This window comes from Cornus florida, unplaced genomic scaffold, assembly GCF_030987335.1.
Source record: "Cornus florida cultivar Cherokee Brave unplaced genomic scaffold, ASM3098733v1 CherokeeBrave_3.0.0_Hap2_Chr03, whole genome shotgun sequence".
Taxonomy (NCBI): Eukaryota; Viridiplantae; Streptophyta; class Magnoliopsida; order Cornales; family Cornaceae; genus Cornus; species Cornus florida.
Genome location: NW_026775573.1, coordinates 36,464,137 through 36,608,315, shown reverse-complemented (window position 1 = coordinate 36,608,315; position 144,179 = coordinate 36,464,137). Strand labels below are relative to the sequence as shown.

Below are 144,179 nucleotides of genomic sequence, written 5' to 3'. Positions count from 1 at the left end.
GATGTTATGATTTTGTTGAGAAACGCCTCAGAATTTCTCATCATGTCATTTTCTGGGAGCATAAACTGTTTCATACATTATCTAAGTTTAGTGGCGTCCATGATCAGGCTTTTCCTTTTCCCCCATTTGACACCTCTGCAGATCTCTTTCCTGATTCCACAAATCATCTGATATAGTCAACCCTTTGCCGGCTGCATCCCACTCATCTGCTCAGTCCGAGGTTCTTGATAGTGCGCCTACTACACATCTTCGCCCTCATTCCACCCGGGTAAGAAATCCACCTGCACATCTCAGTGATTTTCATTGTTATCATGCTCTTGCTACCTTATATGAACCTCAAAATTTTTGTGAGGCATCCTCTGACTCCATATGGCAACATGCAATACAAGAAGAGTTAGATGCACTATCCAAAACTCATACATGGGATCTGGTTGATCTACCTCCTGGAAAGTCTGCTGTTGGATGCACATGGGTTTACAAGATCAAGACTCGTTTAGATGGGTCTGTAGAGTGCTACAAAGCTCAACTTGTTGCTAGAGGGTTCACATAGGAATATGGCATTGATTTTGAGGAGATATTTGCTCCTGTTGCACGTCTTTCCTCTATTCGAACTCTTATTGCCGTGGCAGCTTCTCATCATTGGGGACTTTTTCAAATGGATGTTAAGAATGTTTTTCTCAATGGTGATTTACTCGAGGAAGTATACATACAGCCTCCTCCAGGTTATCCTCATCCTTCTAAAAAGGTGTGCTGCCTTAGACGTATTTTTTATGGTCTCAATCAGGCACCGCGAGCTTGGTTTGCCAAATTCAGTCAGACTATCTCTCGACTTGGCTACTCTGCTAGTCCATATGACTCTGTTTTATTTGTTTGATGCACCAATTGAGGTATCATTCTCCTTTTACTTTATGTTGATGATATGATCATTATTGGAGATGATTTGATAGGAATTCAGGAGCTTAAACAATTTCTCAATCGTCAGTTCGAGATGAAGGATCTTGGACCCCTCAATTATTTTCTTGGTCTTGAGATAAGTACCTTTACAGATGGATACTATCTTACTCAAGTGAAATACATATCCAATCTTCCCTCAAAATCCGGTCTCATTGACAGTAAGATTGTTGATACCCCCCTTGAGTGTAATACCAGACTTAATCTACATGATGGAGAATCTCTTCGAGATAGTACTTTGTATCGCCAATTGGTAGGTAGTCTGGTTTATCTCTCTGTCACTCGTCCCGACATCTCTCATGCCGTTCACATCGTTAGTAAGTTCATGATTGCCCCTCGGTCTACTCATTTTGCTGCTGTTCATGGTATCCTTCTTTATCTCAAAGGCACTATGTTTCATGGATTACATTATTCTTTCCAATCATCACTTATTCTTCGTGCCTATTCCGATACAGACTAGGTAGGAGACCCTACTGATCGTTGTTCCACCATCGAATATTGTTTCTTTCTTGGTGATTCACTTATCTCTTAGCGCAACAAGAAACAGACTGTGGTTGTACGATCCAGCACAGAAGTTGAGTACCGGACGCTTACTGATACTACTTTCGAGCTTTTATGGTTATATTGGCTCCTTCAAGACATGGGAGTTTCTTCATTACATCTGCCTACTACAACTGTATTATATAATATCTTCTATATATTCTTACTATATTATATAATATCTTCTACCTTGTATAGGATTACAATATATAGTTACCTTATACATATAGGATTACAGTTACCTTATATGTATAAGATTACTTGTTCATTACTCATAACCCTCCCTATATAAACCCCTCTTGCATCTCTTATAATTTACATCAATATACAGAGTTCAATTCTGTCTCTTGTTTTTAACAATTTCTTTACCTTTCTCAATCAGAAATTTCTTTTTTATTATCATCTAAAGTTGCTAGAACACTTTCTTTCATAGATTCATTCAAATTATACCATTCACTCTATGATTCTTGCATCTACAATCTTCATCCATCTTTTTATAAACAAGTCTCAATCTTAGAGAAGTCGAAAACAAGAAGAAAAAGAGAAAAAAAGAGCTAGAAAAAGATTTGGGCAGGGGGAGAGAGAACGCTAGAGAGAGAAAGTTGAGTTTTTGGATCATTTCTTTAGCTTTTTCTATCAACAATTTCTTTCATAGATTCATTCAAATTCTATTATTCACTCTTTGATTCTTTCATCTACAACCTTTATCCATCCCGAAGACAGAGAGAGAGAGAGAGCTAGAAATAGATTTTTCGATGGTGGGGAGAGAGATGGAGCGCACGCTAGAGAGAGAGTTGTGAGTTTTCAGATCATTCTTTAACTTTTTTGATCAGCAATTTCTTTCTATTATTCACTCTATGATTCCTTGGAGGGAAAGAGAGAGAGAGAGAGAGAGCTAGAAAGAGATTGGGATTGGGGGGAGAGAGAGAGCTCTAGAAAGAGAAAGTTATGAGTTTTTGGGTCATTTCTTTAGCTTTTTTGATCAGCAATTTCTTTCAAAGATTCATTCAGATTCTATTATTTACTCTATGATTCTTGCATCTACAATCTTCATCCATCTTTCTGTAAACATGTCCGGATCTTAGAGAAGCCGAAAACAAGGAGAGAGAGAAAGAGAGCTAAAAAGAGATTTTGAGTGGTTCTTGTTCATTTCTTGATCATTTCTTTAGCTTTTTATGAGCAATTTCTTTCCTAGATCCATCTAAATTCAATTATTCAGTCCATAGTTCTTGCATCCACACCCTTCTTCCATATATCTTTTTATAAACAAGTCCCAATCTTAGAGAAGCTGAAAACAAAGAGAGAAAAGCTAGCTCTAGATAGAAAGTTGTGATTAAACTATTCTTGCTATTCATTTTTTGATAATTTCTTTAGCTTTTTCAACCTTTCAGCAATTTAAATTCGATTATTCAAAACAATTCCCACCCTTAGAGAAGCTAGAAACAAGGAGCGAGAGAGCTAGAGAGAGAGAGTTTGAGAGAGTTATTTATGTATTTGTTTGAATGTTTGAGTGTTTTCTTGCGCGCAGTTCAATTTTTTTTTTTTTTTTTCTTTTTTTTTTTTTTTTTTGCGTTTTCGATCAATCAGTAATTTATTTCCTAAATTCGATTGTTTAATCCACAATTCTGCACCTACAACCTTCTTCTATCTCTCTATGAAAAAGTTTCAATCTTAGAGAAGCCGGAAACAAGGAGGGGGAGGGAAAGAGAGTGCTAGAGAGAGAAAGTTGTGAGAGTGTTCTTTCTGCTCATTTTCCGAACATTTCTTTAGCTTCTTCAATCATAAATTTCTATCCTAGATTCAATAAATTTGGTTATTCAGTTTGCAATTCTTGCATCTTCTCTCCTTGGAGAAACAAGCAAGGAGAGGGACAAGTTTTTTTTTTTTTTGGTTAAAAGGTAAGCTAGTGTATAAATTGAAAAGAATGTACAAGGGGCCCCATAGAGGGGAGAAACATCATACAAACATAAGCCATCCCATAATGGCAATAAACCCAAAATAAAACCCCAAAGCTCACATAGCTCAAAAGCATAACTATCCACTATGTCTTCACAGTCATCAAATAAAGGAACACAACCATGTCTTCACAGTGATATTTGGATAACAGGTAAATCAGAACAGAAACTTCGAGCAACACTTCCAATCTTGCATTCTAAATTCACAGTGAGCATAACTCAAGTATTTCTAAGTTGAGAGTATCATACCAGTAGCCAACTTTGAGCAGAAGAAGTAGAGCAGGCCTATACAAAGAGGTTGTAAAGGTCTGGTTTATTGGTAATATGTCTCAAATGTGAAGATTTTTGCAATGTAACAGCAGCAAGCCTTACTCTGGTGCATGATTTTATCTAAGAAATAATAAGTTGTGGATGAGAAACAACATTTCTGAAACCCTTGCATTTCTCTCCTGCCATAGAAAGTATATTGCAGCAGATAGCAACAGTTTGTGAGTTAAAAACTTTGAGGAGTTCCAATACTGAGAACACTATTGAATTAAGTCACTCCAACAATTAGGAAGGATATAGACACCAGCCGTGTGCATTAAAAACTCCACACTTGAGAGTTATAGGTGCAATTAAATAAAAGGTGGTTCATATATTCACACTTTGTCCAGCAAAGATAGCACCTATTGACATAATGTTGTTTAATCGTTAGTTTGGCATCAAAGGTGTAGAACCTTCCTCTCACAGTAAGCCAGAAAATACAACTATACTTAGGTACGTGGTGCTTGAACCATATGAGATGTTTCCAAGCAAATGAGGGAGATGGTGGAGTGAAATAGGAGATAGTGTGAGAGAGTGAATACTCACCAGTGGGACTAGGTAGCCACACAATACTGTCTTGGTCACTTGAAGGTGTAGAAAGAGAATGTAGCTGGTTTAAGAACCCTTGGGATTGGAGGAACTATGAGTATTGCAGTGATGTGGGGATTAGCCAATGAGGTGTGGAAATTAGGCTATCAACTGTGGCTAAGAAGTCCAGTTGAAAAATTTCCATATCATTTAAACCAAGTTGTCTAACAATAGGACCATCAGGCAACTAGAAATCCAACCATAACATTGTGTTAACCCCATTCCCCACCTTATTTCTTAAAATGCCTCTTGTTATATCCCTTAACCTCAGTAGCTTCCTCTAAAATCCTAAGCTGAGAGCATTTAGCCTAATAGACCACACACTCTTAGTTTTAATTAAATAATTATGAGTCCAAGCCACCCATAAGCTGTCTTTTCTCAAGCACAATTTCCACAAATGCTTTAGATTGACAATGATATTTGAGAGTTTAAGGTCTGGAAACCCCAAACCCCCATGGATTTTTGGCCTGCAAATAGCCTGCCAAGCAACCTTTGCTCCCCTATTTTTGAGCTCCACACCAGACCAGAAAAACCTCATTAGTATTTGGTTAATTTGTTTAAAACCCTTCTTTGGAAGGACAAAAGCCTGTGACCAATAGGATTGAATAAAGCAAAGAATAGCCTGAATGAGAATAGCCCTACCAGCATAGGACAAGAATCTAGATGTCCAACATCCCACCCTTCTAGTAATCTTTTCAACCAAGGTTTGACAGTCTCTTGCTGTGATTGATGATGGTGAAAGTGGTAACCCAAGATAAGTGATAGGCAAGGTACTAGCATTAAATTGCAAAAGATTTAAAATTGCAGCTTTTATTTGGCCATCCACTCTTGAGAAGAAAATTTTGCACTTTGAAAAGTTTATATGAAGACCATAGCAAGAAAAGAAGGCATTAAGTGCATCAAGAATGGTTTGCACTGAAGGTAGTGTTCTTGCTGTTTATTTTTTGATAGTCTTCTTGCTGTTTATTTTTTGATAATTTCTTTAGCTTTTCCCATCATCAATTTCTTTCTTAGATTCATCCAAATTCAATTATTTAGTCCATAATTCTTGCATTTTTTTATAAACAAGTCACGATATTCTTAGAGAAAACGGAAACAAAGAACATGAAAAAACTAGATATGCAAAAGTCTGTGTTGACATCAGTGCCACATCCGACTTTCCCTCGCAGCTTAAGATCCATCTTAGCACTGGTAAAGTGCCCAAAGTCCTAGTGGAGTACCAAAACTGTCCAGCCATTTGCTCCCATTGCAAAGTTTTTGGTCACACCAAGAAAACATGTTATCTTCCTTACCCCAAAACAGGACACCATAGCCCAACCATGAATGACAAATTGTCCATACCAAAAAACCAACACTTAACCTTAACAATTGCACCCAATCTCCCTCCATACCAGCTTTTTTCCTTCATATCCTCACCAAAACCAATCTCACCTCATTCAGGACAGAACATTATCACCCATTACTTCAACAATAATGAAGGCTTCACTATTGATCTTAGCCCTTACAAACCCACCCAAATGGTTCCTGAAACACCTATTGAACCATCCACTTCCACGTTATAGTGCACTATGGTCACCTAACCACTTGAGCTTCCACCAAATCCACCTCATAAACCATCATCATCACTCTAAGTTGTTGAACCTGAATCTTCAAATCTACTTGAGTCCAATTCATTAACAAGCTTGCCTGCTGTAATACCTGTAGTTTTCAAAAGGATATAATTGAAATTTAATTTTTATTTTCTTGTGTATTTTTAATGGTTTATGTGGCTATGTGGCTTGATGGTATGTGTTTAAATAAATTAATTGTTTAATGGATTATTTGGCTAGTTGTAATTGTTTAATTGTTTAATTGTTATTTTGTATAAGTGTTTAAATTGCTTTACTTATTTAACTAAAAGTAAATGTTTATATTATTTTTATTTTTAAACGGAGTTGGACTTAGATAGGATCAATGGACTATTTGGATAGTGTAAATGGGTACAGTTTTTACCCACGGATGGATATACATGTATATATGGGTATATATGTATTTTGGGTTAGTTTAATTATTAGTAATTGTTAATAATTAAATTAGCTTCATTATTATTGCTGGTTTATATACATATATGTATTTTATATTTATTTCTGTGTTTTCTTTGCCGACTCCTCACATGACTAGAATTAGGTTAAAACTATTTTGCCTATATATATATCGTATTATGTTTTGCTTAGGGTTTAAAACACAAGCCCTATTCACGAACAATGAGGTTTGAGAGAAAACAAAGAGAACAAGTTAGGGTTTGGCCAAGAACAAGGGCTGAACCGAGGAGAGGTATTGAACGTTTGCTTGTGGGTTAAACCAGGAGCAATAAAGGAGTTGAGAATAGTCTCAGATTGCTGGAAAAATTAGGAAGACGACGTTAAGGTTTCAAAATAGAAATCAGAGGCAAGTTCTACTTCTTGTTCTTTTCCTTTGAGCTGTATTCTGTGCATGCCTAGGTAGTCTCTAGGAACTAAACAGATATTAAAATTGATTAAGTATGCATGTGAATTCAGATTTTAAACTCTAATATATGTGTTGAATGATTGAAATTTTTTTTTCTGTATGACTTGTTTCAATTCTGTTTTAAATTTCTTGTTACGATGCGTACTGGGTTTTATAATTTTTCTAGATGATTTGGAACATAGTTGGACCTTTAGGAATTTAAACTAAGACATTACAGAGGGTTTTTAACATCGTCAGAGATGAAGATGATGACAGGAAGCAGAGACAGAGTCGGCTCCCAAAGATTTTTGGCCACGGCTCTCTGTGAGAGAGAGAGTTGGCTCCATAGGTTGAGGGAGCCGGCTCCCAAAGTCACAAAGACGGCACCCAAGGTAGGGGAGCTGTCTCCCATTGCTTGAGAGCTGGCTCTCAACTTTTGAGAGCTTGCTCTCATGCCTAAATGTCTACTGGACGTGGTTTTTAGTACTGTTTTGATATTTTTTGGGATTCCTGGACTGTTCTGGGTTAATATTAAGGATTGTAAATATTATTTCATGTAATATTAAACCCCATATTTTATAATTATTATTTATATGTTAATGGATTTAACAGTATGAAAGTTTAAACAATTGTGCATGCTGTTAACAGATATAAAGGATATAATTGCTTAATTTTATTTTAGCAATTTAACGGACTGCAACATGATTTTTAAACCTTGTTTTGGATGCATAATAGGGTCATATATGTATTAGATTTTATTATGATTATTCTAAATTTTAATTAATGAACCATTAAATTCTATCAATTACATGGATGTTATTTTGGATTTTAATTGATGAACCATTAAATTATGTTCTGTCAATTACATGGATGTTATTCTGGATTTTAAATTGATGAACTGTTTTATCTATTTTATCAATTACTTAGATTCTATGTAGTATATGCACCAGTATGGGTCGGTGGCATATTAGATACGAATTAGATCAAACACTAATTCCTACCTATTCTGGATTTCAATTGTTGAACTGCTTTATCTGTTCTATCAATTATTGGTTTGTTTTATGGATTATATGCACCAGTATGGGACAGTGGCATATTAGGTATGGATCAGATCAAAACGCTAACTCCTACCTATTCTGGATTAAGGAAATGGATTTAATTATAACATTTAAATCCTACTTATATTTCATGTTATGGCAACGAATAGTTGAGCGGTACTGCACACTTCAGGTGCATTTTACATGTTGCCTTCTATTCAGGTTGAGACCCCCTTTGTAGTCCAGTGAGAGTCCTTTAGTGTGGATATATATATATATATTTATGGACTAGATAGTTATTGTTGAGTTATCTAGAATGTATCTACATATCGCGTCTCTGTTTAGATTGTAGTTAGAATAGAAATTGTTTGTGGGCCTGACCCACCATCATTTTTCAGGTATTCATCAGGAGTAGGGTTTGTTCGTGTTGAGTAGGGATCATCTACTTCACTCTTCCGGATTGTGTTACTTAAGAGTTTCTTTATGTTTCAGTTTTCTAATGTAGACAGTTATTGCTGTCATCTGGTTAGTTTGGTTTTCCAGGGGTCCACATAGTATGGATTCCTGAGTTGTATAAGTTGGAGGATTAATTGTAACAAAATAATTTATTTATGAATATTTATTCTAGGGTTTTGTTAATAAATTATCGTTTTAGTTTTCTTTCAGAAATTTTATTTATTCCTATTTATCATATTTGTATTCTTTGTTCGATTATTGCTATTTTGTTTTGATATCCTCGGGTATTCGGGCATGGGCCTGGCCAACCCGTATCCTGAAATCTGAGGGTATCACACCTGCTGACCTATCCAAACCTAAAACCAAAGGATCAAGTAAAATCAAGAGGAACCTTTCAAGGAAATGCACAGTAGCATAGAAGGGAAATCTTCTCCAAAGGGGTAATTTTTTCAACACAATCAAATGCTATCAATAGCTATTTGGAAAATAAGGCGCCTCAATTGTCCCTTAAAACAGGCTGAAGTAAAGCAACTTCTTTCACAAAATGGGGTAAACATTGCTTCCATCATTGAGACCAAAGTCAATCCAATCATCATTGATAGAATTCACAAATTCATTGCTGGTTCTTGGGACATCACCCATAATTACCAATTTTCTGACCTTGATAGAATTTGGATACTTTGGAATCCATCCTCTATCAACATTCAGGTGTTGCAGAAATCAAGACAAACAATCCACTGTCATGTAACCATTCTGAACTGCAGAACAACCTTTTACATCTCATTAATACAATCAAAGCTGTTTCAGAAAACTATGGTGGCTCAAAGAAAACATCCAAAGCAATGCTTGATTTCAAGACCTGCCTTCACAACTCCAATCTTGAGGATTTGAACTACTCAGGAATCTTCCATTCATAGTCAAACAAGAGCCCTAAAGTCTACAACATATCCAAGAAGTTGGACAGAGTTCTCATTAATGAATCTTGGAGCCAATCATTTCCCCTATCCCATTGTGTCTTCCTCCAACCTGGAATTTCAAATCATTCACCAATGATCATCAAGCTTAGTAATCCGAGGCCTTCAAGGAAGGTCCCTTTCAGGTTCTTTAATTTTTGGAGCGCCAATGATGATTTCTTACCTCTGATCACTGAGCACTGGAAGATTGATGTTCAAGGATTCACCATGTTTCAAGTTGTAGCCAAACTCAAAAACCTCAAGCAGCCTCTCAAGTTAAAATTCTCTAAAAACTTCAATGCCATCAAGAAGGAGATTCAAGATGTTAAAAACCTTGTCTCAGACTGCCAAATCAAACTCAATGCTACCCATCATGATATTCCATTGAGGAATCTTGAGAAACAGCTCCTGTCATCCTACGACAAGCTCAAATCTGATGAAGAGCAATCATACTGATAGAAATTAAGGATTAAATGGCTAAGGAATGGAGACTCCAACATGTAATACCCCGTAATTTTAAAGAATGTATTTAAATTAATCTTGTGTTAGGTTAATTAATTTTATTTATTTGTGCATACTACATTATTATATTAAGTTCATTTAATTGTGCATGTAAATTAATTATGTATGTTAAAATAGTAAATTTATTCATTGAATTATGCATGTATTATTATTAATACTTTTATTTGTTGGTTATGCTTATATTAATCAATATTAGTTAATTAAAATATTATTTGTGTTATATAGTATTATGATGATATAATGTATTATTTTGTAATAATAATAATTATATTAGTTTAATAATAATAATAATAATATAATAATAATAATTATTATAAAAGTTTATTAATAATAATATTAGTAATAATAATAATAATAGTTATAATAATAATAATAGTATTAAACCAAAGTCATGATGAAATAAGAGATTAGGATAGGATTGCATCAATGGTTATGGTTGGAATTGAAGCCTTATGGTTGGGAGGATGGTTAGTTGATGAAAAAAATAAGATATTTGTAATATTTATATTATATATTTTGTATATAAATTAACTAGCTTGCCTTAGAAGAAAATAAAGGGAGTTAGAAGCAAAGTATCAATTCTAGAGAGCTATTTTATAAGAGTGAAAGGAAAAGAGAAAGAGAAAGAAGCTTGGACCGGTGTAGGCAATTTTACCCGACTACGCGCAGACCGGCGGATTTATTTTAAATCCAAAAAGGCAAGTTATTATCTACTTTTCCCCTTTGAATTAATAAATTAATTGTTTAGCTTATTTTTATGCATAGAGCCAAGGTTAGGAGGTTAATAAATAATTAATTTTATTTTATTAAATTAATGGAATTTTAATTATATAGGATGGTATATATTTATTTAATGTCCTATGAAATTAATAATGGCTAAAAATAATTAAATAAGACTTTAGGGATTTTTCTAGAATTTTCTAGATTTTTCCGAGCATTTTCTACAATTTCCGGCGACCTTTCGGCGAGTTTTCCGGTCGCCGGCAGTGGGGGAGACGACCGGAGTGATCCGGTGCGACGCGGCGCACCATAGGAGGGTGTACGCGCGCATCCTGGCCATTAATGGAGTCTGATTGATCCGGTGCATCGCGGTCCATGATACCGCGGTACACCCGGATCTGTGGGCGTTGGATGGAGGGAAGATAGGGTGAGATGATCCGGTGTGACGCGCATGTAGGAAAGGTGATGCAGTCAACCAACCGGAGGACGCCACGTCAGCAGGAAGCCATCAACGCGCGCGTGGCAGCGCGTGCGCGCGCGTGGGACTCTCCAGACGCGCGTGGGAGCACGTGGCTGATGCCAGACGCGCGTGGAGGCGCGTGGGAGAGTGGGGAAGGTTGGGCTGCGCGTGGGGAGGCTCTGGGAGGCGCGTGAGGGCGCGTGTGGGGTCCCTACAGCTGCTGGAAATTACCAGAATACCCCTAGGGCCTGTTTTGTAAATTCCAGAACCTTAAACTTGGATTTTTAGGTACTGTGTTGGTAATTACGGGTTTAACGGGCCACGAAATTATTATTTTAACACCCGTTACTTATTCTTATGACCGATTAATCTTTTCTAAGCATTTATTGGCTCGTTCTCAGTACGGATACTAATGTGGTTTATTTAACGACATTGTTAAATATAAATAGTGTTATTATCGTATTAAATGGTATCAAACATTACTGTTAAATTAAATAAGGCCATGGTTTTAGTCAGATAAATTATCCATGATATCTTACGGGATGTTTATACTGTTAATCGTATATAAATCATGATTATTATGCTGTGTGCATTTCAGGGAATAAATGGACTGTTTATTATGTCGCATTTATATTATATGGATGTGTTGCCATATAGAACCATGTGAGCTGATTAATAAGTTTAGACTCATTTATACCTTATGCATTCGTTGCGATAGACAGATGTGTGGCTGTCGGGGTATGTGGTTTAATATTATTGGCATGTGTTGCCTAATTGACATACTCGGTATATTTATTAATATTATTGGCATGTGTTGCCTAATTGACATACTCGGTATATTTATTAATATTGTTGGCATGTGTTGCCTAATTTATATGCTCAGTATATTCATCAGTACTTTGCGAGGTGTTATCACTGTGTAGTTCGTTATAGTCTGTGTTGTCAGTACCGTGCACCATGTATAATAGCTGATTTCCCGGGTAGGGAAAGGCGACACTTGACCACCTAGTGTGAGTCTAAGTGATCACCGTCTATTCTGGTTGAGGTCATGTTATACATCGGATAGTTCCCGTAGGATGTATACTGATATAGTACTCATCCGATTCATAATGATTAATTTATTTGATTCTCTGATTTGGGTCATAGTAGAGAGGACTTGCTCGTGGGGTTGACCCACCATTGTTGTTATTTCAGGATACGGTCAGTATCCGTTTCAAGGCTGAGGTTAGCAGTGTGGGACCATCATCCGAACTCATCTACTCTTACGATCCAGTGCAGGGTAGAAGTTTTATGTAATACTTCAGTTTCAGTTTTTATTTACTTTTGACGTTGAACTCTCAGGGTTATATTTAGGGATCCCTGACGTAGGATTTCCAAGTTGTAATGAAGTACTGTATTAAATAAAGGATGGATGGATGTTGTATTATTTAATGTTTCTTTCCTGTCTAAATTCTTTTATTTCCATCATTTTGTATTCCATGCTTGTATATTGCCAATTGTTTTTTATATCCCTCGTTTTTCGTGTATAAGCCTGATCAACTTATGCGTGGAAACTGTGGGGGTGTTACACAACATATCTTTCTTCTTTAATTCTATATTCTCAAGAGTCAATAGAAACAAAATTTCATCCATCACTGCAGCTAATGGTGAAGTCTTTGACACTGCAGAAGCCATCAAAAGAGAGGTTGTATCTCATTTTCAATCCACACTTGGGATGAACCCACACCCGTACCCAGGTATATCTCACTTACCCCCCTTCATTCAACCAACTGTGCCACTGTTTTTTCATGAATCACTTTGCTCTATTCCCTCTGATGAGGACATTCAAATAAGCATGTTTTCCATCAACATTGACAAGGCTCCTGGGCTTGATGGGTATAATTCTTGAAGAAAGAAAACATAGCCTATCATTGGCAAAGATGTTACTTTGGTAGTCAAACAGTTCTTCACCTCAGGAAAATTACTTAAGGAAGTGAATTCAACTTACCTTTCCCTTGTGCCAAAAAACCCAACCCAACTTCCATCAATGATTATAGACCCATCTTCTGCTGCTCCACAATTTACAAATGTATTTCAAAACTGTTGACAAACAAGCTTAAACCCATCTTACCTCATATCATTGGCCATTCTTAGTCTGCATTTATCCAAGATAGGCAAATTAATGATAGCATCTTGTTTGCCCTAGAGCTACTCAATGGCTACCATAGGCACTCACCATTACTAAGGCGTGCTCTGAAAATTAATCTCAAAAAGGCTTTTGATTCAGTGTCTTGGGAGTTTCTTTTTGACTCACTATCTCTGCTACTACCTACTTGAATTGACTAAGACAAAGGGACCCTCTTTCACCCTTCTTATTTGTTATTGTTATGCAAGGTTTTTCATCTATCACAAACAAGCTCACCAAAGACCAACCCTTTAAATACCATTGAAGATGAAAAGAACTCTCATTGACACACCTCATATTCGCCAATGACCTTATAGTATTCTCACATGCTGACTTAACCTCACTGCAAACCCTCAAAACTGCAATCACAACCTTCTCTACACACTCTGGTCTGCAAATTAATCAAAACAAAAGCCTCATTTTTCTATCAAGTGTTAATAGTCAGCTTAAAGAGTCTATCATCAACCTCATGGGCTTTGAGAAAGGATCCTTACTTGTGAGGTACCTTGGGGTGCCTCTTGTCTCCACCATGCTCAAAGCTAATGATTGTAGACTGCTTGTTGACAAGGTTACTTCAAGGATCTCACATTGGACTAGTAGATGCCTCTCATTTGTCGACAGGTTACAGCTCATAAGGGCAGTCCTTTATTCTATTCAAATGTTTTGGAGCTCCAAATTCATTCTTCCAATGGGTATAATCCATGAGCTTGAAGGGATTTTTAGATCCTTTTTTTGGTTTGGACTTGATCTAAAGAAACTTGGAGGAAAGGTTGGTTGGGAGAAATGTTGTCTTCCCAAAAGATGTGGTGGCCTTGGGTTGCCTAACCTGCATAAGTGGAACTGCTCAGCAATCATGAAACAGCTTTGGAGGATTATCAACTTTAAAGATATATTGTGGGTTCAGTGGATTAATGCTTACCTTTTTAAAGGAAGAAACATTTGGGAGGTCAAAACACCAGGGCAATGCTTATGGAGCTGGAGGAAGCTGCTCAGCCTCAGGGATGATTTTTTCCCCCTTGTCAAGCTTGAAATTGGAGATGGGAAAATCTCCAATTTCTGGTTTGACAAGTGGTGTCACCTAGGTCCACTCCACCTTCTTGTCACTCCACTTCAAATTACAAAATAAAACTTTGATAGCAAGACCAGTTTAGGTACCTTTATCATCAACTCCACATGGTGCTTTCCACACTCCATCACCTCAATCATTCCTCAGCTTCTCCAAACTGAAAACCTTCCCACACCCAACTCCATGAATCAAAACAAATACATCTGGATCCCATCTCCATCAGGCTTCTTCTCAGTGGCTCACACAATGAAGCACCTCAAAAAAGACATCCCATCCCTTCTTTGGCCACACCTGGTTTGGTCCAATCCCGTATTACCAAAACATGCCTTTACCCTTTGGATTGCCATCTAACGAAGACTCCCCACACTCGACAGAAGATGCACAACGCACATTAATTAATTCAACAATTTGCCCCCTCTGCAACTGTAAAGCAGAGTCCCACAACCACTTATTTTTCGAATGTGATTTTGTCAAACCCTTATGGACAATCCTTCAAGCACGTTGTGGATTCCATATCCTCCCATCTTCTTGGTCCAACTTTGTTCACTAGGCTGTGCACCACGAGAGGCTCATCTGGAATCACAAGCAACTCAATCTCCAAGCTATGCCTGGCGTCACTGGTCTACAACATTTGGATGGAGAGGAATAGGCGAATTTTCAAAAAGAAATTTCTTTCAGCCAATTCAATCCTTCATCTCACATTAGAATCTGTTCGAGAGAAGATTTTGGTTTCATCTATCAAGGGTGCATGCAATTGCAGAAGAATAGCAATTGAATGGGAGGTTCTTGAATCATGTCTGCGTCCACTAGCTAAGCCTCCTGATCAATCAAGGCGAACCTCAATGAGAAGAGGTTGGGGCTCAAAGCCATGATTACCGGATTGTTGGCTGTCATCGGCCATTTCATAACTGTTTTCCATTTTGGGAATTTTGTGCCTTTGTTCGATGAAGGCATGGAAAATGTAATTGTTGGGTTGGGCTTTGGGTCTTATTCTTGAAGTTAGCCTAGGCTAACTCCGCTATTTGGTCCGGTTTTGTAATCCATTTCTCTATTTATAATATTTATTTCACTTTTCAAAAAAAAAAAAAACAAAGAGAGAGAGCTGTGTGAACGTTTTTTGCTGTTCATTTTTCGATAATTTCTTTTTACTTTTTCATTCATCAATTTCTTCACTAGATTCATCTAAATTCGATTATTCAGTCCACAATTCTTTCCCTGCAAGATTGAATTCTTTCTGATCTTCCTGATTTTTCTTCTGGGTGAATCAGTCATATATGTGTACGCCTGAAATCCTACTGATTTTCTATTGATTTCTTTGAAGTATCTATGGAGGCTGTATCAAATTCGTCTCATGGCAATTTGTGAAAAGTGGTGGCCAAAAAATTTGATGGTTGCAATTCAGCCTAATGCAATCAATCAGACTTATGGACTCATTAATTTTGATGGATTTGTGTCCGACCTATAGATTATGGGTTTGTTGAGAATGAATCAAAGCGTACCATTAGCAGCAAACTTGATTGAATTCGTAGCTAGGAAGGCAGTGTTTCTTAGTTCAGTGATTTTTCTAGGAAAGGTGGAATTAATCTTTAGCAATTTTATTTTGCTTTGCTTCTGGTTACGTGATTTTCTACTAGTAATGAGAGATATTACAGCAATGTCTTTAGAACAAAGTTATGGGTTTAGGTTTGTATGATTTGTCATCAAAGTTGCTATATATCTTTGGTTTTTGGCTTCTATTTTCACAACAAACAATTAGATTTACTTTTGACAAGATTTGTGGAATTTCCTCTTTTAATTCCTGTAGTTTGGTGTGAGTTCTAGTTTCTCTAGTGTCAATTTCCAAGGTGGATTTCTTTTGCCAATTCCTTGTTTTCGAAGAGATTGGCCGCCATGCCGGGCATCAAGTGGAAGAAGGTCCAAGTCAGAGCCCTATGCGCGCCATCGCCGCTAACAAAGAACGAGCTTGCCGGAATTGGAAATTTCTGACCAGACACGGAGCAAGAGGTCCAGGGTGGCTTCGGCTACAAAAGATGGACTTCCTCTCTGGAATCTGAAACCCCAATCATCGGGAAACCAAAGACGAATACTATTAACAGTAACGGTGCGAAGAAGAGAGAGAGTTCATCGAGTTCGTCGGCGCTTACTGGGGACAAAGACAGATCTTCGTCGTCGTCGACGACGTCGCAGTCGGTGGCGCGTAGGTGCACGCACTGCCAATCGGAGAAGACTCCGCAATGGCGAACCGGACCTTTGGGGCCAAAGACGCTCTGCAATACGTGCGGCGTTCTGTACAAGTCCGGCCGGTTGGAAAAAAAATCCTTTTAAGTTTCTTTTCTCTCTCCTCAGCTGACGAGGCCGCCGTCATAACCAAGCTCGCCACCAGCCTCTCCCCAGTCCCATCCGACTGGACAAGCGCCGACTACTGCAAGTGGTCCGGCCTCGACTGCGACAACTAGAACTGGGTCACCGGCATCAACCTCAATTCCAAATCTCTCTCCGGTTCTCTCCCCTCCGATCTCAACCAGCTCACCCAGCTCAAAACCCTCTCTCCAGAAGAACGCCCTCTCTGGGTCTCTCCCATCTCTCGCCAATCTCACTTCCCTCGAACAAATCTTCTTGGACAACAACAAATTCACTTCGATTCCCTCAGATTTCTTTGTGGGTTTCACCAATTTGCAGACTTTTAGTCTCAGCGACAACCCCAGTTTGATACCGGACTTTTTCAATAACTTCCCCAATTTGCAGAATCTCCGGCTGTCTTACAACAATCTGACCGGTCCGTTGCCGGCGTATTTCGGGTCATCGGAGATTCAGAACCTCTGGCTGAACAATCAGTTGATGGGATTGTCGGGTACGATCGACGTGTTGTCCGCTCTCTCAGGTGTGGATACATCAAAATAGGTTAACGGGTCCGATCCCGGACATGTCTCAGTGTGTGAATCTCTTCGATTTGCAGCTCCGGGGCATTCTTTTCACCGGTATCGTGCCTCCGACACTGAGTTCTCTTCCAGCGACGTTGACGCCGGAGTGGGCGGCGATTCGATTCATTTACATCTCTATTTGTAACTAATGCGAGGAAATGAGCTTATGAAATGGAGGTCTATTAGGGCTGGACTATAGTATTTGGATGAATTAAATGGGGCTTTTTTAATTGTATATTGAGCTCCTCGGTTTGGTTCCTACGGGCCTGTCTTTTGTAGGCCAAATGGGCTTTGATTTAGAGTTATGGGGTCACAGTCCCCCACCCACCCCTTTTTGTACATCTTTCTTATTTATACCACCGTCACTTTATTCACACTCGTTCGAAAAAAAAAAAAACAAAAACCATCCAAAGTTGGTGATAAGGCATTGACGAGAGGTTCAGTGGTTCTACTGTAATTATTGAGACTTGGGACGCGTTTTCATTTCCGCGTTGGGGAGAAGTTTAATTGGAGGTTCCTCACACCTTCTCTTGAAAGCAAACCCTTTCTAAATACCCATTTCACCCCCCCCAGCCTCTCTCTCTAAAGCAAACCCTCCCAAATTTATTACACAGATTCTCTCTCTAGCTCACGCACACACTCGTATCGATTTCTCTCTCACACACACTCATATCAACTTCTCTCTCCTTCAGCAAAAAACCCTAAGAAGACCATGGAGGCCATTACAGGAGACTGCTTCAAGTACAACTCACAAAAGGCATCTTCGATTAAGAACAGAAACATCAACAACATGTACTCCTTTGTTACTCCTGTTAGATCTGGTACCATAAAAAACCAGATTTTTTTGGCTTTACTCCGAAAGTTGAAGCTTGTCTTTTTCCTTCCTGATCACTAACAACATTTCAGATTGTGTTGGTACGTATTCCTAATATTGCCCTACGTTTTATATATATATATATACACACACTATATATATATGTCTATTATAACGAAGGATCAACCCATCCGCTAGCTAATGTTGTTTATATTATGTATTGCAGGTAAAGTTTAAGGCTTTGTTGTACGCTGTTTGTTGCCGCTTTTTCTTGTTGCAGCTAGTCTGTTGTTGGGATAGCCACAATAATGATCCTGTAATAAATATGTGTGTATGTATACATTTTCTGAGTGTTGCTTTTGTTGAGGTTTGGGTGTCTGAGCACCAAGTTCGTTGTGTTACATGTTGTTGTTATCAGTAGTCATATATGGTGATCCTTGCTAGTGTGATTGTTATTGATTGACAATATTGTTTTTTGTTCAAGTAGTACTATATCACTGCTGTTCTTATAGTGATTATATATTGATGGATATGTATGGACCAATATGGGTTTTGTTGAGAATGAATCAAAACCATTAGTCGGAAACAAGAAGAGAGAGAAAGTAGTGAGTGTTTTATTGCCGTTCATTTTCCGATCTAAAAAACTTTCAGCAACCCTTTTTTTAATTCTTGATTATACTTGATCTGAATATCAAGATTTAAGCCTTCGTATAAAGTTAAAAATTAAACATTACTGTTGAACAATCAAAAGGAAATAATAATAAATTACATGTATTGCAAATATTTTAAGAGTTTTATTTCTTCTTATAACATTTTCATTTATTCAATATGAAAAATCTTAGAAAGCGAAATTAATGAAATCTTTCAATATACTTCAATTTCTGCTACCCAGTGAGATTTTTATTTTATTCTTCACTGTATTTTATTCTTGTCTCTCAATTATTAGTTGACATATTGTAAGTTAGTTTTTATTTTTTATTTTTTATTTTTTATTTAATTACAGTTTATATTACTGAAATCCTAACCCTTTTTGTTGCAAACAAAGCAAATTAAAGAATTTAGATTCTTCAAGGCAATTGAAATAGATAACTTCTTGTCAATCTAACAACTAAAAGAAATTTCAAAAGAATAACAAAAGGAAAATGACAAGGCGTTATAATAGAAATAGAACGTTTATGTATACTTTATATTTGACCACATAATTCAATATGTCTAATTTTTTATTTTATTTGCTCATAAAGGACCGTATCAAAAATATTGAAGCAAAAAAAAAGAAAAAATCTACTCGCATCTTCAGAGGAAGGAAAAACTCCCAATCGCTGGTTGTCCGGAAGATTAATCTTATCATTGGAATGAGAATTTGATGTGGGCCTGCTCCAACGAAATCTTTTTGTTTATTTGTTTATTTAATTATTTAAGGGTCAATCAAGTAAGTGATAACGAAAGTTGTTTAGATTCATTAACTTACGATTAAATTAATAATATTCCACATTCAAAAGATAAAAAAGAAATTTGTGTGAATGAAGAAGTCAAGTCAAAATGTAAGTGGAAAGTGAGAATCTACCTATTCACCTTCCTTTAGGTGAGTCTTATCTCAAGTTCCTCACCTTTTGCATTCGCTACAGTCTCAGTTGAGACCTCTTCAGTTAGACTCTCTTCTAAGCTACATTGATAGAACTCGTATCATCAAATGATATGAGAGGGGATTTATTCATTAGGCATACCTCATCTAATATTGTCAAGTAATATAAGAAAAGGTAATCCTAAATAAAGAGCTTAAATTGTTATACTAACCGATCAACTCTATTCTGATACTCCATAACTAGTAGTGTCGGAAATGGTTTATTTATTTATTTTGCATATTTGATAAAAATACATCAAATAGTGCTAAGCTGATTTATTTAACAAATTCATTTATTATACTTCAATGAGTATTAATTAGAATTTGAATTACTTAAATATTCAGGATAATTTTCCTCCTACAACTGAAACGGGCATAGGTCAACATATTTCTGACTATACGGTAAAAGAAAAGTCAGAAAAGAACGCTAATAATAAAACCTTACATATCATTGCTTATGCCCTAATACCTTATGAGTATAATAGGATTATGAATTGTTCAACCGCGAAAGAGGCATGGAATATATTAGAGAAAACACACGTAGGCACTACAGCTATTAAACAGGCTAAGATATAGAGACTCACGCACACATTTGAAAATCCTAGTATGGATGATAGTGAAACCTTTAGTGGGTGATATTCCAAAATAATGGAGATAGTTAATAATTGTTGCATGCTTGATAAACCAATTCTTGAATCTAAGGTGGTTAGAAAAATTCTTAAATCCGTACCAGAAATGTTTCAAGCAAAAGTCATTGCGATTGAAGAAAACAAGATATAGACGCAATTAAGATAATTGATCTAATAGGATAACTGGAAACTTATGAACTATACAAGAATGAAGTATTAAAATGGAGAATTCCTCTCAAACTCTCAACTCAATTGTTCTCTCTTATGTAGGCACAAAATCACTTAACAATTAAGGCACTCACAACTATCCCTCAATTGTCTCTCACAAAAGCTTCACTCAATTTTGCACACCATGTGTCTCTCACGCCCCCTAAAGTTTTATTTATTTATTTATTTTTTATTTTTGCAATTCCATCTGATTAGGATTGGTATAAATTAATAGTCTCACACGAAGAAACCCAACTTGCCCCACAAGTCTAAGCCTTTTGGAGAGTAAAAAATTTACTTGGAAACTAATTTTTGGTAATTCCAAGCACAGATGAACTGGTTTAGAAAATTCTTGAACCAGTTTGATTGGGGTTATCTTGTCCAACTTGTTTGATAAAAAGTTGAACTGCTTCAATTGGAGTTACCATGTCCAACTGGTTCAATAAAAAGTTGAACTGCTTCAACTGACTTGTAATTGTTCTAAGTAAAATAGCCTTCACATCCTCAACATGTATATATAACACAAAGGAACTTATATATTAGCGACTAGTTTTATGAATCAGAGAGAGAAAAATGAAAGAAAAAGTAAAAATTGATGGAAGTTAATTATTGGAATAGTACATACAGTTTCTTGGCTTGCTTGAGGGAACGGGCATACCCAAATGGATTAAGTTGTAAATACCATCTGCATAAATAAGAACCCTACCACTACCCCCCATTCCTCTGCTTTTTCTTTCGTTCTTCTTCAATCACCATACACAAACTCTATCTCTCACACTAATCCTCCAAATCAACTACCACTGTAGTAGTTTGGTGGCTTACTCGAGTCAAGGGAACGGAATGGGCATATATATGTCCCATACACAGTCCCATTCAGTGATGCATTCAGAGAATTATATGAGAAGGGAGCGGCTTTGAACAATAATAATGCATGGTGGGGTATTATTAGAAATTGAGTTGGGCATATTTCAAATTTTTACATAAAAATAAGGACATTTGTAAGATTTTCACCAAACCTATAGGTAATTTTATAAATAAAAAAAGTTACAGTGGGGGCGGCTGCCCCCCACTTCATGGGTTTGTGCCCGGTCCCATTCATGAAAATGAACCAAATTGAAACTATATCTTTTTATGAATTGTTTGGATTCAATTTCCAACACAGAATGTCATTGTTAGAAAAAGAAGTCAGGTTTTTATTGTTAGTGATAAACTTAAACATCAACGAATGTCACTCTAAATTATCCTATATATTGCTTCTACTATAGAAGATGACACAGTGTCAACAAGTTACAAATAGGGTCGTTTATATTCAATTGCTCCATTTTGTTTCATTTTTTCATATCGCATCTTAGCTCAAAAAACGTCCAAAGTTGGTGGTAAAGCATTGACCAGGCAGGGGCTCAGTCACTTCAGCCATGAGTCTAGAGGCTTCTTCTATTACGCCAATATATGACGCGTTAAAAAAACGCGTTCTCTCCCTCAAAATGAATAAACCAAATCATTTGTACCCACTTTCCACGATCGCATAGCTTCTTTGTTTCTCATATCAACTTCTCTCTCTTTCTCTCTCTAAGCAAACCAAAAATATAAGAATGGATGCAACAAAAGTGTGTTTGAAGTGGAACTCACAGAAGACATCTTCAACCAAAAGCAGAAACATCAGCAACATGTACTCCCCATCCTTTGTTACTCCTGTTAGAGGTAACAATATCAAAAACCAGATATTCTTGGCCCTACTCCGAAAATTCAAGCTCATCTTTTGTCTTCCTGAGGATGATCGGTAACAAATATCATTTCAGTTTTTTTCTATGTTGTTGTTTATTATATATATATATATATATATATATATATATATTAATTACATTGTTGTTCTTTCCGTTTCCACACTGGTCCTATATATATACATATATATACATTACAGGACCAGTGACAACATTTCAACTTGTAGGTAGGGGTGATAATTTGTGTTCGTGGGTCGTATTCGTGTCGTGTCGATGTAAGGGTATTATACTAAATAAGTAAATTCAAATTCAACCCATTTAATAATCGTATCAAGAATCCTCAATACTAACCCAACTCGTTTATTAAATAGGTAAACATATTAACCATTTAATGACCTGATTATCAAAATGAGACATTTAATATTTAATCAAATACTAAGCAGTACAAAAAAATTGTCATAATTAATCCAAAATATTCAAAATAAAAAGATAAATCATAAAACATAAATAAAATTTATGTTGAACTGACTTAAGTATCCATATATAATAATTGAGTTTAAACATGTAACATACGTATTACATATATCATATTCATGATTATAATATGTTGAGTTAAATGGGTCATAAACGGATTATACGGGTTAAACCTCTTAACCCTAACCCGATACGGTTAAATAAACGAGTTAGTCGTGATGACCCCGTCGTGTCGTAATTTGTCATCCCTACCTATTTATGTATAATCTTTCTTAATAATTAAGGAAGAATCATCCCACTCGCTAACTAACGTTGTTTATATTACGTATTGCAGGTAGTGTTTCGGCTATTGTAGGTTCCTCCGGCTGTTTTTGGTACGTTGCAGTCCCTTGCCGTTATTACAGTAGTCCTGTAATATATATATATATATATATACTTTAATTGGGTGTCTGACAACCAAGTTGTGTGGCATTTGTTGTTGGGCTTTTTATTTTTATTTTTTTGGGACTCGAAACTCCCTTGGACAGGGAGTTGCTGTTGTTGTTATCAGTATGATCATCATTTGGTTTGAATAATATTACATAAAAGCTTACTAAAATGATTGACCAAAGGTTGTGAACATGGAATAATTGAAGTACTCTTTTGGTCAAGTACTACTTTATTTTTGCTGTTCTTATAGCCACACACACACATATGTATATATGTGTGTGTCTTGAGTGATAAGTCGCGGTAAGTTGATCAGATCTAAAAATTGCAAATATTTCACCATTGATTATATTGCCAGTTTACATCTAACAGGTTGGTTGTGATGAATCAAATTGTACCATTCATTAAACCTATCTTTGTTCTAAGGAATTGAAATTGCAAAACCAGAAAGAAAAATTTGCTAAAGATTCCACTATTTCTCCTTGAAAAGTCAATCACTGAACCAGAGGAATATTCCACAAGTTTCCTATCATCAAAGTTGATATTTTTGGTTTTTGGCCTCTCTTTTCACAACAAACAATTAGATTAATTGTTCTTAATTAGTTTCATATATATATATATATATATATATATATATATATATATATATATGATTGGTTTGTCAAATTAATTAATGTCATCTTTTAATTCCTCAAAGTTTGTTGTGAGTGCTGCTACTTTCTCTTAAATTCTGTAAGATACAAAGTAAGAGTACTATTTAATATTTTTAAATTTCTGATGTCATATTTTAGTGGTGTGTTTAGGTGTTGGTTTGAGCTGCATCCTATTTAGTATATATGTTCTTCCCAACAAGACTACCATATATAGGCTGGTCCTCTCTCACATACACACCTCAAATATATATATATATATATATAGAGAGAGAGAGAGAGAGAGAGAGGGGGGGAGAGAGAGTGTGTACTCTAACTAGTACTTATTTTGTCTTTTTTTTTATGTTTGTTTCGTAAATTATGACTCATTGTGAGTGTAAACTGTGACTCACTGTGAGACTCAGTGAGTCACAATTGAGGAGCCAACAATGAAAAAAAAACGGAGGGAGTATTGAGACTATACATATATATGTATTACTAATTGACACTATATATATGTATGTGTAATTTGATCGACACTATATATGGCATGCGTAATCTGATTTTTACAAAGAATAGTGAGTCCAAGTGATACCGCATGGTGGATTGTTGACTAGGCGGGCTTTCTTTGAAGAAAGAATTAACGCCATAGAAAGAGAGAAAATATATATATATATATATATATATATATAGAAAGAGAATACGTGATTTGAAAGGTTTTCATGTTTGATATATAGAAATTTATGAATTAAAAAAATTATTGACAGAGATACAAACAAAAAAACCACATCAGTCAACCAAAACCTGAAATTAAAGAGACATACCAAAAAAAAGAGCCTTTGGTTATTTAATTATTCAAAAGATTATTTAATTAATGCAGATAAAATAAACAGGTGGTTTGCACGAGTTTTGATTCGATACAACAAATTTACAATGCGATTTTAAATAATTAAAAAAGATTTAATTAAAAATTAAAAATAATAATTCAATCTTCTGTTGAAAAGTTATCACTTATTATAATTAAGGAAGTGAAGTAGTCCCATACCATATAATAATTTTTTCATTAGTGATGGTATTATGAAATTGTAGTATTGTAAAAGAAGCAACAATTATATTACGTGTTGCGTTGGATGAATTCTATTATTCGAAGTGTGATTGTCGATGTACATGTACGGGTGATGAAATAATGTGTAATGCATACGTTACAGATAAAAATGATAAGGAAGTATCCATCACCTTTCCTGGAACCCCTTTTTCTGTTGAATAATATCATTTTAAAGTTTTGACAATGACACAAAAATATATATTATAATTTTATTTTTTCTTTTTCATTTTAAATTGCACTTTCAAAGAAATACTAATAACCACACATTTAGAGTTGAATAACGAATTGAAACAAAAAGTATTCACAAGTACTGAAAAGAACACTAAAAAATATTACAATTTTCTTTTTTCCTTTTTTATTTTGAATTGCAGAAATATTGAAAACGACACATTAATTTGTTGTTGAAGTACGATAAATTGAAACCAAAATCATTCCCAAGTTTCAAAACCGACACTAAAAAATGTTGGAATTTCATTTTTTCTTTTGCATCTGGAATTGCTCTTTCAAATACATATTGAAATTAACACATTTAGTGTTGAATTACGATAAATTGAAGACAAAATCTTTCACACGTTTTGAAAATGACACTAAAAAATGTTGGAATTTCATTTTTTTTCTTTTTTCATTATTGAAAATGACACATTTGGTGTTGAATTATGACACATTGAAACCAAAATCATTCACAAATCTTGAAAACTGACGTTAAAAAATGTTGGAATTTCATTTTTTCTTTTTTCATCTGGAATTACACTTTCAAATATATATTGAAATTAACACATTTAGTGTTCAATTAAGGTAAATCGAAAACAAAATCATTCACATGTTTTGAAAACGACACTAAAAAATGTTAGAATTTCATTTTTTCTTTTTCCATTATTGAAAATTAATGACACATTTGGTGTTGAATTACGATAAATTGAAATCAAAATCATTCACAAGTCTTAAAACAACAATAAAAAATTTTGGAATTTTATTTTTTCTTTTTCCATTCTGAATTACACTTTCAAATAAATATTGAAATTAACACATTTAGTATTGAATTATGATAAATCGAAAACAAAATCATTCACAGGTCTTGAGAATGACAATGAAAAATGTTGAAATTTCATTATTTTTTTCTTTTTCCATGATTGAAAATGACACATTTAGTATTGAATTAAGATAAATAAAAAACAAAAGCATTCGCGAGAGTTGAAAACAACACTAAAAAAAAATGTTGGAATTTCAATTTTTTCTCTTTCCATCTGGATTGCACTTTCAAAGAAATATTGAAAATGACACTATTAGTGTTGAATTACTATAAATTGAAACCCAAATCATTATTGCAATTTCATTTTTTCTTTTTCCATTTTGATTGCACGTTCAATGAAATATTGAAACAATGCGCTTAGTGTTGAGTTATGTGAAACCAAAATCATTCACAAATAATGAAAATGAAACACTTTCAAATAATGTTTTTTGAAAAGTAGTATCGGAATTTCGATAAAGTGAAATCAATATCAATCACAAGTCTTGAAAATGACTTTTATTTATTTATTTATTTATTCCCATTATGGATTACACTTTCAAAGAACTATGCTGCGCAAAAGTATCCCAATTCTTTAATTGCATAATGAATACTATTTATCAAAGGAGAACAATTTGGTGAACTCTCTTCGGCCTAAGTTCGCAGCACAGCACGGAAATGGACAAAAGAGTTGGGCATCAGTGGCACATTCTCAACCCTCTAACTGGGAGCTTCAATCCTTCGAACCCTCAACCAAGAATGACTCGATTCTTGCGGATCCACCGGAAGAGATTAGGAGCAGTGGCCTGAAGTATTGGGAATCCTGCTTGGTGGGATCATTCAAGTGAAGAATGCCTTATAAGATTATCTTAGATCAAGCTCACATGCTTTGGGACTCCAGAGTCCTAAGGAATGTTGTTGCCAATTCTGAAGGTACTTTCTATTTCAAATTTGACTCTATTGATAGCTGCATTTCAATCCTTGCTGGGGAACAACGGTTTCTTGCTAGTAAGGCTGTCTCTCTTAGACTTTGGAATGACGATCCCTCTGCACAACCTCACTCTGATGCTGTGAAATCATTTACAATTTGGGTAAAACTGTTTAATGTCCCCTTTGAGCTCTGGTCTTCTATGGGGCTCAGTTATTTAGCTAGTGCAGTAGGGAAACCTATCCTGCTAGCAAACTCCACCACCCAAGAAAGGAGTAGATCGAATTGATTATGCTAGAGTCTGTGTTGAAATCTATCCACACTATACACTCCCTAAATCCTTCCCTGTAACCCTTAAATATGGTGATACTACTACTGTGAAGGTCCAATATCCATGGATTCCTGCTATCTATTCTTATTGTTCCTTTTTTGGGCACTCTAATGATCAATGTAGTGAAATTACTATCTCTCAGCCCATTAATGTTCAGAGTATCCCTGTACCTCCCAACTCATAAGAATGGCAAATTGTCACAAAAAATAGAGGTAAAAGCTATTGTCAACCAGTCCCTAACCCCTTCCCAAACTCTGACTGCAACACACAACTGGATGCATCAACTTCAAACCCTCAAATTGTGGCATTGCCTTCAAACCCTACTCTCCCTATCCCTGTCCTTCTTCAATCTGCTCTTAATATGCAGACTGAAAACGCTACTCCAATCATTGTTGATTGCTCCATAGTAGTACCTCCACAAGCAGTGCCTCATAGCCTCAATGCTCAGAGGACAAAGGCCACAAATACCATACCTCAGTTAGCTTTGAAACCAAACCTTAACCCATCATTGTCAGCTGAAAGCAAATCCTAAGACACATTTGACTGATGTACATCAAAACTCACATAAGTAATATGTGAATCCCTCACCTTCACCCCAGAATGGAATGATGAAAGCTATTAACTTGGTCATTGACCTCTCACCTCATAATCCAAAACCTCACAGTCCTACAATTGCTCCCTCTTCAGAAGTTAAGATCACTAATTCATTTCCTGCCCTTTCATATGATGATAACAATGAGGTCCAAGATTACTCAGAAAACCTAGCTTCTTCATCTGATGAGATTCTTCCCAGAACCATCATGACACTTAATATATCCCCATTAATTATGGATAAATTGATGAAACCTAGAAAACCATCACATACCAAGCATTCAAAGATTGCAAAAAGGCCAAAAGTCACCAAACCAGTGGCCAACAGTGTTTCCTTGAAGGGGTTTAGGGGTCTGTATAGCCTCTCATCCTCTTCCAAATGAATTGACATGGAATCTAAGAGTGTTTAACTCTACCCTCAAACAAATAAAGATTAGGTGTCTCATTAAAGAATCAAAGCTAAGTCTTTTAGCAATCTTGGAATCCAAAGTTTGCAGTAACAATATGCAGTCTATCCATCAGTTTATTGCCCCATAGTGGGAAATTTGATGTAATTACCTATCCTCAATTTTAGGAAGGGTTTGGGTCTTATGGGATCCTCAGAAAATTTCAATGACCAGTGCAGTGGAGCATGGTCAGGTAATCAACTGTGAAATTGAACTTATTGATCTCAAAAAGAGAATGTTGGCTTCATTTTTTTTATGTTGCTAACACCTCAGCGGATAGGAAATCTCTGTGGAGAACACTTAATTTTTTTTGTCTTTCAAGTGTGCCATGGATTTTGATGGGAGACTTCAATGTCTTGCTCCATGTGAATGACTCTTTTGGAGGAGCTCTTAGATGGACAACATGAATGTAAGACTTTAAGCACTACAAGAAAAACTGTTTCTTAGAACGCCCTTTTTATCGCGGTTTTAAAATAACCGTGGTAAAAAGTGTCTTTTACCACGGTTTTTTTAAAACCGTTGTAGAAATTAATATATTTTATCACGGTTATTGTAAAACCGTAGTAGAAAAACTTTCTATCACGGTTAATGAAAAACCGTGGTAGTAATTATACTTTCTACCACGGTTATAATAGAACCGTGGTAGAAAGTGAATTTATTTTACTTAAATTTAGGGCGTATTTATTCAGACTTTTATACTGCTCTTTTTATCACGATTTTTCATTAACCGTGATAGGAAGTTATTCTATCACGGTTCAGGCACGGTGGTAGAGAGTGAATTTGGATTAAGACTGTACGCGGGTCTCATTCCCGCTGCTTTCTTAAAATTTTAGGGCAAATCATTTTAGGCCACACATGCTAGGGCAAATCATTTCTGTTTCCCAAATCGCCTCCATCTCTATTCTCGTTCTCAACTCTGAACTTGCCCTAATCTACAAGAATCAGATCAGCCTCCCAAATCGCCTCCATCTCTATTCTCGTTCTCAACTCTGAACTTTCCCTCTCTCTGTCTCTGCAACTACAAACTACAAAATCTACAATAATCTGAACCCATATCGGCATATCATTTCAGATTGTTCAAAAAATCAAAACCCATATCCTTCAGTTTCCATCGCCCGCTGTTCCAGTTCGGGTTCGCCGTTCGAAAGCTTTAGCTTCAGGCCCGTTGTCTCTCAACTCTCAAGCCCTCTCTACTCTCTCATAAGGATGAGGTTGAGTAACGACTTGAAGATCAGTAATCGACCAAAATTACAGAACTCTACAGGTAAATTTGGTTGTATACTATGAAATGCGGAAAATGAAACAGGTATGTGCTTGTTTGCAATATTGCATTTTTGTGTTGTTCGTATAGAAGGAAATTAACATTCTTTTTGGTATTTATACTGCATTTTTTTTAATGTGGATCCTGAATTCCTATCGTTTTTCTTTTTGGTGTTTCACAGGACCAAGGTTTAGATGTGATAGCAGAAGGTCTAGACACGTTAAAAAGCATGGCCCAGGATATGAATGAGGTTTAATGTCTTTTCCTTTATTTTCTGTTTCCTTACAATTACATCATGTTAGATCATTATGTTATGCAATGGTTGCAGGAAATGGATAAGCAAGTCCCTCTGATGGATGAGATAGACACTAAGGTCAGAAATTTGTTCTTTTCTTGAAAGTTTTTGAAGCTGCAACGATTTTTAAAAAAATCACAGTGCTTTTCTTCTTATCTGACAGGTGGACAGGGCAACATCTAACCTTAAGAATACCAACGCTAGACTCAAGGACACTGTTAATCAGGTACTTATGTTGCAACTATGTTTAATTTAAATTTCCATCTATATTCAGCTGTGCTCTGTTGTGGATTCCTTTCCTGGATTTAACAAGAAGTTCTGTAATTTTGTTCCAGCTGAGGTCAAGTCGAAATTTCTGCATTGATATTATTCTGTTGTGTATAATTCTGGGAATTGCAGCCTATTTATACAAGTACGTTTTTCTTTCTCCATCGATGGAAGGAAAAGATATAATTTTGCAAAAAATTGACCTGCTTAGAGAAATTTAGTAGAAAATCTCGTGCATGGAAGGGTGAATTAATGAGCACTAGCAATCATCTGACTTGGGAAGATGGCAACTAGTAGCTTAACTGGTGGTAACTTGGTAAGCAAGGAAACAAGGACTTGGACACGGATACGAAAATAGATCCAGTATGATATGGCAAATCTCAAAAAAATAGGACATGGATCCAGTATGATATGCCTAAAAACAATAACATAATATATTATTATACATATATGTAAATAATAATTTTTGCTCATTTCACTAATTTGGAGCTTAGGGTTAGATGTCTGGATGGTAAGGCATGTTGGTTGACAGGTTTTAGTCTTCGAAGTTTGAGCTTGTCCTAGTTCCCATCCCTGATTGCCTATCCACCGCCACCACCCCCTGCCCCCCAAAAGTAGAAATATAGAAAAGAAGAAAGATATAAAGATATGAAAATGAACTGAGAGACCACCAAGGGCCTAGACCAAGGGTATCTCCTTGATATGCTTTGATATTTTTCTTAATTTACTTGCTTGAATTAGTAGTTTCTCAGTCTGATATCCGACCATAAAAGGGCCTAGACAAGGGTAATGGGTGTGTGTCTTACCTACCCCAAAGAAGTAAAGGGAAAAACTGAGAGTACTGGAGGTTAAATTCTACGCAATTTATATGCTTTGATATTTTTCTTCATTTACTTAGCTTGAATTGTTAGGTTCTCAGTCCGATATCCGACCATAAAAGTTTTTAACATATGAGATCTGTTCTATACTTGTTTGAGTTGAAGTTTTGTTGCCTGGTCAATTTTTTTATTTTAGTATAGATGAGTCATTCTAATGGAGTGTTTACTTACTTGCAGTGTCCTGAAATAGTAAAGTGATACCATGGGCAACGGAATCTTCTTGGCTTGATCTGGTATTGATTGGCTTGCATTGGTTGAGGTCTTGCTCTGTTCTTGATTTTGGATTTGATTTGTTTTATCAACGTTTATATCTTTGAGGTCAAACTTGCCCCCCTCTCTCTCTGCAACTGCTAACTTGTATGTATGAGTTTTGTTTTAAATTTTATTCTAAATCAACTAATCAAGGTCTGTAATTCTTGTTTTGCAAACTAAATCCTATTTAGTGAAATTTTTTATGATCTTTTATATATATATATATATATTTTACAATATAAAGTAACAAAATTTGCATTGCATTTTGAGGTAATCACGTAATCTACATTTTATTTCAGCAAAACAAATATATATGTTTCTGTTTCTATAACTTCTATTTCTGTTTGGATTTTTTTTTTTTTTTTGGTTGTTGTCAATTATGTCTACAAGAAAATTTGAAGCTGGGCATGAAAAGCGAAAAAAAAAAAAAAAAAAATCTGAATTGGATTAGAAATCTGCAGAGATTGAATCTGTAACAATTTTTATCAACATGCCAAGCTTTTTGAAGACGGAAATCTTTTCAGAACTAAAAAAATCATAACAAGAACTTTGACAAGCAAAAGTACTTAATATAGGGTAGTTGCTTCTTGAAAATTAAAATACTTACAAAAAGCATGCTTTTGAGTGAATTCTTCCATTAGTGTTGGAAGGGGCTTGCCATGAACTACGTCACACTCCGCTTCCACTAGTAGATTCTCAAATAGGATTAGTAAATTGGTCAAAAGAAGAGATAGGGTACTGACTGGTGAATTGTTTACAAATAAATTGGTAATTTTGTTTTTATTAATTACCCAAATAGGATTTTCTATGCCTTAATCAGTCAATTGTCTAAAGAAACATTGTTAATTAACTAAAATTGAATTAAACAACAGTTGATTTTGGTTGATATATTTTGATTTAGCCCACCCCATTGAGAAATCCTGGATCTGCCCTTGCCTCCACCGTCCACCCAGGCACCGCGTCATCACTCACTTTGTCTCACATATCTATCTCTATAAGCGTACTGATCTGTTTCATTGATTTTCAGCATCAAAATTGTCTGTTAAATGCAATTTTTTATTTTATCTTTATATAATACTTGTAGAGTTTTTTATTGGTTTCAAACTGATTTACTCTACGACTTCAATATATTTTCTGATTATTGGTCCAGTTCTGTTGGGAAAGGAAATTATATTAGAAAGCTTGTAGAGCAGCTGATATCAGAGATAATTGAGGTATTGGATGATTCAAGAAGTTGTGATTGGATGGACTGGAAGGTAGCAGTTGCACATTGGGTCGGTCACTTTGCTTTGTTCACTATCAGCAAGTTTTAGTTACTACCATATTTCAATGGTTGCTGTGATTTGTGTATGGCCTTGGACTTATTGTTGTCATGTTTTGTCAGTCTTCATGTTGTCTTTTGTTTTCTCCTCCACATTGAGGGCACCGTGTAATTATTCTATCATCAATACAAGCTTACCCTTAACTTATATATATATATATATATACTTAACATAAAAGATTATTGATTTTAAAAGTTTCAAACCACTATCTGTGTGTATTAGTGTGTGTGTATATATATATGAAAACTACTTATCAATAGTTAACATAAAAAATGATTGATTTACTACCCCCCCCCCCCCCCCCCCCCCCCAAAAAAAAAAAAAAAAAAGATTGATATTGAGAGTTTAAAACAATGTGTTTGTGTGTATATATATCAATGTTTATTCAACAAGGTTAACCAATGAATTAATGTTAACTGTAAAGCTTTGAAATTGTTTGATGTCTCATCTAGTTCGGGCCTGGGCTTGTGGCGTTGTTTTCTACCATTTATAGACCCATGGGCTTTCTTTGGACAGACTTCCTATTTGTATAGCTTTACAAGCTTAGATCTATATAAATCATTCACCCTGGAAAGGAGCCGAATTTTTCTTTTGCAGAGCTACAATTTGGTGGCGAACATTTTGTTGGCAAGCTAAAAAAATTTCTTTCAGTAGCAAGCCAAAAATTCCTTTCAACAACACCTCAGCAGTGAGCCAAATTTTTTATTTTTTATTTTTTTTCTGATTCTCTTTCAGCCACATGTAGATGGGGAGCCGATTTGAAATTTTTTTTTTTTTTTTTTTTTTTTTTTTTTTTTTTTTTTTTTTCAGCATTATCTTGACGACGAGATACAATTTTCCTGATGCAACTCCTCGACGGAAGTCAAATTTCTCTTTCAGCCACACGTCGACAGCAAACTGAAATTTTTTTCTTTCAGCAATACCTTGAAAATGAGCAAATTATTTTTTTAGAGACACTTCGGCGACGAGGAATTTTTCTTAACAGCTACTATCTAGCGATGTGCCGAAATTTTCTTTTCCAACCACACCTTGGCGATGAGCCAAAAAATTCCTTTACAACCACACTTTGTTGACAGGCTAGAGCGCAATGACAGGGTGCAATGAGTACTTTTGATGCTATGATGAGCACACTTTATCATTTTGATAGCAAGCCAAGCAGATAATGCGATGAGGACTTTTGATATCATGCGACAAGCAATTTACCATCTTTACAAAATTTTTTTTTTTTTTCGATTAAACTTGGAACAAACCTCCAAGATGCCTACGTACATGTGTATAGGGATCAGTTATCACGTAGTTCACAAATTTTTTTTTTTTGGGGGAGACAGTTTAAACTCATATCAAGTTTTTTTTTTTGGAATACAGTTTAAACTCATGCTAAAGATTTTTTATTTATTTATTTTTTTCCTGGGTAATTTTTTTTTTATTTTTATGTTTATTTTTTTTAAGACAGTTTATAGTTTTTACTCATATCAAGGAGTTGTTGTTGTTGTTTTTTTTTTTTTTTTTTTTTGATGCAGATAGTTTATACTCGTGTCAAGGAGTGTCATCATATATATATATATATATATATATATATATATATATTTGGCAAGCAGTTTATACTTTTTTATACTCATATCATAGAGTAGTTTTTTATTTTTTTTTATTTTAGGGAGATGGTTTATACTCGTGTCAAGGTTTATACTCATATCAAGGAGGTTTTTATTATTTTTACTTTTATTTATTTAATTTTTTTTTCCAGGTAGACAGTTTTTACTCGTGTCAAGGCGCGCGTGTTATCGACAGTTTAGGCTCATATTGGGGAGTACTTGAACTTCTAACTATTCTTCAGCTTTTCGGGTGAGAGTTGAGGTTCTTGGTGAGTCTAGTTTTGAGTTCGGACTTGTGACTAGAGCACCTTCTTCTTTGCCCCAGCGAGGCGAAGGCGATATGAGTTTGAGTTGTTACTTTGATGGATTTGGCGGAGTTGACTCACACTACATCGTGTTGCCTTTTGGTGGGAATGGATGCTTGGGCTATGTTTCGCAACATTAGACTTGTAGAGATGTCGATACCAATTTCGTATCTGCAAATTAAAGAACGAAATATGGAGCAAATAATAATTTTATTAATTTATAAAAATTGCTGAGTATTATATATCCTTTGTAAAATTCTTTACAAAAGAAATAACTTATCCTCTGATTCGATCTTCTTTGTTGATAAGATTCAAGAGCTGTTGGAGCTTAATCTTAAATCGATTTGTTGATAATCTTTTTCAAATATTAGTTGAGGAAGACCACCGATGATTTCTAATTGAGGGCTGACAAAACTTGATCTCGAACAATGTTTTTTGGTAATTCTTCAAACTTATTGAATTACAGAGAAAGAACAGCACGATTTTGATGTGCTTGTTGTTGAATTTGAGAAAGAACGACATGACTTTTGATATGTTTGTTATTTTTCGTCTTCAGAGAATTTGTTAAATTTAAGGAAGAATAGTACAATTTTGGATGTGTTTTTTAGTTCATTGCCTTCAGAGAATTTGTGAAAGAACGACATAGCTTTAGATGTGCTTGTTGTTCTTCTTCTTTCAGACTTGGGTGTTGAGAGAATGAATGTTTAACAGAGACTTTGTATTCTTTTTGAGTCTTTATCAGAGATTTTTGAATGTCATTCTTCCTCCTTTTGTGCCCTTATTTATAGACTTCTTAGATGAATAAGGTGATGACACATGTACTTTCTTGATAAACACAAAATCATAATAATATATATATTTTTTATTATTATATTATATAACTAACTGGATCGGATTAACTGAACATTTTAAATTGACTAAATTTGAGCTAACTGGACAATTTCAAATAGACATAAGACTTATCATTTTTTTTTTCCACTTTGAATTTGCATTCCTGACTTGTAACTCCTGACCTGTTTACTAACGTTTTTATTTTCTGATTTCTACCGTCAATTTCTAAAAATAGAAAGTAAAAGTGAAAATTATGTTTATTAACCTATTTTTGCTTTTCCCATATTAGAAAGTACTTTCACATTTTATGAAAGAAAAAGAAAGCACAGATTCCTCATTTTCTTGTTTTCTCCATTGTAGCGGAGGAATTACTTCCACTACTGTAGCGGAACTTAAACAACGTTATGTGTTCAGTCGTTTATAACAATACCCATAGTTCTCTCCCATGTCCCACGACGATGGCCACCACATGGGCAACCCTGACAAAGATGATTCGCCTCGCCGATCGGCATCGCTGATGACCAACATATCGGTGATGATGGGACTTAGGTAAATTATCTTTTCCTCATATCTGATTTTTTATCTCTCTTATCCTCAGGACAAAATCCCCTCTCTTCCTCCCTCTGTTTTCTTACCCTTAAATCCTTGTCACAAAATCATAGAGTTAGGCACACAACAACAACGATTCTGACGACGAAAGATTCCGACGTCGACAATGACAGTGACGACAACGGCAAAAGGCTCATCCAATTGGCGATGGCTATGAGTGCTATGATGGTGTTACGATGCCTAGACTCACTGACGTGGTTGTTGCGGCGAAGGGGTTCGGTGAAAGTTATGGGTTTGAAGATAATGGGTTGAGATTTCTGGTTTGATTGCCGATCTGTACCCTAACTCTCTGTATCTCTCTATGGTTTATTTTTATCTGCTATATATACTAATCAATCTTCCAATTTTGTGATGTACAATATATACGGTACTTTTCGAACATTATGGGACACCAGACCAGGTCGGATCAGGGAATCGTAAAGGGAGAAGATGAAATGGTTTCATCTCTGCTGGTTCACGTGAAGGGAGAAGATGAAGTGGTTTCATCTCTGCTGGTTCAATTGGAACTATAGCACAGAGAGGCTTAAATCTTTATGTACATGTAACAGAATTTTTTTTTTTATTAAATACACTTTCTGTGTTTTGCTTTCAAGTTTTGAAAAGAATTAGTAATTAATAAATATAATTTTACTTTCTGTTTTATGTCTAAGAAATCAAAATTATAATTTTACTTTTAAAGCAAGCAAAAATAAGAAAGTAAAGTGTTAATAAACAGGTTTAAGTATCAACCTCTTGATTTCCTTGAGTACGCCGAGTACCGTCACATTTAGATTGTGCAAATTTTTATTTTTAATAAAAAATAATGTTTTTAGTGACCCCACCAATCTGATAACTTGTTGGACTCATTCATATGTGAACTCCAAGTTAAACTTAGAAACGCAACACAGCCATCACTGATCTCCAATTGATGCGTCTCTTTTTTTTTTTTCTTCCTTTTTTTCTTTTCAATCATTCTCACTTGCATGCACTCTCACAGAACAAATTTTAATGATTGTTGCAACACATACAGAATACCAAAACTAAGATGATGTCCGTCGAGCTCTGTTAGTTTTTTTTTTTCTAAGGATTTTTCAAAAATAATTGACTAGAATCTTGTAAACCGAAACTGGGAATGAAATCGAGTGGCTTAAGTGGCAATTTTCTTAAGAGATGAGTTAATGTTTTTTTCCGACGATATTTCGACGAGCAAGAAATTGTTACAACATTGTGAGAAGAGGTGAAGACAAAGCTTGCAGGCCTATGCCTACATGATTTTTTCTCAATGCAATACCTCAACGGAAAGGCAATTAATCTTTTAGCAAACCTTGACGACAAGTTGAATTTTTTTTAACTTAGAGCAATATCTTGGCACTGACATGAATTTTTCTTTGTGCAATACGTCAATGGAAAGCCAATTTATCTCATGCAACACTTTGAAAATATGTCGAATTTTCCTTTGCAGCTACACTTTGGCGGCATGCCAATTATTCTTTTTCAGAGCTACAATTTGATAGCAATTATTCTTTTGCAGAGCTACAATTTGGTGGCAAAATCTCGATGAGCTAATTTTTTTTTCTTTCTGCAGCAAGCCAAAAATTCATTTCAACAGCATCTTGGCAGCGAGCCAAATTTTTTTTTTATTTTTTTTTATTCTCTTTCAGCCAAACGTCGATGGCGAGCCTATTTTTTTTTTTTTTTTAGCATTCCTTGATAACGAGATAATTTTTGTTTGATAATTCCTTTACAGAAAGTCAAATTTCTCTTTCAGCCACACATAGACAATGCATCAAATTTTTTTTTTTTTTTTTTTCTTTCAGCAATACCTTAGACATGAGCCATTTATTTTTTCAAAGATACCTTGGCCGCGAGTTAGATTTTTTCTCGACAGCTTCGGTCTAACGACGGGCCGAAATTTTCTTTTGCAACCACTCCGTGGCAACGGGCCAAAAATTTTCTTTACAAACACTTTGGTGACACTGACAAGGACCAAAACTTTTCTTTACAATCACACTTGGTGACACTGACAGGATGCAATGAGTACTTTTGATGCTAGCACAGTAGCACACTTCTATCATTTTGAGACGAGCACTTTACCATCTTTACAAATATATATATATATATATATATTGGATCGTGGAATAAATTAGCCACCAAGATGCCTACGTACCAGTGTACTAGGATCGTGTCATCAATTATCGATGTCATTGACCATGAACCAGACCTTCAATTGGAGTCTAATGATGAGAAATCAAGATGAGCTGATAGATAGAAGCATGAAATTAAGTGATCTTATTAACTCTTGCTGTTGAGAATAACCCTTTAATTTTTCTCACCCCTTAATTTGTCTTCACCGCCGTCTTAAAATTTTACTCATTGTTTAGAATATTCTTATAACCACCACTATCTTCACCGCAACGGCCGGGAATGTTTGAATTTAGTTGTTTTAACGGTTACTTCTTGTTTGCCTTGGATTGAATTCTAATTTCTGGGCTTCATTCCCCATATGTGAGTTGGGTTGGGTTGTCTTTGCTTTTGAACACCAAAAAAACTTTCCTATACATTCGGGCCTCAAACAAGAACTTGTAGCCCGTCACTGTAACTATGTCATTTATGGGTAAATTGGAAAAAAAAACTCCCCCACTACTATATAAAGAAATACCACTATTAAAAATAAAGTATATATAAATCCCTAATCATCAATTTTGATTGCAGTTGTACCAGTGAATTAGTGTACCCTCCCATGGTCACATCTAGTATGGACTAAACCATTCATACCCAAACACTCCTTCACATTGTAGTTTGCTATACAATTTCGTCTACCAACATTGAATAGAAAGTGCACAATATTTCTCAATTCTTCAATATGTATCCTTTGCAATAATTGAGTTGGAGACGCACTATATATCAATTATCAATTACCTGTTACATGTCAATTATCAATGATGGAAGGATACCCACTATCCTGCCCCGTTAAGAAATACACCACCCAGACCCATTAAGAACCCCCGACGGGTTCCAAATTTCATTCACATCCCTTCCCTGCCTCCTCCCGCCCTGTTCTCACACCCCCTCTTTGAATTCGGCAGCCGATATTAGAGGAGAATAAGAAGACGCACAAGGAAGACAATGTAAGGGACGTTAGTGGCCTGAATGATATCGGAAGTAACTAGAACTAGAAAGAAAGAAATGGAGAGGGAAAGAGAGAGAGTGTTTTTGCTAAGAGGGGTTGAAGCAGTGAGGGGAAGAGGTGAGAAGAGAATCGTTAGAAGAGAGAGGGTAGGGTCAAATACTGATTTAGGATTGTGTGTGTAATATATATATATATATACACACACACACATATATAATAATAATAATAATAATAATAATAATTAATAATGGTTCACAGTATAGGTCACGGTATTGGTATCGATCGTAGTGTAATAGATTTGGACAAAGTCAGTGTAAATTAACCGATACGAATTGCATATCGGACTTAAAAAAAAGATCGCATAAACTGACCAATACAAATTACGTATCGAACTTAAAAAGAGGTCACGTATTAGCCGACACGTCGTGTATCGAATGATATTACGAACCATGAGTACTACATTATTAATCAGGGCAGGACAGGGCGGGGCAGTGCGGTATTTTACCAGACCCCGATCCCGCCTCGAATCCAGCTTAGGTTATGATCTAAAATACCAAATCCGCCCTTATGGGATAAAAGGAATTTTCATATCCGTCCCTAATATAGAGTGGGGTAGAAACGACAGAGGAAACATATAATAGAATGGCTTAGAGAAGAATTTATGTGGCTGATTGAGCAATTCCATTCATAATTAATGTTGATTTTGTAGGAATAATAAAGTTGGCCTCCATTTTTTTTTTTTCCAATTTATATGGTAATTAAAGGTGGTTTGTGTAAATATTTAATTGTGACCCTTTTGAACTCTTTAGTCTTACTTTTAATAATTCAAATATAATAAAAGAAAGTATTAATTGGTATTGTAATACTTGCTAGCATGATTCGCAGTATCATTCGCGTATCACATGATACGACAAACTATGATTGCTAGTTGCTATCAAGGGCTTTGTGGTTGTAATGACCCGGTCTTTTTCCTCCTTATTCATTTTCGGCGATTTTCTTTTTTTGTCTTTTTCCTATTTTGTCTTTTCCCTATTTCGTCTTTTTCCCGTTTTTCATTTTTCTTCGCATAACCTCACTTGTTGTGCTCAGATTTGATTTCGGTTTTGCATGCATTCATGGTATTTGATTTCCATGACATTGGTATTTTTACTTTTCTTGAAGAGCATGCTAGATTAGTATTTTTCTTGTAAAGGGCATGAATGCATACTTTAGTATAATTATTTATAATTTTTGGGGCTTTAGTGTAATTATGTAAAATAGTTATTTTTCGTTTTGGGGATCTTTTTACAATTTATTTTGGAAGATATTTTAAAAAAGGACCATTTTGTAATTTTTGGAAAGTGTGACAAGTGTCACACTCTCATGGAGCTATTTGTTGGCATTTAGGTGAAGAGACTTGGCACCATGACTTCTTGACATTTGGTAGGTGGAGATTCACCCACATGTTGACCTAAGATTGGTGCACATGTAGCCATTGATTTGTAACAAGTGTAGGCTTAAAATTAAGCCTAGGATGGAGCATTGGATTAGTGACAAGTGTAGGATCAAGATTTAGTCTTGCATTGTGTGTGTGAGAGAGATAGTGCAAGAGCACATAGTGAGTGGAGGATTTCTAGCCCTTCCACTCACCATTTTACACTTTACCTTCTTCATTTTATTTTCTCTCATGAACCCTAGCAAAGACTCCATTAGAGGAAAGCTTGGTATAGAGCTTTGACTTCACATTTGACACTCTTCCACTCACCTTAGACTTTTGACCTTAGGAGAGAAAAGATTCCTTCCACTCTCCTCTTCAAGAATCCTAAGCTTGTTTTCCATTTTGTGCTTAGTAGCTTGGAGTAAGAGATACAATTCTCTATTGAGGTAGGGGTGGTAGTATGTTTATATTCTAAGTGTTTTATAATCCTTGTGGTTTAATATATATTGTATACACGCTTTTGATATGATAGTATTGCATATTATAGGAAACCTTCACTTCTTGACTTAAGGTTTATTGATTTAAGCATGTATGATATGTGTAAACCATGTGTAGAAGGATTATATAATTTAGTAGATACTAAATTCTAGTAAATTCACATGTAGTAGTAATATAGAACTCTAGTAGAATTATTAGTGTTATATGCAATTCTTATTGACTTGAATTGCTATATTTTTGTGATAATAATTCTATATTCTTGTGAATTACAAATTGTGATTAATTTATGAGCCTATTGCTAAATGTTGATAATTAGTATATAGAGCTTGTTATTGAGGCATGACTTGAATTGATAAATTTGTGATATTGTAATATCATGATGTGAATTTGTCATTTGGCATGCTATTCTAGATTTGGAACCCTAAGACATAGTTTGTATGGTTTCAATATACTTGTACATGGAAGGTGGTTTGTATGCCTTATTATATATATATATATATATAAGTTTTGAACTTGATATATATTTTGGAATCTCTTAGGATATTGTTACATGTGACATAGTTAAAGTTCGGCTTTAGTGCGGAAGGTATGAGTTCTTCCCAATTGAGATAGTGCGCACTAGGGTGGTCTTCCCAGTTGGTTAATACCCGGAATAACCGTATTGATCTTGGTTAAGTCCGAGACATGATGTCCAAGTCTTCCATTACTTGTTTTCGCATTAAATTTCAAGTTGACAACCAATGCTTAATTATAGCTTGAAATTCTTGTTATTGGCGAATTGATGTTGTTAAGTACATTGATATTGATTTGTATTAGCTAAAGAATCATTCAAGTTAGCTTAAGATGATCCCTTAGCACACCTTGAATATAAACGTTAAGTGGAATGCTCTCTTGTATTCGTCTATATTGATCTTGCAATGATATTGAAATTTTAGGGTATATGCATATGCTTCTCCTATGAGTAACTTGATTACTCACTCTAGTGGTTTGGGTTGTTTTTCAGGTAAGGAGACCATGTTCTTGGATGCACATCATCCTTAGAAGTTTTTGAGCTATTTGAAGCATTTTTATATATTAACATGCAAGTGTTTAACATGCTTAACTTTTGAAGTTATAATTTTGTATAGCATGTATGGTACTTTTGAAGATTATGTAACCTCTTTGATGTGTAAGATGCTTAAGTAATCACTTTTGACATTAGAAACATGTATGTAAAGAGGCCGAGGGCCAAGCATGTCTACCTTGGTACTTAGACACTTTTGGTATAACACTTTTGCTTCAATTGTCTTTTAAACGAAAATTGAGATTTGAGAGGTCAAAATCTTGTAAATGACGTATATGGGGCCATTGGCCGTTGTTTTATATTCATTTACTCATATCAAAGTTGTTGACATTTTTACATTCTCAAAACTCATGAAAAATCAGTCTTACACATGCATTATGAACCAATTCATGAAAGGATTCAAAGTTGAGTTTAGACCTTAGCACCTTAGGCTGTTAGCAAGTTCATCAGCAGCTTTTCGTGGTGTTTCATTTCGGTCGACCGATGGCAAATGGAATTGCCAATGAACAGTAAACATCATATTCCAGTAGCCTTTTTTACTGTTTATGACCATTTCGGTGGACCGAAACAAGCAGGCACTTTCCTTCTTATTTTCAGCTCTCAGCACTTTCATTTTGGTCGTCCGAAAGTCCATTTCGGTCAACCAAAATAGCTTGAACCCAAGCCTTGCTTCTGTTGAGTTTCAACACTGATCATCCGACTTTAACGGGTCATAACTTCTTCGTTTCTAATCCAAATGGGGTGATTCTTGAGCCTAAACTCAATAATTTTGAGTCAAATTTCCAATGGTACCAATCCCATTCCAAAATTCCAAACACAGTGGGAGTTATGTATGTTTTAGTGAAACAGTGTCAGTTTTCACTTCAACCGGGACGGGGCATTTTGTGGGATTCTTAGCCAAAGTCTATGGAACCTCTTAGAATATTTCAAAATGATTAGATTAGGTTGTATTAACCTTATTTGACTTGTTTAGAGTCAAATTTCTCCTTTTAATAGTGAATTGACCTTTTTGCCCATTGGATAGCAAATTTTGTCTTTTTTGACCCTTGTTTCCGTTTTTGTCCTCTTTAAGTTCCGTGACCTCATGGAGGGTCACATTTGTGTCTTAGGAGTGACTCCTATCTCTAGAGACCTTGGTTTACCTTTAGCTTCCGCATTTCGGATCCGTTATCGGATCACTTCCGGTTCATCACTGACGCACCGGGTTGAAAAACTTAGGCCGTCACAGTGGTCCAGTAGTGGTGAGGATTTATTTATTATTTTTTTCCTATTTGGTACTCATACACACGTCTCTTCTGAGACTTGAACTCTTGATCTCCCTTTGAGAAACAAGAGACCGATACTGCTATGCCATTGATCCGTTAACGGTGGTGAGAATTCAAAAGAACAAAATGAAGTATGTGAGTTTCTTGCCAAATAAAAAAAAAAAAAAAAATTACTTGCTAGTTGTTGCAACATATTTAGACTAGCTCTCTCTATATAAACTATATAAATTATTTGTTATGATTTAACAAGAAAAAAAATCATTCAACAAGTGTTAACTAACCTTCTCTCCATTTATACTTTTTCGTGGACTGAAACTAAATTTGTTACAATTACTTTATTTTACTTTTAAAATTTTAATTTTATATTATTACTCCTCTCCCTTTTTATGGATGCTCCTAGCTAAGCTTATATTAAAAAGGTATTGAACATCAATATTTAAATAAAACAATACTTTTCGATACAAAAATATTTAAATAAATAATTAACGGTTAATAGGCTAGCAGTACCAGACTCTTATTTTCAAAGAGAGGTCAAAAGTTCAAACTTCAGTTAACACATGTCTACATGAGTATCAAATAATAATAATAATAATAAAACAAAATGTATGATGGCATCATATATAGCACAAAGGAAGCACGAATACGAGTGTGTAAATACGATATGATAAGGACATGATGGTACAACAAATAAAATAAAAAAGGTTGACTTTGTCAATTCATACGAGTCATAGCTATTTCAAGCACATATTAAACAAGTATTGAACATCAAATTTTAAGTAAAATTAACAAAAGGTATGTTAGCATCATAACACCTAGGAAATACAAATAGAACTATGATGTGTAGATACGATATGATATGAATATAGCAATACGGCATTTATAAAATAAAAAAAAAGGTAAATTATACTGGCACCCTTTAAGATTTTGGTCAACGCCCTTAGCGTCAACGCCCTTAGCGAACGGTTAATGGCTTTTTTTACATTGACACCTTGAGGTTTCAAAAATGTGAATTGACACCTCCTCCAGACCTTTTAAACCATATGAAATTAACCTTTTAACCCTTTGACTAGTCAATAACTCCATTTAAATCATGAAATTACAAATGTAACCTCATACCTGAATTTACTAGACCAAACTAACATCTTTATATCTCTATATATATAGATATAGTTTATATATAACAATACTTATACCACTATAGCCACCACCACAATATAAAAATAAAAAAGAAAAAGAAAATAGAAAATCAAATTTTTTTTATATAGTCAGATAACTGTACACCAGTATAACCACCATCACCCCCACCCAAACGCGACAGTAGAAAAAATATTTGGAAAAACCCACAACCAACCCATACTTATACGTCCCAAACGCCACCAGAACCACCACCACACTAAGACAACATCACCAACAACACACCCAGATGTTATCCAAACCACCACCACCACCGCAATAGAAAAAATAAAAATAAAAATTTTGAAGCACACCGATAACCAAGACACCACCACAACTACACCCAAACAACACCACAACCACCACCACCATTGTATTAAAAAAAATTTAAAAATAGCCATGACCAGCTCATACCCACCAAAAAAAAAAAAACAGTTATTTCCAACCCAAACTCCATCATTAGCAGCCACCACCACAATAGAACAGAAAAATAACTGTTTTTATCTCACCATTCCCACCAATTCTCTTCTCTCCTCTTACACCCACTTTCCTTTACTTACTCATTTCAATCATAAATCCAACACTACCACAACCACTACACCGCAGCATTGTCCCCCCAAAATCTATGAATTAACTTGCCTTAGTCGCTATCTCCTCCATCGCCAGTTCGTTTCCCTCCATCAGCCACCGGTAGCTCCTCGACTAGCGAGAAGAATGACAAGGGGTGCAATTTACCAACTATAAAAAAGAAAAAAGAACATAGTAAGAAAGAGGCGAAAGAGAGAGATCAGGAAGAGAGAAGGAGTGTCAGCAGCTAGGTACTAAAATGAACCAAATAAATTAAAAAAAAAAAGGGAGTTAGAGATTAAGGTAGAGAAAGATGCTTAATGATGATGATAGTTTCGTTAATTAATAGGCCTTAATGATATAGGCTGATGCTAGAGCTAGAAAGAAAGAAATGGAAAGAGGGAGTTTTTGCTATAAAAAAAAAGAACACCGGGATTTGATTATGGAGCTCGCCGGTTTCTTGCTCATTGAAAATTGCAGTCCTCTTTATCGTTGATGTTTATGGAAAAGTAGGGTTGAACCAGTGTGGGGAAGAGGTGAGAAGAGAATCGTTAGAAGAGAAAGAGGGCAAGGTCTAATATAGATTTAGCGTTGTGTGTAATAATAATAATAATAATAATTAATAATACTAAATAATCGATCAGGGTAGAGGGAGGCGGTATTCTACCTGACCCCGACCTCGCCTCGAACCTAGCTCGGGTTATGATCTAAAATACCAAATCCGCCGTTATAGGATAAAAGATATTTTCATATCTATCCCATTAGGAGTAGAGCGGGACAAAAACCCATCAGGTTGGAGGAAATTGCCATCCTACATATAATAGAATGTCTTAGAGAAAGAATTTATGTAGCTGACTTAGCGATTCCAAAGGGTGTATTAGCTTCTCGACCAACTAGAAGAATGACAAGGGTTGCAATCTACACCCCTCCCCCCTCCCCCCCACAAAAAAAAAAAAAAAAAAAAAAAAAAAAAAAACACATACACAGAGTAAGAACGAGGGGAATGAGAGAGATCGAGAAGAGAGAAAAGGAGTGTCGGGGGTTAGGTACTAAAATAAATAAATAAATAGGGGGGGGGGGGAGTTAGAGATTAGGGTAGAGAAAGAGGCTTAATGGTGAGAATAATTTCGTTAATTAATAGGGCTGATATTTTGTAAATTAATTTAAATAAATAATCAGAGGCAAATTTGACATTTTAAACCACATGGGTGTCATTGTTAAAAAAATCATTGACTTACATTTGAGTGACATTGACCGAAACCTCAGAGCATGTCAAAACAATTTACCGACACAAATACGGTGGGGGATATGACAATAATAATATTAATAATACATTTTTATATACATAAAAATACTTTTTAAAAAAAATTAATTTTATTTTTATTTTTAACAATTGTACTGTATTATTGTTGTTGGAAAATGTCTCATATATACCACCAATTGGAGTGTACCAACTATATATATAACACTTTTAATTTTCTTTCCACACCTAAAAAATATGTAATTATGGTTAATAAAAATGATGAATTGAAATACTACAACAATATATTAAAACTAATATGGTTCATGGTTTGTTCACACAATATATTACTGTCGCAATTTACTGAATGCGGTAAGCTCGCTCAACTTTACAACTCTCCCAATAAGAAAGACATAACTCTTCTATAATTTATTTAAACTCATTCTGCGAGAACTTTCAACTCTAATATTATTTGTTATGATTATTTTATAGAAATAGAAGTAATAATTAATTAACAATATAACTAGATAAAAATTATTTTATTAACTTTACACAGAAATATATATATATATATAGATAGATATTGTATACGATGTTATCGCGTCTTTGTTGTATTCGCATCTTAGATATTCTGGGAGAGGTTTGCGTTTCGCCTACAGATGATTTGGAGTATGAAATGTAAAAAAATTAGTGGGGTCCACAAGTGTATAATGTGCACAAAAAACCAACTCATTGGGTACAGAGTTGCATATTATCCGAATTGTGCGGGTTGGGATCGATGCTCTAATTAGTTGGTACTAGGCATGCATAATAGTATTGGTTACTATCTATTCCCCCCCTTCTCTTTTTCCTCACACAGCTTCTCTCTCTCATACTAGGTCACACAGCTTCTCTCTTTTTCTCTCTCGTATCAACTTCTCTCTCTCTCTGCTTAAGCAAGCAAAACCCTAAGAACACCATGAACTCACAAAAGACATCTTCAATCACCAACAACAGAAACATCAACATGTACTCCTTTGTTACTCCTGTTAGAGCTGGTACCATAAAAAACCAGATATTCTTGACCCTAATTCGAAAATTGAAGATTGCCTTTTGTCTTCGTTGGGATCAATAACAACATTTCAGCTTGTTGGTCCGTACTCGATCCTGCTATCATCCTACACTATATATATATATATATATATATATATATATATATATATATATGATGACGAAGAATCAACCCACCGGCTACCTAACGTTTTCTATATTACGTATTGCAGTTAGTGTTTCAGCAGTTGTTATTTGTTGTTGCGGTTGTCACAAGAATGATATTCTATATGTGTGTATACGTTTTTCGAGTGTTGCACTGTTGCTTTTGTTCAGGTTTGGGTTTCTGAGCACCGCGTTGTGTTTTATGTTGTCGTTGTTATCACTCATGGTGATCTCCTTGAAGCACCGTTTAAGTAATATTAAATAAAAGCTTGCTAGTGTGCTTGTTATTGATTAACCAGTCTATATATACTCTAGATGGTTATGAATGAAAATGAAATCACTTGTTTGTTCAAGTATACTACGGCATCATTTTTGTTAGTTTGTACAATATATATATATATATGTGTGTGTGTGTGTGTGTGTGTGCGCATCTCAGTAAGATCTCAAAATTGCAAATCCACCTAGCTAGCAGGATTTTGAAGTCTTCTAGCGTTTTAGGTAGGGCTGTAAATGAACTGAGTCAAGCCGAATTTTGGGTTGCTCGGGTTCGATCGGCTCATCATTGCTTGGGCTTGGTTACAGATCACCTAATAAAAAAAATTTATAACCGTGGATCTCTATCTTTGACGGGAAAAATATCGCTGACAAAAAAGGAAAAAAAATACAGAACACATACATCTTCAAGGTTTTATCGATTCAAGAAAGAACAAAATTTTAAGTTTTTTAGCGGTTTAGGTAGAGCTGTAAATGAACCGAGCCGAGCTGAAATTTGGGTTGCTCGGGCTCAGCTCGTCATCTTCACAGAGGTGCTCGGATGAGCTTGGCCTAACCGGGCTCAGGCTCGGTTCGTTAAATTTTTAACAAGCCAGCATGAGCCTTACGGGCTGGCCTAGATAAGGAAGGGGTTTGGGCTAAGGTCTACCCTTACCTTTTTCGGAGAGTGAACACCAATAGCAACAGCAAGTACAACAATATATTAAATGTTGTATCTTTTGGAGGCTCTGTTAAATACTGTATCTTTTGGGGTGGAGGTTGCATATTGGGGTAGCCTTTTTGGTTTTGCAGTATCATTGTATTTTCTCCCCTAGATGGGGCACCATGTAAATTCTCCCTATTATATACAAGCTTACCCTTTAACTAAAATAAAAAAAATAAAAAATAAAGGACAACAATATCCCAATTCAAATCATATGTATAGAGCTTTTGGTTCTCTACCTTTGCATTCTTCTTCGCATCAACAATTTTGTGCATTACGCGTAGTGCTTCTTGCAGGAAGACTCAGGCTCGGCTCAGTTACAGCTCACCTAATCAAAAAAATTCATAACCGCCGATCTCCATCTCTGACGGAAAAATATCGCTGACAAAAAAGGGAAAAAAATGCAGAACACATACATATTCAAGGTTTTATCAATTAAATAAAGAACAAAATTTGAATTTGAAATTAAACCTGATTTTATTATCTACAAATATTTTACATTACTAGATTTTAACAATAAATAGAGAGAAAAAGACAAGATAGAGTTGTGTTGTGGAAGGTTGTTGGCGGATTCATGCTATGGAGATGGTTCATTAGAAAGAGAGAGAGAGAGAGAAAGAGTTGTGTTGTGAAGCTGAGTTACCGACAATACATGCTATAGATCGAGCTGAAGAGGCCGCCGCGATTGACTCCTCCTTCTAGGGTTCATTTTTTACCCTTAACATTAGTAAAGCATCGTTGTACAAAAAGATATCTAATGGTTAAGATGAATATTGGTTGATGGGTTAATGACAATACCTAGAGAAAGGAAAAATTACTGTAAAAGGTTTAAAGTTTGTTTATTTGTTTGTTTATTTGTTTTTTTTTGTTTTTTAAGGTAAGAGGTTTGTAGTTATGTGCATGTGCAATATATACACATATATATTTATTTAGGGTATAAATAATTAACCATTGTGCTAATAGTGTTGTAGGAGTCTTCTTGTTTTCGTAGTACAGATCTTGTGGAGCAAATCAAGTGTATAATCTATGTTAGTGGGAAATCCAAGTGCTTATATTGTGTGGTCAACATGTGACTAAATCTAACCAACACCTCTTCAAATCAAGTGTATAATTTATGTAAGTGATGCCGTAGTGTTTATTGTTCGTCTCGCCGAGGCCTTCGATTCCAACCGATTGGAATCCCGTTTTGGCCATTTTTTGAGTTCGGGTTTGAAACCAAGTTAGGATTTTGGTGTGATCACCTTGTTATCTCCGACAACACCCCGAAGTTTCATAGGATTTAGAGCGGTTTTATTTCGGTGGGGATTTGAGATTTTCATCTTAAAATGAGATAGGGGATGTCATAGGTTTATATTTGAGTTGTATTGATTGTTTTATAAGCTTATATAACTTGTATGCATGCTTTTGTTCAAATATTAGAATTTAATTTAATTATTATTTTTGTATAGGATTTAATTCTAATGATTGTATATAGTTGGAATTAAAATTGTGACATGCTAGTAATTTAGGCCTTGGTATGTTTATTAACATATATTAAATTAGAATTATTTGAATAAGAATTGCAAATTTTATTTAATAATTATCTTGTATAAAAGTTTAATTCACATGGTTGTAGCTAGCATGAAATCAACTGGTAATGTGATATTAAAATAGGCCTTGGTATGTTCTTTAACTTATGTTAATTTGAGGACATTTGGAGTTGTTTAAGAATCTAGAGAAAATTAATTAATTAGTTTAATTAATTTTATTTTTAAGTGTTTTAGTCACTTAAATTGATAGTGGGTGTAATATATACTTGTGTAGATATGCTTAGACGTTGCATAACTTGTTTTAATATGGCTTAGTATATTTGAAAATGTATGCTTGTATGCCGTATAACATGCTCTGACATTATTTAGTATACTTAAGCATGTATACTTGTATGCCGTAGTTCATTTCAATTGCTAGTATAGCTTGAGATGATCCCTTAGTCCCATTTTTGACATAGACGTTAGGTGGTATGACCTTTTTGAATTGCTTCACGTTAATGTGAAAACCTTGTAAATTGTTAGTGTTGATGATGGATTCTGCGCAACCCGGATCTGATCTAACTTCCTGGATAGAGAGAAGAAAAGGTGATCCTACAAGCACCGGTGTGTTACCGGTGGAGTAGGCTCTGACGAATAAGTCAGTGTGCGAACTAATCTCTTAAGAGAAATCAAGAACTTGAGTTAGGGTTTTTTGCGTACCTCCAAACGTTGATTACCACACCTTTTTTATAGGGCTTAAGTTAAGATGTCACGTAGAATTACCTTATTATAATCTGTAGACTTAATCCTCATCGTAATCTTTAATCCCTATCACAATCTTTAATCCTTATCGTAATCTGTAAAGCCTATCTCAATCTGTAATCCTTATCGTAATCTGCAGAGCCTATCTCAATAGTGCGTTAATTTAGCAATCTTCCCTTAATTATGGATATTTAAATTATACATCCATCAGTTGCCCCCCATTTCGGAGGATTGCTTGTCAAACCACCGGAACGTTAATTCCAAAATATCACACAATAATATATAGTTAGAATTGCAGAGCCTTGTCCATTAGCCTGACTTATATTGTCATTTCGCGAATACAGTCAGAGGTCATAGCATCACATTGGCAGCTCATATATGTGGCAAGCTCGTATATTTGTCGTATATTGGCAAGCTTGTATATTTGTCGTAGTGCCACATTGGCAGCTCGTATATGTGGCAAGCTGCCATGCTGGTAGTCTACCGTTATGTGCCAAGCTGCTATGCCATGCTGCCGTGGCAAGCTGTCCTGCTGGCATGCTGCCGTTATTTGGCAGGTTGCCCTGCTGGCATGCTGCCTTTATTTGGCAAGCTGTTATGCTAGTATGCTGCCGTTATTTGGCAAGCTGCTCTGTCAGCATGCTGCCGTTATTTGGCAAGCTGCCCTGCTGACATGCTGCCTTTATTTGGCAAGTTGTCATGCTGGCATGCTGTCGTTATTTGGCAAGCTGGCATGCTGCCTTTATTTGGCAGGCATGCTGCTTTTATTTGGCAAGCTGCCCTGCTGGCATGCTGCCTTTATTTGGCAAGCTGTTATGCTATCATGCTACCGTTATTTGGCAAGCTGCCCTGCCAGCATGCTGCAGTTATTTGGTAAGCTGCCCTGCTGACATGCTGCTTTTATTTGGCAAGCTGTCATGCTGGCATGCTGCCTTTATTTGGTAAGCTGCCTTGCTGGCATACTGCCTTTATTTGGCAAGCTACCCTGCTGGCATGCTGCCTTTATTTGGCAAGCTGCCCTGCTGGCATGCTCCCATTATTTGGTAAGCTGCCCTGCTGGCATGCTGCCTTTATTTGGCAAGCTGCCCTGCTGGCATGCTCCCATTATTTGGTAAGCTGCCCTGCTGGCATGCTCCCATTATTTGGCAAGCTGCCCTGCTGGCATGCTACCGTTATTTTATACTTGATTTTATTGACATCTTTAGTCGGCTCGTCCCTTTAGTAAGGAAAGTAGATTAAGACGAGTTTCACGTAGCTCGTAATAAGGTAAGTAGATGAATACGAGCTTCACTCAGCTCACCCTTTAACAGGGGAAGTAGATTACTATGAGCTTCACCCAGCTCACCTTTTAACGAGGGAAGTAGATTACTATGAGCTTCACTCATCAGGGAAGTAAATTACTATGAGCTTCACCCAGCTCACCTTTTAACGAGGGAAGTAGATTACTATGAGCTTCACTCAGCTCACCCTTTAACAAGGGAAGTAGATTAATACGAGCTTCACCCAGGTCACCTTTTAACAGGGGAAGTAGATTAATACGAGCTTCACCCAGGTCACCCTTTAATAGGGGAAGTAGATTACTATGAGCTTCACTCAGCTCACCCTTTAACAAGGGAAGTAGTCAACCCCTCATCTTTTTACGAGGGAAGTAGATTACTATGAGCTTCACTCATCTCACCCTTTAACAAGGGAAGTAGATTAATACGAGCTTCACCCAGGTCACCCTTTAACAGGGGAAGTAGGTTTATATGTGCTTCACTCAGCTCACCCTTTAACAAGGGAAGTAGTTAACCCCTCATCTTTTTACGAGGGAAGAAGATGAAGCTGACCCTTCATTCTTTTAAGGGGGAAAGAGGTATGGTCTTGACATGGGAGTCATCTCCTCTGATGGTTGTCTAGGGATGTTGGCAAATCATTGACACTTGTCGCACTTTTTAACGAAGTCAAGTGCATCTTTCTGCATGGTGGGCCAATAGTATCCTAGTCGGATGGCCTTGTTAGCAAGTGACCTACCCCCAGCATGGTTTCCACAAACTCCTAGGTGGATCTCCCTTAAAATGTAGTCAGCTTCCTCGCTAGAAACGCATCGTAAATGCGGCATGGAGAAGCTTCTCTTGTAGAGCACCCCTTTGATAAGCGTATACCTAGCTGCCCGCATCTTGACCTTTCGAGCTTCTGCTCGGTCTGTTGGTAGCACCCCATCCTTGATATATCTGATGATAGGATCTGCCCATTCCACACTCAATATCGCTTGTTGCACTTCAATTTGTCTCTCTTGAGATATAGATGGTTCTTCCAAATATTCCAGTGGTATATTCTTATTGATCTCAGGTTCAATGCAGTAGCTAGCCGGGCTAAAGTGTCTGCTTTCCCATTCTCTTCTCGTGTTATTTGATGAATTGAGAATCTTTGGAAGTGATTCTTTAATTCCTTCACCTTTTGTAGGTAACTCTTTATCTTCTCGTCTCGTGCCTCATATTCCGCTTGAACTTGTCCAGCGACCAGCTCGGAGTCGGTGTACATATTTAATTGCTCAACCCCTAGGGCAGTTGCCACTTTTAATCCTGCTATCAAGGCTTCGTACTCTGCTTTGTTGTTGGTTGCTTTGAAACCAAACCGAAGTGCGTACTGTATGCTTTCTCTCTCTGGGGAGACAAGAACAAGCCCGGCTCCGCTAACCTGAACATTAGATGACCCATCCATGAACAAGTCCCAGACTACTTCTGGGCCCATCTGCTCACTTAAACCTGGTTCTGTCGAAAATTGGGGTTGTTTCTCCTCTTCTGGAGGGGTAAACTCAGCTAAGAAATCAGCCAACACCTGAGCTTTTACTGCTGTTCTTGGCTTATACTGAATGTCGAACTCTTCTAACTTTACTGACCACTTCATCAGTCGACCAGAGCTTTCTGGCTTGTGTAAGACCTGTCGAAGGGGTTGATCTATTAGGACCACTATCGTATGCGCTTGAAAGTATGGTCTCAGTTTCCTGGTGGACATAATTAAAGCAAAGGCCAACTGTTCCGTCCTTGGATATCTTTCCTCCACACCCCTAAGTGTTCTGCTCACGAAGTATACTGGCCTTTGAACCCCTTCTTCTTCTCGTATCAGAGCTGAACTGACAGCTGTCGTAGAGACTGCAAGGTATATGTATAGTTCCTCTCCCGGTATGGTTCGAGACACTAGTAGGGGAGAACTAAGGTATTGCTTTAGTTCTTTGAACGCCTGCTTACACTCTGGGGTCCATTTCAATGCCTTCCTTAGCACACGAAAGAAAGGTAGACACCTGTCAGTTGACCGAGAGATTAGCCTACTCAAGGCAGCAATCTTCCCTGTTAGTCATTGTAGATCCTTGGTTGATCTTGGCGATCTCATGTCAATGACTGCTCGGATCTTCTCTGGATTGGCCTCAATTCCTCTTCTGCTTACTATATATCCTAAGAACTTTCCTGAGGAAACCCCAAAGGCACACTTGCTGGGGTTGAGTTTCATCTTATGCCTCCTAAGTACCTCGAAGGTCTCCTACAGGTCAGTCAAATGGTCTTCAGCTTTTAAGCTTTTCACCAACATGTCATCAACATATACCTCCATGTTTCTACCAATTTGATGTTTAAACATTGCATTCACTAGCCTTTGGTATGTTGCACCAGCGTTCTTGAGCCCAAACAGCATTACTTTGTAACAGTACAAACCTCTATCAGTGATGAAGGCCATTTTTTCTCTATCTGAGGTGTACATAGATATCTGGTTGTATCCAAAATATGCATCCATGAAACTTAATAGTTCGTGTTCAGCCGTTCCCTCAACGAGCATATCGATTCTTGGGAGAGGAAAGCTGTCATTCGGGCAAGCTTTGTTAAGGTCGGTGAAATCTACACATAGCCTCCACTTTCCATTTGCCTTCTTCACTAAGACCACATTTTCCAGCCAGTCGGGGTAGTACACCTCGTGAATAAAGTCGACTTTTAAGAGCTTTTTCACCTCTTCTGATATAGCCTGATTCCTTTCTGGAACGAAAGTCCTCCTCTTTTGTCTGACACGTTTAAAGTCAGGATTTACATTTAAGCGGTGCTCCATGATAGTGGGGTCTATACCCGGCATGTCTTCATGCAAATACGTCTCGATTCTTCCTGAGGAATTGAGTAAGTTCATCTTTGATACCTGGGGGGAGTAAAGACCCTATACTCACTTTTTTCTCGGGCTCACCATCACCAAGGATGACCTCTTCTAGCTCTTCTGTAGGTTCTGCTCTATGAAAGTCTGGTCTATCTTTCCCTTCCAGCCCTTCAATCGTAAATGCCTCTTGCGATTTTGTTTTATGAGAGAGGCGACATAACATTCGTGAGCTATTGTTTGGTCCCCTCTTAGCTCTCCCATACCATATTCAGTTGGGAAATGCATCAAGAGATGGTAAGTGGACGTGATTGCTTTCATGGCATTCAATGTTGTCCTCCCCAGGATAAAATTATATGATGATGGGCAGTCCACCACTACAAAGTCCACCATTACAGTGACCTGCTTTGGATTGGCTCCTGCAGTAACTTGAAGGGTAACTGCCCCCAGCGGATATACTTTGTCACCTGAAAATCCCACCAGTGGTGACTTCATGGGTCGGAGCTTCTCTCGGCCAATTTTCAATTTCTCGTACGCCCTAAGAAATAGTATGTCAGCCGAGCTACCATTGTCTATCAGTATTCGTCGAACAGTGAAATTAGCAACGACCATGGAAACTACCAGAGGGTCATCATGGGGCTGGTGAATTCCTTTGTCATCTTCTTCAGAAAAGGTTATGACCGGCTCCTCAACTCGAGGTAATTTTGTTGGAGGACTTGTCATTCCAACTTCATTCACCTCTAAAAAACTCCGAATTCTCCTAGCATGAGCCCTCCAAGCCGAACTTGTCTCACCACCACCAGCGAAGCCACCCGATATAACTTTGATCTCACCCATTGGTTGGTGTTGAGGAGGGCGATCATCTTGGCCCTCCCGGGCTGGGTTAGAGCCTCCTTTTCCATTTCTAGTTGTGAATTTGCGTAAATGACCTTTACGAACAAGGTTCTCGATCTGGTTTTTGAGGTCGAAACAATCTTCTGTGTTATGTCCATGGTCCCGGTGAAACCTACAGTATTTACCTAGAGACCTCTTTGTTGGATCAGCTTTTAGCTTTGGCGGCCATTTCAATGATGCGTCATCTTGAATCTGCAGAAAGACTGGCTCTACAGATGTATTTAGGGGGTATAGTTATTATACCTGCCTGGGCTCACTGGGCGGCGTGACGATCTGTCAGCCTGATTGTTTGAGAATTTCTTGTACTTCGATTCCTTTTCCTCCCTAGTGTTAGGTGCTGGCCTCTTCTTCTCCGACCTCTTATCTTCATCATCTTTGTTTTTTCGTGCATTCATAGCATCCTCAGCGTTCATGTGCTTCCACGCTCTAACCATAACCTCTGTCATGCTTGTAGGGGCTTCTTTTGATAAGGAAAATAGGAACTTAGAAGTCTGTAGTCCTCCCATAAAGGCTGTGAGGGCAACTTTGTCGTCCACCTCTTCTACCTGCAGTATATCAGCGTTAAAACGACTTATGTAACCACGGAGAGGCTTTCCCTTCTGCTGTTTCACATTCAATAAGTGTGTTGTTGTCTCCTATGCCTCTGCCCAGCGATGAAGTGTCCAATGAATTGTTTGCTCAACTCATTAAAGATTTCAATGGAGCCTGGCTTTAATTTATTAAACCAAAAACGAGCCCAACCCTTTAGTGTGGTAGGGAAAGCCCTGTACATAATCTCATCCGGTACGACTTACAAATACATAAGAGCTTTGTAGGTCTCTAGATGATCGAGAGGGTCCCACGTCCCATCGAAGCTCTCAAGAGTTGGCATCTTAAATTTGCTAGGTAGAGGACAACTCATAACATAACAGCGAGGCTAAATGCTAGGTTGGTCTTCTGTACCAAATCGTTTACTGTGGCCTGGCCCTTCCCTTTCATTGCTTGCATGACGTCTTTGACCCTAGTTCTCAGATCTTGCATCTACAGATTGAAATAAGTGACGTCTTCAGTCTTGTCACCAACACAACCAGAGGTACCTGCACGGAGCCTGGTATTATTCCGTTCAAGAGACCGATGGTGATGGCTTCTCTGTTGACCCCCTATTTGACTAAGCTCAGCGTTGTTGTCAATCCTACAGGAGTCATTATTGGGTACTTCATTATTCTCCACCTCATTAAGGTAGGCTAAGTGTTGTAGAATCATTGAATTTTTCTGGACTAATTGGTTCATTCCCTTATTTAAGGTTTAAACCTATTGTTCCAACGCTGTGACGCGTTCCTAATCGTTTGGGACGGCGGGGGGTTGCCTCGTCGAGTCCCTTTGATCAGAAGTTTGCAACGCTTCGTATTCGCCAGCAACCAGACCAGATCACAATCGAACCATACTTTATTTAGAGAACTAAAATCGTTCCCACAGACGGCGCCAACTGTTGATGATGGATTCTGCGCAACCCAAATCTGATCTAACTTCCTGGACAGAGAGAAGAAAAGGTGATCCTACAAGCACCGGTGTGTTACCGGTGGAGTAGGCTCTGACGAATAAGTCAGTGTGCGAACTAATCTCTTAAGAGAAATCAAGAACTTGAGTTAGGGTTTTTTGTGTACCTCCAAACGTTGATTACCCCGCCTTTTTTATAGGGCTTAGGTTAAGATGTCACGTAGAATTACCTTATTGTAATCTGTAGACTTAATCCTCATCGTAATCTTTAATCCTTATCACAATCTTTAATCCTTATCGTAATCTGTAAAGCCTATCTCAATCTGTAATCCTTATCGTAATCTGCAGAGCCTATCTCAATAGTGCGTTAATTTAGCAATCTTCCCTTAATTATGGATATTTAAATTATACATCCATCAGTTAGGTCTATGCATGTTCATTCCCTACGAGTAACTTGTTTATTCACCCCAAAGTTATTGGGTTGTTTTCAGGTACGGATACCTTGGTTTGGGATGCACAATATCCCTAGGACGTTTCGATGAGTTGAAGTTCTTTTAAATGTATTCTTGTTCACATGCAAGTGTTAGAATGCTCGAGTTTCACTCTTTAAGTTGTATTGTATAGTTAGGCCAAAATGTCATTTTTGCCTTAAAACTTGTAATGTGTGCCTAAGCACACTTTTTGACACTCATTCTATGTATATGATATGTGGCCAAGGGCTAAACTTCATTTAAAATCCATGTATACTCGTAAATGTTGAATATTGCCATTAATGTGAATAAATGTTTAACATGTCATTTTTGTACCGGAGTGTGCATTGTATATGAAATTTATCTTTTGGAATTCATTTACCATTTATGAGGTGTGGCCAACGGTCAAACACCATTTTGTTTTAGGTTTCACATTTTAGTTTCATATATTGCATTTTTGGCCTAAAATAGGAAAATCCGAGTCTTTAAGGGTTTATTTCCAAATCGGGTAGTGCAAAGTGTGCACGAGCACATTTACTAGGACTTATTTGATATGTATGAGGTGTTGTGGCAGCCCTGATTTTTCAGGCTAGTGCGTCCTATGATGAACCGTAAAATGACCCAAAACGGATTCAGAATGCGGAAGCGAAAATAGAAACAAGGTCTTTAGGAATATACGACATCCCTAAGACGCCAAGTGACCTTCCATTAAGTCACAGAACTTAAAAGAATCAAATGCGGAAGCTAAGATTATAAAATGGGAAGGGTACTTGACAAGGGATAAAATAGTCTTTTTAAACAAAACTTGATGCAACTGAGCATACCATTAGATAGGCAAGGAAAAATTAATAAATCTAGATTCAAGAATTACTTGATTCGGAGTCCAGATGAAAAAGATATGAAGCTCCAAAGTTTTATAAAAATTAACTTTTGGATTTCAAATCAGTGCAGCAAGGGTACTTGACAAGGGATAAAATGGTCTGTTCAGAAAGAATTGTATGCAACCTTGCATACCATTAGATAGACAAGGAAAACTTAATAAATCTAGACTCAAGAATCACTTGATTCGGAGTCCGGATGAAGAAGATATGAAGTTCCATAGTTTCATAAAAATCACCTTTTGGTTTTCAAATCAGTGCGGCAAGGGTACTTGATAAAGGGTAAAATGGTCTTTTTAGGAAGAAATGGATGCAACCGTGCATACCATTGGATAGACAAGGAAAAATTAATAAATCTAGACTCAAGAATCACTTGATTCTGAATCCGGATGAAGAATATATGAAGCTCCAAAGTTTTATAAAAATGAACATTTCGGGTTACAAATATGGGCAGTGAATAATGTTTTGACCGCAAACATCATTTCTGATTTTCCAGAACTGAGGCTAAAAACGGACTCTTAAACGAATTTTTCTGGAAAAACACGAAGACCATTAAAATCACATTTCTTCCCCGGCTACGACGAAGGGAAAAAAAAAAAGAGCTGTAAAATCCCTAAAATGCCCCTAGATCAGCATAGGTCAAGAGGGTTAAAAAAAAAAAACTGCTACATGCTTTTTTGAAATCTGTTAGAACAGAGATAAAAAACGAGGCCCTTAATGACATTTTATGAAAAAACATGAATAAGAAACCCTCCCTAAAATCGAGTTTTCTACCCGGAAGCGTGAAAGAAAACAAAAAAAACACACTGTGAAATACCTAGAATGCCCCTAGATCAGTAAAGGGTTAAAAACTCAGAAAATGCAACTTTGCACCAAATATACATTTGACCCTAAATGCATTTCTAGGTTGAAACGAATGTGCACACAAGTGTAATAAATGATTCTAAGTGTGCGGAAATGGTCCGCAGCTCCCGAGAAGCCCCGACTCAAAATCCGATCCCCCAACGGCCAAAAATGAGAAAAATAGACTTGAATTGGAAAATTTGAATTCCAAAAATATAAAATGGAGTCAAATTACCGTTTGGCCCTTGGTCACACTTCATACATAATTAATGAGACCCTATGGAAGAATAAAATTGGAATTCCCACACCCGATGCAACCATGGTGAAACAATGACTTGTGAGTTTTTAATATTTTCATAATATTTCATGAAGTTAAAAGTTACATAGGATACAAAATAATTTTCATTGGCCTCCGGCCTTATCTCATACATGTCAATACATTGCAAAAGATGTACTTATGTACATGTTACATATATGGAATCAAAGATACAAGTTTTGACATATAAAGCTACAAAATGGCATTCCATGCTAACATTTGCATGAAATGTAAACTTAAAAGTTACAAGTCATCCAAGGAATAATGTGCGTCTCGAACCAAGGTATCCATACCTGAAAATAACCCAGTAACTTCTGGGTGAGTAAACAAGTTATTCGTAGGGAATGAACATGCATAGACCTAGCATTTTACAAAATTATCACCTTAAGGTGAAACAAGTCAAAAGGGCTCATGCCACCTAACGTCTATGTCAAAATGAGACTCAGGGAGCATCCTAAGCTACCTTAGAGTATTTCTAGCATAAATCACATCATTCATGCAATTTAAACAATATAAGAGCACATAGTGTAACGTAACAAGACATAAGTATCCAAAGTTATCAACTTTTAACCTAGAATGCGATACTACTAAAACGGTTCATGCCACCAAGAATCTAAGTCAAGATGCTTACATAGGATCATTCCTAAGTCGTATCAACATGAAGCTAGCAACATGAATAAATATATCTATGAAATTAAACAAGGTTGGGACATTCCACACAACACAACAAGATTTAAATCTTCAAGAAATACTACTTGAAATTTAAAGAGGGAAATCAAGGGCAAAACATGATGTCTATGTAATTTAAACAAGGTTGGAACAAATCATATAACACGAAAAGTTTCTTAAATCTTCAAAGAATAACACTTGAAATTTAAGGAGTGAAATTGAAGATAAAGCATAATATCTATGCAATGAAACTAGGTTGGAACATTCCACATAACACGACAAGTTTTAAATCTTCAAGGAATAGCAACTTGAAATTTAAAGAGTAAAATCAACCAATGTGGATACTCAGATATCGCCCGGATTAAAACCGTACTTCTGGGATCACTTTAGGGCTACTAAACCATGGGTACCTTCCCCTAGTATGCACTATAATGTAGGAAGCTCTCTATCTCCCGTACTAGAACCAAGTCTTAGCCATGTCAATTCTTGATTGGTATCCCAAGTTCCAAAATCAATATGTTGTGCAACCAAGAGTGTATCAAGATACAAGTAATACATTAAACCACATTCCATGCACAACCAAGATATTAGAACACATAAGTCATGCCCTAAGTCCTCAACTATAATGGCATGTGAAATGTCAAGAACTTGTAGTATGCATCTACATAGACTACAAACTAGTATTTATAGCACAAGGAACCCATTGATGTAGATATACCACTAGTATAAGATTAATGATTTAATTATTTGTTTAACAACACTTGAACAATTAAATCATTCCAATGTAAGGGTGTAAGTTCATTAACTACATTAATGAAGTTAAGTTGCAACAAGTCATGATACATGATAAAAAGGCAAAAGTCCCATGAAATACAAGTCTAATTCATTAGTTTGACAAGGGTTCAATTCTAAATATTCTACGAACAAGATATGTCAAGGATCATGTCAAGGGCAAGTTTAATATCAAGTTGCAAGTTCATTTCACACAAGATGCAACCATGTGAATTAAATTCCATACAAAGGAAATAATTAAATATAAGTCTTAAAACTTATCCGATTATTCTCTATTTAATACACGTGAAAGAACTTGTTAAGGAAATCATGAATGCCAAGTTAAAAACTTAATCAAGCCCATGGAACCATTGAATAGATTTTAAAACTCATCCAAATGCTCTCAAATTAAAGTAAGTTATAAAACATTGTTAAGACTTGATTTAATAGCATAATACAAGAAATTTCCATGCAAGATACAACCATGATGATTAAACCTTCATACAAGAAAATAATAAAATGAAAGGTTTCAAAACCTAATGAAATATCCCCGATTTAATAGAAGTGAAAGTATATGGCATGCTCATTGACAATATCAAGTCGAAAATCCAATGAAGTGAATAGTACATTTGGAATAAATTAATTAATATAATTAATTAATTATTCCTAAATTTTAAAACATCTCCGAATAGCATGCCACAAGTTTAAACCAAGTTATAACCAACCGGGAGAATTAAATCTCATACAAGAAAATACATAAATAAAGTTTTTAGATTTAATACAAAGGCATGTGATTAAGTTGTGTAAGTATGGAATACACTCAATATAACCAAGATATACATTCCCTACCTCAATTTGAGATGAAATCTCAAATCTCCACCGAAAGAAAAGTGCTCCGAATCCGACAATACTCCTAGTTTATGTCGGGGACAACGAGAGGAACAACTTTAACCTTTGAGGTACCATGAAAAACCAAATCTGAACTCGAAACCCGAACTCAAAAATGGTTTCTAATAAGGGGGAAAGGAAGAGCACGCCAAGGCCTACGATAAACGTTAAGGCACGAGACAAATAACAAAGTAAATCAAGTGGAGAGGAAGAAAGAGTGGTAATAGCCCAAGGGGCTGCCATAGCTGCCGGCCAAAGAGGGGAAGAAGATGGTGAAAATCTAATTTTTCACTTTAAGTCATTCTATTTATAGTAAAATCCTAAAATTGCCCTGAATGGGCCCCACCAGGTCCAAAAAAGTGGAATTTGCGCAAATGGGCTTAAACGATAAAACAATGTGAACAAAAAAGAACCAAAATGAGAAAATTCAAACAATGGAAGAAACGACGTCAAAAATTGAATCCCGAGCAGAGAGATATGCCTTGAACAAGTTCGGCGGCAACTAGGGTCAGAAATCCCTAAAACTGGGGAAAACGACTGGGAGGAAATTCTAAGAGTTCGCGACTTGGCAAAAAGTGAAAATGAATCCCGTATGAGGATTCAGGCTCAAAACGAAGTATTTTGTAATAACTTTCGTTAATTGCAGAATGGCCCCTACAAAAAGGTATAACTATAAAACTACCCAGACCAAAAGATATTTTCTTAAAATCTCCCAAAATAAAATATCTCTAAAAGATATTTGTGAAAAACACCCCAAGAAAAGGAAATGTTTTCGAAGAACTTTACATCCATGCCCCTATGGACACCGAGAGCAACCAGAGAGCTTTTCTACAAAAGTAAAGATACGTATTTTGTGGAAACCACTTAGGATGAAGGTACGTGAAGTCAAAAACCAATTTTGAGCATGAAAAGTGAGGTTGTGCCAAAAAGTGACAAACGGGAAAAAAAACGAAAAAGTGAATAGTGTCCAAAAAGTGAAAATATGGAAATGACTAGGTCCTTAAAGAAAGTTGTCAATCCAAATGAAAGAGTATCAGAAAACATTTCCAATCACTCAAGATGACACCAAGTGATGAGAAACAAAACTTGGAAAAGAAAATTAAATGGAAAAAAATTATCCGTAAAGTTTGAGAAAAAGAAAAGGAGGAAAAATGACCAGGTCATTATAGGTGTGGCCAAGGGCCCAACACCATTTCATTTTCATTTATATGCTATGGTGTTGTATTTCACCTTTTTAGGCAATTTTATGCAAAATTGAGGTTTGAGAGGTCATATTTTGCATTAGGGGTATTTTGAAGCTGTGAGCCATTGGAACGCGTCTTAAAATCCTTTTTACATTTGCGTGCATGTCCACATCTCACAAAAACCTTAAATTTCTGTTTTGAAACTTTCATGGGGCCGATTTATGAGTTTTTATGCAAAATTCATGCATTGGAGTACGAATTAAAGTTTCCTCTTAGTTTATTATGTTGTGTATGCTCGTATGAAGCTAAGGGATGCTTTTAAACTTGTTTTGGGACACTTAGGATGCATGTATAGCATTAGGTGTGGACCAAGCACCATTTCCACACATTGCAATAGCAGATTTTGCTGCTGTCTGATGCGTAGGTCGGTTGACAAAAGCTGTCAACCGACTAATAGCCTTTCGAGACCAATTTCAGTGAGTTTGCATATGAAACAGGTCGTTTCGGCCGGCTGATCCTTGCCATCAGCCGGCTGATGATGCATTTTTGGCCGAATGATCTTTGCCGTCGGTCGGCTGATTCTCCCTGAAGCTTGATTTTTTTTCAATTTCTTGGACAACTTTCTTGAGCCAACTTCAGTGGGTCATATCTCACCTTTTGTAATCCAAATCAGGTCATTTTTTAGCCCAACTTCAAAAGCTTTGTAATACCCCTAATTTTAAAAGGATAGTCCTGGAATTTATTTTATTGTTTCTAATGCATTTTTACTTGTTGACGTGCATATGTGTTAATTTTATTGCTTTAATTGTGGTTTATTATTTACTTGTTTTCTTTGTTGGGGTTTTTGTTGTGAGTTTAACTGAATTTACTTATTTAAATTGTTCTATTTTTGTTAGTGTAATTATAGTAATTATTTGGTTGTTTTAATTAACTTAATTAGAGGGTTGTTTTAATTGATTTAAGTTTAACTGATGAATTGTTTAAATGTATTTGTTTTATTAAATATAATTGTTTTCTAAACTTAACGTGACCGTAGGGTTGGTTGCATGTGTGATACCCCTCGTTTCTAGAGCCACGGGTGATCAAGTCCGAGCATAGATCCGAGGGATACCAAACAATCAATATGTAAACAAGCAGGAAAAACTGAAATAAGATTTAAATAATAATAAACAGAAAGAATACTAAAATAAAAATCCTTGAACCTTAAATAATAAATTAATATAATTTAAATCCGTACAACTCGGGAATCCACCTAGTGGACCCCTAATTCCAAAACTTTAAATAAATTTACAGAATTAAAATCCAAAACCAAAGTAAAAAGGAAAACCTATGTAACCGGAAGAGTGAGTGTCTGTATCTGCATCAACACGATCAAACTCTAAGCCTGGTATTGGCGAATACCTGAAAAATAGAAGTGGGTCAGGCCCACATGCAAGTTCCAATCTACTACAATCCGTACATAAACCCGATACGCAGATACATCCTTGATAGCTCGGCAATATCTACAATAGTCCATATATATATATGCACACTATAGGATGCTCACTAGCCTATAACATAGTTCAGCCTGGGTAGAAGGTGACATATAAAACACGCTTTTCAGCGGCCAAGTACCTAGACCTACCAGGGAACATTAGCTATATCTAGCTACCCAACCTTTGCAATATATGCACCCTAACCATGATCAAGAGACTCAAGCTCGTATCACGGTATCATAAATATATATATAAATTCCTTCATAATGCAGAAAGATAAAACAAACATCCGTTATGTCGTTCAACTGTTTTAGTTGACAGGACATGCATCCATGTAGGATTTAACTGTTTTAGTTAATCCATTCCGTATGTATGAAGGGGTAGGACTTAGCTTTTTGATCTAATCCATCCCTGATATGTAACCGTCCCATACCGGTACATATAATGCAAATGATCCACCAGTGATGCACATTCATTAGAACATCAAGTATATCCATGAACCAGCATTTAAGAAAACAGGTATTATTAACATCCTATTATGCATCCAGTATATGATTATAATCATAAAACTCCTGTTAAATTGTTATGATACTGTTAAACAATTTAAATTATCCACATCCATTCAATTGACAAAACAGAAACTAAATCAGTTCATCAATTAACAACCATAGCAGGGTATAATGATTATCAGACTTATGAACTGAGCACAAAATACCATTCAACCCAAACCACCCTCATACTAGTTCATAAAAATCATTAAAACAAAGACTAGTAATGCAAACCTCCTTAACCCCCTGACGGCATAAAAATTTATGTTTGCATGATATGATGTCCTTTTAATCCTCCAACTTAAAACCTGTGCTTGATATAGTATAACACAGAGAAGTCAAACTGTACCTCATATAAGTCCCCAATGGTACAATGTACTAGTCCATTTAACTGGTGAAAACAACCCAGTAGTTAGAACTTCCTCCACTCCTCACAACATGCAACTAAATATATTTAAAATTACCTGTCAACCACAACCACAACCCAACCAACCCTCTTGAGACTCATATATATCCTAGATATCATTGCTATAAAATCCCAACAATATCCGTTATATAAGTTCATTGAATTTGCGGAAACAACTAGCCTTTCCGTCTCCCCTCCTTTCTTCCGGACAGCATACACATTAATAATGTTTATGTTCGTGATGCCCCTTAGAATTAAACCCTAGCATAAACCGTCTGTTTAAAGGTTCCAATAGGTAAATTTTTAATTATTTAGAACCCCCTTTATTTTCCATAAACTTCATTTAGGGCCTTAGAGGCAGAAAAATGCCGAAAATACCCTCGAAGGGGTATCTGTTCTAGGGAGCCGGCTCCCCCCCATGGGAGCTGCCTCTTCATTATCCAGAGCCGGCTCTCCCTCATGGAGAGCTGGCTCTACATTTATGGGAGACGGCTCCCTCTCCTAGAGAGCTGTCTCTGCATCCAAGACTTCGTTCTGTTTCGTCTGGCTGTCATCTGTGTTTCCGGCGAGGTTCAACCTTCTGTCCCCTTTGTTTTTAGACTAATTAGAATTAAATTAAGCCTTCACAATCCTAACAACTCCTCAATTTCCATTTAAAACTATAACCGATTCAAAGCAATTTATGCAAGAAAACACAGTTTTAGTTTTAAAAGCATCAAACAGATTGCAACCCAATCTAATATTCATACAAGTCTGTTTTAAAAGTTAATTAGGTTCCTGGAGACTATTAAGCATGCACAGAACACAAGTTTACAGGAAGGAGAGAATGAAACTTGCCTTAAGATTCCGGTTTGAAATCTTTTAACGCCATTGCTAAATTCCAGAATTCATCAAGACCGTTTCTCCTCTGATCACTGTTTCATTCCACTGTTGCTTCTTAGTTCCATCACGAAGCAACCCCTTAATTAATCTCTTAAGACACTCTATGATTCTCCTTCTGTGTTTTCCTCTCTAGACCATTCTCTAGTTTTTATTGCCTCTGTGTCTCTCAATACCTCACTGTATCTTTGTTCTACAGAAAACCTACGTTTTGTTTTGCGATGACTTAAACCCTAGTCCACCGTAATATACATATATATAGGTTTAGATATTAAACCCTAATCCACATATAACTCGGCCCATAGGTAAACCTAAGTGATAATTAATGACGGCTACCTATGAAAAGCAATATATATAACAGTCACGTTGAAAACCAAATCCATGTAACTAAAGCCAGTCATTTAAACAATTAAAGTATTAAATCCCACAAAATTAATTCAATTAAAATCATTAAATTAAAACAATTAAGACAACTAATTAAAATAGACCAAATAAATAATTAACTTAAACAATGAATGCAAATAGAATCAATTACACAAATATTAACTAAATCAATTAAACAAACACAAATAATCACTTAAATACATAATAACAAATAACCAATTAATTTAAAATAAATTCACACTAAATCAACTAAGCAAAAAAAAACCACATAAGTCACATAATTAAATTTAAATTCCCTTTTTTATCCTTTTGAAAACTAGGGGTATTACATTCTTCCCCTCTAACAAAAGGAATTCCGTCCTCGGAATTCACAAAACTCTGAATTAATGTCTTTTAAAAATTTATTTCCGTTTTCGTGTGGTAGAGCCTCTTTTAGATGAGCTCTACCGAATTCCCAACATAACCAACAATATACTAATTTTCCATGTAAAAGATATATAGCATAAATGTACAACTCCTAGGTTGTATGTATCAACAGTCCAATCATACCCATATTTAGCGAAGGGTAACAATCTATATTCCTTCAAGTTCCATAGAACAAACACATAAAATCCCTATGCATCCAGCGCTTAACAAGTTGGTAAAGCTATAATATAAACAACTGCCTAACTTGATTAACAAAATCTGTGAAAAAGCTGTGTAATACAGAAAACTGACCTTCCTCCAAAACAACCATTTCCTGATAGAGAACTCCTATGTACGGGTTCAACTATCCACAAAATCCGACTGTCGCCTCCAAACTGTGCGCACTCATTACCAAAAGAGAGTATGTTTCTCCGATGTATCCTTACATAAAGTCAAGGTCTTATCAGATAACCTCGCTTCCATGCTAGACCAACTAATGAGAGATCGGCACAACCTACTATCCAAAATCCCAAACATTGTTGCACGAACCTCCTTGTGCCAACAATAGCATAGATAATATCGGAAAAGCTAAATAATGCTTTTAATTACCCACGCCCACCTAGGAGGTATATCCTAAGCATATTTGCCATGATCAAATATTATATTTCGACCAAATGTCCCGTCTAGAGATGCAAAACACAATTGTTGCTCCCACATCTTCAAAAAACTCCGTTGACATAACAGTGTTTTCCTCTTGTAAGAGATAACCACATACTACAACTCCATTATCAGCACATTGTAGAACTGACACAACATGCCAAAACAAACACCACTAATAGTAATGTCCACCCTTGAACTTCCATAACCACGACTTTTAATCCAGAGAGATGTAAACTTCCAACCAATGTCGGTAGTTTCTACCAACCATCCCCTTCTGATTAGTCCTAATCCCATTTCGTTATGGGAAAGGGCTAAAACCTCCAGTGATATCCAAGTATCAATTTTCCACCCTACTAACAGATGATACTCTTAGAGACAGTTATGTACATGTCCCTATCTGTACCGCAACAAAACTAACATTGTATTTCGTGATGCAACTCATAACTATTTGACTGCACTGTAAAATTTTACTAATTTACATCTCAGTCACTTCGACCATCCTGGAATTAGTAAGACAACAACCAATCCGCCTTCAGTACCCTAAACTCATCTGAGTAAGGTACTACCTCCTGTGGAATTAGCTCAAATATTCTAAGTTGACCACTTCTATTTCCCTGGTAATAGCAAGTGGTATTATTTCCACATGCTAAACCACAACGGATTGCGCAATAACCACCGAAGGTTCATTTACCATATCGGTTAATAAGATCATCCCCCTTCCTGTTACTTTCACCAAACGAATTTTAATGCAAAGTATGAATCACCACATCTATCCATCTAAGCCGTCTCGTGATCCGTGCTATTTGTAGGAATTGATATCTTACCAGTTCCAAAATAGACAAAGTGAAATTGATTTAATTTTATCAGTTCAACGATATGCCAACCAGAATCCTGACCCTTGTGTAAAATCTGTAATCTCTCATCTAGATCTGTGGAAACTACTCTGTCAATCCCGCTCTAGCATGAGAAGTGGCCGCAAGGATCTAATGATCTTTGACGGTCCATTTAGATTATTTACCAGATATCAGACTTTGAGACAGATATTAGATGTTCGGTCTCCTCTTCAAGTCTTTGACATCTTACTTTTCTAACACAAGTAAGTGTCTATTAGACATCCCGTCTAACTGCAACCACATATGGAAATCTTTTCATCCTCCAAATAGTCAACAATTTCCGAGCAACAACTATTTGTTGCGAACCATTACCTAAATTTTTTTTTTTCCATATTATTTGTGCAAATGAAGAGACTTTACTTCATCCTCGATATGCAACTCCGGTAACTCCTCTTAACGACACACCTTTACGAACCAAATTCGTGATTTATGGATAGACTGACGAATAGTTGATCTGCGTACTATCCTCAGTCGGTGTCATTTCCCAAGTACTTAAACCAGTACCAAAATCCTCTTACTGACTTGGAAACACCTGTTTAAAAATTTTCAAGAAAATATTCAACCAAGTCAGTTCCTCCGATAAACCATCGTGACGATACAATTTATCAAATGAATCCATATCATTTGACTCGAACTGCTGGTTTATTTATCCCATCCTGAAAACGTACTATAACTACATATATCTAAGTTCACTAAATTGGCTAAGGGTAGGTATACTACCAAATCCTTGGACCCCATGCCCAAAATCCTAGCGTAATTAATGTTATTCCTTCAAACGGTAGTTGATTGATCACACACTTGTGCCCCTAACTAAACCGTAATCCCAATCCTGACTAATTAACCAAAAATGAAATACCTAAAGCACACACAATAAAACACAATAGAATCCTATGTAAAACATCGTTCCTCCTAGCAGAGAAAATCTCTTTTAGAAATCAACTTTACCTAATTGGTTCACAATCTCCTTTTTTTTACAGTTTCAGAGAAAATCATCCAACCTCGAAATATAAGCTCAAATCGTAGCTCAAAATAAAATCCATTTGCTTCAGCCAATTCCAAAGGCTTAACCTTCACCCTCCTTATCCACGAAATGCAAAGCAGCTTAGAACGTCCCTACCTAATTCCCCATACTCCCCGGAATGTGATATAAAATCATTGCTTCATTCTGAGAAGAACTCCATCCAATTCCTGAACCCCTAAAGAGTTCTCTTTATCGACCTCGTTTAAAGGTAATACACAAGGTTAACTATCCACCTCAACGCTACGAGTATCGTTCACTATATTATAAGCGAACAAGATCACTCTCGCGTGATCCTCGATTCTTTTTTTTTTTTTTTTTTTTTTTTTTTTTTTTTTTACATTCAAGTCCCTCTTTCTTGGATATATTGAAATCTCCTCCACTAGAATCCTCTTTGGACTCTTATTCCTCGGTTGTCTCCTTTATGAGAACAACTGAAATCGTGTTGGTCCTGTTATGCGGTGACCTAAAACACACTCCTATATCCCTCTTTGGCTTATACTTCTAAAAGTAACGCCAACCAAAACTAAACCTTCAATCCCAAGTTTTGCTTCTGATAGAGAACTTGATAACGTACTCCTCTACTCTTTCGGGTCTAATTCACTGTCGTTTTGGACCCTATCCTTCTTCTAGTGTCAACCATTCCATAATTATGGAATATAATTGACATCAGCTTCTCTTAACGAACCCTTAAAGAGTACAACGAATCCTAATATGGCTCTAAGTGTTTAAGAGACGCAACGTGGAAGACTTCTAATGAAAGACACTCCTAAAGACACTAGAACCTGGAGTGCTCTGATACCAACTATGATACCCCTCGTTTCTAGAGCCACGGGTGATCAAGTCCGAGTACAGATCCGAGGGATACCAAACAATCAATATGTAAACAAGCAGGAAAAACTGAAATAAGATTTAAATAATAATAAACAGAAAGCATACTAAAATAAAAATCCTTGCATCTTAAATAATAAATTAATATAATTTAAATCCGTACAACTCGGGAATCCACCTAGTGGACCCCTAATTCCAAAACTTTAAATAAATTTATAGAATTAAAATCCAAAACCAAAATAGAAAGGAAATCCTATGTAACCGGAAGAGTGAGTGTCTGTATCTGCATCAACGCGATCAAACTCTAAGCCTGGTACTGGCGAATACCTGAAAAATAGAAGTGGGTCAGGCCCACATGCAAGTTCCAATCTACTACAATCCGTACATAAACCCGATATGCAGATACATCCTTGATAGTTCGGCAATATCTACAATAGTCCATATATATATATACACACTATAGGATGCTCACTAGCCTATAACATAGTTCAGCCTGGGTAGAAGGTGACATATAAAACACGCTTTTCAGCGGCCAAGTACCTAGACCTGCCAGGGAACATTAACTATATCTAGCTACCCAACCTTTGCAATATATGCACCCTAACTGTGATCAAGAGACTCAAGCTCGTATCACGGTACCATAAATATATATATAAATTCCTTCCTAATGCAGAAAGATAAAACAAACATCCGTTATATCGTTCAACTGTTTAAGTTGACAGGACATGCATCCATGTAGGATTTAACTGTTTTAGTTAATCCATTCCGTATGTATGAAGGGGTAGGACTTAGCTTTTTGATCTAATCCATCCCTGATATGTAACCGTCCATACCGGTACATATAATGCAAATGATCCACCAGTGATGCACATTCATTAGAACATCAAGTATATCCATGAACCAGCATAATAGAAAACAGGTACTATTAACATCCTATTATGCATCCAGTATATGATTATAATCATAAAACTCCTGTTAAATTGTTATAGTACTGTTAAACAATTCAAATTATCCACATCCATCCAATTGACAAAACAGAAACTAAATCAGTTCATCAATTAACAACCATAGTAGGGTATAATGATTATCAGACTTATGAACAGAGCACAAAATACCATTCAACCCGAACCACCCTCATACTAGTTCATAAAAATCATTAAAACAAAGACTAGTAATGCAAACCTCCTTAACCCCCTGACGGCATAAAAATTTATGTTTGCATGATATGACGTCCTTTTAATCCTCCAACTTAAAACCTGTGCTTGATATAGTATAACACAGAGAAGTCAAACTGTACCTCATATAAGTCCCCAATGGTACAATGTACTAGTCCATTTAACTGGTGAAAACAACCCAGTAGTTAGAACTTCCTCCACTCCTCACAGCATGCAACTATATATATTTAAAATTACATGTCAACCACAACCATAACCCAACCAACCCTCTTGAGACTCATATATATCCTAGATATCATTGCTATAAAATCCCAACAATATCCGTTATATCAGTTCATTGAATTTACGGAAACAACTAGCCTTTCTGTCTCCCCTCCTTTCTTCCGGACAGCATACACATTAATAATGTTTATGTTCGTGATGCCCCTTAGAATTAAACCCTAGCATAAACCCTCGGTTTAAAGGTTCCAATAGGTAAATTTTTAATTATTTAGAACCCCCTTTATTTTCCAGAAACTTCGTTTAGGGCCTTAGAGGCAGAAAAATGCCAAAAATACCCCCGAAGGGGTATCTGTTAAAGGGAGCCGGCTCCCCCCCATGGGAGCCAGCTCTTCATTATCCAGAGCCGGCACTCCCTCATGGAGAGCCGGCTCTACTTTTATGGTGAGACGGCTCCCTCTCCTAGAGAGCCGTCTCTCACCCTCTGAGAGCCGTCTCTGCATCCAAAACTTCGTTCTGTTTCGTCTGGCTGTCATCTGTGTTTCCGGCGAGGTTCAACCTTCTGTCCCCTTTGTTTTTAGACTAATTAGAATTAAATTAAGCCCTCACAGTCCTAACAACTCCTCAATTTCCATTTAAAACTATAACCGATTTAAAGCAATTTATGCAAGAAAACACAGTTTCAGTTCTAAAAGCATCAAACAGATTACAACCCAATCTAATATTCATACAAGTCTGTTTTAAAAGTTAATTAGGTTCCTGGAGACTATTAAGCACGCACAGAACACAAGTTTACAGGAAGGAGAGAATGAAACTTGCCTTAAGATTCCGGTTTGGAATCTTTTAACGCCATTGCTAATTTCCAGAATTCATCAAGACCGTTTCTCCTCTGATCACTGTTTCATTCCACTGTTGCTTCTTAATTCCATCACGAAGCAACCCCTTAATTAATCTCTCAAGACACTCTATGATTCTCCTTCTGTGTTTTCCTCTCCAGACCACTCTCTGGTTTTTTTTTTTCTATGTCTCTCAATACCTCTCTGTATCTCTGTTCTACAGAAAACCTACGTTTTGTTTTGCGATGACTTAAACCCTAGTCCACCGTAATATACATATATATAGGTTTAGATATTAAACCCTAATCCATATATAACTCGGCCCATAGGTAAACCTAAGTGATAATTAATGACGGCTACCTATAAAAAGCTATATATATAACAGTCACGTTGAAAACCAAATCCATGTAACTAAAGCCAGTCATTTAAACAATTAAAGTATTAAATCCCACAAAATTAATTCAATTAAAATCATTTAATTAAAACAATTAAGACAACTAATTAAAATAGACCAATTAAATAATTAACTTAAACAATGAATGCAAATAGAATCAATTACACAAATATTAACTAAATCAATTAAACAAGCACAAATAATCACTTAAATACATAATAACAAATAATCAATTAATTTAAAATAAATTCACACTAAATCAACTAAGCAAAAAAAAACCACATAAGTCACATAATTAAATTTAAATTCCCTTTTTTATCCTTTTGAAAACTAGGGGTATTACATTCTTCCCCTCTAACAAAAGGAATTCCGTCCTCGGAATTCACAAAACCCTGAATTAATCTCTTTTAAAAATTTATTTCCGTTTTCATGTGGCAGAGCCTCTTTTAGATGAGCTTTACCGAATTCCCAACATAACCAACAATATACTAATTTTTCATGTAAAAGAAATATAGCATAAATGTACAACTCCTAGGTTGTATCTATCAACAATCCAATCATACCCATATTTAGCGAAGGGTAACAATCCATATTCCTTCAAGTTCCATAGAACAAACACATAAAATCCCTATGCATCCAGCGCTTAACAAGTTGGTAAAGCTATAATATAAACAACTGCCTAACTTGATTAACAAAATCCGTGAAAAGGCAGTGTAATACAGAAAACTGACCTTCTCTAAAACAACCATTTCCTGATAGAGAACTCCTATGTACGGGTTCAACTATCCACAAAATCCGACTGTCGCCTCCAAACTGTGCGCACTCATTACCAAAAGAGAGTATGTTTCTCCGATGTATCCTTACATAAAGTCAAGGTCTTATCAGATAACCTCGCTTCCATGCCAGACCAACTAATGAGAGATCGGCACAACCTACTATCCAAAATCCCAAACATTGTTGCACGAACCTCCTTGTGCCAACAATAGCACAGATAATATCGGAAAAGCTAAATAATGCTTTTAATTACCCACGCCCACCTAGGAGGTATATCCTAAGCATATTTGCCATGATCAAATATTATATTTCGACCAAATGTCCCGTCTAGAGATGCAAAACACAGTTGTTGCTCCCACATCTTCAAAAAACTCCGTTGACATAACAGTGTTTACCTCTTGTAAGAGATAACCACATACTACAACTCCATTATCAGCACAATGTAGAACTGACACAACACGCCAAAACAAACACCACTAATAGTGATGTCCGCCCTCGAACTTTCATAACCACGACTTTTAATCCAGAGAGATGTAAACTTCCAACCAATGTCGGTAATTTCTACCAACCATCCCCTCTTGATTAGTCCTACTCCCATTTCGATATAGGAAAGGGCTAAAACCTCCAGTGATATCCAAGTATCAATTTTCCACCCTACTAACAGATGATACTCTTGGAGACAGTTATGTACATGTCCCTATCTGTACCGCACCAAAACTAACATTGTATGTCGTGATGGAACTCATAACTATTTGACTGCACTGTAAAATTTTACTAATTTACATCTCAGTCACTTCGACCATCCTAGAATTAGTAAGGCAACGACCAATCCGCCTTCAGTACCCTAAACTCATCTGAGTAAGGTACTACCTCCTGTGGAATCAGCTCAAATATTCTAAGTTGACCACTTCTATTTCCTTGGTAATAGCAAGTGGTATTATTTCCACATGCTAAACCACAACAGATTGCGCAATAACCACCGAAGGTTCGTTTACCATATCGGTTAATAAGATCATCCCCCTTCCTGTTACTTTCACCAGACGAAGTTTAATGCAAAGTATGAATCACCACATCTATCCATCTAAGCCGTCTCGTTATCCGTGCTATTTGTAGGAACTGATATCTTACCAGTTCCAAAATAGACAAAGTGAAACTGATTTAATTTTATCAGTTCAACGATATCCCAACCAGAATCCTGACCCTTGTGTAAAATCTATAATCTCTCATCTAGATCTGTGGAAACTACTCTGTCAATCCCGTTTTAGCATGAGAAGTGGCCGCAAGGATCTAATGATCTTTGACGGTCCATTTAGATTATTTACCAGATATCAGACTTTGAGACAGATATTAGATGTTCGGTCTCATCTTCAAGTCTTTGACATCTTACTTTTCTAACACAAGTAAGTGTCTATTAGACATCCCGTCTAACTGCAACCGCATATGGAAATCTTTTCATCTTTCAAATAGTCAACAATTTCCGAGCAACAACTATTTGTTGCGAACCATTACCTATAATTTTTTTTTTTCCATATTATTTGTGCAAATGAAGAGACTTTACTTCATCCTCGATATGCAACTCCGGTAACTCTTCTTAACGACACACCTTTTTGAACCAAATTCGTGATTTATGGATAGACTGACGAATAGTTAATCTGCCTACTATCCTCAGTCGGTGTCATTTCCCAAGTACTTAAACCAGTACCAAAATCCTCTTACTGACTTGGAAACACCTGTTTAAAATTTTTCGAGAAAATATTCAACCAAGTCAGTTCCTCCGATAAACCATCGTGATGATACAATTTATGAAATGAATCTATATCATTTGACTCGAACTGCTGGTTTACTTATCCCATCCTGAAAACGTACTATAACTATATATATCTAAGTTCACTAAATTGGCTAAGGGTAGGTATACTACCAAATCCTTGGACCCCATGCCCAAAATCCTAGCGTAATTAATGTTATTCCTCTAAACGGTAGTTGATTGATCACACACTTGTGCCCCTAACTAAACCGTAATCCTAATCCTGACTAATTAACCAAAAATGAAACACCTAAAGCACACACAATAAAACACAATAGAATCCTATGTAAAACATCGTTCCTCCTAGCAAAGAAAATCTCTTTTAGAAATCAACTTTACCTAATTGGTTCACAATCTCCTTTTTTTTTATAGTTTCAGAGAAAATCATCCAACCTCGAAACATAAGCTCAAATCGTAGCTCAAAATAAAATCCATTTGCTTCAGCCAATTCCAAAGGCTTAACCTTCACCCTCCTTATCCACGAAATGCAAAATAGCTTAGAACGTCCCTACCTAATTCCCCATACTCCCCGGAACGTGATATAAAGTCATTGCTTCGTTCTGAGAAGAACTCCTTCTAATTCCTGAACCCCTAAAGAGTTCTCTTTATCGACCTCGTTTAAAGGTAATACACAAGGTTAACTATCCACCTCAACGCTACGAGTATCGTTCACTATATTATTAGCGAACAAGATCACTCTCGCGTGATCCTTGATTTTTTTTTTTTTTTACATTCAAGTCCCTCTTTCTTGGATATATGGAAATCTCCTCCACTAGAATCCTCTTTGGACTCTTATTCCTCGGTTGTCTCCTTTACGAGAACAACTGAAATCGTGTTGGTCCTGTTATGCGGTGACCTAAAACACACTCCTATATCCCTCTTTGGCTAATACTTCTACAAGTAATGCCAACCAAAACTAAACCTTCAATCCCAAGTTCTGCTTCTGATAGAGAACTTGATAACGTACTCCTCAACTCATTCGGGTCTGATTCACTGTCGTTTTGGACCCCATCCTTCTTCTAGTGTCAACCATTACATAATTATGGAATATAATTGACATCAGCTCCTCTTAACGAACCGTAAAAGAGTACAACGAATCCTAATATGGTTCTAAGTGTTTAAGAGACGCAATGCGGAAGACTTTTAACGAAAGACACTCCTAAGGACACTAGAACCTGGAGTGCTCTGATACCAACTATGATACCCCTCATTTCTAGAGCCACGGGTGATCAAGTCCAAGCACAGATCCGAGGGATACCAAACAATCAATATGTAAACAAGCAGGAAAAACTGAAATAAGATTTAAATAATAATAAACAGAAAGAATACTAAAATAAAAATTCTTGAACCTTAAATAACAAATTAATATAATTTAAATCCGTACAACTCAGGAATCCACCTAGTGGACCCCTAATTCCAAAACTTTAAATAAATTTATAGAATTAAAATCCAAAACCAAAATAGAAAGGAAATCCTATGTAACCGGAAGAGTGAGTGTCTGTATCTGCATCAACACGATCAAACTCTAAGCCTGGTACTGGCGAATACCAGAAAAATAGAAGTGAGTCAGGCCCACATGTAAGTTCCAATCAACTACAATCCGTACATAAACCCGATACGCAGATACATCCTTGATAGCTCGGCAATATCTACAATAGTCCATATATATATATATACACACTATAGGATGCTCACTAACCTATAACATAGTTCAGCCTGGGTAGAAGGTGACATATAAAACAAGCTTTTCAGCGACCAAGTACCTAAACCTGCCAGGGAACATTAGCTATATCTAACTACCCAACCTTTGCAATATATGCACCCTAACCATGATCAAGAGACTCAAGCTTGTATCACGGTACCATAAATATATATATAAATTCCTTCCTAATGCAGAAAGATAAAACAAACATCTGTTATGTCGTTCAACTGTTTTAGTTGACAGGACATGCATCCATGTAGGATTTAATTGTTTTAGTTAATCCATTCCGTATGTATGAAGGGGTAGGACTTAGCTTTTTGATATAATCCATCCCTGATATGTAACCATCCCATACCGGTACATATAATGCAAATGATCCACCAGTGATGCACATTCATTAGAACATCAAGTATATCCATGAACCAGCATAATAGAAAACAGGTATTATTAATATCCTATTATGCATCCAGTATATGATTATAATCATAAAACTCCTGTTAAATTGTTATAGTACTGCTAAACAATTTAAATTATCCACATCCATCCAATTGACAAAACAGAAACTAAATCAGTTCATCAATTAACAACCATAGCAGGGTATAATGATTATCAAACTTATGAACTGAGCACAAAATACCATTCAACCCAAACCACCCTCATACTAGTTCATAAAAATCATTAAAACAAAGACTAGTAATGCAAACCTCCTTAACCCCCTGACGGCATAAAAATTTATGTTTGCATCATATGACGTCCTTTTAATCCTCCAACTTTAAACCTGTGCTTAATATAGTATAACACAGAGAAGTCAAACTGTACCTCATATAAGTCCCCAATGGTTCAATGTACTAGTCCATTTAACTGGTGAAAACAACCCAGTAGTTAGAACTTCATCCACTCCTTACAGCATGCAACTATATATATTTAAAATTACATGTCAACCACAACCATAACCCAACCAACCCTCTTGAGACTCATATATATCCTAGATATCATTGCTATAAAATCCCAACAATATCTGTTATATCAGTTCATTGAATTTGCGGAAACAACTAGCCTTTCCGTCTCCCCTCCTTTCTTCCGGACAGCATACACATTAATAATGTTTATGTTCGTGATGCCCCTTAGAATTAAACCCTAGCATAAACCCTCTGTTTAAAGGTTCCAATAGGTAAATTTTTAATTATTTAGAACCCCCTTTATTTTCCAGAAACTTCGTTTAGGGCCTTATAGGTAGAAAAATGCCGAAAATACCCTCGAAGGGGTATCTGTTCAAGGTAGCCTGCTCCCCCCCATGGGAGCCGGCTCTTCATTATCCAGAGCCAGCTCTCCCTCATGGAGAGCCGGCTCTACATTTATGGGAGACGGCTCCCTCTCCTAGAGAGCCATCTCTCACCCTCTGAGAGCCGTCTCTGCATCCAAGACTTCGTTCTGTTTCGTCTGGCTGTCATCTGTGTTTCCGGTGAGGTTCAACCTTCTGTCCCCTTTGTTTTTAGACTAATTAGAATTAAATTAAGCCCTCACAGTCCTAACAACTCCTCAATTTCCATTTAAAACTATAACCGATTCAAAGCAATTTATGCAAGAAAACACAGTTTCATTTCTAAAAGCATCAAACAGATTACAACCCAATCTAATATTCATACAAGTCTGTTTTAAAAGTTAATTAGGTTCCTGGAGACTTTTAAGCATGCACAGAACACAAGTTTACAGGAATGAGAGAATGAAACTTGCCTTAAGATTCCGGTTTAAAATCTTTTAATGCCATTGCTAAATTCCAGACTTCATCAAGACCGTTTCTCCTCTGATCACTGTTTCATTCCACTGTTACTTCTTAATTCCATCACGAAGCAACCCCTTAATTAATCTCCCAAGACACTCTGTGATTCTCCTTCTGTGTTTTCCTCTCCAGACCACTCTCTGGTTTTTTTTCCTCTGTGTCTCTCAATACCTCACTGTATCTCTGTTCTACAGAAAACCTACGTTTTGTTTTGTGATGACTTAAACCCTAGTCCACCGTAATATACATATATATAGGTTTAGATATTAAACCCTAATCCATATATAACTCGGCCCATAGGTAAACCTAAGTGATAATTAATGACGGCTACCTATGAAAAGCTATATATATGATAGTCACGTTGAAAACCAAATCCATGTAACTAAAGCCAGTCATTTAAACAACTAAAATATTAAATCCCACAAAATTAATTCAATTAAAATCATTAAATTAAAACAATTAAGACAACTAATTAAATAGACCAATTAAATAATTAACTTAAACAATGAATGCAAATAGAATCAATTACACAAATATTAACTAAATCAATTAAACAAACACAAATAATCACTTAAATACATAATAACAAATAACCAATTAATTTAAAATAAATTCACACTAAATCAACAAAGCAAAAAAAAACCATATAAGTCACATAATTAAATTTAAATTCCCTTTTTTATCCTTTTGAAAACTAGGGGTATTACAGTATGTATGGTATTTACATAAGTAGCCGACATTGATATTATAAACTAGTTGGGTTTTACGGGCCGAGTTTCAGTTTAGGGTTTTGGTGGACTTAGATTTAAGGTGGCCTATAAATATATGTAGGGTTTTAGTTTAGGGTTTGAGAACCCAATTCATGACATACAGAAAATAGAAAGATGTGTAGAGGAATCTGGGAAAGAACAGAGAGGGGAAAACAAAAAGGGGTTACCGGAAAAGTTTAGAAGGAAGACGTTGAGATTTTTGGAACCGAATCTCACAAGCAAGTTCTAATACTAACTCTAACTCTTTGACCTGTGTTCTTTGCATCCCTAATTAAATTCCAGGATGAAATAAATTTAATTTAGTTTGTTTTAACTTGGTTTGCACGGTTATTTGGTTTTTAAAACAGTATGTGTTTTCTGTATCTGTAACTTGTTCGTTTTTAAACGGTTTTGCATAACTCTTATTCTAATGATAATTGATTAATGTCTAATAAGTTTAAATAGTTCTGGAAGATGTTTCTGTGCATCGTTAATACAATCCTAGGTGAATGTAAATCGTTAAATTAATTTTTGGTTGCATAGAAATTGTTCAACATCGTGTGTGTTACCGATTGGGTTTTTGGCTTGTTTTAAATCTGTTTGGAAAAATTCTTGTTCCGATTAGTTTTGATTAATGAACAATGAATTTAATTAACTTTGGAATACTCTAGGACTGAGTTTTAATCAATAATAAACTTGGGTTGAGGAATATAGTTGCCGGACATCGCCAGAATTGGAAACGAAGACGCATAGGGGAAGAGCCTGCTCTAATTAGAGTAGAGCAGGCTCAATAAAAGGGTAGAGCAGGCTCTACCTTAGGTAGAGCCGGCTCTATGGGAGTCTAGAGGCGGCTCTATCATGGGGGAGCTGGCTCTCCCTTGTTGTGGAGGCTGCTCCACCTTTTGCAGAGCCGGCTCCTTTGATTTTTGCTTCCACTTTTAAGTTTCTGCGAGACCTGGGCTACGAGGATTGAATTCTTGACATTCTAGGATGAAAATAGAGTGTTTCAAAAGGTTTTTAGAAGGGTCTAAACTTGTGTTAAATTTTCAGAAGGCCTGGTAATTCATAATCTTCCATAAGAAGCTAAAAGAAGGAACAACCAGAAACTCTTAGGAAATAGATCAATATTACTGTGATGCGGATAATTCAAGTTGCTTGTTTTAAAATTAGCATTTGAACTAGGAATTTTAAGTTTAAATCATATGACAGTGGTATAGGATTAAGCATCACAATTAATATAATGTCGATTATGCTTAACAGGAAATTAGTTGATGTTTACAAGTCATTATGTATAATCAACTAACCGAATGATATGGAGTAGTTTAAACGAGCATGTTAATTTTGATATTGATATTAGTATGCTGATAGGGGATTAAAGAATGGATTACACTTATTATCTGCGTTCTTTAACTATTAGAGAATCATGTGTTGTTCATATATGACAAGCTTGCAATTTATATATTCTTGTTGTACTTGTTATAGATGTGTGGATATTGATATTTATAATATCATCTGTATTATTAACAGTTGGATGGATGGTGTTATACTTGTTATGGATTGGTTGATATTGATTTTATCTCATTATTTGTATTATCAACATTGGATGGATGGTTTGTATGCACCGGTATGGGACGGTGACATACTAGGGGGATTAGCTCAAAAACGCTAAGTCCTACCTACTCTGGATTAAGGGATGGATTAACTACAAAAGTTAAGTCCTACCTGTATTTTGTGTCAGATCACTAAATAGTTGAGTGACACTTTTAGTTTGGAACGGATTTTAAATATATTTTTATGGTGCCACAATATGAGCCTGAGTCTCAGAGTCGTTGGCTAGGGAGCATATATGCATTGGGATGCATAGCTGGCTATGATGGTTGGATGTGTACCCTGCTAGGTCTAAGTAGTCATGCCCACCTCAGGTGCGTTTTGCATGGTGCCTACTAGTCAGGTTGAGACAGGCCTGTAGTTCAGTGAGAGTCCTGTAGTATGATTATATATTTATATGTATCTACAGACTATTTAGTTATTGTTGGATTGGTTAGGATGTGCATGCGTATCGGGTCTCTGCTTGGGTATTTGTAGTGTAGAACTTGCTAGTGGGCCTGACCCACTTATTGTTTTTCAGGTATGGGATGTTTGAGGTCTTAGAGCTTGTTTGAGCTAAGCAGAGACGATCTTTCATTCTACCGACGATGTAGGACTTCTTTCCAGATATTCGATTTAGGCTTTTATCTTCAGTTATTTATTTTCGTTCGGTTTGGATTTTTATTAGGGGTCCACTGGAGATGGATTCCCGAGTTGTAAACTTATGAAGTTTGGATTGTCAGAGTTTAAATATTTATATTTGAGGATTTTTAATTTAGTATTCCTTCAGTTTATTATTATTTCTTAAATTTATTTTGTATTCTGTGTTCGATTAAATATTAATTGTTTGATATCCTTCGGATCTGTGCCCGGACTTGATCACCCGTGGCTCTAGAATCGAGGGGTATCACAAGCTTGAAGTTAGCTTTCAAATGGTACCAACTACACACAAAAACTCCAACCATAAGGAGAGTTATAATAGTTTTAGTGAGATGGGGTTGTGGTATCTCTTAATTGGAGGACTCCGTTTTGTCCTATTTTCATATGTTTTCCGTCCAGACTCCGAATCAGGTGATTCTTGAGTCTAAATTTGTTAATTTTTCATTTTCTTTCCAATGGTGTGCACGGTGGCACCCATTTATGGGTAAAATGACCATTTTACTCTTGGTCCATTTCTTGTAGGGTTTTGGAACCTTTGTTTCCCCTTGGCTTCCGTTGAGCCTCGGGACTCCTTAGGAAGCCACTTTTGTATTTTAGGGATGGTGTACATCTCTAGAGGCCACGTTTCTATTTAGCTTCTACATTCTGGATCCGTTTTGGGTCATTATAAGACACATTGGGTTTGTAAAACCTAGGGTCGTCACATAAACTGATAAGAACATATACTATTAATTATTTAATCCTTTATAACTTAAAACCAATGCGAGACAAGAAAAATGGTTGGTAAATTATTTTATTAAATAATTACTTATTTTATTTTAATAGGTAACTTTTAACTTAATTAAATAATTACTTCTTTAATTTTAATTGGTAATTTATTTTATTATTTGGTAAATTATTTTATTAAAATTTACTTTATATATAGAAAATTTTTTATTTTAATTCATTTTATATCAATTAATAAATATATTTTTATATTTTTATTATTTGGTAAATTATTTTATTAAATAATTACCTATTTTATTTAAATAGGTAACTTTTAACTTAATTAAACAATTACCTATTTAATTTTAATTGGTAATTTATTTTATCCGGAATAAGCACACTTCAGCAAGATTTGAACTTTGATTTGGAGGGTGCACTAAAACTTGGCAATAGTGCAACACCAAGGAGATGCTAGGATCACTAAAGTAGCAAACTACTTTAGTTGACCCGAACAAAAAAAATTTAGTTCAATATCATGCTCCACATAACATAGGCCAGTGACCCTTGTATCAGATATTAAACCGATAAGAACAAATACTACATTTGATCTTAGCCAAAAGGCCGAGAAAGGTATGATTAATATTTTTTTAGGTTTATATTTTTATAAGAGGTTTTCATGTAATCCTTTATAACTCAAAACCGATATGTGACAAGAAAAATGTTTGGTAAATTATTTTATTAAATAATTACCTATTTTATTTTAATAAGTAACTTTTAACTTAATTAAACAATTGCCTATTTAATTTTAATTTTTAAATTATTTTATTATTTGATAAATTATTTTATTAAATTCATTTTAGTTATAGAAACTCTTTTATTTTAATTCATTTTATATCAATTAATAAATATTTTTAAAATTTTTTATTCTTTGCTAAATTATTTTATTAAATAATTACCTAAATTTAGTTCAATATCATGCTCCACACAATACAGGGTCGGTGGCCCTTGTATTAGATATTAAACCGATAAGAACAGATACTACACTTGATCTTAGCTAAAAGGCCAAGAAAAGTATGATGAATATTTTTTTAGTTCTATATTTTTATAAGAGGCTTCCTTTTAATCCTTTATAACTCAAAACCGATGTTGAACAAGAAAAATGTTTGGTAAATTATTTTATTGAATAATTACCTATTTTATTTTAATAAGTAGCCTTTAAGTTAATTAAACAATTACCTATTTACTTTTAATTGATAATTTATTTTATTATTTGATAGATTATTTTATTAAAATTCATTTTATTTATAAAATCTTTTATTTTAATTCATTTTATATCAATTAATAAATATTTTTTTATATTTTATATTATTTTATTAAAATTCATTTTATTTATAGAAAATATTTTATTTTAATTCATTTTATATCAATTAATAGCTAATTTTTTTTTATATTTTGGTAAATTATCATTTTATTTATAGAAACTCTTTTATTGATTAATATTTCTTAAGGTATATTTATATAAGAGACTTCCATGTAATCCTTTATAACTCAAAAACGATGTGGAATAAGAAAAATGTTTGGTAAATTATTTTATTAAATAATTACCTATTTTATTTTAATACGTATCTGTTAACTTAATTAAACCATTACCTATTTAATTTTAATTTGTAATTTATTTTATTATTTGATAAATTATTTTATTAAAATTCATTTTATTTATAGAAACTCTTTTATTTTATTCATTTTATATCAATTAAAAAGTATTTTTTATATTTTTTATTATTTGGTAAGTTATCATTTTATTTATAGAAACTCTTTTATTTTAATTCATTTTATATCAAAATATTTTGTTAAATAAATACCTAAATTTAGTTCAATATCATGCTGCACATAATACAGGGCCGGTGACACTTGTTGCTTGCTATGTCAAATTAAGAGAGTGTGGTTCAAGAAGCGTTTAGTCAAATTTAAATTTATAAACCACTACACAACTACTACTATTGTAGCATAGAGAGTAGGGATCATCCCAAGAGACTGCAAACGTATTTTGGAATTAAATTCGGATTATTAGGTCGAATGATCAAAGAGAGGGTTGGTTGGTTTAATTAAACTACAATTGGATTAAAAGCATGCAATGTAAACAAGCTGAAATATGATTAAGGTGAGAGAATAGGAGAGAGGTTTTAGGGTATTGGAATTATCGAAGTTTTCAGAAAATTCAAGGACGTATCTGGTTTACAAGTTAACCAAGAGAAGAGTTCTGTTATTTTTTCACATTCAGTGAGATGCAAGAGAAGGTTGGCATCAATTCTTCAATTTCAAACTGGACAATTTCCTTTCAAATATCTCAATTTAGCTTTGTCAAATTATAAGTTAAGGGCTGGAGATTTCAGTAGCTTATTGGATAAAGTCAATGCTAGATTAAGTCACTGGAACACTATCAATCTCTCTTTGGCTGGAAGAGTTGAATTGATAAAATCAGTTTTGTATTCTTATTTGTATCACTGGCTGTTTGGCTTCAAAATTCCTTGGAAGAAGCATAGTAGTTGATCTTTGCTTATATCTACTTTAGGAATGAATAATTAAACAATAAAGTTTTTTTGGAAGAGAAGTACGAAATAGAAGTTCCCACCAAAACTACCAATTTAGAACCCATAAAACTCATCTAACTAATGTGAAAAACCAACATTTGCCCCCAAACAACATGTTACATAGCAAATGTATTATTGAAAGAACAATGGCTTTTGATTGCTTCTAAAAGCAATGTCCAATATAGCATGAAAAAAAGAGAAATTAGAGCAGATTTCTTAATTCACAAGGTGAATGGCTCTGTTAGAATGGTACTGTTACTTATGGACTCTAGATGGAAATGACACGCTTTTCCGACCTTCTGGCTCTTAATTTGCATGCTCTTCAATAAAAATTTAATTTAATAAGGGGATGCAAAAGACAAAAGTTTTACCTTTGTGACTTAAACCAAGCAGTCATTTTTTGCAAACATTAAATTCTTGATTTTATTTCCCCTTGAAATGTTACTTCTAGTTCAGAGAATGGAACAGTTCAAGCAGCTGATCTAGAAAAAGAAATAAATGAATAGAGAAATTAGAAGCTTATATATACATTAAGCACATCATGGAGAGAAGCATTTTGCCTCCATTAACAATCTTACAATATTGCAACGTATATCAAATTTCTCATTAATAGACGTTGGAGCAATAAAGATGTATAATCTATAACCATTCTAGTAAACCATATTAATCCCTTTAATCTTCAAAAGAGAATGAATAATAATGATAGCAAACGAACTAGATCATAGTACAATCAAGGCAAACAAATATCAACATGGAATTCAATATGTGAGTTTCTGTTCTTCTATAAAAATATATTTTGTCAATCATTTACTAAAAATAGGGGGGGGGGGGGGGGGGGGGGGGAAGAACTAGTCATTAAATCTTTGCGCTGATCAAAACTTTGAAAATAATGCAGATTTTCATATTGGTTGATCCTAGAAACGATAGTTATAATAAACGAAAAAATCACAAGAATGTTAATGCAGGCACTTTATTTTTCTTCATGCATTATGAGTTGTTCTGTATAAATATTTTTTCCTTCACATGCAGAAAATTAAATTAAAGAGTAAAGAAACAAAAGAAAAGCTCTCTCTTATCTGTGTTGAACATCTAATTAACCTTGGCCAGGAGAGAGGTTGTTGTGTCAGTTTTTACTTCAATTATAAATAAACTACTCGCAATAGCATGAATCTTTGTATGATAGCACTATAGAGAGGGTGTCGAACCCACAGGGAGAAGAGTTATTATGTTTTGCTTTTAACTAATCTTTATTGGTTTATAAGTAACTAGTTGAATTGATTGATTGGTTGTTACGATTATAAATTAAAATTAAACTAAAATTAAACTAAAGTAATTAGAGAGAGAAAGGTCTTAGGGCTTTGACTTCACCACAACTTTCGTACTATGGTTAGCTATTTCAACTCTGGGGATTTAATTGAATTATATTTTAAATGAACTGAATTCAATAACATTCATTCAATTTGGGTTTTAAAGAAAGATGTTTTATAAAATGCAGTTAACTATAACCTATCTGCGGTTAGCATAGACTATCCACCTACCTACTTCTAACTACTCTAACTACTTTGTAAACAATTCAACTTTCTTAAGCATAGACTATGAAAACATTCTTTTATAAAAAAAACGTTAGAACACCGTTACATGACCTCCATTTTTACGTCTAGCAGGGCTTCGGCAGATACTGTCCAATAAGAATAGGTTGAGAATAGAAACGAATAGTTATATCTAAGACAGGGTAAGAACAATTCGAAAACTATTTAAAATATTAAATCCAATTGAGTTGTCTCAATTGCTCATAGTCATGTAATAAAAAACATAATATATATTAAAAATTCCAGAGTTAAAACAATCAAACTATAGTACTAGATTGGGTTACATCAATGCCCTAAGGGAGGAATTAGCTACTCATGACGATGCCAAATATCATCTGTGTTGTAGTCGTCTCCATTATCACGGACGGTACTTCTCTTCTCAGGATCTTCACCTTCTAAGGTTATGGAAACCCTAAAAGCCGTCATCACCATATCAGCCTTCTGAATAACACAAGAAAAAGGACTTGGAATTTCGGGCCTCTTTTATCAAGGCTTATGCCTTCTTTTATAGAAGAAAATAAAGATTTGGTGGGCTTTTAGATCTTCCGGCCCATCTGGAATGAGATACGACTTGTAAAAAGAATAATCCCATACTTAAATCTGATTTGCTATGGAAGGCTCGAGCTTTATGAAGTAGGGCTCGAACTTTGAATGTTGGTGCTTGATCCTTGAGGTCTGGCACGAGGCCTTAGAAGCTTGGTTCTTTCATTAAATCAACTCTTCAAATTCCGACACCTTGTGCTCGAGCTTGAGGGCCAAGGCTCGAGCACCCTGAGGTCAGGTTCGGGCACCATTGGTTAGGGCTCGAGCTCTGAAGGTACAAGGCTCGAGCTTCAATGCCTTGTTGATTTTTCTTTTTTTCTTTGCAAGGCTTAAGCCTCAGGGCTTGGGCTCGAGCTTTGGGACTTGAATTCTTCCAAACTGCACCATTTAAGCTCTCGGCTTGCTCTGGATGACCAACAACGACTCTGTAAGCTTCGATATCATTATAAAGTCCTGGTTTTAACCGTTTATCTGGAAAAGTAATTATAAACACAAAATACATAGAAATCAGTCTAACAATGGATAGAAGTATCACTTTAGGTCTTAACATACGTATATTTAGGGACTCAAATATGTAATATTCAGCACTCATCAGAGGTCATACTCAATTATCTTAAAGAAAATTTAAATTGAACTCGCAGTTACAAATTTTAGTTTTCAGAGATATGATTTTCTAATATAAGATAAACATTATAGAAAAATAGATAACAAGTAACATATCAAATTCAAAATGAACAGAAAATTTCAACAAAAAGAAGAATAATGAGAGGAATGAAGGAGAAACTAGGTGAAGAGAAGAGGGGAATTCACTGGACAGTCACAGAAATTAGATTAAAATCACATAAATAGGCGACTATAACTTAGTACCTTCGTCCTTGCTCGCTCGCTGGTAGAAATAGTCGCTGATCGCCAGTCGCTGGTCTTCGTCGGTCGCCGCTCGCCGATCGCTGCTCGCAGGTCGCTGGTCTTCGTCAAATTAAGATTCTCAATTTTGGTCAGCCTATAGATAATGGTATCTTCTACGGGTTTTTTTTTGTGTCTTTTGTTACTGAAAAAAAGAAGAAAATAGATGAGAGTTCAGAGAAGGAAGAGATCGAGGAGAAGAACAGAGACGAAAGTTCAGATATGAACAGAGACGAGAGATCAGAGATGAACAGAGACGCACCTGGGCAATTTTCCTCTAAGGTGAAACTCGCCAAAGACGAAGCTCTTGAAAAATTTGTGCCTGGACTTAGAGAGGGTTAGGGTTTCATATGGATTTGAGAGAAAGAAAGAGGTGTTTTGGGAGGAGAATGAATTTTTTTGCGCGCCGCCTGATGAAAGCAATTGCTGGGAAAATGAAATTTTCACAAAGAAACGCTTAACCTTATTCTATAAGGGGCTATGTGGGCCTGTTATAGAAAGTCCATTCTACAATGGGTTATACAGGCCTGTTGTAGAAAAGTACCTTTCTACAACGGGCCATGCGAGCCTGTTGTAGAAAGCTCTTTCTACAAGGGATTTGTGGGCCTGTTGTAGAGAATGTGTTGTAAAGGACCTATTTTCTTGTAGTGATCCATTTCGTCACACATAGATATATAATTAAATTGAAAGAATTGAATCATTTAAATCACAAGATCTATTAAATCACAAGGTCAATACATTATTTACAACAAAAATCCCTCAATAAATCAAAGAACTAGAATTTAGAAGGCAAGCCAAGGGGCTTTTCCAAGCCCCAAGAGGAGAATCTAGCCACTCATGGGTGTTGTCTTGTAACCTTCAAGGGCTATCTTCATGGTTGAGTTCATCTTCTTACTCCTTTCTTCCTCTTATCTTTCTCTAAAAACCCTAATCTAGAGAGAGAAAACTATGTCTAAACTATGTAAAAGCTAGCTAAAAGTTGGAACAAAACTTGTAACAAAAAGTGGAACCCTATACAATTAGTTCAATTTGATTTAAATACAAGCCCCTTTGTGTAGGCAACAAGTTAGAAAATAGCCATTTCATTGGTTTAATCCCACAGCAAAAGTTAGGTGGAATTCGGGCGTGCTTGAGAATTAAATAGCTCACTGCCAGTAGGATTTCAATTGATTGAAAGGGTCTTCGATGGATTAAGAATATCTTCAATCTATCGTGAATAACGTGGCATGCTTATCTTGACAACTGGCAACCTTATCTGCTTAGCTGGCGCTGACGTGGCACTGCGATCGATCATGGAAGGCTTCAATTGATCGAGAACTTAGTCGAACGATGAGGTAATAGTCTTATATATCCCTTTGTTAACGTGGATTCAAAGGATCACCAACCTTCGATTGATCATGGATGGATCTTCGATCGATCGAGACTGCTCCAGGACAAATTTTTAGACTTTTTTCGGATTTTCTTCTTGACTCCAAAAAGGGCTTAATAGGCTGTTTTTAGCCCATTTGAACCTTATTGTCCTGAAATAGACAAAAACAAGAATTATAACTAAAACGAGAAAGTAAGATATATAAATGGACTAAAATACCTTAGCTTAGGTGTTAAAATGTGCAACATTTGAGCACTTATCAACTGATGGCCCTTGTTTTAGATATTAAACTGATAAGAACAGATACTACACTTAATCTTAGCCAAAAAGCCGAGAAAGGTATGATTAATATTTCTTTAGGTCTATATATTTATAAGAGGCTTCCAAGTAATCCTTTATAACTCAAAACCGATGTGGCACAAGTTAAATAATTACCTATTTTATTTTAATAAACAACTTTTAACTTAATTAAACAATTACCTATTCAATTTTAATTGGTAATTTATTTTATTATTTGATAAATTGTTTTATTAAAATTCATTTTATTTAGATAAACTCTTTTATTTTAATTCATTTTATATCAATTAATAAATAATTTTTTCGTATTTTTTTTATTTGGTAAATTATCATTTTATTTATAGAAACTATTTTATTTTAATTCATTTTATATCAATTAATAAATATATTTTTATATTATTTATTATTTGGTAAATTATTTTAATAAATTATTACCTATTTTATTTTAATAGGTAAATTTAGTTCAATATCACACACCACAAAATACAGGGTCGGTGGCCCTTATATCATATATTAAACTAATAAGAACAGATATTACACTTAATCTTAGCCAAAAGGCCTAGAAATGTATGACTAATATATCTTTAGGTCTATATTTTTATAAGAGTCTTCCATATAATCCTTTATAACTCAAAACTGACGTGGGACAAGAGAAATGTTTGGTGAATTATTTTATTAAACAATTATCTATTTTATTTAAATAAGTAACTTTTAACTTAATTAAACAAATACCTATTTGATTTTATTTGGTAAATTATTTTATTATTTGATAAATTATTTTAAGTAATTGATTTTATATCAATTAATTTTTTATAATTAATAAATAAATAGTATAGAAAGTGGTGATTGATTTTATATCAATTAATTTTTTTATAATTAATAAATAAATACTGAAAGACTAAAAGACTGAAACTCTTTGCACATTTAATAATAGTATAGATATAAATATCTATCAAATTGAAATTTACCTCTCCAAAAAAAATAAAAAGAAAAAAAGAAAAATGCAGGTTACGGTATCATCCATATCCATGAACCATGCTCGATAATTTTACTTTTCTAAGTATGTGTAACAATATCATCCATATTGCTTTTATTGCATATATAACTTAAAGTTATGAATAAAATGATAGGGCAACTGAATCTCAGTCCTCATATTTTCATTGAATTTGACATGGGTTAGCTACGTAAATTCTTTTCATTCTTTAACCATCTTAACAAAATACGTCACTTGATAAAATTGAATGAGAAATAACTTGTTTGGAAAGAGAAGTACAAGGAAGGTGTTTTTTGTTCTTATCATAACCTTCATCGTTGTGGGTTATTGTTGGTCCTAAGTTACTTAAGCATTGTTTGCCTCTTTAATGTCAAAAAGCTGAGTGGCAGTGGCTTCAAAATGTGGGTTTCTTCATTGTCAAAGTTGCTTGAAATAAGCCTCAAAGATAGTATGGTCATGTTTTATTTAGTGTCTTATCCCTCATTGCTGTTTTAATGGTTTCATCACAGCTCATCTATCTGTTCTTGCTTAATTTGCTGAGAATTGTGTGGATTCAGTTCATGTAATCTGCCACAAATGGTTCCAGGGGTAGCATTATCATTTCTCAGTTGTATTCAACATGTACACGTATGTTTTGGATGCTGCATTGCACTGGATTGACCTGAGTGAATCAGCATTGTCACTAATACAGTTTCAGGATTTTTCTTAGCTAAGAAGTTAAAAATATGTTGCAAGGGTATTCTGGTCATTTCTTACTATGCTTAGTAGTGTGACACATTTCAGTGGTCCTAAATTGAGTGAATATGCAAGAATATTTCATTTATTGGTGGCTAAGTCTAGAGCTGAATGGAGTATGCTGCAATGTGTTGTGTATGTGTCAATTTCAGTTTGCTTAGAGACAAATTTGCTGAGGTGGCCTTCTGCTATTGGTGCTTGCTCTTGAAAATATCTTCATTATGCCTTTCCAATGATTGGCTTGAGGTGACAGGTGTATTCTGTGGGTGTATGAAGATCTGTGCACTTTGTTTGTTCATATATATATGCTGTTATAGCCTTTTTAGGGTTCAAGCCTAATGTGTGAGGAGTGACATTGAGCTGCAGCCTGAATTAATTCAAGAGCCTTGATATAACTAATTTTTCTGAAGTTTTTGAAGATGATTTAAGCTATAAAAACTCACTAATTTGAGCTATGTGATAGTTATAGCAGAGAAGATGTTGCAACTGCTGTTTTTCACTGCTGCATGGGCTGGATTGAGTATTGGATTTTAGTTCTGAGGTGCTGAGGTCTTTTCAGAGAGTTGACACAGGTATCAATCACCTTTTTACACTTACTTTGTAACGACCCAATCATTTTACTTCCTTTCCTTTTTTCGGAAATTTTCTTTTTTTCGTTTTTTTCTTATTTCGTCCTCTTCTTGTTTTTCACTTTTATTTGCATAACCTCATTTTTGGTGCTCGGATTTGATTTTATCCTTGCACACATCCATGATATTTAAATTTCATGACATCTACATTTTTACTTTTGTAGAAATGCATATTAAATGCTTACTTTCTTCGTAAAAGTCATGAAAACAAGACTTTTTGTAATTATCCATAACTTGAGGGGTTTTTGGGTAATTAAATAAAGTAAATATTTTTTGTCTTAGGGACTATTTTGCAAATTAATTTGGAAGATATTTTTAAAAAGGACCTTTTTGCAATTTTCGAAAAATGTGACAAGTGTCACATTCCTATGGTGCCACTTGTTGATTTTGTGGTGGAACCACTTAGAGGCTTAATCTCATGACACATGGAGGGTGGAGATTCACCCACTTGTTGTTCTAGGATTAGTGCACTTGTTGGCATGGATGGTTGACAAGTGTAGGGTTAATATTTAATCTTGGAAGCTTACTTAGATTCATGGCAAGTGTAGGACTCACCTTTAGTCTTGCATTAGTGTGTGTGTGAGAGGTAGTGTAAGAGCACCTAGTGAGTGGAGAAGCCCACCAATTTAGCTTAGGGTTTACACATTTTAATTCATTCATCACTTTCCTCTCAAGAACCCTAAGGAAGCCATCATTGGAGAAAAGCTTAACTAGTAGCTTTGACTTCATTTTTGGTACCCTTTCACTCACCTTAGAACTTTAAATTTGGAATACTTTAGATTCCTCTCACTCTCCTCCACAAAACCCTTGTTTGGTTTTTCATTTTTAAGCTCGGTTGCCTTGGATTCAAGAGGAACAATCCTCTTGTGAGGTAGGGGGTGTTATCATTTATCTTCCAAATAATTTAATTGTTCTTATAGTGATATCCAAGTTATATGCATGTCTTGTATTGAAATAAGAAATAAATGACTAATTGTAACTTGTATGAAATTCACTTTAGACTTGATAAATGGCATGACCGTGACTTGATCTTTGTTATGTATTAATTTGGCATGATTTAAATGAGTTTTTAAATCTAGAGGATTAATTGATTTATGTTGATTTAAATTCAAATTAATTATACCATGCTTGTAATTCATTTGTAACTTGATATAAAGCATGGCTATGAATTACTCTATGTCATATATTAAATTGGAATCATTTGGACAATTCTTGAAATCTAGAGAAATTACCTAGTTGGTCTTCTTAATTTCTACCATGTTAAACTAATGATTTAGTCATGTAATCCGTGGAACTCATTATGTTTTATCACATATCATGACTTGTTGCTTTACTTGTTGATTTTGGAAACTTGGGATATTGTCAAGAACATGACTAGGCTAGGACTTGGTTCTAGTACAGGGGATTGTCCCTCTATAACTATAGTATGCACTAGGGGAAGGTACCCGTGGGTTAATAGCCCTAAAGTGATCTCAAGAGTACAGTTTTAATCCGTGCAATAGTCAAGTATCCACTTTGGCTTGATTTCGCATTAAAATTCCAAGTTGTTAACTTTCTGAATTTACATCTCATTGTGCTATGTTGAAAGTTCTAATGTCACTTTGATAACATGAATTAAATTGTATTGAATTGCAAACTTGGTACAAAGATAAACCCATGCATTCCCTACGAGTAAACTTGTTTACTCACCCCTAAGTTACTGGGTGTTTTTCAGGTAAAGAAGTCATAATGTGGGATGCACAACAATCTTAGACTTGCTAGACTACTTAGAGTATTTTTTTGCTATGTTAGAATATGCACATGTTAGCATATCTTGTTCTATTTCGCTTACTATGTCAAAAACTTGTATTTATTGTTCAAGTCATGTAATGTGCACTTAAGTGCACCTTTTGATACTCTATAGATGTGTTTGTAATGAGGCCAAGGGCCAAGAACAATTATATGACAAGTATGCTAGCCTAACTTCATTGTTTGTCTATGGAAATTATGGGATTAATGCATTGAAGGGTTTTATTTTGCATATGACATGCCATGAGGCCATAGGCCATTTCGACACATCTATTTTATCACATTACATATGCTTGCATGCTCACTTTGGCAAACAACACCATCCTTGATGAAACAAAAACTCTAAGTAGCATTTTTAGGGAGTTTTACCCTATTCTGTTCCAGGGGCATTTCGGGTATTTCACAATGCATTTTTTTCATTTTTCCTTTTAAAGTCACGTAGAAAACTCAATTTTGAGGGGGGTTTCTTCTTTGTGTTTTTCCAGAAAATGCCATCTTGGCCCTCAAAAATCTATTTTTTTTTTTTTTTTTTTTCCGAAAAATCATTGTTGCCAGGTTTTTTTTTGCCCATTTTAGTGCAAATGTACTTGGTACTATTCATCGACTTTTTTTTGAAAAGTGTGACGACCGATCCGAAACTTCCAGGGGTCTTGTGGGTATATTTTAAGATTGCATTTTTAATTTAGGCAATTTAAAAACCTTCCGAAGCCCCATTTCCTTTCTTTGGGCAGTAGCTTGAAAAGATTTTTGACTTCTAGACTTGATTTTCCTGAGGGTATTTTGGGTATTTGACAGTGCATTTTTTTGGTTTCCGATCATAAGGTCGAGTAGAAAAATTGATTTTAGGGGGGGGTTTCTTCTTTAAGTTTTTCCAAAAAAGTCCGTTTAGATACCCGTTTTTACTCTCAGTTGCAGCAGTAGTGGGTTGACGGCACTGTAGCTGTCACGGCCTTTGTCGATTTTGTTTTTGACCTTTCTCCCTTATCCGGACTCCAAATCAAGTAATTTTTTTTTTGAAATTAATTAATTTTTCATTTTCTATCCAACGGTGTACTCGGTTGCACCCATATCATTCTGAATAATTACCAGTTTACCCTTTTAGCTTTATTGCTCTTTTTTCTTTGTTTTGTCGTTTCTCCTTCGTCCGGACTTCGAATCATGCAATTCTTGAGTCCATCTCGATTATTTTTTCATTGTCTTTCTAGAGGTGTGCTCGATAATGCCCGAATCTATATATTTTTAGAAATGACCATTTTGACCTTGGGACTATTTTTGTCATATTTCTGATACTTTGCTTCCGCATTCAGACCCATAAATGGGTCAGCACAAGACACACTGGGTCTAGAAATCCAGGGTCGTCACATACTCAATACTGAATTAGTGTTGGAATCATGCAGAAATCAAAAATGGTCATTGAGCTCATCTGTTTTACTTAATTTTATGAGATTTTCATGGATTCAAGTACTGATTGATTATGCCTTACTGTATGATAAGATTTTAATCCTCTAGCAAGTGTATTTTGATGAATCTTGTATGTTGAAATTGGCTTTGTGATAGAAAATTGGTCTGCTGCAAATTTCAGTTCTCAACCCTTTGTCATAGACTGTGTTTTTGCTTAAACAAGGGTGGTATTGGTTTTATATGCTTAACTCATGTTGCACTTCAGTGATTAATTGTCATTAACATGAGTACCACAGTGAATAAAGACTGAGTATGATACTATTGAACGAATCTCTTGAGGAAATTCCTATTTTACCCCTCAAGATCTAAGTGCTGAAAATTGATGTTATGAAGTGGTAACTTGACATTTTGTGTTGTTAGCCTTATTTCAATTGAAAAAGTGTAATACCCCTAATTTTTAAAGGCTATTCCTGGAATTTAGTTTATTGTTTATTTGCATTTTATTTGATTATTTGCATAATTGTTTTATTTAATTATTTGCTTCATAGTTTTATTTGGTAAATTAGTCATGTTATGTAATTAATTGCTTACTTGTTTATTTAAGTTTATTTATTTATTTATTTAATTGTGTTTAGTTAATTGTTTAATCAATTTTATTAATGGAAATTTAAATTTAATGGAATTTAGTTTTTCTGTTTTACACGTGAATTTAGGTTTGCAATTCACATGGGTGGCCGACGTAGGTATATATCCTAGGTTGGTTTATGGGCCGAGATGGGCTCTGGCTTTAAGGTTCCAAGGATTAGGGTTCAGAGTTAAGCTTATAAATATATTACATGCGGTAAGCTTAGGGTTTATGGATTCATAGCAGTTAACTCGAAGACGTGAATTGAGTTCTTTAAAAGACACATAAACTGTGAGGTACAGAGGGAGAACAGAGGAAGATAGGAGGTCTAGGTTTTGTTCTAGACCAAGGTTAGACCAAGAAGGAGGAAGAAGAGGTGTTTCTAGGTTGAACCAAGGCACTGGAGGAGCAGACTTGCAGTTTAGGACACAAACATATCACTACAGAAACTGGGAATTTAGAGTTTTAAGTTTGAAACTCAAAGGCAAGTTCTTTTCCTTCTTTTTCCCTTTGCTTGTGTTCTGTGCACCTAGATAGCCTCTAGGATTTAATTAAGAATTAACTGAGTTTCTTATGTATAATTGATGTTATATCGATGTTTTGTATGTGTGAAAAATTGTTCCATTGCAGTTTGTGCGTATCTGTTAGCAGTATGTTTCTTAAAGCATTAAAAATCTGTAGAACTTGTAGTCTCTGGATTTGTTTTCAACTGCTATAAACACATCTTGGAAATTATATTGGACATAGATAGGACTCTTAGGGTCAGTTTAAAACCAACTATACAGGTTGTGAATGGCAGAAAACACTGCAGAAAGTCGTAGGAGTAACTGAGGTTGAAGGAGGCTTGAAGAGGAGGAGAAAGCCGGCTCTAGAATGCAAAGAGCCGGCTCCCCCATCAAAGAGCCGGCTCTAGGAGAGGTAGAGCCGGATCTACCCTCCTAGGAGGCAGCTCCAGGTGTATTTAGAGCATACTCCAAAATCTGGAGAAGGCTCTTTCTCACATATAGTTTCAGAACTTGGTTTTTACGATAAATTTTGAGACTGTAGGAATTGGGGACTGTTTCGACTGAGTTTGGGACTTCATTATATGACTAAAAAGTTAATCCTAGGTATTATTAAGACCTTTAAAGGACTAAAAGCTTATGTTTAGTTAATGGGACAAACGGTATAAAATTACTAATTTTTCTATACGGCTAACGGAGGAAAGATGGATTAATTGCCTAACTAAATTTTGGCAATGTAATGGGATGTAGGATGGTTATAAAAACCTACTTTGTATGCATGATAGGGTCCTCTATATATTTATTTTTGATCTATACATGCTTTGGGATCTAAATTGTTGAAACAGTAAACTTTTCTACTATTACATAGATTACTATTGATTTTCAATTGCTAGTATAACAAAACCATTTATGAAATTATTTGGATACTAGTTGGGACTGTAAATTACTCAGTTATGATTTATCTGTTGTAATTTGGATGGATATGGAGGATTGTATGCACCGGTATGGGACGTTGGCATACTGAGGACGGTTTAGCTCAAAACACTAAGACCTAACCTACCGGATGGAAAGTATGGATTGTAAAATATTGAATCCATAAATGTGTTTGAGTTGGATCAACTGAATAGGTTGAATGACTCCCTGGATTAATTGGTTGTGGTTAAGACACATCAGCTGAATAAGTTGAGTGCTTATCTGGATGGTATTTTGTATGTCTCCTTATTGAATAAGTGAATGATATACTATGGTTTTGGACAGACTTTAGATATATGATTATGGTACCATGATATGAGCTTGAGTCTCAGAGTCATTGGTTATGGTGCGTATATACAGTGGATACATAGCTGGATATAGTAAGTAGGTGTACCCTGTTAGGTCTAGGAATTCATGCCCACCTTTAGGTGCGTTTTCGCATGTAGCCTTCTATTCAGGTTGAGACCTCTATTATAGTCCAGTGAATGTCCTTAGTGTGGATATATATGTATATGTATGGATTACCTAGTATGTTGAGGGTATCTAGGGTGTATCTGCGTATCGGGCACTGTATGGATTACAGTTGGATTAGGACTTGCATGTGAACTTGACACACTTTTTTATTTTTCAGGTGCTCGTCATTTCCAGGGTTAGAGCTTGGTCGTGTAGAGCGGTTACAGACCTCCATTCCACCGACTATGTAGGATTCTCTCCATAACTTATTTTCTGGATTTTTCTTTCAGTTGTTTTTATTATTAGTTTGGAATTATTATTAGGGGTTCACTAGAGATGGATTCCCGAGTTGTAACCATGGAGGTCTTGACAGTTGGATTTTACTAAGTTTTATCAGTTGAGGATTTTATATTAGTATTTTTTTCAGCTCTTGTTATTTATTCTTATTTCCTCTTGTATTCTGTGTTCGTTGTAAAATATTAATTGTTTGATATCCCTCGGGTTTGGGCCTGGGCCTGATCAACCCGTGTCTCGGATCCGAGGGGTATCACAAGAAGGAACTTGTGTTTGTTGTTTTACATTTGCTATGATGTATTTGGTGAGCTTAAAGAGCTTGTTTGGTCCTATCAGGGTTGCCTAGGACAGGGGGAGTGTATGTATACACTTGTTAAGCTAGTGTGTGAGTAGAGTATGTGAAAACTAGTGTCTACTTCTGTGACAAGGGTGTGTGCAGAGAGTGAGACAGCTGAGTGTGTAACAGCTTGCTTGCAACTAGTGGATATTGAATTGGCATTGGCCAAGAACTAAGGTTTTCCCTGATTAAGAGGGTTTCCTTGTAAATTGTGTTGCAGTGTTTATTGCTTGCTGTTTTCATTGTTATTTAACTATTCAAGGAAGAAGGTTTTGACCAATTCACCCCCCTTCCTTTTGGTCTAACAGTTATATATATATAATTGAATGAGAAATAACTTGTTTGGAAAGAGAAGTACAAGGAAGGTGTGTTCTGTTCTTATCATAACCTTCATCGTTGTGGGTTATATATATATATATATAACCCACAACGATGAAGGTTATGATAAGAACAGAACACACCTTCCTTGTACTTCTCTTTCCAACCAAGTTATTACACAAAATTATATTTATGAAAGTTCTCCATCTCCATGCGACTGGGACAATCTTGAAACTCTAATTTGATCCCCTTTCTTTCTGTTTAATTTTTTTTTTTTTTTTGTACGATCTTAATTTTGAATTAGTAGTTTACAATTTGACTCCTAAAACCTCATGATTAATATTTTCAGAGAGAGATATTAGTAAATTTTTAGAGAGACAAAAAGTAATTTCAAAGAGATGGAGCACAAGAAATTTAGACACAAATCCTAGAGGGAGAGAAAGTACGTGAAATAATAGATATGTTAATTTTTAAAGAGAGAGAAAAGTTAAAGAGAATTTTATAGAGAGATAGAGAAGAGAGAATTTCGAACCCAAATAGTAAAGAGAGAAGGTGAAGAGAATTTCAGAGAGTAGAGAGAGAAAGTGAAGATAATTTCAGACCTAAATCTTAAAGAGAAAATAAAGAGAATGATAGATAAAGAGAGATTGGTAAACTTAGAGAGAAAAAAATAATAAGAATTTTAGAGAGAGATATTTAATATTGAGCCTTTTACCACTTGGACAACACTGCCGAACCTAACTTAAAGTTTTGCAATAACTTAAAGTTACCACCTATCACGTTTTTTTTTTTTTTTTTTTTTTTTTTTTTTTTGAAAGGTCAATTTAAATTTTATATAATAAAACATAATTACAGGCTAGTAAGCAGTTAGCCCAAGCTAACTATAAATACAGGGCCAAAGGCCCAACCCAAAGCCTAAGAAAATAAATCCAATAAAGGAGTTCAAATACATGGTCGTTCCAGCCTACAGAGCTTCGGTGATCATGGCGATGAAGCCTCCATTCCTTAATCCCTGTCCTTGTGATCTAGTGGTTTTGCTGGTGAATGAACAATAAACTCAGGGAGTTCCCATTCAGACACAATTCTTCTAGCATTATGTGAATCAGAGATTGGGAATGAGAGCAATTTGGTTCAACTTCTAAGGTGAGATGCATGATTGGGTTGGCAGAGATGTATTTATGTGATACCCCTCAATTCTAGAGCCACGGGTGATCAAGTCTGAGCATAGATCCGAGGGACATTAAACAATTAAAGTCTGTAATCGAACACATAATACAAAATGAATTAAAAATAAATAAATAAATAAGTGAAAAGAAACTAAATAATAAATCCTTAAATTCTCCAAATGAAAAATCCAAAACCTCCGATATCATTACAACTCAGGAATCCATATAGTAGGGCTGCAAATGAGTCGAGCTGAGCCAAGCCGAGCTTTACCTTGCTCGGGCTCAGCACGCCACTGCCAAGAGAGTGCTCGGGCTCGGCTCAGGCTAGGCTTGGGCTCAAACGAGCCTAGTAAAACAAGGCTCAGGCTTGGCTCACTAGCATTTCGGCGAGCTCGGGCTCGGCTCGGCTCGCCTTGCCTTCAAACCCCACCCGAAAAAAATTTGAAAAAACTAAAAGGCAAATAGATCTACATAGTTCTGTGTTCAAAGATGGAAGAACATTATTGCTTCTCTTTCACTAACTTTTATCCACTGATCATCTTCCTCTGATCCCCCAACACGAAAATGGGATTGCGATGTTGAGATCTGTTAGAGACCATCGTCGACGAGCTAGAAAAGAATGGATGTTGTTTTGAAATTTGAAAAGGATTAGAGTATAGATGTTGCAAGATCTATTGCGGCTGCTTATAATTAAGTTTTCATCAGATTTCAGAGGTCTATTGGAGACGGCCGCTGGTGAGCAAGAAAGAAAAAGCAATGTTACGATGAAATGATTAGGGTGAATGTTGCGAGGTTTGTTTGTGGCTGGATATGATCAGCTTTCATCATAAATAGAGTGAACTTGATCAGGCTAATCCAATGGTTGATAAGAAGACATGTATGACATGAAGTTTGGCTAATGAAGTTTGGGCTGGATTTATATTAAAATGGGCTAAACAATTGTATATAAAATTAACAAAGTTGGGTCTTTTACTAAATGAGCCTGTTCACGAGCCTAACGAGCTGAGCTCAGCATTGTTCAAGCTTGGGTCGTTTACGTAACGAGCTTAAAAAATGTGTTCAAGCTCGACTTGTTTACTTCACGAACGAGCCCGAGTCGAGCTTTTAACGAGTTGAGCCCGAGCTGTTCATTCATGAACAGCTCGGTTTATTTGCAGCCCTACCATCTAGTGGACCCCCTAATAATATCCCAACTGAAATAACTGAAATGAAATGTAATCCAAAACTAAAACATAAAGAGAATCATGCGTAAAATCGAAAGAATGATGTGAACTGTCTCTGTTCAGTAGGAACAAGCTCTATGTCTGAAACTAACGAACACCTGAAAAAATAATAGTGGATCAGGCCCACGAACAAGTTCTTTCTATGACAACCCAAACAGAGACCATAGAAACTACACATCTATAAATAAACCATGCAACAACTACATAGTCCATAAATACATATACACACAAAAAGAACCTCACTAGACTATAGGGTTGCCTCAACCTGAATAGTAGGCAACTTACAAAAGGCACATATAATGGGCATGAGTACCTAGACCTACCAGGACACACAACTACACTATATCTAGCTACACATCCCTAGTAATATATGCACCATAACTACTGATCCTGAGACTCAAGCTCATATCATGGCACATACCTATATATATAACATCCATCTTATCCAATATAAAGTAAACCATGATGTATCATCCAACTTGTTCACTTGACCTGACACGAATATAAGTAGGACTTAACATTTTATTTAATCCATTCCCTGATACAAAATTAAGTATGACTTAACTGATAAGTTAATCTGTCCCTAGAATGCGATCATCCCATACTGGTGCACTACATCCAGACAATCCAATAATTGATGTAACGAATAAAGTAATGCATCAAATAATCCAGAAATTAACATAATAACAGAATATCATGCTATCACAAAATAGGAATGACTTATAATTTCTTTAAGCTTCCTACATCATATATCCCACACAAACTGAATCTTAAACATGTTGATATTTTATTTCACAGTCAAGTAAGCATTCTCCAAATACAATTCATACTGGACATTTAATCTCAATTGCTAAAACAAATTAAAAAGATTAAATCCATTCATTCTTTAAAACAATAAAATAGCTTGCATCGTTATGATCATGTCTATTTAAAATTTATTTAAACTCATACCTAGTCCCTATTTAATGTTTGGGACCCCTCAAAATCAATTAAGGACAATTTACACGATATTTATGAAAACTCCTAGGTAAGGCTCGAGCTTTTATCCTAATAACTTGAGTTTTTTATCCGTGGCTCGAGCTTTCTATCAATAGCTCGAGCTTTGCATCCAAGGCTCATGCTTTTCACCTATGGCTTGAGCTTTTCTTTTAAGGCTCAAGTTTTTTGTCCATGGCTCAAGCTTTTTATCCAAGGCTCGAGCACTGTAACAGTGGATCGAGCAACAAAAATCCTATTGTAAATCCGTTCTTCACTGTTTAAGGGTTCTAAGGCATGTTTCTAAGTCCCATCAACACATAAGCATGAAATTGCATCATTATAACATGTAGAAATCCACAAAGAAATCAAATCTAACTCATGAATTTATCAATTCAAATAACAAGAATAACTATGAACATAATTTATAAAACCTATGTTCTAGATCAATTAAATTATAAATTTCAGTTTTAATTGTTCTTTAAATAACTCAAAATTATACTAGAGATAAATAGTTCACAGATCAAAGGGAGAAGAGTAGAACAAGAACTTGCCTTTAGGGATTTTATGAAAACCCTAACCTCCTTCTTCCTCTTTCTCTTCCTTCTTCTTCCTTCTTTCTCTCTCTCTATATAAAATATTACGTGATATTTCTAGCCCCATTTTACAAACCTATAGTTATATATTTATAGGCTAAATAATAACCCTACTCCTCTCGGTCGACACATTTTCAAAAAAAAGTCAATGAATAGTACTAAGTACTAAAATATCAAGTTTTAAAAAAAATGGCATAAACCAAAAAAATGAACTTTAAGCGGGATTTCTGGGACCAAGACGATATTTTCTGAAAAAACATGAAGAAAAAACCCCCTTTAAAATCACATTTTCTAAGTGACCATGTCAAGACTGGAATTTATTTTTTAAAAAAAATTTCCAAAATGCCCTTAAACCAGATTGTGCAGAAAAGTGTCAAAATAAATCCATAGAGTACTCACTTTGTACAATATGACTCTAAGCTTAACAACGATCATGCACATAAACGTAAACAATGATTTTGGGTGCGCGGGAATGGTCTGCATTTCCCGAAAATGGCCGATGCAAAATACGACCCCCCGACAGCCAAAAATGACTAAAATGAACTAGAAAAGGGAAATTTGAAAACCAAAATTAACCAATGATTTCAAATTACTGTTTGGCCCTTGGCCACACTTCATACATAATTAATGAGACCCTATGAGAGAATAAAAATGGAATTTTCACACCTAATGCAAACATGGTGAATCAATGACTTCTCATTTTTCAATATTTCCATAATAATTCATGAAGTCAAAAGTTACATAGGATACAAAATAATAGTCATTGGCCTCCGGCCTCATCTCATACATATAAAATACATTGTAAAAGGTTGACTTACGTACACGTTACATATATAGAATCAAAGATACAAGTTTTGACATATAAAGCTACAAGAAAAGCATTTCATGTTAACATTTGCATGAAATAGAAACTTTAAGTCTACAAGTCATCCAAAGAATTATGTGCATCCCAAACCAAGTCTTGTTGCCTAAAACAGGTCACATTCAACGAGGGGTGAGTATCATGTAGTACTCGTAGGGAATGAGCATGCATAGACCTAACATTTTACAATATTATCACCTTTAGGTGAAACAAGTATTAGGGGTCATGCCACCTAACATCTATATCAAGAATGAGACTCAAGGATCACCCTAAATTACTTTAAAGCATTTCTAATAAAAACCACAATATTTATGCAAGTAAAAAATATAAGAACATAGAGTGTAACGCAATAGAACATAGCTATCCAAAATTGTCAAATTGTAACCTAGAATGCGTTAATAACCGAAATGGTTCATGCCACCGAGAATCTAAGTCAAGATACTTATGTAGGATCAATCCATATAACACGAAAATGTTCTAAATCATCAAGGAATGTAACACTTGAAATTTGAAGGATGAAATCAATGACACGAAATTGTTATTAAGTCTTCAAGGAATGGACACTTGAAACTTAAGGATGAAATCAATAGCATGAAAAGATTTTTAAGTCTTCAAGGAATGGACACTTGAAACTTAAGGATGAAATCAAAGACATGAAAATGTTCTTAAGTCTTCAAGGAATGGACACTTGAAACTTAAGGATGAAATCAATGACACGAAAAGATTCTTAACTCTTCAAGGAATGGGCACTTGAAACTTAAGGATGAAATCATTGACACGAAAATTTTCTTAAGTCTTCAAGGAATGGACACTTGAAACTTAAGGATGAAATCAATGACACAAAAAGATTCTTAAGTCTTCAAGGAATGGACACTTAAAACTTAAGAAAGAAATCAAACAATATGGATACTCGGATATCTGCCGGATTAAAATCATACTCATTGTAGGGAGCTCTCTATCTCCCATACTAGAACCATGTCCTAGCTATGTCAATTCTTGGTTGATATCCCAAGTTCCAAAATCAACAAGTTGTGAAAATTAAGATATAATATATATATTCAATGCACTTAGCCAAGTACTATGCACAATAATTCATAGAGGTCACATAAGGTATGCCCTAGGCATTCAAGCTACGATGGCATATTAAATGTCATATAAGTAAATGTGTATGCTAACAAGTCAAATCATAACTTTAACTCATAGAATACTATCATGTGATCATATAGCAAGTTCTAATTTATAAATTTTGTAAGAATTTAATATCAAAGCATAATTAACTCGGTGGGAGCATAAAAGGGAATTTAATCAACTCAAAGGATTAAATTCTTAAGACTACAAGACAACTCTAAATTTTCTACGAACAAGATATGTTAAAGGTCATCTCAAGGACTAATTTAATATTAAGTTCATTCCATACAAGATACAATCATGTGAATTAAATTCCATACAAAGGAAATAATTAAATATAAGTCTCAAAACTTATTCGATTATTCTCTATTTGATACACATGAAAGAACTTGTCAAGGTAATCAAGAATATTAAGTTAGAAACTTAATCAAGTCCATGGAACCATTGAATAGATTTTTAATTAATTCACTTAATTAAAATCTCTAGATTTTGAAACTCATCCAAATGCCCTCAATTTAAAATATGTTATTAAACATGTCAAGACTTAATTTAATAATATAACACAAGTGAATTCCATGCAAGATACGACCATGAGTATTAAACCTTAATACAAGAAAATAATTAAATGAAAGGTTTCAAAACCTAATCAAATATTCTCGATTTAATATATATGAAAGTATATGGCATGCTCATCAACAATATTAAGTCGGAAATCCAATGAAGTGAATAGTACACTTGGAATAAAATTAATTAATGTAATTAATTAATTATTACTAGATTTTAAAACGTCTCCGAATACTCTCAAATTCACATATGTTAAAGAGTATGCTAGGACTTAATTTAATATCACATTACATGTTGATTCCATGCTAGTTACAATCATATGAATTAAATTTTCATTCAAGAAAATAATTAAATAAAAGTTTTAATATTTATTCAAATGCTCCCAATTTAATATATGTCAATGAACATATCAATGTCTAATTTAATGTCATGCCACAATCTTATTCCAAGCTATAAGCAACCATGAGAATTGATGAGCACTGAAAAGTGTGCATTTAAACCCCTTAAGTTTAGGTATTCTAGGACCTTTATTTATCTTACTTTCCCGTTTTAGACAAATTTCATGTTATTTCCCTTTTTAGGCACTTATCCCAAAAATAAGATAATTCAGTCAAATTAGAGCTAATTCAGCCAAATTAGAGCATAAAAGATGCAAATCTCAAGCTAAATAGAAGAATGAAGCAAAGTGGTGAAAATCTGCAAATTTTGATTGATCAGGAATATTTTCGATCGATCTCACATTGATCGATCAAGCCATTTCAAGATGGATCCAAGCCTTTGTCCTTATCCAAAAGAATTCACCATCTTCAATCGATCCAACTTTTCTTAGATCGATCGAACTTCTTTGATCTTATCCCCACCTACCACTTTTGTCTTTATCCAAAAATATCCCAAAAATATCTCAGATTTGTCTTTATTCTAAAAGGCGCCGCCAAGGATGGATCAATCTCACCAATATTGGATCGAACTCACCAAAGTTCGATCAATCTCATTTGAACTCTATCAATCGAACCTCCTCAAGTCCGAATTAAAACAGAGTCCAGCTCATTAAAAGTTTGCTCATGGTGCAATCATTGAAGGGACCTTAGTGCATGAGTCCAGACCAATGGGTGTGACCCTTGAGCCTCCTATATAAGGATTTGGAGCCATTTAAGAGCATAGAATATAATTCATCAACATTCATTGATCTTCATATCATATCATCATCTATCTTGGAGAGGAAGTTAGAGCTTAGAGAGACATATACTTTCTTGGGAGTTCTTCCATTCATCTAGGGTTTCCAACCAAGGAAAAGAGCATTTTTACCATGAAGATAGCCCTTGAGGGTTGGATGACTACATTAATGAGTGGCTAAACATGTTCTTGGGGCTAGAGCTAGCCCTAAGCATATCTTCTAAACCTTAATGCTTTGTATTTTGAAGGGATTTTTGTTGTAATGTTGTCTTGACACTTGATTTATATATGAATCTTAATTATACAATGATTTGTGTGGTTTAATATTTCCTATTGATCATTTCATTATATCCATATGTCTATGTATGTTAGAATAGATGTTCATGTATTTATCTCTTGGTTTTGTGATGTTGATACATGTCTATGTGTATTGATACTATGAATCTAGAGATTGTTAAGGCATAGTGCTTAATAGAATACTCTTGTGATTTATTTGATGGTTCATGCTCATTTCTTGATGCATTGTGCCTCTTACTTAGCTTAATTAGTTTAATTTTTATGTTCCTAGCTTAGTTACAGTGTAGTTGCCTTAGTTTCTTAGATGGGAGGACAATCCATGCTTGTTGTTTGATGTTCCATATTTATGAATCCAAGTATTTTTATTCTCTAACTTGTTAGTGTGTTGATTGTGAACTTAAAAGAAGGATTAATGGCTTAGTTTGATATATTATGCTATTCACTAGGTTGTCTAGACAATGTATGCTTAATGAGTCAATCTATGTTTGTTGATTCAATTAATCACACCTCTTTGTATTGCAACACATGTTTACCCTTTATTTATTACACATTGAATGTCTAGAATGGTGATATTTAGTTGTAACATCTAGATCCCAAGAACTCTCTCTCTTGTTCTCTACCCTTTTATTTACTTTAATTGCTTAGTATTACATTCATTTACATTGTAGTTTAATCAACTAATCAAACAACCTTTTGATCAATCGATCTACTAACCCTATATATTGTTTCCATTGCAAATACGCCCACAATCCCTCGGGACGATCCCTACTCACCCTAGCTATATTTAGTAGTTAGAGTCAGTAGTGGCATTTTATAAATTTAAAACTTGGCCACACTATTTGCATAAATTTGGAGTGTTGCGAGGACCCACCACCAAGTTTTTGGCACTGTTGCCAGGGATTGAATTGGCAATGCCGTATTTCTTTGGAAACAAATAGGAATTAGTACTCTTTTGATCGTGTTTTTACTTTACTTTATTTTTGTTACTTATTGTGTTTATTCTTATTTGGCAAAGTCAAGCGAAGGAGAATTGAAAAGTAAGGAGTAAAAAAAGTCAAGCAAAGGAGAATTGAAAAGTAAGGAGTTAAGCTAAGCATAAAAGGGCTAAAATCTAAAAATTTGCAAAGCATAGCAAGGCTTGGAAATTCAAAGTTAAATTGAAGTGCTTAAGGACCCTTGTGAAATGTTTCTAACTCAATCTCTAGTTAAATCGTTGGCCCGCGTGGTGGCAAATTTTTAAATTCTTAGATAAATCGTGAGCCCGCGTATAGGCAATTTATTTTTTCTTTGCATAATTGTTCAAACATGGGAGTATGGGACCAATGTATGTGGAGAATGTTTGTTGATTGATTTGTTGTGGGGGCGAAGTGATTGCTATTTACTTGTTATTTTTTTTGATAGTGTATGCATGGTCATAGGTCATTAAATCCTACTCTTGTCCTTCCTAATTTGCATCTTGAATCGGTTATTCGTAATCCAAGGGGAAGAGGTAGTTCTCATCACTCCATTTCATCAATGGAGGAGCAACATGACGACCATGTGGAGGACCTTGGTCACATAGACCAACAAGGCATCCTCCACCCTAATGTGCATCATGACAACATCCAAGTACAATTAGGCATGCCTAAACCATTCATCCTACCACAACAACAAGGCCAAATTTCATTAGAAATACTTCGGCCAATTTTTACTCCACATCCTCCCATGGTTCAAGTTAATCAAGGTGTTTATGTAGCACCACCAATTGTGAATCCCCCTCTTCCTTTAAGAGACCATTATGTGCCTAATGAATACAATGCACCTACATGCATTCAATTGCCTCCATTTAGAGCACATTACTATGAGATTAAACCACAAACCATTCAAATGCTTCGTAACTATCATGGATTTCCATGTGAAGAACCTTACAAGCATTTGGATGAGTTTCTTGAAGTGTGTTCCACCGTGAAATACACGGACATGCTAGAAGAAGTTTTAAGACTCAAACTTTTTCCTTTTACCCTTAAAGACAAAGCAAAATATTGGTTCAACAATTTTATACCTATTTCGATAACTTCTTGGGCAAAAATGCAATAAGAATTCTTGAAAAAGTACTATCCGGTATCAAAGACCAATGCTAAAAGGACTTCCATTCGTGAATTTTCTTAAAGGGATGGGGAAATGTTTCATGAGGCATGGGAAAGGTTTGATGATTTGCTTAGGAAGTGCCCACATCATGACATACCTAAGTAGCAACTAGTTTAATATTTCTTTAAAAGTTTACCGGATAATCACAAGGGTATGGTTGATGCATCTATGGGTGGTTCTTATCTTGACAAGCATGAAAATAACGTTTGGCAATTGTATGAAAGCATAAGTGAGAATTCAATGCATAGATCTCTATCTTCTAAAAATGGTAGAAATCTAGGTGGAAGGAAGAATGTTGGCTTATATCAAGTTGACAATTCCAATGACATAGCCGCCGAAATGAAATCCTTATCTCAAAGGTTTAATCAATTTTTGATCAACCAAACTTCGGCGAATCAAATGTCTTCCTCCCCTAACCATTCTCATCGTAACTCTAATGAATCATGCATGACTTGTTCTAGTGTTTTACATTCTACTTCCAATTGTCCCCATGGACATATGCCAAGTGAAAACCATGAACAAGTCAATGCTACATTTGTTAACCAAGGGAATAATCCCTATGGTACTCATTACAATTCGAGTTGGAGAAACCATCCAAACTTCTCTTGTAAAAGCCAAGGGGAAGACTTAAACCCTCCCTAAGGTGGTTTTCAAGGCAAGTATGTTCCGCCTCCAATGCAAGGCTAAACTTCCCAAGGTTTTAGATCATCATTTCAATCATATGGTAATCAATTTTCAAATTCTCATTTTCCTAATCAATCATCTTATTCTCAAGGAAATTCTAGGAGTCCCGCTTTTGAGGAGAAAGTGTTGACCACTCTAGGCACTCTAGAGGCGAACGCTCAATTGCTTCATTCTCATTCTCAATCCATTGCTAAGCTAGAAACTCAAGTCGGGCAAATAGCTAGTACTTTAAATGCTAGAGAGAAAGGGAAGATGCCTTTGACTACACCACCAAAGCAACAACGTGTTGTGGAGACTCATTCCTCATCGGAAGGTCACACAATTGAACACGTCAATGCGGTGACAACTTTGAAAAGTGAAAAGGTTATTGATAATCAAGTAGGTATTTCCAACGAAGAGAGTGAGCCGGTGCAACCAAAAGTTGACACCCATCCCATTTCACATTTTATTCCTCCTTCATTGCATGTGCATGATCATCTTATTGAGAAAGTTATGAAAAATGATTTGAAAGATGAATTGAACAATGATTTGAAAAATGATGTGAAATAGTCTTATGTTAAAAATGCTTCAAAGAAAGTTTTTGAGCTAAAGGCTCCATTTCCGGATGCCTTGAAAGGGTCCATTTCTATTGATAAGCAAAAGACAATGACCAATAAAATTATTGAAGTGTTTAGGCAAGTGAAGATTAATCTTCCAATTTTGAATGCAATTAAGCAAATTCCATCTTATGCCAAGTTCTTAAAAGATCTTTGCACCCAAAAGAAGAAGAACAAGAGCCAAACACCAAGGAAAGTGGTCTTGACCGAGCAAGTAAGCTCCATTTTGCAACATAACACTCTCCTAAAGTTTAAGGACCCCGGTTCACCTACTACATCTTGCATCATTGGTGACCATGTCATTAATCGGGCTCTTCTAAACTTAAGAGCAAGTGTTAATCTTCTTCCATACTCGATATATGTTAAATTGGGCTTAGGAGACTTAAAACCGACGTCGGTAGTTTGCAACTTGCCGACCGATCAATCAAAAAGCCCCGGGGTATCATTAAGGATGTTTTGATTAAGATTGATAAGTTCTTCTTCCCCGTTGATTTCGCTGTCACTGACACGGAACCAGTCCCAAATCCCAAGAATCAAATTCCCATTATCCTTGGCCGTCCTTTCTTGGCAACCGCGAATGCCAACATAAATTGTAGGATAGGGATAATGAAAATCTCATTTGGGTATATGAAAGTGAAGTTGAACATTTTTAATCCAACCCCGAATTCAATGGATAATCATGAAGAAGTGTGTGTTGTGGAAAAGTGTCTCGACAATGAATGTGATAAAGTTGAGTCCTTGCTTGGAAGTGGAATTTTCAAAAGTCTATCTTCAAACTTGAATTTAAGAAATGTTGTTTCGAAACCTTGTGTTGAAAGGGCATGGAAGCCCAAGAGTTGCCTTGATGAAAGACCGCCAATTCCTTTTGATCCAAATCCAACAAGTTCTTTAAAGAACCATTTGTTGGGTGGGATTCAAAAATCTATTCACCCCGTCAAGGAGGGGATGCATAATAAGATATTTGACCTGGGATAAAAGAGCCCAACGTCTTGCTAGAGACGTTAAAGACTAGTGCAATTCGTAGGGTTTACAACCCTATTCCTCCCTCATTTCTATTTTACCTTTCATTTCTTGCGTCGTCTAGATAAATTTTAGATTCATACACATGGCTAGGAACTGTGATTGAGGTTACATGCACTTTTAATTTCAAAATAGGCATTTTGTGCCTGTTCGATCGATCTCAAAAGATGTTTGATCAATCGAACCTCCATTCCTGCATCCAATCAGCTCTCTGTTCTATCGTGCGGAGATTTCCTGCATAAATCATCTCTCTATGTATTATGCGAAGTTATTTTTCAATTGATCTGAAATTTCAAGATCGATCCAATTTCCTCTTGGATCGATCTTCAGTTCCAACACTTAGAAAAAATTTTGAACCCAAGAAAATCAGCTCTCTATGCATCGTTCGAACTTGTCTGTTGGTTTTGACTTGTTTGATCGATCGAAGTCGCTTTCAGATCGATCTTAGATTGATCGATCTGTGTCCTTTGTTGACTTTGACTTTGACTACATTTTGATTTTTAAATTTCAAAATTGTTTTAAAAAAATAATAATAAAAAAAAATTCAAAATCAAAAATATATTTTCAAAAATACAAAAAAAATATATTTTTAATGTTATTTTATTTTACTTTATTTTCAAAAATTCCAAAAAGATTTTAATTTTAATTTTAATTTTTACTTTTATTTTATTCTAAAATTTTCAAAATTCAAAAAATATTTTTCTTTTATTTTATTGCATTTTATTTTCTTTTACTTTATTTCTCGAAATTCAAAAATAATTTTAATTTCAATTTTCAAAATCTCAAAAAATTTCAAAAATACTGTGTTGTTTTGTGGGATTCAATCGATCTTATCTCTTTCAGATCGATCTTTGTTCGATCGATCCTATTTCTTAGTGATCGATCGAACGTGTCGGAGACAGTTTTTAAAAATAGAAGCTAAGGGTCATTTGGATCGATTCAAAGATCGATCTCAGACCCCAACTTCTTCCTTTCGCTGTTCATCGTCTCTCCCATCTCCGGCGAACCTCCGGCGATCTTCATCGAGCTTCCAAACTCTCTCCCTCATTTCCCAATCTTCCTTCTCTCTCGACCTTCACTTTTCTCCACCCGATTTGGTAAGTTTAAGTTTTATTTTTGGATTTCGAGCTTTAATCTTGAGTGATACCCATGTTTCCATGTTAGATCTAAGCTTCAATATTAATTTCTTTCCTTTTTTGAAGCTTTGAGCATGTGTATATAGATATATATATATATATCTATATATTTTGATTCCGAATTCGATTTTGGGGTTCACGTGCCTATATAAGTGACCATTGTTGAGTTGTTAATGTGTGAGAGGGACCCACAAGCTTGCTTGGGTGCCCCCCGTGTCATCCACGTCACAGATTTGTGACTTTTCAAATTTCTCACAGCAGTTTGATCGATCGAATTTTTCTCTAATCGATCAGAGAAAGATTGATCTCAATTAGTCTTGATCGATCCAACTTAGATCGATCTTATATTTTCCTGATCGATCGAACATCACAGATTTGCATATACACCTCACACACCATCTTTTGTGTTCTATGCTATCTTATTTATGCCCAATGCCTGTGTTTTCCACATTGGATGCATTCCATACTTATACTGTTTTAGCATGTTTCACTTAGTCACTATTTATTTGGCTGTGTCATCACTTGCATAGATTCATGTACTCATTCTGAGTTGTCTATCTTATTTAACATACATGTTTCTATATAATGTGCTTTAATTCTTTATTATCTGTTACTAACTCTAGTTGCAAGTGTTTCTTTTCTTTTTGTACGCCATGGCTAGGGTAAAGATTGTCGCCAACTGGCAGTATGTACGCCAAGTTCGACAGCGTGTAGAGGACCCAGAGGAGTAGATGGGACCTTCTCATGTTCAGGACCCAGCTCAAGAGCCAGCTACAGCTCAGTCCTCATTAGCCGACACCAGACCACAGTCTTCGGCTTCTGTATCATCTTCTTTAGATGAGGCTGAGCATGCACCACCTTCTTCACCACTACCAGCATCGCCAAGCCAGATCAGAGACAGGCCTCGCAGGAGATATAGGCACCTTTAAGTGGCGCACGAGTCGGTATTCGACATTGCCTTCTTTTCCCGGTCAGTTCTGACCCGGGTGGCATTTGATAACATTGATCGGTGGGGCATATCAGCTATTTTTGCCCTAGTTACTTATCCAGTTTACCCGAGGCTCGTCTAAGTGTTCTTCCAGAACCTTCGGCTGGCCTCGAGTAACCTATCGGAGCTACGGACCACTATCGATGGCCACCCCATCAGCATCACTGTTGAGACACTGGCCATATCATTACGATGCCCGCATATCTGCCCTCCCGGCCTTTAGCATCTTGTTCTCAGGCAGCCATCTGATGCAGACATGGCCGTTGCTCTAACCGGCCACTATAGCGGTGGTGAGACATTCGCCACTCGGACTTATCTGCCTGATGATCTTTGGTTATTTGATTCGATTATCTTCCGGAACGTATTTATGGCGGGCCATAAGATCCAGCGGCGTTCAAACTTTCTAGCTGCTCTTTATGTCTTCTATACCAGGCATTGGTTCTCTATTCCGGAACTTATCTGGAGTGTCATGATCAGATTTTATGCAAGCTTCATTAGCAAGGCCAAGCCTAAGTGGGCCACTTTCCTCCCCTTTGGACATCTTATTACACAGATCCTTCGGGACCAGCACTATCCCTTTCACCCGGAGGAACATACTGAGTCAGGGGCTTACCACTATAGCAAGAAGGATTGGAATAAGAGCTATAATGCTTTTATTAGGAGCTTAGAGTAGGAGGCTATCTTAGCAGCTGAGGAGGCTGCAGAGGAGGAGGCAGCAACAGCAGAGCATGATCCAGCAGACCCACTGGCGGCTGCGGACGTGCATATAGATATTGATTTAGAGTGAGAGCCTCCAGTAGAGTCCCCACATCACTCTCCGGTAGGGTCGCCATTACACTCTTAGGAGCAGGGTCAGGATATACCTCCAGTTCAAGATACAGTTATCCCTGACGCTCCAGTTCTGACACCTAGCCTAGGAGAGCGTATACAGACCTTGGAGGACGCAGTTGTCTCTTTTCGGTTAGATGCGGCCTCTCTCAGCACTGATGTGGCATCTCTCTGCTCAGACGCCATGGCTGCACTGTAGGATTTATCCAGAGATATCCGGGGATCACGCCCCGCTCGCCCGACCTCCTCTACCTAATCTCTCTATCTCTTTACTCTCATCATTTTATATATCTATGATACATTACTGTTATGATATTTTTGCGGCCAGTCTGTTGGCCATGATACTGTGATGTGCTGTATATTATTTCTTATTTTCTATGCATGATATTTTTGGATGTCTAGATTTTATATTGATACATTTATCTGTGATTGACTCCATTTATCAGGTACATCCCCGTGACTTCAGTGAGAGTGCCCAAATTTTTTTAGGACCACCCTATTCCTCTCTTTTTACTTCATTTACTATCCCATTTACACTTCCATGTCCACTGTGCACTGTTATTATCTCTTTGTTATTTGAAGAGTTTTATCTAAGTGCCATCTTTTCAGGACTGCAGTCAATTCCAAGTTTGGGGGGTTATACCACCCACTTTGGATATTTGTGTCCCGGCCATTCTTTGCCTTAGTTGCACTGGTATACTCTTTCCTTTTATTCCCTTTGCACATTGAGGACACTGTGACATTTAAGTTTGGGGGTAATGGGTGTTAATTGCAGTGTTTGCTTTCAATTCAAAATTTTAAGTATGACTTATGTATTTGAGGGATTTTCTATAATTGGTCCATAACTAGTTGTGATTTTGATCTTTTGAGGACTATATTGCTTAAAATTTAAAAATTGCTTGACTTGAGAGTCCAATACTCCTTGTATGCCTTGTGGATGCCATTTAGAAGTAAATTTTTTGAAAGATTGATATCTTGCTTGCACTTGTGGTTCACATCATCCTAATTTTGTGATTGTTTTGAGATTCACTCTAGGATTCTACACTAGCACAGGCGCACACTAGCATTCATTTGTGGGGTACATGCTTTGTTGATTATTGAATTGGTTATATCCCAATTGGGCTAGTAGTGCATTGAAAGCTTTTATTCTTGATAAATGTGGATAACAAACCCTTATCATTGAGTAGTCGGAATTCTAGCCTCATCAAGCACTAAATTTCTCACGCCGAAAGGTGGAGGACCCAAACTCTAGGTTAATAATTGAACTTACAAAAAAAAAGAAAAAAAAAAGTTGCAAAAGCAATAAAAAGTGATGATTCTCCCAAAAGGTGAGAAGTGGGAAATGATTAGAGGGAGGTTGTTTTGATTTGTAGCCTAGTTGATTTGAACTTGTAAGTCCTTAGGGGTGTTTGAACACCTAATGCCCCTAAAGCCGTCTGGTTTGGGAGCCATTAACCTAACGCTCGACCTCATGAATAGCTAGAAAGCTTAATAGATCAACACATTGCACCATGCTTCCATCTTTGATCCTTAGGGTAGTTAAAAAAAATAAAAAAAATAAAAAAAATAAAAAAAAAAATCGAGTAAAAAGAATAAGCGCACCTAGATGAATAAAACTTTAATAAAAGATCCACTCTTTGTCTTGATGATCAGTACTAGATTTGTGTACTAGTTTGAGGATAAGGATGTGATCATTTCTTTAATTGGCCTAAATAGCAACATATTTGATGTCGGTCCATTCAAAAAGGATTCTAGAGTTATTTTAATTTGCAAGATCATTTTCTTGATGTGTGGAGGACCATACTTGCTTATTTAATGTTGAGATTTTGGGAGATTGTTTGAAAATTGTTGAAAAATTGCATACTTGAGATAGTTTTCTCCCAATGCTTGTATGCAATATTGGTACCTCTTTTGTGAGAATGAGTTTATTGTTTGTGAGTATCATTTCTAGAAACCCTTAAGAGACTTCATTCATCCACTAGGGGTAACCTAGGGATTTAAAAGGTTTGTTGCATGCACTAAATGCAATCATGTTCCCTACGAAAGTGGCGTTATCCATTTATTTCTTTCTAGTTCATATTTGTATAGGTGTTCATTTCATTCCTTTACTTTGTAGTTCATTGCTAGGAATTAGCAATATTTAAGTTTGGGGTGTGATGAGCGCTGAAAAGTGCGCATTTAAACCCCTTAAGCTTAGGTATTCTAGGACCTTTATCTATATTACTTTCCCATTTTAGACTAATTTTATGTTATCACCCTTTTCAGGCACTTATCCCCAGAATAAGCTAATTCAGCCAAATTAGAGCATAAAAGATGCAATCTCAAGCTGAATGGAAGAATGAAGCAAAGTGGTGGAAATCTGCAAACTTCGATCGATCAGAAATATTTTCGATCGATCTCACATTGATCGATTTAGCCATTTCAAGATAGATCCAAACCTTTGTCCTTATCCAAAAGAATTCACTATCTTCGATCGATCTAACTTTTCTCAGATCGATCGAACTTCCTTGATCTTATCCCCACCTACCACTTTTATCTTTATCCTAAAATATCCCAAAAATATCTCAGATTTGTCTTTATTCTAAAAGGTGCTGCCAAGGATGGATCGATCTCACCAATATTGGATCGATTTCACCAAAGTTCGATCGATCTCATCTAAACTCGATTGATCGAACCTTCTCAAGTCAGAATTAAAACAGAGTCCAGCTCATTAAAAGATGGCTCATGGTGCAATCATTGAAGGGACCTTAGTGCACGAGTCCAGACCATTGGGCGTGACACTTGAGCCTCCTATATAAGGATTTGGAACCATTTTAAGAGCATAGAATATAATTCATCGACATTCATTGATCTTCATATCATATCATCATCTTTCTTGGAGAAGAGGCTAGAGCTTAGAGAGACATACACTATTCTTGGGAGTTCTTCCATTCATCTAGGGTTTCTAACCAAGGAGAAGAGCATTTCTACCAGCCCTTGAGGGTTGGATGACTACATCAATGAGTTGCTAAACATCTTCTTAGGGCCCCTAAGCATGCCTTCTAGACCTTAATGCTTTGTATTTTGGGGGTATTTGTGTTATAATGTTGTCTTAACACTTGATTTATATATGAATATTATTTATACAATGATTTATGTGGTTTAATACTTCCTATTGATCATTTCATTCTATCCATATGTCTATGTACGTTAGAATAGATGTTCATGTGTTTATCTCTTGGTTTTGTGATGTTGATGCATGTCTATATGTATTGATGTTATGAATCTAGAGATTGTCAAGGCATAGTGCTTAATAAAATACTCTTGTATTTTATTGGATGGTTCATGCTCATTTCTTAATGGATTGTGCCTCTCCCTTAGCTTAATTAGTTTAATTTTCATGTTCTTAGTTTAGTTATAGTATAGTTGCCTTAGTTTCTTAAATAGGAAGACAATCCATACTTGTTATTTGATGTTCCATACTTATGAATGCAAGTAATATTATTCTCTAACTTGTTAGTGTGTTGATTATGAACTTAAAGGAAGGATTAATGGCTTAGTTTGATATATTGTGCTATTCACTAGGTTGTCTAGACAATGTATGTTTAATGAGTCAATCAATGCTTATTGATTCAATCAATCACACCTCTTTGTATTGCAACACATGTTTCCCCTTCATTTATTACACATTAAATGTCTAGAATGGTGATGTTTAGTGGTGACCTCTAGATCTCAAGACTTTTCTCTCTTGTTCTTTACCCTTTTATTTACTTTAATTGCTTCGTATTGCATTCATTTACATTGTAGTTTAATCAACCAAACAAACAACATTTTGATCAATCGGCCTACTAACCCTATATATTGTTTCCATTGCAAATACGCTCACAATCCCTTAGGACGATCCTTACTCACCCTAGCTATATTTAGTAGTTAGAGTTAATAGTGGCATTTTATAAATTTAAAACTTAGCCACACTATTTTACACAAATTTGGAGTGTTGCGACGACCCACCACCAATTATTAAATCTTACACAAAGAAATAATTAAAATAAAGTTTCTAGATTTGATACAAAGATATGTAAATGAGTTGTATAAGCATTAATAGCATGCAATACATCAAGAATCTAAACCTATAGCATCCCCTACCTCAATTTGAGATGAAAATCTCAATTCCCCACCGAAAGAAAAGTGCTCCGAATCCGATGATACTCCTAGGTTATGTCGGGGACAATGAGGGAAGTAACTTTAACTTTTGAGGTATCATGAAAATCCAAACCTGAACTTAAAACTTGAACTAAAAAATGGTCGGAAATGGTTTTTAATAAAGGGGAAAGGAAGGCCCAGTCAAGGCCTTTGATAAACATTAAGGCACGATGGCAAAATACCTAAAGGAAGAAGGTTAAAATGAGAGAAGAAGAGTGGCAGCCCCCCTTGGGCTGCCATGGCAGCTGCTGGTCGTTGAAGAGACGATAAGGTCAAAAATGAAATGTCTCACCCCCCTTTTATAGGAAAACCCTAAAAGTGCCTCGAACAGGCCCCGATAGGTCCGGAAAAGTGGAATCTGCGTAGACGTGCTCAAACTGTAAAACACTGTGAATGAAAAGGAACCAAAAAGAAAAAAATATGAACAACGGAAGAAACGGCATCAAAAATCGAGTCCCGTGTAGAAGATATGCCCCAAATAAGTTCGGCGCTAACCGGGGCCGAAAACCCTGAAACTAGAGAAAACGACCGGAAGGAAATTCTAAGAGAACCTGACTCGACGAAATGTAAAAATAAATCTCGTACAAGGATTAAGACTCAAAATGAGGCATTTTGCAATAACTTCCGTTAATTGCACAATGTCCAATCTAAGAAAGGATAACTGCAAAAATGACACAGAAAGAAAATATCTTCTAAAAATATTTTCTTAAAAATCAATGAAATAAAATATCTTTAAAAGATATTTATGAAATATACCTCAAGAAAATAAAATGTTTCCGAAGAAACTATGCATCCATGCCTCTATGGACACGGGGAGCAATCAGAGTACTTTTCTACAAAAGTAAAGATACGTATTCGTGGAAACCACTTAGAATGAAGGTACCTGAAGTTAGAAATCAACTCCGAGCACGAAAAATGAGGTTGTGCCAAAAAGTAACAAATGGGGAAAAAGACGAAAAATGAATAGTGTTCAAAAAGTGAAAATGTGAAAATGACTCAGTCCTTAAAGGAAATTGTCAATCTAAAGGAAAGAGTCTCGAAAACCATTTCCAAGTACTTGAGACAACACCAAGAGACGAGAAACCGAACTCAGAAAAGAAAAAATAACAGAAAAAATTTATCCGTAAAATTTGAGAAAAGAAAAGGGAAGAAAATGATAGGGTCATTACATGCATACAATATACTCTATGTTGTTTATTAATATGTAGTAAGATGTATACAATAGGGGTTTATATAGAAGGGTTTATGTGTGATGAACAGCTAAACCCTATATGTATACGGTAACTAAATATATTCTAATACTATACAAGGTAGAATCCTATACATATAGTAATCCTATATAAGGTTAGAATATATTATATAATATAGTAATAATATCTCTAATATATTCTAACAAGCTCAAACTTTACTCAATTGAGCTAGTTTATTTTTGCCAATAAATCATTAAAAACAATTTGCATATATGTATCATTGTTTATGTATATGTAGTTGGTGAAAAAATTGCCATTGAGCTCAACTTAGATGTTGATCTTCCCCTAATGCCCCGCCAAATTGGGATTCCTTTATCCATTGGGTAAAAATTTACGTCAACAAAATTTCCCTAATATCTTCTGTCTATGTGGGCTCCCAGCCTATCATCCTCATTAAAAGTATCATCAACACAATTAGAATTTAGAAATAAGGTACAAGAGTTTTGGTAAAAGAGGAGTTCTTGAAGCAATCACTTACTATCGGTGAACTTCAACAACTCCTCTTCTACCTAAAGAATTGCCGGAGAGTACGTGGTTCTTTCTAAGTGATTGCTTTATACCTCCAAGGATGATTGACCTTGGTTAAGAATCGAGGGAGCTCGAAGCTCTATAACTGGGGTTATATGTCAAGCCGAGCCTTAGGGTGTTTGTGCTTGGCTCATCAACTACAGAATTCGAGGTGCTCGAGCTTGACTTGGGCTCGATTTGACTAGCTAAGATCAAGCTCGTCTTGATAGTGTATACATAGTTTATGTGTGTGTGTGTGTGTGTGTGTGTGTGTGTATTTTATGCCTACTTCGTAGAAGAAATCGCTGATCAGTTACCAATCTTAACAACAAATGTATGACTTTCACAACAAAATGTTAACAATAAACTAGGTTAATTTGTGTTTGTAAATAAGAAAGAAAAGGTAATAGAAAATTAAGGGAGGCAAATGAATACACTTTGCACTCTTGATTCGTTTTTTAACAAATAAACACGAATCGAGCACGAGTTGACAATTCGATTCATTTACATCCCTATTTGTAACAAATGTGAGGAAATGAGCTTACGATATAGAGGTCGATTAGGGCTGGACTATAGTTTTTGGATGAATTAAATGGGGCTTGTTTAAATGTAAATTGTGCTCCTCGGTTTGGTTCCTATGGGCCTGGCTTTTGTAGGCCAAATGGACTTGACTTAGGGTTTTGGGGTCACAGTCCCCACCCACCCCTCTTTTTGTACATCCTTTCCACCTTCACTTATTCGGGAAAAAAAATAAAATCATCCAAAGTTGGTGGTAAAGGCATTGACGAGAGGTTCAGTGGTTCTACTGTAATTATTGAGACTTGGGACGCGTTTTCATTTCCGCGTTGGGGAGAAGTTTCATGCGACGTTCCGAATACCCATTTTCCCACACACCTTCTCTTGAAAGCAAACCCTTTCTAAGTACCCATTTCACACCCTCTCTCTCTCTCTCTCTCTCACACACACACACACACACACACACACACACTTTTCTAGTGCCCATTTCGCCCCACACAGCCTCTCTCTCTCTCTCTCAAGCAAGCCCTCCCAAATTTCTTACACAGCTTCTCTCTCTAGCTCACACACACTCGTATCAACTTCTCTCTCCTTAAGAAAAAAACCCTAAGAAGACCATGGAGGCCATTACAGGAGACTGCTTCAAGTGCAACTCACAAAAGACATCTTCGATTAAGAACAGAAACATCAACACCATGTACTCCTTTGTTACTCCTGTTAGATCTGGTACCATAAAAAACCAGATATTCTTGGGCTTACTCCGAAAGTTGAAGCTTGTCTTTTGCCTTCCTGATCAGTAACAACATTTCAGCTTGTGTTGGTACGTATTCCTAATATTGCCCTATGTTGTATTCATATATATATATATATATATATATATATATATATTATAACGAAGGATCAACCCACCCGCTAGCTAACGTTGTTTATATTATGTATTTGCAGGTAAAGTTTAAGGCTGTGTTGTACGTTGTTGTTGCCGCTTTTTCTTGTTGCAGCTAGTCTGTTGTTGGGGGTAGCCACAATAATGATCCTGTAATATATATGTGTGTATGTATACATTTTATGAGTGTTGCTTTTGTTGAGGTTTGGGTGTCTGAGCACCAAGTACGTTGTGTTACATGTTGTTGTTGTTATCAGTACATATATATGGTGATCCTTGCTAGTGTGATTGTTATTGATTGACCATTGTTTTTTGTTCTAGTAGTAGTATATAACTGCTGTTCTTATAGTGATTATATATTGATGGATTTGTATGGACCAATATGGGTTTGTTGAGAATGAATCAAAACAATTAGTCAGAAACAAGAAGAGAGAGAAATTATTGAGAGTTTTATTGCCGTTCATTTTCCAATCATTTCTTTTCCTTTTCTCAATCAAAAATTTCTTTTTTATTATCATCTAAAGTTGCTAGAACACTTTCTTTCATATATTCATTCAAATTATATTATTCACTCAATGATTCTTGCATCTACAATCTTCATCCATCTTTCTATAAACAAGGAGAGAGAGAAAGAGAGAGCTAGAAAGAGATTTGTGGGGGAGAGAGAGCGCTAGAGAGAGTTGAGTTTTGGGATCATTTCTTTAGCTTTTTTGATCAGCAATTTCTTTCATAGATTCATTCAAATTATATTATTCACTCTATGATTCTTTCATCTACAACCTTCATCCATCCCGAAAACAAGGAGAGAGAGAACGAGATTTGTGGGTGGTGGAGGGGGGAGAGAGAGAGAGTTGTGAGTTTTCGGATCATTTCTTTAGCTTTGAGATAAAGTTGTGAGTTTTCGGATCATTTCTTTAGCTTTTCTGAGCAGCAATTTCTTTCATAGATTCATTCAAATTATATTATTCACTCCATGATTCTTGCATCTACAATCTTCATCAATCTTTCTATAAACAAGTCCAGATCTCAGAGAAACCAAAAACAAGGAGAGAGCTAGAAAGAGATTGGGGGTGGGGAGAGAGAGAGAGCTCTACAGAGAGAAAGTTGTGAGTTTTTGGACCATTTCTTTAGCTTTTCTGATCAGCAATTTCTTTCATAGATTCATTCAAATTATATTATTCACTCTATGTTTCTTGCAACTACAATCTTCATCCATCTTTCTATAAACAAGTCCAGATCTTAGAGAAGCCGAAAACAAGGAGAGAGAGCTAGAAAGAGATTTTGAGTTGTTCTTGTTCATTTCTTGATCATTTCTTTAGTTTTTTATGGGCCAATTTCTTTCCTAATTCCATCTAAATTCGATTATTCAGTCCGTAGTTCTTGCATCCACACCCTTCTTCCATATATCTTTTTATATAAACAAGTCCCAATCTTAGAGAAGCCGAAAACAAGGAGAGAAATCTAGAGAGAGAAAGTTGTGAGACGACTCTTGCTGTTCATTTTTTGATAATTTCTTTAGCTTTTTCAACCTATCAGCAATTTAAATTCGATTATTCAGAACAATTCCCAGCCTTAGAGAAGCTAGAAACAAGGAGGGAGAGAGCTAGAGAGAGAGTTATTTATGTAATTTTTTGAATGTTTTAGTGTGTTCGTGCAGTTCATTTATTTATTTATTTATTTTTCCTATCAATCAGCAATTTCTTTCATAGATTCATATAAATTCTATTGTTCAATCCACAATTCTGCATCTACAACCTTCTTCCATCTCTCTATGAAAAAGTTTCAACCTTAGAGAAGCCGGAAACAAGTGTTGGAAATAGTGGCCTAGTTACACACACAATATTATACTATTTGGAAGAGAATAGAAATGGAGGAAAATACTTTTTATTTCACTTGATCTATTATTTGACTAGAGTACATGAATATATAGGCCTCACATATGTATGTGTAACCATTACATTTAAATGTCCATAACTCTCCTATCTCCCACTAACATAATCTTCAATATGCATAACTCCCACTAACATAGTATTTGTTAGGCTTAACTCTCATGACTCTTTATTTTACATAACCTTAACTCCCACTAAGACAATTTACTACCCACTAACATGCTAAATTAACACATGCATCATGAATACAAAAATACTTGAAAATACTAAATACTAAAATCAAGTTTATTTTCAACACCCCCCTTTAAACTTGATTTTGCAACTTGAAAAACCTTCTTATTTGTTGTGAGTCATGGATTTTTTCTTCATTGTTGGTTGTGTGTTGACCGCTTCTTTCTCCTCTTCCACGGCCTCTTCCTCTTCCTCGGCCACGTGCATTTCCACGTCCTCGGCCCCTTTGATTTCCTCCATGTTTTTCGTCTCTTTCGTTCAACGAAAACTTTGTTTGTAGCACTTGCTCCAATGCTTCTTGTTTCTTCACCACCTTTTCTTCATGAGCTTGCAACGAACCCATGAGTTGATCAACAGTCATGGAATCCAAATCCTTTGACTCTTCAATGGCTACAACAATGTAGTTGAATTTGGAATCCAACGACCGAAGGATCTTTTCAACGACCCTTGTATCAGTCATGGTGGTTTCGCCATATCTCCTTAGTTGATTTACAATAGCCAGGACCCTCGAAAAATAATCTGAAATTGATTCAGATTCCTTCATATGCAATGCTTCAAATTCACCCCGTAACGTTTGGAGGCGAACCTTCTTCACTTTATCAACTCCTTGGAAGGAATTTTGAAGAATCTCCCATAGTTGCTTTGCATTTTCTGCACTAGCAACTCTTTGTAGCATTCCATCATCCAAACATTGATGGATGGTCATCACCGCCTTTTGGTCCTTCTTTCTCATGGCTTGTAAAACATCTTTTTCGGCTTGAGACAAAGTTGCCTCATCTTCTGGCTCATCATAACCTTTGGAAACAACTTCCCACACATCTTGTGCTCCCAAAATTGCCTTCATACGGATACACCAATTTTCATAGTTATCTTTGGTGAATCGAGGCATTTGAAATGGAACCGAATTGTTTGCCATTTCTTCTCTCTCTCACAAACTAGCTCTGATACCACTTTGTTGGAAATAGTGGCCTAGTTACACACACAATATTATACTATTTGGAAGAGAATAGAAATGGAGGAAAATACTTTTTATTTCACTTGATCTATTATTTGACTAGAGTACATGAATATATAGGCCTCACATATGTATGTGTAACCATTACATTTAAATGTCCATAACTCTCCTATCTCCCACTAACATAATCTTCAATATGCATAACTCCCACTAACATAGTATTTGTTAGGCTTAACTCTCATGACTCTTTATTTTACATAACCTTAACTCCCACTAAGACAATTTACTACCCACTAACATGCTAAATTAACACATGCATCATGAATACAAAAATACTTGAAAATACTAAATACTAAAATCAAGTTTATTTTCAACAACAAGGAGGGGGTGGGAGAGAGAGCGCTAGAGAGAGAAAGCTGTGAGGGTGTTCTTTCTGCTCATTTTCCGAACATTTCTTTAGCTTCTTCAATCAGAAATTTCTATCCTAGATTCAATAAATTCAATTATTCAGTCAGCAATTCTTGCATCTTCTCTCCTTGGAGAAACAAGGAGAGAGACAAAGTTGTGAAAGTCTTCTTGCTGTTTATTTTTTGATAATTTCTTTAGCTTTTCCCATCAACAATTTCTTTCTTAGATTCATCTAAATTCAATTCAATTATTCGGTCCATAATTCTTGCATCTTTTTATAAACAAGTCACGATCTTAGAGAAGACAAAAACAAGGAGAAAGAGAGAGCTGTGTGATTGTTTTTTGCTGTTCATTTTCGATCATTTCTTTAGCTTTTTCAGTCATCAATTTCTTTCCTAGATTCATCAAAATTCAATTATTCAGTCCACAATTCTTTCCCTACGAGATTAATTTGAATTCTTTCTAATCTTCCTGATTTTTCTTCTGGGTGAATCAGTCATATATGTGTATGTCTGAAATTCTTCTTGATTTTCTGTTGATTTCTTTGAAGTATCTATGGAGGCTGTATCAAATTCGTCTCGTGGCAATTTGTGAAAAGTGGTGGCCAAAAATTTGATGGGTGCAAATCAGCCTAATGCAATCAATCAAACTTATGGACTCATTAATTTTGATGGATTTGTGTCCAACCTATAGATTATGGGTTTGTTGAGAAGAATCAATTAAAACATACCATTAGCAGCAAACTTGATTGAATTCCTAGCTAGGAAGGCAGTGTTTCTGAGTTCAGTGATTTTCTACAAGTAATGAGAGATATTACTGCAATTTCTTTAGAACAAAGTTATGGGTTTAGGTTTGTATGATTTGTTATCAAAGTTGATATCTTTGGTTTTTGGCATCTAAAAAATAAACGATTCATGATGGGTTTGTGGAATTTCCTCTTTTAATTCGGTGTGAGTTCTAGTTTATCTAGCTAGTGTCAATTTCCAAGGTCGATTTCTTTTGCCAATTCCTTGTTTTCGCACTTGAGGCTTGGGAAGTGGAAGAACATAGCGCCTTCTTCCACTTGATGCCCGGCGTGGTGGCCAATCTCTTCGAAAGCTTTTTGGTATTTTTGGAGATGACTATTTCCCAGAGATCTATCTTTAGGTGATTTTTTGGGATCTCCAATATTGAAGTTTCTTCAACCCTCTCATAAGGAAACTGCGCAAGAATTGTTCTTCTCTTCTCCTGTTACCATCTGAATGGCATGAGTTTGTTCAATCCTCATCAACAGAAGCAGAACTGAACAGGTTGAGCTCTTCACCACCACCACCACCACCAAAATTTAGGTTCTTGAGAGAGATTGCAGAAGATCGAGAAACTGATGAGAAGATTGATGGGATTTTAACAACAGTTTTAGCTGCCACCTTATCATGTTCAATTTGTTGTGGTGTTGGTTAAATACGCATTCAAGTTAAGGGTTTCAAATGAGACTAGCTAGCCCCTTCCAGTGGCATGTTGAGGCACATTTCAATTGAAGTAACATCTTAATTTGACCCCCTTTCCGTCTAATTCATTAATTAAGGGTCTAATTAACCAAGTACTATATATATATATATATATATCATTGCTTTAGTACTTCATATATATAGTGATATATATATTCATGCCCATGGACACATTTAGCAAAACTCTTAATTAGTAGTCTAGCTTAATGGCCTTCAAAAAGGCTATATATATATATATATACACACACACATATATTGATTGAATATTCAGACTTATTTGATGGGTTGGAGTTCAACCAAATCTAGGCTAGCTTGTTGAGATTGAATCAAACCACTAATTCATCATGCATGTATGTACCATCTAATCTTACTCCCACAGGGGGCCCAGCTAGCTTGTTCAACATTTAAATTAAAAGTTCTATTTTTATTGAACATATATATCTATATATATATATATATCCTCTTTGTATAAATTTGAGTTGATTTGTGGGATTAAGTTGACTAAGACTCGAGAGAGAGACAGAAAGCACCATCTTCTTCAGCAATAGCAGGAATCAATCTCCTTTTCTTGTCTTATTCTTCCCGACAAGACCACCATAGAATGGTTAACTCTCTCTCACACACACATATAATTACATTGCTTGTGTGTGTGAAGAAAAATGGGTCCACCAATCACCATCATATATCATGGTGGATTGTTGACTAGGATTTTCTTTCTTAACGTATGTGATTTGAAAGGTTTTGATGGATACAAAGTTGAAAAGATGATTTGAATGTGTTTTTTTTTTTTTTTTTTTTGGAAGGGTATGATTTTACCCTTTTCTTGAGAGAGGGATGTGAAGTTGTGAAATGAACCTCCACCAGAGATGGAGAAGGGAATTATATGCCTTTGCCACGCTGGATTCTTATATATCTAGGCAGGAATGTTTCTAAACCGAATTATATAATACGACTTCATTTAGCCGACTAAACCTGATGTGATATAGAGATGGAGAAAGATAATACTAGTCTTTTTTCTTAAGCGAATTATATGCCTTTGCCACGCTGGATTCTAATATATTCAGGCAGGAATGTTTCTAAACCAAATTATATAATACGACTTCATTTAACCGACTAAACCTGATGTGATATAGAGACGGAGAAGGGTAATACTAGTCTTTTTTCTTAAGCGAATTATATGCCTTTGCCATGCTGGATTCTTATATATTTAGGCAGGAATGTTTCTAAACCAACTTATATAATACGACTTCATTTAGCCGACTAAACCTGATGTGATATATATATATATATATATATATATATATGTGTGTGTGTGTGTGTGTGTGTGTGTGTGCCGACTTCATGAGTTTTTGTACGAGTTATGATTCGGGATCTCTCAAATATGTGATTTAACAAGAGTAAGGGAGGAGGCACTCGAGCATGGATACATCATTTCAGATGCAGGATGTTATATTTCACGTGCTAAGATATTAATTAAAAATTAGTATGTGTAAAATTTCTCTCTACTAAAATAAACAAAAAAAATATATATAACTTACTCAGAATAAGTATATAATGCTTGATGATTTTATTGGAGGCCTAAGTCTCTATTTATAAGAAACAAGGTGGTGGAATTATGATAGGATTCGCATGGCTTGTCTTCCAATCCATTCCATATATGACATTCTTTACAATTACAATCATTTCCTTTTTACAATTCTTTCCATGCAAGATTTTCCTTATACAGAACTTGCTTTCTTTGTTGATTCCTTGGCTTAGTAGGACTGGTCTGCCTTTAACTAAGATTGGGCAAAATGTGGGCTGATCTAGACGATTCAGCTAATGGGCTTGGAATTCACCCTTGGTGGGTTGTTGACGTCTGGGCTTAGAAGATGGGCCGGATGGCTTGGGTCTGCGATCTACATGGGAACCAAGACTTTGTCTGGGCTTGCTCTAGACTGGGTTCCCCCAATTTGGGGCTTGACACCGATGGGGCCTTTGCTATACCTAGAATAATTTTGTAGTGTGATGACGTGGACAATTCTTACTGGAGGGGGGATTTTTTCCCCCCACACTTTGCCCCAAATTCCCTCTTTAATTGGACTACCGCTCCTAATTAAAAGGGAATTGAAGTTACACGGTTGCCAACTCTTCAAAAGACGGTTCGAGGTGTGTCTTTTGCCATTCTGACAAAAAGGCCTCTTCATAGTTCGTTCCCTACTCTGCGACGTTTATTTCGCTCATTGCTTCAGCGTGATCTCAGGTTAGTTCTTCATTCATTTGTCTAATTTCTTTCTCATCATGAGCTCCTCATCCACTCACGACCATATCGACCTGGTAGATTCGGATTCCACACCTTCTTCTTCTCCCAATCTCATTAGGATCCATCCCCCTAGGGTTTCAGACCTCGTTGAATTCACGAACGATTCAGTTGTTCAAATGGATGTCTCCCCTTCACAAGCTGAAGTATCCACTTTGGGGTCAGATTGTGTGTTTACTAAGGAGGAGAGAGAGTTGATTTTGTCTATTCGGCGCATCAAGTTCTCTATTGAGTCTGTAATAGAGGATTATGAGATTCCTGATGGGTTGACATTGTCGAATACCCAGAAAGGGTTGATTTCAGTTCCGGTGAAGGCGTAGGAGATAATGAATTGCTTTTATCAGTCGGGCATCTTAACGCTCTTCGTTTCCCTCTTCACCTCTTCTACCATCTAGTCTTTAATAAGTTAGGGATTGCCCCTTTCCAAGTGAACCTTAACTTTTTTCGAGTGGTTTCGGCACTTCTAGTTCGCCGAAGGCTGGAGAGTCTTGACTTAACCCTTGCTGATTTACTTATTACCTACACCGTCGCCAGGTATAGAACTAAGCCTGGCCGTTTTTATCTCACTTATCCTCTTCAGCAGAGGATATGCAAGGACCTCCTTTCCTCCGAGAAGAAGTGGAAAGAGAGGATGATAGTTGTGAAGGGGAACTGGTTTGTGGATAAATTGAATACCCTTCCCATTCCTCGCAAATTTGGGAGGCTAGGTATAGAGTATCTTCCCTCATTTCATGAAAAATGCTCTGGTTGTTTTCCCTATCAAGTTTTATTATTTCGCCATACTTATGAATTTCTTGGTCTTCTTTCAGCAACCTTCCCCTCCTCCGTAGCTAAGAAGAGGCTTGCCTTTCTCGAAGCACAAGTTTGGAGTGAGCCCCCTTCGGTTGAGGAGCTACTCACTTCATCCAACCTTCAAGAAATTGCTTCTAGTGCTACAACTGTAGACCTTATGGACTTGGCACTTCCATTTTTTACAGTGTCCCCCTAACTGAGGACGAAAAAGAGAGTTGAAGCTTTGAAGAGGAAGGCTGCTGAGGAGCAACCCTTGTTAGTCATCAGATCGACTGAGCACGAGAAGGAGGTGGATGAACCTCCTCTCAGGAAGACAAGGTCAAACCCTCCCTCCAACAGCAAGGGCAAGACCATCCCCAAAAGCAAGGGGAAGAAGGTTGGGGAGACTGATCCGGAGGAGGAAGTCCGGGCTTACATTCAAGCTGAGTCCGGATAACCTTGGAAACCTATCTTCTTAAGGGCTGACAAGTCAGTCTTTCACTCCAGGGATTCCATAGTCTCTGACCCCTCTGCTGCCTTGGTAGTTGCTCGAGGGATGTGGCTACCCAAGGATGAAGAGATCATAGGGAATCTGGGATTGGACCAGCTGCTACCATCTGCCCCAGTTGATGCTGTGAAGGTTTGCTCTTTTCCCTCTACTTGTTTAATTCTTCAGATTTCTTTTCACCACATATTTGCTGACATTGTTATTGTTGATCATGTAGAGTCTGTACCAGACTATGACGCTGTGTGCCACTGCTGAAGCTTAGTCCCTTTCCATTAAGAAATTGGAAAGGGACCTAGTCAGTGCTGAAAAGAAGTCTTCACACTGGGCTATGAGTGCGAAGATTATTTCTGGTGCGAGGGATGTTTATAAGAATCGCCTGGCAGCTTTTTAGGCGAAGGTGGAGGCTTTGGAAGCTAAAGTCCAGCGCTTGAATGATTCCATTGGTACCTGCATCACTACTGGGAAGCAAATGCAAGGATGCTACTCTACCATTGTGCGCTTATCTAGTACAAAAGCTTTCAGGTTCGGCTTTAGCCAGGGCTCTGGTGACAAAGCAAAGGATCCAGAAACCTTTGATGCTGACATGGAAGTGTCCTTCCCTTATGCTGAGGGTCCAAAGGCCCAAGAGGCTAAGGTGCTCTTTGCTAAAATGGTAAAGGCTCATCCAAAGGATCTTCTAGCTTCAAGTTTACCAGCTCCTCCATCTTCTAACCTGCCAACTCCTCTATCCACTAGTCCGAACGTGGTGGATGTCTTTGACTCTACTCCCTTTGATCCAAAAAGGAAGTAAAGTTGCGTAATTATTTTTTCTTGTTTTGAAAGAATGAATGTAGAAACCATATATTTGAAATGCAATGACTACATTTATTCTGAAGTCTTTTTCATATTTATGAACGCCTCTGGTTTTTACATGACTATATTGTAATAATATGCCCCTATCTTCAGGGAGGAAGGCTTATTGTCTGAGAGCTTTGGACCTTTTGTGGTCCGAAGCAAAAACAGGACAGATGACAAGAAGGGAATCCCTTTAACTGTTTAACTAATATCTAAGGATGGTCTCTCCATCTAGCATTCTAACCGTCGAAGGAACCCTTCTTGCCACAGATTTGTAAGGCATAGATATATCAATACTCGTTTTCCTCGTATTATTTCGATGTGGGATGAAACTTTCCACGAGTTATACACCATTAGCCCATTAAACAAGGATCTATGGGCGTGTTGCCATAGAAAACTTTTGCCCCCGGTTGGTCTTATACCTTACTAGCGCAGCTTCAGACTTAAATCGTTCAAAGTGGTACTCTTTGGCTCAGCCTCGAACTTGAATCATTCGAGGTGGTATACTCTTTGGCTAGTAGCCTGAGAGGAGTTGTATTGTACTAGATTCCTATCATCCGAAGCAATATGTTCCTCGGTCATGAGCTTGGGAGGAGCTGTGCTGTACCGGACTCTTAAGGTCTAAGCATTGTGTTTCTTGGCAATCAACTTGAGAAGAACTATATTATGTCGGACTCTTAAGGTCCGAGGTGCTGTGTTCCTCGGCTATGAGCCTGAGAGGAACTGTATTAAGCGGGACTCTTAGGGTCCGAAGCGAGGTGTTCCTCGGTTGTGGGCCCGAGAGGAACTGTATTGAGCCGGACTCTTAGGATCCGAAGCGAGGTGTTCCTCGGCTGTAAGCCCGAGAGAAACTGTATTGAGCCCGAATCTTAGGGTCTGAATCGAGGTGTTCCTCGATTGTGAGCCCGAGAGGAACTATATTGAGCCGGACTCTTAGGGTCCGAAGCGAGGTGTTACTCGGCTGTGAGCCTGAGAGGAACTGTATTGAGCCGGACTCTTAGGGTCCGAAGCGAGGTGTTCCTCGGCTATGAGCCTGGGAGGAACTGTATTGAGTCGGACTCTTAGGGTCCGAAATGAGGTGTTCCTCGGCTATGAGCCTGAGAGGAAAACTCATCAAGTATGCCAAGCTAGCCGAAGATTCAAAAATGATATGAGGCCAAGAAAGAGAGTAACTGTGACTGGGAAGTCCCCCATACATTTGTTTGGGAGACTTTTCTTCACATAGACTCTCTTCGTGGCAACCAAATGTAGCTTGCTAACTTTATATTTACTATACACCTCTTATACTCTTCGATGTGGGACAAGGGATATATGAGCTTAAAATCTGGCTTGTTTGGAAAGAACAAAAATTATTACAAAGAATGCCCGCTGGTAATAGGGCTTTGAACACAACTTAGGCTGGACCATAACTGTTACCAACGGGCCCTCTTTGCAATGCACCCAAATACTTTAATATTTCTTTATATAAAGGTACGTATAGAAATAGTTTTTTCCCAATGTGGGACCACAGTAGATACGTGCTCTGAGCTACACATATTTGTGGCTTTTGTCCAAAAATGAAAGAAAAACTGTAAAGCACCTTTGGGTTCATGATTTAGGTAGAGCCTGAATGTCGGGCATTCATTGTAATGTACATGATGCATTCTAAAGTACTTTTGTATGAAAAAGGACTTGTAAGTATTACCAAAAAGCTAAAAAATTATTTGTTTTGTTTGCTTTGTGGTAATATCTTTCTTTTGTCGTAATATCAACAGTAAGGTACAAGTATTACCCCCTATGATGACAAAAGAAAATAATAAAAAGTAATACCTCACATTACTAAAGGAGTAAAGATGTGTATAGATGTGTATAACTCAAGAAACTTTTATTAAATGGGCCTAGAAACAGCCATACTTGGATAGAAAACAAACGCATGTTGTCTGTGAATGGAAAGTAAACATACTATATCATCTAATGATAGTACATTTTCAAGTGTATTGCATTCCATGGACGTGCAATTGGACGTCTATCAGCTATCTCCAATCGGTAAGCTCCTTTCCCTACTACTTCTGTGACTCTATAAGGTCCGATCCAATTGGGTTGCAACTTTTTCATATGGGTTGTTTCCTGCTTCAGCACCCAATCTCCTTCTACAAAACGTCTAAACCTGACTCGCTTGTTGTAACTATTGCTGGTACGAAGCGAGCCTAATTGTTGTGGTATCCCTCTTTTCTTCCAAGAGACCGAGGTTGTGTTCGAGCTGTTGATTATTGTTACCTTCGAGCACCAAGTGGGTCCGAAGAGTCAGAACCACTGATTCCGTGGGGATGACACCCTCTGACCCATAGGCCATTACAAAAGGGCTTTCTCCCGTTGGCCTTCGAGGGGTGGTTCGATATGCCCAAAGTACTTGAGGTAGATTCTCGTACCATTTTGATTTGAGCTTTTCTAACTTTTTCTTCAAGCAGCTAAAAATGGTCCGGTTAGTTATTTCTGCCTGCCCATTTCCCTAAGGATGGCTAACTGCAGCCAACTTCTGCCTAATCCCATGCTTGGCAAAGAACTTTCTTGTGCTTCGGTTATCTAAATTTGGGCCATTGTGCATCATGATAACATTCGGCACCCTAAGTCGGCAGATTATGTTGTTCCATAGAAAACTCTTCACTTGTTCATGGGTCACGCTTGGGTAAGCTTCAGCTTCAACACATTTAGTGAAGTAATCTATGGCTAGCAACACGTATTCCTTTTTCTCCACAGTTTTGGGCAAAGGACCGACCATATCAATCCCCTATTAAGCGAATGGCCATGGATTCGCCGTCGCGTGCAAATCTTCGGCAGGTTGATATTCTATTGGACCATGTCGCTGGCACTGATGACATCTTCTGGCATACTCTTCAGCATTTCGAGCCAAGTAAGGCTAGAAATAATCTTGAGTTAGAACCTTATGTGCCAAGGATTTACCTCCAGAGTGATTGTCACAATCCCCATCATGAATCTGCTTCAAAACCGTGAGAGCCTCAGTGGGACTTAAATATTTCAGGTAAAGACCTGAGAATGACTTTCGGTATAATTGATTATTGATGATAGCATATTTAGCTGCGGTGAGCCTGAGTTTCTATGCCTCGGCCTTTTGGTTCGGAAGGGTCCCCCCCTTAAGGTAAGCTTCCAATGGATCCATCCAGCATGGTTCACGTGCGACATTTGGGATCACCATTATTTCCTACCGAGGGCTTATACTTGGTTCATCCAAGATGTCAATTGGTACGATCCGGACCAAATCTTCATCCAAAGAGGATGCTGCTGTAGCGAACTGATCGAACCCTCATGAGGCACTCTCCATAGCCTCTCTGTAGACTTTCATTCTATCCTCCTTGGGCTGATACTGGCCTGTTACCTGATTCACAATAAGTTGAGAATCACTAAAACCTTTTGGACACCTTACCTAAAGCTGGCTTACTAACCGGAGCCCTGTGAGTAGAGCCTCGTATTCTGCCTCATTGTTAGTGGCAGAGAAAGTCAGCCGGATTGATTGCTGCAGCTTGGTGCCTTCGGGGGTTGTGATAATGACTCCTACCCCGGCACTAATCACGTTCGAGGAACCATCCACCCAAAGCTCCCACTATGGCTCGGAAGGGCCTGGCTCCTCGGGCTTATCCTCATACTCCAAGAAGAAATCAGCTAGTGCTTACCCTTTGTGTGACACCTTCGGTTCATAGGATATATCAAAGGAACTTAGTTTGATTGCCCATTTAGTTATTCTTCCGGATAAATCTGGCTTAGCAAAAATGACTCGCATGGGGTAGTTAGTAAGAACTTTGATGTTGTGCGACTCAAAGTAGTGTCGAAGTTTCCTTTTTGCATACACCAATGCTAGTATGATCTTCTCTGCTTTGTTGTATTGCGTTTCTCCATCTATCATTGTCTTACTAGTGTAGAAGATTTGATACTAATTCTTACCTTCTTCTCTAATCAATACTGCACTCGTGGCTATGCAGGAGATGGCTAAGTACATGATAAGAGTCTCACCAGGCTTCGGAGTTGACAGAATCGAGGGTTTTGCCATGCAGCACTTCAGTTGATTGAGAGCAGCCTGCTATTGAGGTCCCCATATGTCTTTGTTTTTGGACCTTATTGCATCAAAGAATAGTTTGCACTTATCAGACAATCAAGAGATAAATCGGCTGAGAGCTGCAATTCGATCGGTTAAAACTTGTACTTCCCTACGGGTTTTTGGTTTTTAATTTTGTATAAGGGCTTGAGCCTGAGCCGGACTCACCTCAATTCCCCTTTTGTTTACGATATGGCCGAGGAACTGTCCTGAAGAAACCGTAAAGGAGCACTTCGAATGATTTAGCTTCATGCCATATTTTTATAAAGTGTCAAAGACCTCTTGGAGGTACCTAGGATGTTCTTCCTTCTTCACACTTTTGGCCACCATATCGTCAATATAGGCCCCGACCGTCTTTCCTAACATCTCACCGAAGATCTTGATAACAAGGCGCTGGTAAGTTGATCCAGCATTCTTGAGCCCGAAGGCATGACTCTATAATAGTAGGTGCCCTTCTCTGTTATGAAAACAGTCTTCTCCTCATCCTCCGGATTCATAGGGATTTGGTTATAGCTGAAGTACGCATCAAGAAATGTGAGCCTCTCAAAACCAGTAGTGGCATCAACCATCTGATCAATCTTGGGTACTAGAAAGCTGTCTTTAGGGCAAGCTTTGTTGAGATTGGTAAAATCTATGCACACCCTCCATTTTCCATTCTTTTTCTGAACTACCACCACGTTGGAGAGCCATTGTGGGTAGTGCACCTCTCGGATGAAGCCTGCCTGGATCAACTTCCTGACCTCTTCAGCTATAATTTGATTGCGCTCTGGAGCGAACCTTCTGTGCTTCTGTTTGACTGGTTTGTATGCCGAATCCACCTTTAGGCTATGGCATGAGACCGAAGGATTGATTCCCACCATGTCTGAATGCTCCTAAGCAAATGCATCTGCATTTCATCGAATGACATCAATTAATGCTTTTTTCTCTTCGGCTGTAGGGGAAGAACCTATGTAGGTGACTTTTTGAGGACTGTCGAGGATTACTTCGACAGCCTCCAAAGACTCCTCGGTAGGCTTTTCAGTTTCGGCCTCATCATTTGCTCTCAAATACTTGGGCAAAGGATTCTGTAATTGCTATTTGGACATGCTCCCAGGAGATCTGATCGGTTGGGACTATTTTATTACCTTCTTTGCCTTATTCTGTGTCAACATGTAGCATTCTTTGGCAGCTACTTGATCTCCCTTGAGGTCAATAACCTCTTTACCGTCCGAAGACAAGCATCATATCACTTGATAAAGGGTAGATGGAACCCCGTTCATTCGGTGGATCCAACCTCTTCCCATAATGAGATTATAGGAGGGTGGATCTCCATTAAGACAAAGTTCTCCTTCAGTGTCCTCTTTACCGCAGTTACGGATAGGTCAATTACCCCAAGGGGTCCACCTTTGTACCATCAAACCTTATCAATGGGCTGGGGGTGGGCCGAATTGACGATGACGGAATCTCTAGCTACTCAAAGACCGCATTTGTGATGATGTTGGCAATGCTACCCGGGTCTATCAAAACCCTCTTAATCATGCAGTTCACCACCAAGAGACTGATGACCAATGGATCCTCGTGGGGGTGTTGAACTCTGGATAGGTCTCCATCGCCGAACCCAATGTTGATGCTTCCCGAAGCGATAGCGTTTACCGAGGATAACCTCCTTAGCTTATGGGTTGTTCTTAATCAAGACCTATATACCTCCTCTGACTCTTAATTATCCTCCGATCTTCTATGTATTGGATGGATGACCTTCTCTTAATTACCTTCGACTTTTCGAGGATTAACCTCCCGAGGCTTCACGTACTCCTTTGTTGTAAGGTAGTCTGCCAATTCACCTCTCAGTATCATGTTTTCCACTTGCCGCATAAGGGATTTGCAATCATTAGTTGTATGCCCGTAATCTATATGGTAGACGCAGTGCTTGGTCTTGTCTCTCTGTTCCAATGGTTGCCTTATTGGCTAAGGGGCTGCAAACTTCATTTTATTCTCCTGGAATAGCCGGCCAAGGTTGTACGAAGAGGTGTGAACCTTTCCTCTGTCCTTTGCCTTTTCTCAGGTATTTGAATGGTTGATGCCAAAGCGTGCTGGCTTTTTCGGCTTTTTGAGTTTGAAACCCTTTCCTGAGGCTTGTTCTCCACTGTGACGAGGGTGGCATTTTGAGCTCGGTGGGCCACATTCTCCTCAAGCCGGATGTAGATCTCTGCCATAGCATTGAGAATCTTCATATCTGGAGGGGAATACTTAACTAAAGATGTATGAAACTTGGTTCCCTGAATCATTGCAAATTTGAATGTTTCTATTGCGGTAGCAGGATGGCAATCAGCTATTTCTGAAGCCTCGATGTGAATCTAGACGAGAAATCTTGTAATGTTTCACCTTTCTTTTTCCTTATAGTGAAAAGGCTAGCAATACTCTTCTTTTGCTTCATATTACAACAATAATGCGCCAGGAACATAGTGCATAGAGTTTCATAGTCTGGAATAGATTTGTGTGGCCTATTCCTGAACCACTCCAGCGCAGCCCCTGTTAGATTGGTAGGGAAAACTTTGCACATCCATAGGTCATTGTGATCGTCCAGAGCCATCTTTTGTGCGTAGTGATCTAGGTGCTGAGAAGGATCTCCCGTACCATCAAACTGGGTAAAAAAAGGCATAGTGAATTTCTTAGGTCTATCAGTAAGGTACACATCGTCAGTGAATGGAGTCTTCACGAGAGAATTCTTATGTTACCTAGTCATCTCTGTATGCGTTTGAACTCTCAGGAGTCTCTTCTCGTCAAAGGCATCCTTTACTCCTGCACCATCTGGAACACCATTAGACCATACCATAAGCTTACGACTGGATTCGGCCTGTTTGTCCTGTGTGCGATGAGGAAGATTATCCGAAGCTACCGCCTCGAACCTTGTCCTCTGCTTTTGCTGACCTTCGCTGGGCCGAACTTCATTAAGCCAGACCCCATTGACCTGAGGTCATTTTGGTTGGGAGGAGGCATAGCCCCGTCAACTGGTGGTGGCTGAGGTGTCAACTGAGCCATAGCCATTTGAACAGTGTCGTTTTGCTATTGAAGCAATATAATCTGGGCTACGCTAGCTTCATTCACCTGACGAAGCGCTTCAAACTGGTGCAAGAACTCTTCTCGCATCTTTTGCATCAACTTCATTTGTTGATTAGCCGCCGTTAATTCTCCGTTCGACATTCCAGATCATGGAAACAAAAAAAATTTCAAATAAAAGTGGGAGTATCTTTCTATACGCTTCCCACAGACGGCGCCAAAGTGTAGGTTCAAAATTTCTCTCTATTAAAATAAACAAAAAGAAAAATACAACTCAGTCAGAACAAGCAAAAATAAAACTCAGAATAAGTATATAATGCTCGATGATTTTATTGGAGGTCTAAGCCTCTACTTCTAAGAAATAAGGTGGTGGAATTATGGTAGGATTCGCATGGCTTGTCTTCCAATCCATTCCATATATGACATTCTTTACAATTACAATCCTTTCCTTTTTACAATTCTTTCCATGCAGCATTTTCCTTGCACAGAACTTGCTTTCTTTGTTGATTCCTTGGCCTAGCAGGACTGGTCTAGCTTTAACTAAGATTGGGCTTAATGTGGGCTGATCCATACGATTCAACTAATGGGCTTGGAATTCACCCTTGGTGCTCCGGGCTGTTGACGTCTGGGCTTGGAAGGTGGGCCGGATGGCCTGGGTTTGCGATCTACATGGGAACCAAGACTTTGTCTAGGCTTGCTCTGGACTGGGTTCCCCCAATTTGGGGCTTGACACCGATTGGGCCTTTGTTGTACCTCGAATAATTTTGTAGTGTGATGACGTGGACAATTCTTACTAGAGGGGGGATTTTTTGCCTCCACAAGTATGTTGAAATTTTTAATTTTTTTTTATTAATTTTAAACAAAATAATGAATTGAAAGAATAAGGTCCCTTATAATTAGATGCAACACAATAGAATTCATGCCAAACATCAAAGGTCCTTGTTCTTTCGGGGCACTTGTTAAAACTAATCTCAATTATTTAACCTCCATTCTTTTATTTGGTATGGGCCATAATTTTTTCATTTAGTCAACTAAATGGTTCACTACTTAGTTTTTTTCCGTCTAATATTGGATTGGGTTTGTTAAAGATGTATAGGCTAAATATCTCAGGAATTGCATTTTGGCGAAGTGCAACCGGTCCACTTAAATTAGACCAGTTGCACTTTAACAGTAAATGTCACATCGTCAATTCGGAGGTGACACTTAAGTTGAACCAATCTCACTTTGTTGATGGTAATTACTTTCCTTATCCTTTTTGGATTTTCCAAATGCCTAAAATTATGGGCAATATCTTTATATATATAATGAGTTTAAACCAACTCTAGGTGTGTGAAAAAATTAAGTGTGAAAGATTAGTATGCCTTAGCAACGAGTCTACTAGTGATCTGCGTGCTCTTGTTTCGTTCCCATTCTCACTCCATGTGACTAAAATTTTATGACTTTCGCACTTAATTTTTCCATCCAAACCCGTCTTCTTTCTTCATATTTTCTTTTTCCATCTATATCTGATGACAATCAAGAGTGAAAAATATACTTTTAAATTACTTAAAAATAAAAAATAAAAACCCAATAAATTCACAAACCAAACAGACATTAGTAGTTATTTGATAAACTTTAGCCTTTACACACGTCTCTATCAATTTTGATATTCTTATGGTCAAAAAACTTTTAGCAACTCTTTTTTTAATTCTTGATTATACTTGATCTGAATATCAAGATTTAAGCCTTCTTATAAAGTCAAAAATTACACATTACTATTGAACAATCAAAAGGAAATAATAAATTACATGTATTGTAAATAATTTAAGAGTTGTATTTCTTCTTATTACATTTTCATTTATTAAATATGAAAAATCTTAGACAGTGAAATTAATGAAATCTTTCAATATACTTCAATTTCTGCTACCCATTGAGATTTTTATTTTATTTTTCACCGTATTTTCTTCTTGTTTCTCAAATTTTAGTTGAAATATTGTAACTTAGTTTTTTGTTTTTAACATAGGTTTTAATTACAGTTTATATTACTAAAATCATAACCCTTTTTGTTGCAACAAAACTGAAGTAACAGAAATCTGTTCTCTTAATATGGAAAGGCAATTTCCTACGCTTCAACCAAAATCCACCCCTTTTCCCTCTCTTTTCCCTCTATTTATAGAGTTTTACAAGTATTTTAGAAGATTCCTATTTTATTATCTCAGCTGGGCTGATCCTTTGGGCCTCTTCTTCGACATTGGGCCTGCTAGGCTATCTTCTGATCGAGCTAAAAGCTCCTTCTCGATCTTGTGGTCAATGGGACGGGTCACACCTGGCCCAACTTACTTTGGTATCCTCACCTGCCCCCTAATCTCTCCCTAATTGATTAGGGTGAGATTACCGAAGAGGCATATTAATGACATTATGGCTCATAATGACGACGTGGGAAAGCGAACGGTTGGTTCAGAGACCCAAATTTTGAAAATTGAAATCCCATCATTAACTTGATGCCTCGGTCAATGAGTCCATTTTTTCTTTAAAACCCCTAATATATGCTTTCAGGTTTCCTTTCTACATTTCCCATCTTCCTCTTTCGATACTTCATCATCTGAATCCTCTATCAACATCAAAGTCTTGTTCAGTGAGCCTTCCCTTTGGGGTTCTTTGTCTTCCAGTCTTCTATGGTGTGTTCAACAAATTTTCTCCTTAAGGTTAGTCCAAATCCCTTATTATTTCTCAAAAACTTTATTCTCTTTCTTTTTAATAGATCTGAGAATTTCTCCCATCACTATAATGGTTCCTGACTTAGAAACCCTTCGTTCGAGGTACAAAATACCCACAGATGTTTTTATTAGACTATATCCCGAAGGTTCGGATGAGAGGACTGGTGAGGGTCTTTTTCCCAGAGATATCCTTTTTTCCCTTCTTTACTTTAACATATTCAGATTCCCATTGCACCCGTTCTTCTGCTATGTCTTTAATAAATTAGGAATTACCCCTCTCCAAGTAAATCCCAACTTCTTGAGTGTCTTATCAGTCCTATTGATTTTAAACCGTGATAGTGATCTAGATCTCGACATCCTGGATCTTCTTCTCTGCTATCGGGTTACTAAAATCAAGACCAATGATATGTACTTCCATTTCTTTCCCATTAAAAAACGGTCCATATGCACGGATAAACATGACTCCGAAAAGGGCTGGAAAAGTAATTTAATTGGGGTTAAAGGGCCTTGGCAAACTCCAGTCGCTCGGGATTTTCCTATCCCGACCACTTTTGGGTAGGGTTCTATCCCCTTATACAAAAAACATAAGAAACACAAAAGCAATTGCCCTTATGAAACTTGTCTTCCGCGCTTTTATACTTTCCTTTGCCACTTCCTCGGCATTCCTCATGATGAGTTGGTTTTCAGCATTTGCAGGGCCAGAATTGATCATCTATAGGAAAAGGTACTGAGTAACATTCCTTCTGCCTCTAACTTGCTCACCTCAGAAAACTTTCGTGACATATCCGTCTTGGGAACTAGTATGGAGGAAGTACAGATTCCCTCATTCAGCAAGAGGAGGAACACTCTAGGAGCTATCCCTACGGCTGCTCCTGTACCTATTCCTGCTGCCTCACCGAGCTCTATTCATCCTCTACCCGAGCCCCCTGGATCTGATCCGACTGTCCTTCCATCCACACTGAACACCAGTCCCTCTGTGGCTTCTTCAACCGCTGCTTTAAATACCGGGGATCCTACTTCGGTCCAAACAGTTGTTTTGGACAAAAGTCTAGGAAAGAGACCCCAACTGGAAGGAGGGTCTGACTTGGATGATGTTCCCTTGCCTTAGAGGGTTAGAACATGTGGGGTCACTACTGCCCTTCCAGCATAACAGGTGCCCACTCCTGGAAGCGGAATAGTGAGAGCTTTAGCCTCTCCCTCTACAGTGATTCCATGGCATCCCAAGTTAAAACGGGAGAATGGAACGATAGTTGTTCCCTCAGACACTATGTTCAAGGATGGTGCAATTGCTCTTGCTTATTACAAAGGCATATGGACCCCAGGGACATTAAGATTCAAAAGAGATAACCACCAAAAAGATTTACAGTCGTTTTCCTCTAGTTACTATGGAGGTAACCTGCTTAATCTTTTAACAAATTCGTAACTTTTTTTTGTTCGGATCCTTTCAAATTAATATTGGGTGTAATAGATTACTTGTATCACTATGCAGGCCTTGTTTGGGATGATCACCATGCAGAGGCATCTTGAAGTGGCCAATAAGAAGATAAAATCTCTCTCTGTTGGGCTTGACACTGCGGTTAAAGATATAAGTGCAACTAGCACAAAAAATACAGAGCTGATGGTCATGCTAGCTAAAACAGAGAAGGAAAGAGACGTTCTGAAAAATGAGAGAGATGCTTTGAAGAATAAGAGAGATTCCTTCCATGATGAGAAGAATGCTCTACAGACTGAGAAGAATGTCATACAGACTTAGAGAGATGTTCTGAAGGTTAAAAAGGAAAATCTTAAGTACTCTTTATTTTTTGAATAATCTAACCAGTCGGCCTTTGAAAAGAAGTATTTGGATGAGCACAAAACCTTGTTGGATGTGGTTAGCAGAGTTAAAGGCAGAATGACTGCTATGCATGCTCGTTTCTCCCAAGCTGGAGCTTTGAGATATACTGAAGGGTAAAAACGGCTTCATTGACCGTTCTCCCCCTGCAGGTCAAACAAGTTCATACAATAGTCTGGACAAAGTTGACAAGGAATTAAAGATTGATCCTCCGGGCGTACATACCGATCGAATTGCTGACCCTGCTGAGTTCATCTTTAAAGAATGCAAGAATATTGTGGAATCTAGGGCTATTCCTGCCATTCCAATTACTCAACCTCTAAACACTTCTTCAGTCATTCCTCCTACTCCAGTTGTTGATGTTTAAGTTTATCCGACTGAGGAGATTGTCCATGTTAATTCTCCATCTATTGTTAATGCAATAGTGAATGAAGTTCAAGAGGATGCCGAATCAGCAAGAGAGAGCGGTAAGACTGAATAGGGTCTTGCTGTAGGATCCTACAGTTCTTCATTCATTTTTTACTTCATTCTATTTACTTAATTTTGTAAAACTAATCCTGCCTTGTACCTTTTGAATGGAATGAAATGATACTTTTGTAAAACTACCAAGTGCTTGTCGTTCGTTTTTTATCCATTTTCTTTCCACATTTGCGTAAGTGTTTGGCGTTCGGCTCATAGCGCCATTTGCCATTTGCTTGGTTAAGTGCTCGGCATTTGGCTAGAATGCCACTGACTTTTATTTATGCAAGTATTTGGTGTTCAGCTCATAGTGCCATTTGCCACTTACTGGGTTAAGTACTCGGCGCTCGGCTAGAATGCTACTTACGGCTGATTTTTATTCATGCAAATATTTAGCATTCAGCTCATAGTGCCATTTGCCACTTACTCAATTAAGTGCTTAGCACTCGGCTAGAATGCCACTTGCCACTGACTTTTAGTTATGCAAGTATTTGGCGTTCTGCTCATAATGCCATTTGCCACTTACTCGATTAAGTGCTCGACACTCAGCTAGAATACCATTTGCAACTGACTTTTAAGCGATTGCCACTTACTCGATTAAGTGCTCGGCACTTAGCTAGAATGCCACTTGCCGCTGACTTTTATTCGTGCAAGTATTTGGCGTTTGGCTCATAGTGCCATTTGCCACTTACTCGATTAAGTGCTCAGCGCCCGGCTAGAATGCCACTTGTCGCTGACTTTTATTCGTACAAGTATTTGGCGTTCAGCTCACAGTGCCATTTGCCACTTACTTAATTAAGTGCTCGGCGCTCGGCTAGAATGCCATTTGCTGCTGACTTTTATTCA

At 36.4% G+C, this 144,179-nt stretch overlaps 4 protein-coding genes, 1 long non-coding RNA gene and 5 pseudogenes across 7 annotated transcripts; 2 read left to right on the top strand and 8 right to left on the bottom strand.

Annotated features, from left to right (window-relative positions):
- Window positions 1–28,894: 28,894 nt before the first annotated feature.
- LOC132300274 (syntaxin-71-like) lies at window positions 28,895–32,459 on the top strand. Of its 3 annotated transcripts, none has more exons than XR_009480369.1 (7): window positions 28,895–29,339; window positions 29,476–29,544; window positions 29,623–29,667; window positions 29,753–29,815; window positions 29,925–30,001; window positions 30,912–30,993; window positions 32,137–32,459. XR_009480369.1 is itself a non-coding variant. In XM_059797294.1 (7 exons), exons 1-6 carry the CDS (start codon window positions 29,322–29,324, stop codon window positions 30,922–30,924), a joined length of 285 nt encoding a protein of 94 aa, XP_059653277.1. In that variant the 5' UTR covers window positions 28,895–29,321; the 3' UTR covers window positions 30,925–30,967; window positions 32,137–32,459. The 3 variants fall into 3 exon arrangements, 2 of the variants coding, with proteins under 2 accessions (XP_059653277.1, XP_059653276.1); XM_059797294.1 differs by having other exon boundaries at window positions 30,912–30,967; XM_059797293.1 differs by having other exon boundaries at window positions 30,912–32,459.
- A 193-nt stretch (window positions 32,460–32,652) lies between these two features.
- LOC132298740 (uncharacterized) lies at window positions 32,653–33,538 on the top strand. Its single transcript, XR_009479943.1, has 2 exons — window positions 32,653–32,996; window positions 33,119–33,538. It is a non-coding gene; the product is annotated as an uncharacterized LOC132298740 (long non-coding RNA).
- A 19,120-nt stretch (window positions 33,539–52,658) lies between these two features.
- On the bottom strand, window positions 52,659–54,566 carry LOC132301448 (uncharacterized). Its single transcript, XM_059798698.1, has 2 exons — window positions 53,941–54,566; window positions 52,659–53,700 (listed from the first exon to the last, which is right to left on the bottom strand). The coding sequence occupies exons 1-2, from the start codon at window positions 54,564–54,566 to the stop codon at window positions 52,659–52,661; spliced, it is 1,668 nt and encodes a 555-aa protein (XP_059654681.1).
- A 75-nt stretch (window positions 54,567–54,641) lies between these two features.
- Window positions 54,642–112,600, bottom strand: LOC132301447 (uncharacterized). The gene is made up of 3 exons (XM_059798696.1): window positions 112,511–112,600; window positions 55,679–55,966; window positions 54,642–55,613 (listed from the first exon to the last, which is right to left on the bottom strand). The coding sequence occupies exons 1-3, from the start codon at window positions 112,598–112,600 to the stop codon at window positions 54,642–54,644; spliced, it is 1,350 nt and encodes a 449-aa protein (XP_059654679.1).
- LOC132301806 (U2 spliceosomal RNA) lies at window positions 83,227–83,434 on the bottom strand (annotated as a pseudogene).
- On the bottom strand, window positions 83,748–83,875 carry LOC132301807 (U2 spliceosomal RNA; annotated as a pseudogene).
- On the bottom strand, window positions 90,022–90,138 carry LOC132301810 (U2 spliceosomal RNA; annotated as a pseudogene).
- On the bottom strand, window positions 90,540–90,663 carry LOC132301809 (U2 spliceosomal RNA; annotated as a pseudogene).
- Window positions 109,250–109,347, bottom strand: LOC132302081 (small nucleolar RNA R71; annotated as a pseudogene).
- Window positions 112,601–124,035: 11,435 nt separating the features above from the next.
- LOC132301446 (uncharacterized) lies at window positions 124,036–124,940 on the bottom strand. Its single transcript, XM_059798695.1, has one exon. It carries the CDS (start codon window positions 124,876–124,878, stop codon window positions 124,036–124,038), a length of 843 nt encoding a protein of 280 aa, XP_059654678.1. The 5' UTR covers window positions 124,879–124,940.
- Window positions 124,941–144,179: the final 19,239 nt, after the last annotated feature.

Excerpts from the sequence above, each read along its gene's own strand:
- LOC132300274 (XM_059797294.1), top strand. Across the intron at positions 29,668-29,752 it reads TGGATGAGATAGACACTAAG|GTGGACAGGGCAACATCTAA; the intron begins GTCAGAAATTTG and ends CTTATCTGACAG. Across the intron at positions 29,816-29,924 it reads TCAAGGACACTGTTAATCAG|CTGAGGTCAAGTCGAAATTT; the intron begins GTACTTATGTTG and ends ATTTTGTTCCAG.
- LOC132301448 (XM_059798698.1), bottom strand. The coding sequence starts at position 54,566 with ATGAACTTACTCAATTCCTCAGGAAGAATCGAGACGTATTTGCATGAA. Across the intron at positions 53,701-53,940 it reads GAAGACCATTTGACTGACCT|GTGTCTACCTTTCTTTCGTG; the intron begins GTAGGAGACCTT and ends GTCAACTGACAG.
- LOC132301447 (XM_059798696.1), bottom strand. The coding sequence starts at position 112,600 with ATGAGGGAGAGAGTTTGGAAGCTCGATGAAGATCGCCGGAGGTTCGCC. Across the intron at positions 55,967-112,510 it reads AGCGAAAGGAAGAAGTTGGG|GTAGAAGAGGTGGACGACAA; the intron begins GTCTGAGATCGA and ends GATATACTGCAG. Across the intron at positions 55,614-55,678 it reads ACAGATCGTCACGCCGCCCA|ATTCAAGATGACGCATCATT; the intron begins GTGAGCCCAGGC and ends GTCTTTCTGCAG.
- LOC132301446 (XM_059798695.1), bottom strand. The coding sequence starts at position 124,878 with ATGGCAAACAATTCGGTTCCATTTCAAATGCCTCGATTCACCAAAGAT.